The sequence below is a fragment of the Labeo rohita genome, chromosome 15 (assembly GCF_022985175.1).
Source record: "Labeo rohita strain BAU-BD-2019 chromosome 15, IGBB_LRoh.1.0, whole genome shotgun sequence".
Classification (NCBI taxonomy): domain Eukaryota; kingdom Metazoa; phylum Chordata; class Actinopteri; order Cypriniformes; family Cyprinidae; genus Labeo; species Labeo rohita.
The window spans coordinates 5,919,297-6,043,951 of NC_066883.1; the positions used below are offsets into that span (position 1 = coordinate 5,919,297).

At 37.3% G+C, this 124,655-nt stretch overlaps 1 protein-coding gene and 1 pseudogene across 1 annotated transcript; both read left to right on the top strand.

Annotated features, from left to right (window-relative positions):
• The first annotated feature begins 27,236 nt into the window (after positions 1-27,236).
• LOC127177451 (NACHT, LRR and PYD domains-containing protein 3-like) lies at positions 27,237-48,635 on the top strand (annotated as a pseudogene).
• Positions 48,636-56,712: 8,077 nt separating this feature from the next.
• On the top strand, positions 56,713-114,632 carry LOC127177465 (mastermind-like protein 2). The gene is made up of 4 exons (XM_051129753.1): positions 56,713-56,732; positions 59,734-60,162; positions 109,853-111,106; positions 114,612-114,632. Exons 2-4 carry the CDS (start codon positions 59,761-59,763, stop codon positions 114,630-114,632), a joined length of 1,677 nt encoding a protein of 558 aa, XP_050985710.1. The 5' UTR covers positions 56,713-56,732; positions 59,734-59,760.
• Positions 114,633-124,655: the final 10,023 nt, after the last annotated feature.

Genomic DNA, 124,655 nt, shown 5'->3' on the forward strand with positions numbered 1-124,655 from the left:
ACACACAGTCTTCCGTGCCGGTCTCTGCTAATTCAACTGTGTCAGTCAACTATTGTGGGCAGGGCTGGTAAAGTGTGATGTCACACATTGTGGATTCTTTGATCAGTAAGCTCTGAGACTCTGCTCATTATTTATAGAGAATAAAAAAAAAATAGGGTGGTTTTCTACTAGGGATGGGACAAAAAAATAGATTCACCTAACTATCGCACTTTTTTTATATATATATATACGATTTTAAAATAGATTTTTTTTTAATACCAGAATTGATATTAATTCATATTAAATACATTGCTTTATTTTAGTCCTTGCTTATAAATGAGGCGGAGGAAAGTCACCTCTTTTATTTCAGCAGAGGGTGATGTGTTGTATCGGTGAGTATTACCTAACATCACATCACTTAGTAGTGAACACAAGAAAGTGAAAAATGGTGGAGGAAAGACAGCTAGAGATATATGGCCTGCACCATCACACTTTAAATCCAAAGCGTGGAAACATTTATTTAAAAATTAAAGTGATTTCTCTATTTTAACCATTCAAAAGACTACAAAAGCGATCCCAGTTCTGCACGTAAAGGTTTAGCGCAATGTAGACAGAATATTTGTTTCGCTGCGCAATAGCATCTTTTGCCATAATACCTGCAGATTGCAGCTAATAGAAATGCTTCTCTATCGGTGCGTGTCCTGCTCCTCACAGCACAGATCGTGAAAGCAGACTGCAGTTTTTCTAATTCATTATAACAAACAAATTGTAGAGACGATGCAAATAATAAATGCAGTATGCAGTATAGAGAGCTTCATTAATTAAAATGCAAGTTTGTGAGATGGCGATGAACTAACACAAGTGACAGTTTTTGATTATTATAGTCTAAAGGGAGTTTGCAAAAGTGAAACTGAATTCATACAACAGTTTTATACATTTTTGATTTTATACAAAAGTTAATAAGTGACTTACATTTTAGGAACACTGTTGTCTGTTGTCTGTGCACTATTTCGGCAACAAAAATAGTTCCAAACACAGTCACAGCTGTTTCGTTTATGAATGAATCTACGTTTTTGAATCGATTGAATGAATGATTCAGTCACAAAGACTTTGACTTGATGCCACCTATCGGCAGTTTTATTTCATTTTTAAAATCTAAATTGAGTCATTTAAATCGTTTAATATTTCTGTATTCAAAACTTTATATTTAAAACATTAATCTCATAACACTGTTATTATGAAATACATTAATGCCACCTCTGAATCTTGTCAAAAAAATCTGTAAATATTCCTTAATGCCACATTTGTGCTCTTCTGTGCCTTACAAAGGTGAATTGTTGTTGCTGATTTGACTGGTAACTTATTCTTCCTGATTGTATCATATTATTTTAATTTAATTTAATTTATTGTCTAATTCAACTTAAAATATATATATATATATATATATATATATATATATATATTTATTGTCACAAAAGATGACATACATTTGATAAAGTTAGAAAAATATTGCTTTATAATGGGAAGGTTCATTTCTGTCATTTCTGTCATTATAAAGGGTTTTATAATTAAATACAACCTAAAGGACATCTAAAATTACCATTGTAATGTGGCTGTTTATGTTTACTGAAAACTGAAACAAAACAGGAAAAATTACTGCTAAGATGTGTTCATTCAACTTTTTCCCCATGGTCTAGAGTCTAGAGAGAAAAAACAAAGATCACCACACATAGCAATATCAAATCGCAATACATATAGAATCGAAATTCTTAAAAAAAAAAAAAAAATCGCAATACATATTGTATCGGCACCCAAGTATCGTGATAGTATCGAATCGGGAGGTATGTGTATCGTCCCATCCCTATTTTGTACACACACTGCCAACACACATTTATGTTTAAACAACATGTAAAAGTGAATTTTGCATAATAGGTGCAGTTTAAGACAGCAGTTTTTAAATAATGAAAGAATACGAAAAAGTATGTTGTTTGGGGTACACTGTTAGACATTTCTGTCATTTCTACAGTTATTAACTGTATATCACCCAAGATAATACTGCAAATTCCCTTTACAGTAAACAACTGTAATAACCATTGCATCAAGGGAATTTTCTGTGGTGTCAGAACCCACATACAGAGACTTACTGTATTTTTTAAAATTGCTGTATACTACTACATTTTCCGTAACAGCCTCTTTGGCGCCATTCAATTGAGGTTGTTTTGTTTTCCTTATGTCTTACATTTTGATTGATACGATTTACCCTACACCGTGTCTACAATGCTGCAACAGCTTGGGACTGACTACACTGGATGTGTTACATTGCTTGTAATGATTTGAAATTATGTCAGAAACAGTGTGAGTGCTTGGAGCACATCTGTATGTCAGAAATATACCCGGGCATCACTTTAGTGTTCGCATCCACTGTAGACAGTGTATATATAATGGGTTCTATATTGTCTTTTGTCGAGTTGCGTCGCGCCGCGCCACTCGGGTCCGAGGAAGACACGGAATCAGCGGGGAGAGTGGAGGAGTTCTGGAGAACATCTACGCTGTGTATTGAAGGGAGAGAATAAGACTAACAAGTAAGGTAAAAATATATGTATGCACAGATTTTTGCACACCAGTTTAACCTAGTAACATTTACCCATCAACATGGCCGTAACAATGCCTCTGAGTCAGTGTGCAAATGCCGAGTTCTCTTTTGCTTCTAATAGGTTCTGTTATTGCTACACATATGCTCGTCTTGGAGAATATTCATGTAAATGAAGTCGGTTTTGTCTTAAGTAAACCTGAACAGTTGGGAGAAATACTGATGCGTCAAAATATTTGATCTGTGTGTCAGATCTTAAAGTGACAGCAGCGTAAACCTGCAGCCGCCGACCGCTTCATAAATATCAAACAACAAAAGGAAAAGAGAAAATCACTCACTGTTCTTGACTGAATCACTTATTAACTGTAATAAGAATCATAATGTATACAGTGAAGATTTTGCAGTGTTTTATTTTAACATTTATTACTTCAGGAAATGTCTGTAGTTTGTTTCTGTAATAGCCTTTAGATAGACCTACCTAAAAAAAAATGCTATCTTTAAAAATATTATTTCATTTGTATTTTTGATTAATATATATTAATTTATCCTTTTGTTTGTAAGTAATATGCCTATTTGGAGTGTTTACTTGCCTTCAGTAAGCTTGAGAATGTTTTATTTACATTAGTTGATTATTTTTTTCTGTATTGAAATTATTATTATTTTTTTAAACATGCAGTTTCTAGCTTCAAAGAAAAATAATCTTTCTAACATCTTTGCAGCAATAGTTTTAATGGGTCCAAAACCACCTTGGGTGTGCATGATTTTCTAGTAATTCAATGGTACATCATCAATTTTTCTTTATATAATGTAATGTATTGTAATTAATGTAACTATAAATGCATTCAAAAATAAAACAGGTGTGAGTTTGCTGTGACTTATGGAAAGTATATGTAGGGCTTTATACACAGTGTGTACCATTGTAAAGACTAGGTTTATCATTTATCACATTTTTGGACACTTATGAGATGTCGTGAAATCGAAAATCAAAATGGCAAGATCCACTAGAGCAGGGGTGGCGAACTCTGGTCCTGGAGAGCCGCAATCCTGCAGAGTTCAGCTCCAACCCTAATTAAAACTCACCTGCCTGTTGCTTTCTAGTAACCCTACAGACCTGCTTGTTCATGTGCGTTTGATTAGGGTTGAAGGAAAAATATGCAGGGCTGTGGCTCTCCAGGACCGATGTTCGCCACCCCTGCACTAGAGGTTTGCTTTTCTTGCATTTCAATTGACATTGCGTTTTTCCAGTTGTAAAGGTTAAAAACAGGGGTGCCCAAACTCAGTCCTGGTCCTTGGTTTAGCTGCAACTTGCCTTAACACACCTGCCAGGGGCTTTCTAGTATGCCTAGTACAGGGGTGGCGAACGTCTGTCCTGGAGAGCCGCAGCCCTGCATATTTTTGCTTCAACCCTAATCAAACGCACCTGAACAAGCTAATCAAGCTCTGAAGGGTTACTAGAAAGCAACAGGCAGGTGAGTTTTAATTAGGGTTGGAGCTGAACTCTGCAGGGTTGCGGCTCTCCAGGACCGGAGTTCACCACCCCTGGCCTAGTAAGAGCTTGATTAGCTGGTTCAGGTGTGTCTAATTGGGGCTGAAGCTAAACTCTGTAGGACACCGGCCCTCCAGGACTGATTTTGGGCACCCCTGGGTTAAAACAATGTTAAGATACTGACAAACTGTAGTGTTTCCTTGGACTTGGACTCGACTCGGACTCGGCCCTTTGGGACTTGGATATGAGTCTGACTCGGCCCATTTTGGACTCGGATTCGTCTCGGACTCGATTGGTTAAAGACTCGGACTCAACTTGACTCGACTTAGGTGGACTCGAACCCAAAACTAGTAAACTGTGCTGTCGTTTTAAACGGCTTTTGTCAGCTTACTGAATTCAGTTACCGAATTAAAATAATTTTTAACGAGCAATACTTCTCTTATATTAACATACACTGTAAAAAAAAATCCTGCAAATTTTACAGTAAAATACTGGCAATAATTTTTAACAAAACAATGATACGGTCAGATACAGACAGAGGGACGACAGATACAGTCAAAGAGAGATAGAGTGATGATTGTTACAGTTAGATACAGATAAACTGCCATTAACATGTTTGGGAGATCGGTATGATTTTTAATGTTCTTTAAAAAAAAAATGTCATATGCTCATGAAGTCTGCATTTATTTAAACAAAAATACAAGAAAAAAAAACAGTAATATTGTGAAATAATATTACAATTTAAAATAAGTTTTCTATTACACTATACTTTAAAATAATTTATATCTGTGATGCAAAACTGAATTTTTAGCATCATTACACCAAGGTTACATGATCTGTCAGAGATCATTCTCATTTATTATCAATTGTCAATGTTGTCAGTGTATGTTTTGGAGCCTGTGATACTTTTCAGGATTCTTTGATGAATAAGTTTAAAAGAATAGCAGTTATTTAAAATAGAAACCTTATCTAACAATATAAGTCTTTACTATCACTTTCAATTTAACACATACTTGTTGGATAAAAGTAAGAAAAAAAAATTAATCCATGAATGAATCCTAAAAAAAGTATCACATGTTCCAAAAAAAATAAAAATAAAAATAAAAATTAAGCAGCACAACTTAAGCAGTTTCTAAAATTGATAATAAATCAGCATATTACAATGATTTCTAAAGAATCATGTTACACTGGAGAAATGAGAAGACTAGAGTAATGATGCTGAAAATTCAGAAATAAATTACATTTTAAAGTATATTAAAATAGAAAATAATTATCATTTTAAATTGTAATAATATTTCACAACATTAATTTTTTTCTGTATTTTTGATCAGTTAAATGCAGCCTTGATTAGCAGAAGAGACTTTTTTATAAGAAACGTAAAAAAATCTTACTAATCCCAAACTTTTGAACGGCAGTGTAGATAAAATAATATAATAAAAGGAAAAAGGGGATGCTGGTGTGTGTGTACTTCTTACATTTCAGAAATTCAGTTGAAAATCCTTCACTTTTCAAAGAAGAGTGGCAACTTGTGTTCATTCTACCAGTTTCTTCTGTGCCATTTACCCTGTGGTTTTAGATGGCACTTGTCCTTTCAACTTCTTTGCTCCTCTTAAATATCTACAAATCAGTCAGGAAACAGACAATATGTATTTCACATTACTTTAAGCTTTTAAGACATGTGAATCATTCTCCCTTAAAAAATCGTCTCCCTTCTGGAGCTGAGAAACATCTTCTAACATATCTACATGTAAAATAAAATTGTATGTTAGTGAGGTTAAACAAGTTTTTTGGCTAGCTGCCTTTCTAGTTTAAGAATTAGTTTGTTATAAATTTTTATTGAATTTAAGATTTACTGCATTTGTGTGTGTGTTTTAAAGACAACTGCAATGAAGCATCAAAAAAAACATGAGAATGCCAACCACCCTGAGACTGATAGTTCATGGTAAGAGAACAACTATAGTTTTGAGATGTTTGTGTAAAACAAGTCATGTGAAAAACAAGTCATTCTTAGGAAATATGTTCATCATGTTTTTAGAGATTGCAAAAAGATTTAAAATATCACACATGTAAACTGGCAGATGAAGACCGTAATACCAAGGATGAACACAAGATGACCTCATAGGATAAGGAATCTTTTAAATTCTAATCCTATTCAGCTCATTCTCAGTGGTCACAGTGGTTCTCAATCCTGGTCCTGGTGGTCCACTGCTCTTCACATTTTGCATCAGTTGATGATCTCAATCAGGTGTGTTAAATAAGGGATACATGCAAAATGTGCAGAGCAGTGGACCACCAGGACCAGGATTGAGAATCACTGGTCTATCAGAATGATTTAGAATTTTGCTTCTAACCCTTTCATTGCTGTAACCCTTCAATCCAAACTGCCACAGGGTTACTATAAATGCATGTGCCGCTGGACACAGTTTTCCTGATGGCACCAGGGTGGTGGTTGCACTGACGGCTCGGGCCCGTCATCGCTGCTTGCAGCTATATATATATATATACATACAGTGGGGCAAAAAGTATTTAGTCAGCCACCAATTGTGCAAGTTCTCCCACTTAAAAGATGAGAGAGGCCTGTAATTTTCATCATAGGTATACCTCAACTATGAGAGACAAAATGAAAAGAAAAAAAAAATCCAGAAAATCACATTGTCTGATTTTTAAAGAATTTATTTGCAAATTATGGTGGAAAATAAGTATTTGGTCACCTACAAACAAGCAAGATTTCTGGCTCTCACAGACCTGTAACAGCTCCTCTGTCTTCCACTCGTTACCTGTATTAATGGCACCTGGTTGAACTCATTATCAGTATAAAAGACACCTGTCCACAATCTCAAACAGTCACACTCCAAACTCCACTATGGCCAAGGCCAGAGAGCTGTCAAAGGACACCAGAAACAAAATTGTAGACCTATACCAGGCTGGGAAGACTGAATCTGCAATAGGTAAGCAGCTTGGTGTGAAGAAATCAACTGTGGGAGCAATTATTAGAAAATGGAGGATATACAAAACCACTGATAATCTCCCTCGATCTGGGGCTCCACACAAGATCTCACCCCGTGGGGTCAAAATGATCACAAGAACAGTGAGCAAAAATCCCAGAACCACACGGGAGGACCTAGTGAATGACCTGCAGAGAGCTGGGACCAAAGTAACAAAGGCTACCATCAGTAACACACTACGCCGCCAGGGACTCAAATCCTGCAGTGCCAGATGTGTCCCCCTGCTTAAGCCAGTACATGTCCAAGCCCATCTGAAGTTTGCTAGAGAGCATTTGGATGATCCAGAAGAGGATTGGGAGAACGTCATATGGTCAGATGAAACCGAAATAGAACTTTTTGGTAAAAACTCTACTCGTCGTGTTTGGAGGAGAAAGAATGCTGAGTTGCACCCAAAGAACACCATACCTACTGTGAAGCATGGGGGTGGAAACATCATGCTTTGGGGCTGTTTTTCTGCAAAGGGACCAGGACGACTGATCCGTGTAAAGGAAAAAATGAATGGGGCCATGTATCGTCAGATTTTGAGTGAAAACCTCCTTCCATCAGCAAGGGCATTGAAGATGAAACGTGGCTGGGTCTTTAGGCATGACAATGATCCCAAACACACCTCCCGGGTAACGAAGGAGTGGCTTTGTAAGAAGCATTTCAAGGTCCTGGAGTGGCCTAGCCAGTCTCCAGATCTCAACCCCATAGAAAATCTTTGGAGGGAGTTGAAAGTCTGTGTTGCCCAGCGACAGCCCCAAAACATCACTGCTCTAGAAGAGATCTGCATGAAGAAATGGGCCAAAATACCAGCAACAGTGTGTGAAAACCTTGTGAAGACTTACAGAAAACGTTTGACCTCTGTCATTGCCAACAAAGGGTATATAACAAAGTATTGAGATGAATTTTTGTTATTGACCAAATACTTATTTTCCACCATAATTTGCAAATAAATTCTTTAAAAATCAGACAATGGGATTTTTCTGGATTTTTTTTCTCATTTTGTCTCTCATAGTTGAGGTATACCTATGATGAAAATTACAGGCCTCTCTCATCTTTTTAAGTGGGAGAACTTGCACAATTGGTGGCTGACTAAATACTTTTTTGCCCCACTGTATACTTTTTTGCCCCACTGTATACACACATATATATATATATATATATATATATTGTAACGGGGTGAAGAAGCACACAACTTGGACGTAATGAAAATGAGCCCCGGAGGGTGGATTTATTCAAAGGTTGTGCAGCAAAAGTGAAACAATGGTGCCAAACGTGAATAATCCTGTGTCTTCCGGGTGCGTGCGTTGTGTTCGGTGAGAGGAATTCTGGGTTGGGGCCGACCGGGCTACGAGCTGCTCTCTGCGGGGAACAAAGAAAAGAAACGTCAGTATCTCTCAGGTAAGGAGACATGTCTCAACCTCTCTCTTGTCCGAGCTGTTTATGTAGCTGTGTCTTGACAATCGGCCCGTGATGAGGATCGGCAGGTGTTAGATAGACAATCGGGACGCTCGTCACCACCCCCCAAGCGTTGTCCTGGTTCTGTTTGGAAAGATGAAAGGATAACAGAGGGGAAATTAAGGGTGGGTGGGGAGTGGCCCCTGACAAACCTGCAAAAGCTGACCAGATCCTGGAGAGGCCATCTGCGTTGGCGTTAGAGGCTCCAGAGCAGTGTCGTACGTCAAAGTGGAAGTCCTGGAGCGTGAGGAACCAGCGGGTCACGCGGGCGTTGGTCACCTTGGCCCTGGCCATCCATTGTAGTGGTGCGTGGTCAGTGACAAGGGTGAACCTCCTCCTGAGAAGGTAATAGCGCAGCTCCAGGACTGCCCACTTGACTGCTAGGGCCTCTTTCTCCACTGCCGCGTAGTTTCTCTCTGCCTTGGTCAGCTTCCGGCTGATGTATATCACTGGGTGTTCTTCTCCGTCCTTTACCTGGGACAGGACTGCCCCTAGTCCTGTATCCGAGGCGTCCGTTTGCACCAGGAAGGGGCAGTTGAAGTCCGGGGCTCGCAGGACGGGTTCTGAGGTGAGGGCTTCCTTCACCCGTTGGAATGCTACTTCGGCTTCCGTTAGCACCCTCCGCAGATGACCCAGGTGTTCATCCCAATGCTCCGAGTGGATGACCACATCATCAAGGTATGCAGCGGCGTAGGGTTAGTGAGGACGGAGGACGATATCCATCAGGCGCTGAAAAGTGGCTGGGGCCCCGTGGAGGCCGAAAGGAAGGGTCCTGTACTGCCAGTGCCCACTGGGTGTCGTGAAAGTGGTCTTCGGGTTTGCATCTTTGGCCAGGGGCACTTGCAATAGCCTTTGGTGAGGTCTAGGGTAGTTATGAAGCGGGCCCTTCCCAATCGGTCAAGCAATTCATCCACTCGGGGCATTGGGTAGCCATCGAATTCGGAGACTTCGTTCAGCCGCCGGAAGTCGTTACAAAAGCGGAGGGTGCCATCGGGTTTGGTAACCATTACGATGGGGCTCGACCACGGGCTGCGGGACGGCTCAGTCACCCCTAACTTGAGCATTTGTTGAACCTCCTCTTCAATAGCCTGCCGACGAGCCTCAGGGACCCGGTAAGGCCGCTGCCGGACGATCACGCCTGGTGGTGTCCGGATCTCGTGTTGGATGATATTAGTCTGCCCGGGGGAGAGGTGAGAAGACATCAGAGAACTGACCCACCAAGTGCTGGAGCTCCTTCTTCTGGGTCGGCAACAGATGGGGGTTCATGTCCACCACAGCAGGCTCAGCGTGGGCCAGCGCAGCGAGTTGGTCCCTAGTCCCGACCCGTCTCTTCAGTAAGTTGACATGATATAACTGCTCAGCTCGTCTTCTTCCCGGCTGTCGGACTCGGTAAGTGACAGGTCCCACCTTTTCCAGCACTGTGTAGGGGCCTTGCCAGGTGGCCAGAAACTTGCAGGCTGCATTCGGGACAAGGACCATGACCCTGTCTCCGGGCTGGAATTCACGGGGCTGGGCTGGCCGGTTGTAATGGCGCTGCTGAGCCTGCTGGGCTCGGGTGAGATGTTCCTTCACCAGAGGCATCACTTGCTCAATCGGCTCCCTCATCTCCCTCACATGCTCGACGACGGTGCGCAGGGGGGCAGGCTGGCGTTCCCAGGCCTCCCGGGCCACATCCAGCAGTCCGCGGGGCTGTTGGCCGAACAACAGTTCAAATGGGGTAAATCCGGTGGAGGCCTGGGGCACCTCTCTGACTCCAAACAACGCGTATGGGAGCATCAGGTCCCAGTCTTTCTTGTTCTCTGACGCCACCCGTCTCAACATCTGCTTTAAGGTTTGGTTAAATCTTTCGACCAACCCGTCCGTCTGAGGGTGGTAGACACTGGTGCGGAGTTGTTTTACCTTTTGAGGAATTGAGCAAGGTCAGCCATGAGCCGTGACATGAACGGTGTTCCCTGGTCGGTCAGAATCTCTGATGGTATCCCGACTCGACTGAACAGCATGAACAGTTCTCGAGCTATGTTCTTGGCTGTAGCTTTGCGCAGAGGGACGGCCTCCGGGTATCGGGTAGCATAATCCACAATGACCAGGATATGTTCATGGCCCCGGGCAGACTTCGGCAACGGCCCCACTAGGTCCATCCCGATTCGCTCGAAGGGCACCTCAATGATGGGTAGTGGAATTAGCGGACTGGGGGGAGGTTTCCGTGGTGATGTCCTCTGGCAGGTAGGACAGGCTTCACAGAACCGCTTGACTTCCACTTCCAGCCCTGGCCAGTGGAAACGGTCCCGGATTCTTTGAGTGGTGTTGTGAACTCCCAGGTGACCCGCCAGAGGGTGCGAATGAGCCAACTCGAGCACCGTATCCGTCTTCGACTTTGGGACTACGAGTAACGGTCCCTCGATGATCCTAACCTGTGTCCAGCAGTGTTTCAGCCTGTCATCGGCGTGCTGTTCTTTCACAAAGCTGCGCCCTCCGGACACCTGCTGGAACACATCGTAGAACAGGTTAGTATTTTGGGAAGGGGACTCACCATCTCTCCCACTGTCCGCTGTAGCCAAGGCTGGGAGGTGTCGTCATCGGACTGATTTCCGGCTTTGGCAGCTCCCCTTCTGGCTGGCAGGCTGGGAGGTCAACAGGCTGTCGAGTCCCGGCCAATCCCTTCCTAGCAGCACGGGTACCGGGAGATCCTTTACTATGCCGACGTCCACCGGCCAGGAGCCGACTTTCGCTGCTATTGTCACTCGGCAGGCCGGCACCTGTCGGGTGTCGCCATGAACACACGTGACCGGGATGTATGTCTTCGCTTCAAACGGCTGAGAGATCACTTTGGGTTGTACCAGGGAGACTGCGCTGGCGGAATCGAGAAGAGCTCAGTGAGATCGCCCGTTAACCTTCACCTGGACCTCTGGAGCCACCGCGGGTGGTTCTTGATGTAGCATGCAGCCTGCCAGCCAAGCCCGTGGTTGTGGCTCGGGCTCATCTCTGATCGGGGGAGCCACCGGCCTGCTCATCGGTCACCCGGTGCCCTCTGGCGTGCGTTGTTCCTGGGCCACCCTCCGGGGATATGGCGGCGCGCGCTCCCCGGTGTCCCTCCGCTGGGTAGCGTCCGCCAGCTCGACCGCCTCCACCATTTCCGCGAGAGTGGTTGGGTTCCGCATACCCACCGCCTGCTGATGGGAACGAGGCAGAGCCCGGAGAAAACAATCTATAGTTACCCTCTCAACCACCTGGGCGGCAGTGGGTTCCCCAGCCGAGAGCCAATGCTCTGCTAGCCGATGGAGTTCCGCAGCTTGGGCCCGGGCCGGAAGTCGAGGCTTGTAACTCCATTCATGAAACTGCTGGGCCGCACAGATGGAGGACAAACCGAAACGGGCAAGAATTTCTTTTTTCAGCTCCTCATAATCGTCTGCTGCCTCCGGTGGTAGCGTGAAGTAAGCTCGCTGGGCTTCACCAGTTAACAACGGCGCCAGCAGTCTCGCCCATTCGTCCCGAGCCCAGCGAGGCCAGAGGAAGCCAGAGGAAAAAAAAACAGAGTGAGGGGTGCTGTGATGAAAACCGCGTTGTTTACTTCTTCTTAATCTGCCCACATTCTCCACCAGTGTAACTGGGTGAAGAAGCACACAACTCGGACGTAATGCAAATGAGCCCCGGAGGGTGGATTTATTCAAAGGTTGTGCAGCAAAAGTGAAACAACGGTGCCAAACGTGAATAATGTGAAAAACATGAAAAACGTGTCTTCCGGGTGAGTGCGTTGTGTTCGGTTAGAGGAATTCCGGGTTGGGGCAGACCGGGCTACGCGCTGCTCTCTGCGGGGAACAAACAAAAGAAACGTCAGTATCTCTCAGGTAAGGAGACATGTCTCAATCTCTCTCTTGTCCAAGCTGTTTATGTAGCCGTGTCTTGATTGGGAGCAGCCGTGGCTGATCGGCCCGTGATGAGGATCGGCAGGTGTAGCGAATCCGTTTCCCAGGTGACGCTGATAGACAATCGGGATGCTCGTCACAATATTTATATATATATATATATATTTTTTTTTTTTTTTTTTTTTTTTTTTTTTTTTCAAGGTTTTGGGTGGTTTTGGGGCCCTTAACATACACATAAACTCTTGAAACTTTGCAGACATGTTGGAATCTGTGGCCATCAGGGCCGGACCGAGTTTAACATGGAGGGAGGTCACCTGGGGGAGGCGTGGTTTAGCCTTAAAAATGGTGACTTTTGAGGGGCTCTGTAGTGCACACCGTTTGACCTACAGTTACCAAAATTATCACACAAATACACCTCATCGGGCATCTTCAGTATCTTGGGTAACTTTTGCACACTTTGTCTGATTTTGATCAAACTTCACCAGTTTGTTCGTGGTATGATGCCGATCACATAGATGTGACTATTGGGGTCAAAGTTATAGTGCCACCAACTGGCAGCAGGATGCGTGTCATTTTCAAAATGCTTTAAATTTATCATCTTAATTTTACTCGATTTGCTTCAAACTTCATCAGAATAATGTCAAAACACAGCTGATGAGAATCTGTAATTTGTAACTTTAACATTTGTAAATAAATTCATACTCCTCCAAGCAGGAATAAGTCATTCACACCAATCTTTGTCAGCATGATGCCAACATACTGAAGATGCTAAATTGCGAGCGGATTTTGGATATTTTGAACAGTGCTGATATGGCAATTTATTAAAGTAACAGTAAAAAAAGATAACAGTAATTTTCTTATATCTTTACAATGGATTATCCTAACTCTTCAAAACTTTCAACATATAAAGAACAAGTCATTCATAGGAAATGTGCTTAGTTTCAAAACTGTATCTTGCTCAGATGCCCCAAAAACAATAAAACTATCATACATCATTAGGTGGCAGATGAAGACTGTAATACCAAGGATGAACACCAGAGGGATCATAGGATAAGGAATATTTTTAACTCTAATCCTATTCTGCTCTTTCTTAGTGTATCGGAATGAAAAATAAAGCATAGAATCAGTTTACATGTACCGTACTGTCAGAATACTTTTACATAATTGTATAAATGCTTAAAGAGCATTAAACAAATCATTAAAGAAAAAATCATTGCTTTATATATTCTACACTGTCTCACAAACAGGATAAGAAATCATTTGAGTCTGATCCCTTACTGCTCAGTACAATTAATTAGAATAATTAAGTTTTATATATTCTTATCTCTCTCTCCCTCTGTTTGTGTGTGTGTGTGTGTGTATCTTTGTATGTGTATGTGTGTTTTTCACACACTTGATTTTAAAGTGTAACCCTTTCATTGCTGTAATCCTTAAATCCAATCTGCAAGAGTGTTACTGTAAATGCATGTACCCGCTGGGCACCGTTTTACTGATGCTACCGGCATGGCGATTGCACTGACGGCTTGGGCCCGTCATCACTGCTTGCAGCTGTATTTTAGAATTTAGTGTTTTAAATTGTATTAAATTTCTGTATATTTCCTACTTGCTGAAGAGCACAGATAGTTAAATATAATATTTAGTTTAATGGGTTTATGTAATGATTGTTTTAGGTTCACTTAAATTAGCTGAAGATGGAATGTGAAATTATTGCAATATAAAAGTATATTTAAAAACATTAATGTTTAAAAATTAATTCCAAATTAATTTCAGAAAAATTAAGTTTCAATCATCAAGTATCAACTGACAGTACTAATACACACACAAACACACACACAAGTCTGGTCAGCTATCCTTGTAGGGCAGGGGTCACCAGACCCGGTCCTGGAGTTTAGCTCCAACCCTAATCAAACACACCTGAACCAGCTAATCAAGATCTTACTAGGTATACTTGAAACTTCCAGGCAGGTGTGTTGAGGAAAGTTAGACACCGGCAAGACACCGGCCCTCCAGGAGTAAGTTTGGTGACCCCTGTTGTAGGGACTCTCTGTAGGTGTAATGGTTTTTATACTGTACAAACCATATTTTCTATCGCCCTACACCAATCCTACACCTAAACCTAACCATCACAGGAAACTTTCTGCATTTTTACTTTCTCAAAAAAACTCATTCTGCATGATTTATAAGCTTTTGTACCCATGGAGACCTCAATTTAGGTCCAAACACACACACACACACACACACACACACACATACAGCACACAAATGTCATGCATAGTAATCACCACAGGATGGCAGTCATAATCCTTTATTTAATCACTTTATTAGTAGAAAGAGCAGAGCATTACAATTACATTCATTCAATATCAGATTTTTTATTTCCTGTATTACCAATTTACCAGTAGTCAAATTTACAGTCAAAATTATTTTAGGTATACAGATATTGGTGTGCATAAAATAAGCAATGGAACATTTATATTTTCATAAATATGACATTTATTAAATTCAACTTTTTTAAATTTATAATTTAGGTTTTATATATATATATATATATATATATATATATATATATAATATATATTATCATTATTAGTTCATAGGCTTATATAGGAATATATAATTTCTCATATAAAAAGTTTTTTTTTTTTTTGTCATTAATGTTTTTATTTTTGATGTAAAATAAAATATTCTACAGTATTTTTATTTTTGTTCTTGTTATTTTGGTATTATTTTAGGTATTTTATTTTTTTTGTTTGTTATTTTTGCTATTATTGTTTTTTATTTTATTTTTGTTCTTGTTATTTTATTATTATTAATATTACTACTACTACTACTATTATTATTTGTATTTGTATATTTCACATTATTGCTCTCTATTTTTGCTATTATTGTTATTTTATTGTTATTTTTATAATTTTTTTGTTGTTACATTTGATATTACTTTTATTATTTTTATTTTGTTAATTTAGCGTTGTTATTTTTATTATTATTTTTGTTGTTGATGTTATTTTATAGTTATATTTTTTATTGCTTTGCTGTCATTTTATTGCTATTTTTATTATTTTTTGTTATTATTATTTGTTACTTTTTGCCGATGTTATTTTAAAGTTGTTACATTTATTATTATTTGGCTGTTATTTTATAGTTATTATTTTTTGTTGTTATTGTTATTATTATTATATTTTGTTATTATTTTTGTTGTTAATGTTTTTTGTTATTTTTGTCATTATTATTAGTTATATTTGTTATTATTACTTTTGTTATTTTTGTTGTTGATGTTATTTTAGCATTGTTATTTTTTATATTATAATTTTTTATATTTGTTATTATTTGTTATTTTTGTTTATAGTTGTTATATTTATTATTGTTTGGCTGTTATTTTATTGTTATTATTTATGTTGTTGTTTTTAATATTATTGATTATATTTATTATTAGTGGTATCATTAATATTATTATAATTTTGTTATTATTTTTGTTGTATTATTTTAGCGTTATTATAATTTGTTATATTTGTTATTATTTTTATTATCATTTTTGTTGTTGATGTTATATTATAGTTGTTATATTTATTAATACTTTGCTGTTATTTTATCATTGTTATTTTTATTATTTCTTTGTTATTATTTGTTATTTTTGTTATTCTTATTGCTGATGTTATTTTATAGTTCTTATATTTGTTATTGTTATTTATATTTATATTATTATTATTAGTTATATTTATTATCATTAAGCTTTTTATTGTTAGTTTTGATGTTATTATTTTTGTTATTATTTGTTATTATTGCTCCCTTAATCAACATTATTCAAACTCTCACCCTCCCTTCCCACAACAACATTCCCGGTGGACACACCTTTCTTTAACCCTTAAACAGGCAATATGAACCACAACATACATACTATAACTACTCTGTAGTCCTTTGTAGGAGGCATAAGAATTTTTCACCCAATACTATTATCATTATTATACTCATACTCATTATCATACTCGTACTCTAAAAAGCCGGTAATTAAAGCTGCGACAGTTCCACACTTCATTAACGGTTAATTAGGTGCGTATGAACACTAACCACACTATTTATAAATCATAGAATAGTGCATAAGCACGTGAACCTACTAACCTCATTCACCACAGCCAGAAAGAGGGGCTTCACTGTCGGACTCGCGTCAGCAACCCGCGGGAATCTGAACTGGACCCCATCAGACACCCACCAGCGTTGCGTCACTATTGATCTTCACTGACAGTGAGAGATATGAAGCAGCGTTTCGCTTTGGTAAGAGTGCCTTCACCTAGTCAAAGGTGCTGAGGGAAGTGAGGGCACCAAACCACCTGACGCCTCGGGTCATTCCCATAGTTATGGTGTGGAGAGACACCACACACCCCACCCAGCACCGCCCAAGACAGATCCCACAAGAAGCTGAACGCAGAGACCCTCTTCACCCTCTGAAACTCTTGGTCTTCTGTTGGTCTTCACTGATGATCGAAGGTCTTCAGTGTAGTTTCATGGTCTATGCTGATGTTTGATGGTCTTCACCAGGGTTCCTCAAATATGGTCCTGAAGAGCTGGTGCCCTGCAGAGTTTAGCTCAAAACCTGATCAAACTCACTTACCTGTAATTTTTCTAGTGATCCAGAAGACCTTAAACAGCTTGCTCAGTTGTGTTTGATCTGGTTTGGAGCTAAACTCCAGAGCACGATTTGAGGAACCCTGGTATGTTGGTCTTCAATGGCGTTTGATGGTCTACGCTGATGTTTAATGGTCTTTGCTGTTGTTTGATGGTCTACGTTGATGTTTGATGGTCTACGCTGATGTTTGATGGTCTACGCTGATGTTTGATGGTCTACGTTGATGTTTGATGGTCTTCGCTGTTGTTTGATGGTCTACGTTGATGTTTGATGGTCTACGCTGATGTTTGATGGTCTGTGCTGATGTTTGATGGTCTGCGCTGATGTTTGATGGTCTTTACTGTTGTCTGATGGTCTTCACCAGGGTTCCTCAAATACAGTCCTGAAGAGCTGGTGCCCTGCAGAGTTTAGCTTACAACCTGATCAATCTCACTTACCTGTGATTTTTCTATCGATCCAGAAGACTTTGAACAGCTCGTTCAGTTGTGTTTGATCTGGGTTGGAGCTAAACTCCAGGGCAAGATTTGAGGAGCCCTGGTATGTTGGTCTGCACTGATGTTCGATGGTCTACACCAGGGTTCCTCAAAATACTGTCCTGGTGGGCTGGTGCCCTGCCAAGGTAAAAAAAAAAAAATCTGGGAGCCGTGGTTGCCAAATTTTACCATAAAAAAATATGGTACCAACATTTTAGGTTTTATGGTTTTAACTCAAATTTACATTTAAATACTGTCATTTCATTAACTAGTAAAATGATAATATACAGACATATTGAGGTACTAGATTTCAGTACCTTTGTAGTACAACGATAATCACCAACAGCAGGTGGTGATGAGAAAATGACATGATGAACCAAAGCCCTACACAGGCAGTTTTTAAATCTTAACATATAAAGAAGGTGCACATTGTCATTCACACAAACACTAAACACCATTTTGTAATCACACATGAAACTGAAATAATGCAATAAACATTAATTTAACAACTTTAGACATAACATATAACCTCAATGTACACAACTAATAATAAAAATACTAAGAAGAAAATAACGTACAATTATATGTAATATAAAAAACAGTTTCATATAGTGGAGGAGCTTAACATTAAATAATTAACCATTTAATGTACCATTTTTACAGTCTTTTACCACTGAAATGTGTCATTTTTGTTTAGCTTAAGATCTGATTAAACCCACTTACCTGAGATGTTTCTAGCGATCCTGAAGACCTTGATCAGCTTGCTCAGTTGTGTTTGATCTGTGTTGGAGCCAAACTCCAGGACAAGATTTGAGGAACCCTGATATGTTGCTTTTCACGGTTGTTTGATGGTCTTCGCTGCTGTTTGAAGGTTGAATCTCGTATCCATAAAGTTGGGAAAAAACGAAATTTCAGCAGCTACACACGTTCGTGTTCGTCACAACGAGGAATTTAGAACGTTCGTGACCGGGCTTACTGTCTCTCTCGCGATGCTGATTGGCTGTTAGCGACTTTCAAAAAAATACAGGAATATTTTTTAAGCTGTGTTTAGTTTTGTAATAATAAGTAAGAAGGAGTTTTCTAAGGAAGTGATTAATATAAAAATATTAATAAAACAGTAATAATCCGCATCTGCAAAGAGATTTGGGAGATTTTGTCTTTATTATTTGATCACTGTAAGCACTCCTCCGCTGCCCTCTGCAGGCCATTGATGATAGTGAAGATTTTTAAAATAAAATGTATATAAAAAAAGGTTTGTAGATATTTTGTTCTGAAACACTTTACGGCAACTGAAAACACCCTGATCTTGATTAGTGGAAAAAGATTCATTCATTTTATTATGTATTTATTTATTTGATAAATCATTTAAGAGATTGAAACTCAAACCATTTCACAGAATTCATTTTTAAATTTCAGTTTATCACTTAACGTAAGTTTACATATCATTTACTTCTTACTTGTTAAACTGTATTTTGAAGTTCACTCATGTTTATACTAACTTCCGTTGTAAGTGTCAAGCTGAATCATTTAACCGATTCGTTCAAAAATGATTCATTCTGCTGTGGATTCATCTGGAACAAAATTCGTTGGCGGACCAAAAACAGATCAAGCAACTGGCAATATTGTGCTCAAAATGTAAGTTGTTCAATATTAACTAATTAACTGTTCACAGAAATGTTGTATCCAGCTTATTTTGCTAAAAGAAGTAAGCTATTTTACATGGATATGTGGGTTACATTAGCCGCTCTGACTAGTAAAATAACAAAGTGCAGTAAACGGTAAAACTATTTGCCCTACAAAAGATTATGATATGATAATTAAGACCATTTTGCAATATACTGTAAAGCAGTACAACAAACTGTTTGTTTACAGGTAAAATATCTGATAGCCAATCATATTCAACCATTCCAGGTAAAAGAGACATTAAAATGCATGTCATAAATACAGTGATCTCTTCTATCAGGAACATGTTTTTGATTTATGAATTCAAATTTTAGATTAGCAGAACGTTAAAAAAAGTCAGTGTAAATAACCAAATCACGACCGTGCCAAGCAACCAATTAAGTCATGTGGAGCAGTGATGCTAATTAAAACTATTAAATATTGTTTTTGGAAAGAAAGAAATACTTAATTAAAAAAAGATTTAAAGCTGAATTACTAAAATTACTAAAACTTAAATAAAAACGATTAAAGCTTAAAATAATTTTGGTAACACTTTACAATAAAGTGTCATTTGTTAACATTAATGTAACTAACATGAACAAACAATGAGCAATACATTTATTACAGTAGTTATTAATCTGTATTAATGTTAGTAAATAAAAATACAATAATTTATTGTTAGTTCATGGTAGTTCACAGTGGTAGTTTTAATAATGCAGATTTTACTAAATGATGAAATTAATGTTAAGATAAATAAATGTTGTAGAGGTACTGTTCAGTTTTAGTTAATATTAACTAATTAGCCTTATTATAGTGTTACCTAATGGTTAAAATAGTTAAAATTAAAATTAAAACTTAAAATCTAAAAATAAATGTGAATTCAAAATATAAGTAAATACCATAATAGTATATAAAAAATACTAAAATGTGTTCTGATTAGAGGGTGACACGGGAGTGGATTTTCAAACCTCTCCCGTCCCACTCCCACAAAAAAAATCCTATCCCATCCCATCCCAATCCCATGAAAAAACTGGGAGAAAATCCCGTACCATCCCAATCCCGGAAGAATGACTCCCATTCCCTCCCACTCCCGTATTATGTTTTTTTTTGGCCGGAATCTGCCAGTTACAGTAAAGAATACAGTACAGATCACAGTATGCCCGTAACTTTTTTTTACTTTAGTTGAATAAAAATGCAAAATGTAGTTTGTTTGTTTTTTTATTGAACTGAAAGCCATCTTAAACAAATGCACAGTGTGCATTGCACACACATTAAATTTCATGTAAATCATTCATGCAAACACACATTTCCTATTTGAATTGGTCCATTTGAAAGTAGACATTTCACTCTATAGATATATTTTTCATGTTTCTAAAGCAAGTATACAGAGTTTCGAAGTGACGCGCTCAAGTTCACTTATTAATACATTTTTTACTGTGGAGCTGAGCTCAGAACATTCTCTGTCAGCTAAATTTACAATTTTCAGCTTTCATTCATGTTCATCAGTTGTTGTTTCTTCTCTTTCTGGTCAGTAAAATGTGATCAAAGGCAATTAAAGAACATGTAATAAGTCAAGTGATTTTATTTCTGCTTCTGTTCCTCATTACTCAGCTGGGCCAAAGCACACTCACAGTTCTTCAGTCAAGGAAAGAACAAGCAGTCTCTTGATGCTGAGGACGCTTTCTTTGTGACTCTGGATGATACTGAACAGCGTTATGATGCAGAGAATCCGGAGTGGCATCCGGAGTCAGCTACGCCAAATGCTAAATAGCTCCACAGAAAATGCTATGACAGGTGACTATGATCTCACTTGATTATAATTAAATCAGGTTTTAAAATCACTTATTGAGAAACGGATTATATATATCTTCCACAAAATATTGGATAAGAAAAAAAAATAGTAGTACAAAAATAAAACAATGCAAATAACAAAACAAAATACAACATTAAAAAGTGTGTAAATCACAAGTTTTTCTAAAGAGACATTGTCCAACAGCGACACCAGCAAGCAAAGTTACAGCGGGAGGCCGTGTCTCTCTTGTCTCCACTGAGTTCCACTGAGTTTTATCAGACCCTCTAAAGCGTGCAGTGACTTTGGTGGGGGGTAATTGAGAATGAATGAGGGAAAGTCACGTGAGAGGAGGCAATGACTCCATCGTGATATGTCTGGTTATAACTGGTCGTGTTCAGCTGTGACTATTCCATGCGATAATTCCCGCCTCTTGTGTTCATATGCAATCTGCGTTTACCTCGGTTTGACATCACAGTTCGGCATGGTTTCAGTACAGCAGGTACTGTGGTTTACTGAAAAGTTGCTCTTTCTTTGAATAAATTCAGTTATGATTAAAATTTTCTTAGTGATAAAAATCTATCTCAGCTAATGCTTTAAACTATAGGGAGCCTTTTTACATTACTGTAAGGTTACAATTAACAACAGAGCCCAAACTTAAATTTAATTACTATTTATTTTTAAAGGGCTCCAATTATGCTCTTTTACAGAGTCTTGATTTTGTTTTGGGGGTGTACTAGAACATGGTTTCATGCTTGGTGGTTTGAAAAACGCATTATTTTTAACATAATTTACAATATTACAATACATTTCTCCTAGCCTGGCACATAAGGCTCAATTAGTTCCAGATTTAATGAAGGCCTGCCTTCTGAAAACGAAATGTGTTGTGATTGGTTAGCTGTCGCACTGCGTTGCGATTGGCGAACATCTTAGACAGTGTTTCAGTACTGTCAGGCCCCTTGTCAAAGAAGCAAGTTCCGTGTACAACTGTTAGCGCAAGCTAGATTAAAGTGATTCTAAATATGGATATTTTTCTTACAAAAATGCATCAATTCACTACAGGAGGCCTTTATTAACCCCCTGGAGCTGTGTGAGGCACTTTTTATTATGGATGGATGCATACTATTGGACTGGTTTTGGACTGATGAGGAGAAAACCTGTAATCTCCATCACATCACTGCTGCTCCTGTTTTTGAAACCCCAATCTTTCAGTGGCTTTCATTGCTTTTGTTAGTTTGATATGAAATACTCCTTTAGCCTGTCTTTTAAGGATTCGTTTTTTGTTTTTGTTTTTTTATCGGCTTGGTCTAAAATCCCATGAGGCATTAATGCGCTGTGGTGTTTTTGTTGTTGTTGTTGTTTTGTTTTTTTAATCAAGTGTAAATTTATGTCTCATTCACATTTTGGTTAAATAAACATTTTTACACTATCAGACATAAAAGAAAAACAATTCTATTTTATATTTTTACATAAATTCCTCATCAAGTTAAGTGATTTTAGGCATTTTACATTTATTTCAAAATAATAACTCAAGGCAGTAACAATTTAAACATGATCATCAGTAATCAAAGCTTAGTAAATATTGGTCCAAGCTGATTACTCACTAAAAACTCTCACAGATCATGTTTTCATGCCATTAAAGTCTTATTTTGACGTAGCAAAGGGCTTATATCTAAGTGTACGAGTTGTTTACTTACTTTCTTAAATCAGTCTTCCCAGATTCGTTTAAAGCCACAGTCTGCACAGCAGTGTCGTGAGGTGGAGCCGTGGTATAAAAGTCTTGACCAAACTCCCACAGACCTAATTGCAACATCACAATCAAGGTCAAGGTCAAACTTTATTAAAGTCCCCATGAAATCAAATTTAAAGTTTTTTGGCTTTAAAGGAGAAATCCACTTCCAAAACAAAGATGAAGTGATTGTGAAAATGAGTGATTGAAAGCATTGTTTGCAATTTGGAACTGTTTTGGATTTGCTAGCTGTTGTGCTGCTTGATGGTATAACGCTCAATGTATACTAAAAGCAAGTGACAGTGACAACACAGAATTTTTTTTTAATCAACCAGTGATAGGCAAGTGTAAACAATTGTAAATAGCGTAAAGTAGGAGATTTATTGTTTAATGTGGATAGTTTTATTTTATAATCGAAGAATGTGATTAATTTACCAATATGACATTTGTAATGTAAACTTAGAAAAAATTATGTACAAAAGAAAATGAAGAGCCTGACTGCAGAATGTTTTAAATGTATACCAGCAAAGCACTACATATTTCACAGATTTTTTTTCTGTATTTTTTTTCTTCGAATTTCTTGTTTTTTCTCTTCTGCTGTCCATGCTCTTATCACCTGCAAGATAACAAGTGTATTAATTCTTTGTTATTTGCATCCATCCGCATGTTTTTCATACTCAGCTGTGCTGTTTATTCTACTTACACTGTTAATAAATCACCATTACTGTTATTCCTGTGTCTCGTCTTCTGTTTCCTGACAGTTAAAGACTGAAGCAAGGTATATTTTACAGTAGACCTGTGTATATACACTGATCAGGCATAATATTATGACCACTGACAGGTGAAGTGAATAACACTGATCATCTTTTCATCATGGCACCTGTTAGTATATTAGGCAGCAAGTGAACATTTTGTTGATGTTGATGTGTTAGAAGCACGAAAAATGGGCAAGTTTAAGGTTTTGAGTGAGTTTGACAAGGGCCAAATTGTGATGGCTAGATGACTTGGTCAGAGCATCTCCAAAAGTGCAGCTCTTGTGGAGTATTCCCTGTCTCCAGTGGTCAGTATCTATCAAAAGCGGTCCAAGGAAGGAATAGTCGTGAACTGGCAACAGGGTCATGGGTGGCCAAGGCTTACTGATGCAAGTGGGGAGCCCAGCTGGTTCGATTCAACAGACGGGCTATTCTAGCTCAAATAGCTCAAGAAGTTAATGCAGGTCCTGATGGAAAAGTGTCTGAATACACAGTGCAATGCAGTTTGTTGTATATGGGGCTGCATAGCCACAAGACCAGTCAGGGTGCCCATGTTGACCGTTATCCACCGCCGAAAGTGGCAATAGTGGGCACGTGAGCATCAGAACTGGACCACAGAGCAATGGAAGAAGGCCTGGTCTGGTAAATCACATTTTCTTTTACATCACATGGATGGCCGAGTGTGTGTACATCACTTACCTGGGGAACACATGGAACCAGGATGCACTATGGGAAGAAGGCATGCTGGCAGAGGCAGTGTGATGCTTTGAGCAATGTTCTGCTGGGAAACCTTGGGTCCTGCCATCCATGTGGCTGTTACTTTGACATGTACCACCTGCAGACCATGTACACCCTTTCTTTGAAATGATATTCCCTGGTGGATGTGGACTCTTTCAGCAGGATAATGCATCCTGCCACAAAGCAAAATGGCTCAGGAATGGTTTTAAGAGTACAACAACAAGTTTGAGCCATTGATTTGGCCTCCAAATTTCCCAGAAGTCAGTTCATTCAATGTGTGTTGTCAGTGTATGTACAAATCTACCCTATAATGATAAAAATCCATGCAGTGGTTTTTAATTAATCTGTAAAAATAATATTCCCTTTTTCAAATCGAGCCATTCTCAGATGTCTGTTATTGTTGCGTCACACTGACAGAGGCCACTCCCACGATAGTTGACATGAGCATTTTACCTCAGATCAGCTGTAACAGTCCGACCTCTTTTGTTTGGATGCCAGAGCGGGGATGTAAGTTAGACAAGAATACCTCCGATTGAGCGATTGTTGTGTGTTGTGTTGCTGGATGTAATAATGAACATAGTGGTCGTCATTTACTCCTGACATAAGTACACCTTTTTACATAAAGAGTCCATATTGGTACCTTAAAGGTACATATTAGCAGTGTTGGGGGTAACACATTACAAGTAACGCAAGTTACGTAATATTATTACTTTTTCCATGTAACTAGTAAAGTAACGCATTGCTTTTTAATTGACAAGAAAATATCGGAGTTACTTTTTTCAAATAAGTAATGCCAGTTACTTTTCCCCCCTTAATTAAAAAGCTCTTAAAAGCTCTCCTGTCCCCATGTTGTGAGAAATCTGGAGTAAGATGTTATTTCTAGAATAAATGTGAACATGTATTAATTTATCTCACTCACAAAAAACATTCAGTTTTCCTCAAAATGAATAAAAACAGCAAAATTCAACTCAGAATATGACGCAAACCTGCAATTATTAAATATGTTAAATAATACAAATATCCTTTATGCATTTAATCCCATTTTATTAACCAATGTCTTTGCTGCTGACCTTCGATGATCCAATTCAATTCAATAAACAAAAATTACTCAAGATAATCTACATTTGTTTTCCTTTTTGTTATTGCGAAAGAGTTGACATTTTTTACTTCTGTGCACTATACCGTACAGACGTTCATTTATTGTTCTCAAAGCCTAAGGGTTTTGTTTGGTGTGAAAAGGCTTTTACATTTGCCCAAAACAGAACTTTTTATAAAAAAAAAACAAAAAAACAAGCAAGCCCTGCCCAAAATTAAAAAAGTAACGCAAAAGTAAAGTAACACATTACTTTCCATAAAAAGTAACTTAATATTGTAATGCATTACTTTTAAAAGTAACTTTCCCCAAAACTGCATATTAGTACCTAAAACAAAAGTACACACACACACACACAAAAAAACAACATAATCAATACTAAAACGGGAGGGAAAAAATCCCCATTGACAGCTTTTGTTCCTTCTTTTCTGAGGATCAAGCTATAATATGTATTAACATATAAATATGACTTGAAAGACGCACAACCATATGTTGTCACAATCATGACAACACAAAACATAGTTCTTTATGTACATAATTATGCAGGAAATATTAAACAACATCTGGTATTAGCCTCTGAAAGTGATTCGAATATCCAGTGAATAATACAATACAAGCCTCTGTTACTATATTACTCTGTTGTATTAAAATTCAAAGCTTACCATGCATCATCTTGAACATTATGCTTCATGTCCTTACCATATGTAGTCAGTGTTATTTCTCTGAATAATGGTGTGTATATTTTTATTCTCCTGACTGAGCAACATCTAAACCAGACTCTTAAAGATGTGTGCAAATTCTAAGGCATTTTACTAGCATTACCATTTCCACAGAAATAAAATGTTATGTCAGGGGTGCTCAACCCTGGTCCTAGAGATCGACTTTCCTGCAGAGTTCAGCTCCAACCCTGACCAAACACACCTGAACCAGCTAATTAGGATCTGAAGGAGCACTTGATACAGACAGGTGTGTTTAGGGTTGGAACTAAACTCTGCAGGAAGGTCGATCTCCAGGAACAGGGTTGGGCACCCCTGTGTTATGTATATGTTTAATTATTAATTATTAATTTAACCAACATTTAAATCATTACCTGCTTCAAAATGAACGAAATCACTGTGGAAACATTTGCAGTTAGCCTATTGTATGAATAAAACACTAGCAAAATTACATAAACTGTAAAAAGATGCCATTAAACATATTTAAAATATACTATCTTTATGTTATTTCTACATTAATTTGGAGGTTCAATGTGAAACTATGACAATATAAATATATTAATATGCAATTAATGCAATATAATTACAGAAAAATGTGCAATTATTATTATTTTTTTTTCATTGATTGACAGACAGCACTAATGTTAACCTTTTATTTATGTTGGTGTTGGTATTTGTTAATTTTACAGCTGAATATGCGTTTTAATTTAATTTCTAATTTTACAGGTCCCCCAGAAAGAGATCGAGATGGCCCTCCACCCCCTTGGCTCCCTTCAAATTTTCAATTCGATAATCTGCCCTCAAATGAAGCTGACTAAATAGCCCTGATCTAAACAAGACTGTAAAATATATTTAGGCATATATGTCATTTAATTAATCTAATAAAAATCTAAAATAATAATTAATAATTGTTTAAATTAATATAATAACTGATACTTTTGACCCTGATCACCTTCACTATCTCACAAAAACGTTTAAATGCTTACGTTTAAATGTTTAAGACATCACACACTGTCTGCTCTCCTCCATTTCATGTGTCTGAGTTTGTTTTCTTTGTGCAGCTTCATTGGCTGCCCTCGCTGGAGTCTGCAGATTATCTGACCGCTGTAAGTGAGATATGTTTGACACATTAATATTGTTTTAATATTCATCAAAACTAATCTCGACTCTAATCGGGTACAACATAAACACAAAGCAACACAACACAGTCTTGTTGAACCTGTGATGACAGTCTGCACCACTAGAGGGAGTGCAGACTGTATTTTTTATAAGTTTGTTACACATTAGTGGAGTTACAAGAAAACGACACACACCTTAAGCAGGTAGAAACGAAAGGAAAAGGAGGAAAGTAAAAGACGTCATTTAAACCTCTTAACTTCGAGTGTTTAAACTGTCGCATATTTTAAGGTAAGTTCAGAACTAATTCTTCGTGTGACCATGCAGTGATATTAAAATGAGCTGCTGTGTAGGTTTATGGTGTTCTTCACATTTGATTTAAAAGACAATGATTTTTCGACAGAACAAACTAACCAAAATGGCGGAAACGTTAAAAATGAGATATATTGCTTTTGGTATTCCGCAATCTTTGTTTAGCCTAATCATTTAAAAAAAAGTTGAGTAAATGCATATGAGAAATATTCATATATTAATTTATATACGAATATTTGAAGATCAAAATAGGTATTTAGGACATATTTTGACACAGAGATGCATAATGATGATCACATTGGAATCATATTAATGAAGCAGTGACTGTTTATTCTGTTGCACGAACAGTGCAAAATCAGAGCATAATACTCAGCGCAAATTACTACATTATTAAACTACTAATACTTTAATTTAGCATTTTCTAATTGAGTATAATATTAATACTTGACTTCATGGTGCTTGGAATAAAATATCAATTTAACTGCAGCTGTGCTATATTTTGTATTGGACTGAACTTCAGCTTTAAACCCCTACATTAAAAAAAAAAAAAAAAAAAAAAAAAAATATATATATATATATATATATATATTTTATATTCAGCTTTTAAAAATAGCAGAAATGTGCTATAAAACCTTTTTTTTCCCCCTCTTCTTACTCATATATATATATATAGGAGAGACTGGGGAGTGTTGTAACACGGGTTTAGTTGTAACACTCAGTCAGTTTGACAAGTTAGAAACGAGCTGTGGTGATGTCATCAATATCATACACTCCATTCACATTTTTAATGCTACAGAAGAAGTATCATGTGAATGTGAGGAGTAGGGCTGTCAAACGATTAATCGCGATTAATCACATACAAAATAAAAGTTTGAGTTTGCCTAATATATGTGTGTGTACTGGGTGTAATTATTATGTATATATAAATCGTTTGACAGCCCTAGTGAGGAGCATTGTAGATTTTATGACCAAAAAACTGATTTTCAGGAAAGTCATTTTAAGGAAAGATAATTTTTTGACTTACATAACTTAGCTGTTTGTCTAGGTTAATTTGATAGTTTGCGTTCATGCTAACTCAAAACCCACATGCTAAAACAGTTTGCTATGTAATGGCTGTTTGGGGTGGGGATAGTTGTAACAGTTCATTAAAAGTGTTACAACCAACTCTTTATGATGATTACAATGAGTCCAATTATCCAATCATATCCTTTGTTGAGGCAAAGTCATTTGAGGTTTTTGTTGCACATCAAGAGATTTATGTAAAATGTGTTTCTATCATAGTTTATGCACATTTTCTTATTGGATAAAAACACTGCCTCATATGAGCACATATGTTTTTTTGTGCATATTTAGAATTTATGCGCATCTTGACATTTCCATCCAGCATTTTTTCATGTGATATTCCAAAATTGACATAAAAATAGGTAGATGGCAACACAGCTAGTGACTGAGTACAGTACACACACACACACACACACACATACACATTTCCATAGACTTCTATAGTTTTTATACTGACAAAACGATATTGTCTATACCCTAAACCTACCCCTTACAGGAAACATGTTTGCATCGTTACATTTTCATAAACATCATTTACTATTTTTAATAGTAGGCCGCAGGCCGGTCCCCACAATGTCAAAAATTTCAGGTTTTACTATCCTTGTCCCCACAATGTAGCAAAAACAAGTACACACTAACACACACACAGCAACAGTTTTTGTACTAAATTTAAAGTCCTAAAATGAATACAGTATAACGTTTTTGTCACTTAACAAAGTTAAGTTTTTGCATAAATTGGAAGTGTGGGTCTTATTTCAGCAAATTACTTTACACTGTTACATCTATCCCCAGCCTGTGTTACAACTCACCCCAGTAGTGGGGCAGATTGTAACAGTGGAACTCTTGTATTTGACATTAACTCACATAATCTGTGATTATGCAGTACATGTCTGTAGGAGCCATATTTAATCATTGATTAAGTTTAATTGATTTATTTTTTATTTCAGACATAATTTGAATATTTAAGGAAATTTTATGTTTGATCATTGGGCTAACGGTCATGTGAATTAGTTGCTTAGTTTCTCCTCCTTTACGTGTCGCTACGGCGTGAAAGTCCAGATCATAATTCACTTGCATTGTTTGTTAGGCGAGAGTTAGAGGGTGGGGAGAGCAACAGTTTCTTCAGTCACATTGTACCTATTTTTATTTTTCCACCTTGGAAGTTATATTTTATTTTTATTTTGGAAAGTAAACTGAAGATTGCAATTAGTAAACCCCATAAAATAACTGCATCTCCATGCGTGCTTAATGTTCATGTGAATGTGAAGACTCCCTTGCTAACCTCAAGAGGCTAACCTGAACAAGATTAGCCGCTACATTTTATTGAAGAAACTCGCACAAAGGATCGATGAGACACAAAGGACTGCACGATGGATTGTCTTCTCACGGAATTAGGATGCTTTGCTGTTCACTGCCAAAGTGGAAGGACACGAATTGTTGAATGGAACATTGTATCAGCTGCGAGTACTAGAAATGCAATATAAACGACACAACTGATAAATGAATTCAAGCTCGGATAAATGTTTTAGTCACGTCACATTATTATTTTTCATCCGTGATTTTAAAAATGTGCATAATACAGTGCAAGAGCTTTTAACAGGAGAAGAAAAGGAAAATGACCATGCTGATTGGTATGAGCCTAGAATGATGAATCTTGATTATTTTATTAAAGAAATTTAAATATGGAAGAAAGAACAAAGTTTACAAACAATAGTTGAACCAAAGGACAGCGTTTCTAACATTTATGCTGTGTCTAAATGGTCAACATCATCTAAGGTCTCTTCAGTACCTAGGACTCCACTTCAAGAGTAGTTAGTCACGTGCAAAGTAACCCTAAAGCAACCTCAAGGTCATCAAGTTCTTCAAGTTCACAGTCATAGACCAATAATGGCTCACACAAGGATTTAAGCTTGATGGTTCAAAAGCAAAAGGAAATGACTGATCTTATGATTGTGCAGCAAAATCTTTCCTTGTTGCCAAAAAGAGAAGCACCAGTTTTTGATGGAGATCCACTGTCTTACCAGTCTTTCATTCACGCTTTTAAATATCTGATTAAGGACAAGACTAGCAGCAGTCAGGATAGGCTCTACTTTTTTGAACAGTTCACTGCCGGTCAGATTAGAGATCTGGTTCATAGCTGTCTCCACAGGGAACCTCGTAGAGGATATACTGAGGCTCAGCAGCTTTTAAAGAAACACTTTGGTAATGAAATGAAGATTGCAAATGCCTACGTAGAAAAGGCTCTGGATTGGACAGCTATTAAAGTTGATGATGGAAAATCACTTCATGCCTATGCTCTGTACCTCACGGAGTGTTGCAATGTTATGCAAGATCTAGAATACATGGATGAATTGAACGTTGCATCAAATCTGAAATTGATTCTGTCCAAACTCCCATACAAGCTTTGTAAAAGGTGGCGAACAGTAACTGATGAGTAATTCCAAAGAATGAATTCTCGTATCAAATTTAAACATCTTGTAGAATTCCTGAAAACTCAGTCTGAGATTTTACTTCACCCAGTCTTCGGAGATGTCAAAGATCCTACTCCTGCTAAAAGTACAGTTTCAAGACTCAAAACGACCACCTTGAGAACATCAAAAAAGGGCAGCAGCTTTGTTACTTCAGTGACACAAACGTATGAGCAGACAAGCAAAGAGGCATCTAAAGCACCACAAAAAAAACAAAAAAAAAAAACACCTATGTTGCTGTTTTGACATGCAATTTTTGGCAAGGTAAGCATGGATTAACTGACTTCATAATATTAAAATCAGAGCCAGAGGCCAAAAAGGTTGAACACCTTAATAGGAATGGCCACTGTTTTGAATGCTTGAAAAGAGGTCATATGAGCAAAGACTGTAATAAGAGAATGGTTTGCCAGATATGCCAATGAAAACAGCTCACATTGCTTCACATTAACAATGAAAATTCAGAGCAGCAGATTTGTCAACCTGCAGAGATCCAAAAGAAATGCCAGTCAATATTGCAGAGCCCCTCTTGTGAAACAGCTCAACTTAGACAGTGAGAAACCCCCTCTTGAGAGGGCACTCGGAATCCAGTGGAACATCCTAAAGGATGTCCTTACCTTTCGGGTAGCCGTCAAGAACCAAGCTCCCACAAGACAAACAATCCTTTCAATAGTCAGTTCCATCTATGACCCACTAGGGTTCATATCCCCCTTTATTCTCAAGGCTAAGCAAATCCTGCAAAGACTCTGCCATGAAAGGTGTGGGTGGGATGAAATGATCCCAGTGGAAATGATGAAACCTTGGCAAAGATGTCTCGCAGAAGTAGACCGGTTAAGCAGATTTGAAGTGGAAATCCTGAAATTTTTGTTGTTATAAAGACTGCTGATCTGCATCACTTTTGCGATGCAAGCGAGCTAGGATATGGGATGGTAAGCTATCTCAAACTTACAGACAGCAGCAAAAATTTTCACGTCACCTTTGTACTGGGAAAAGCCAGAGTTATTTCCACATCAAGTGGGTGACTGTTCCGAGACTTGAGCTTGCAGCTGCAACACTTGCTGTGAAAGTGGACAGAAGGTTGCATAAGGAACTTCACATGGAACTGAAAGATTCTACCTTTTGGACAGACAGTACAGTAGTACTGAAGTACATCCATAATCAAACAAAACGATTTCATACTTACGTTGCCAACAGAACTGCAGTGATACATAACCTCTCACAGGTACATCAGTGGAGACATGTGTGTTCTGAAGACAACCCGGCAGATGATGCTTCACGTGGATTACAGATTGAATCCCTTTTGAATTCCACCAGATGGTTGAATGGTCCTCACTTCATGACAAAGGAGAAAAATCAGAATGGCCCAAAGTACCAGAAGAGCTTCGAACTCAGAAAGACAAGGCTCTTGTTATGGATTCCAAGTGGAAAGTTAAGCAAAAGGGATTAACCCCAGAAAATTTGGACGGAGCTGAAAAGTTAATCATTCGCTATGAACAACAGCGCTACCTTGATTCAGAGCTTACGCTCTTGAGAAAAGGCAAACACATCAAATCAAATAGATCCATACACAAACTGGGTCCAATCATTGATGAGGGCATCTTGATGATTGGAGGAAGACTAAGGAAAGCAGCTTGACCGGTGAGTCTAAAGAACCCAATTATCCTGCCCAAAGATTCACACGTATCTAAACTGATCCTTTGTGATATCCATCAAAAAGTCGGACACTCAGGACGAAGCCCCATGCTCTCGAAATTGGGTCAGAGGTTCTGGTTACCATCTGCCAACTCCTCTGCTAGAAAGATAATAAAATCATGTGTCTTCTGTGGATGAATGCAGGCTAAAGCTGGAGAACAGAAAATGGCCAACCTACCAGAGGACTGTGTTGCTCCTGATCTACCACCTTTTTCACATGTAGGTATTGACTATTTCGGACCTATAGAAGTTGAAGGAGGTCGCTCTAATGTAAAAAGATGGGGTGTCATATTCACCTGCCTAACAAGCTGAGCCATTCACCTTGAAGTGGCAAGTACACTAGACACAGACTCTTGTATCAATGCTATTCGGCGGTTTTTATATCGTAGAGGACCAGTCCTGACCATCAGAACAGATTGTGGCATCAATTTTGTAAGTGCACAAAAGGAATTGAAGGCCGCTTTGAACAAAACAGACCATCAGAAAGTTCAAGATGCATTGCTGAGCAGTCATCTCAAGTGGATATTTAATCCACTATTTGCAGCTCACTTTAGAGGAGTCTGGGAGAGACTGATCAGAATGGTAAAAAAACAACAACACAGCTTTCAGTGCTAAAACAACTAACGTTGGATGATGATATGTTGCAAACAGCTTTGTGTGAAGTTGAATGCATTCTCAATGATCGGCCTGTCACAACTGTATCAAGTTACCCAAATGATGTTGAGCCCCTAACACCAAATCACCTTCTGCAGTTGAAGTCTGAACCTCTTTTTCCACCTGGATTTTTCAGTAAGAATGACTTGTATATTAGCGATGTAGAGGCGATGTAAACAAGTGCAATACCTTGCAGACCTTTTCTGGCAAAGATGGACCAGTGAATGTCTGTCTTTAATGCAGCAACGGCAAAAATGGGCTAATATCAAGAGAAACCTTGAGGTAAATGACATAGCAGTCATAATAGACAATACAGCATCAAGAAGTTTGTGGCCTTTAGGTTGTGTGGTGAAAATTGATTTAATTGATATTTAAGGAAATTTTATGTTTGATCATTGGGCTAACCGGTCACGTGAATTAGTTGCTTAGTTGCTCCTCCTCCTTTACGTGTCTCTACGGTGCAAAAGTGCAGATCATAATTCACTTGCATTGTTTGTTAGGCGAGAGTTAGAGAGTGGGGAAAGCAACAGTTTCTTCAATTACATTGTACCTATTTTTATTTTTCCACCTTGGAAGTTATATTTTGTTGTATTTCGGGAAGGAAACCAAAGATTGTGATTAATAAAACTAATTTTGTCGACATAAACGCATCTCCGTGCATGCTTAATGTTCATGTGAATGTAAAGACTCCCCTGCTAACCTCAAGAGGCTAACCTGAACAAGATTAGCTACAATGTCCAAGTGAGTTTTATTTGTATCAGACAAATGTGGCTACCATATATAAAAATTTGAGACATCTAGCACAAACAACCACCTAGTTACTGATACTTACTAACAAAAAGTGTTGCTTTCATCCCCATTCTTCGCTATATAAAAAGAGTCCAGGGGGTGAATTTCGAGAGGGGATGGCATTCAACTTCCATCTGGTTGGATTTTTTTTAGAAATGAAAGGGATTTTTATATTTTATCCATTCAAAAGCAATGGAAGGGATCTGAGTTCCGTAAAATGTAACAGGATATTTTTGTCTATGATTAGCTGTGCACTGTCGGCTTTTGTAATTTGCCATATTACCTGCAGACCTGAAATGCAACTGCTTCTCTATTGGTGCATGTCCTGCTCCTGGCAAAACAGATCGTTAAAGCAGACTGCCTCAGGTAAATTATCTGGGAACATCTTATTTTTAAAATTTAGAAAATTTGATATGGATAAGGCTGTGTTAACATACCTGAAATGATCCAGGGTTTTGTGTAAACTCTAGTGTTGGGTTTGAGTCATCCAAAGTTGAGTCTGAGTCTGTAACCAATTGAGTCCGAGACGATTCTAACTCCAAAATGGGCAGAGTCAGAGTCAAGTCCAAGTCCAAAAGGGCAGAGTCCGAGATGAGGAAACACTACTATTTGTCAGTATCTGAACATTGTTTTAACCCAGGGGTGCCCAAACTCGATCATGGAGGGCCAGTTTAGCTCCAGCCCCAATCAGACACACCTAAACCAGCTAATCAAGCTCTTTATAGGCATACTAGAAAACCCCTGGCAGATGTGTTGAGGCAAGTTGGAGGTAAACCAAGGACCAGGACAGAGTTTGGGCACCATTATAACTAGAAAAACATCAGTTGAAATGTAAGAAAGGCAAACTTCTATTGGATCTTGCCATTTTGATTTTTGATTTCACAACATCTCATAATTAGTGTCCACATTCTGCTTATTAAATTTAAATTCATGTAACAGAAGTTATGGCTGACTTATATATTGTGACATTTCAGAGTGAAACAGGTTTTAGAACATGGAAAATTATAGGGCAGGACTTGACTTTATTCATCGTTATAGTAAATGTAATAATTCAAGGGTGAGGGTAAAGCAGTAAGTATCTTGATGAATGGGACCTTAAGAGCAGAAAATGCACCTCTAATCTCTGATTGTGGCTGTGTGTGTTTTGGCTTTTATATGACAAATGGTTAGACCTTAGAGAGGGCATGTAGATTTTTTTTTTTTCTTGGATGAAAATGAGGCAGTGAGTGATAAATCTAATCTTTACAATGGCACACACTGTGTATAAAAGCAGTACATATACTTTCCATAAGTCACAGCCAACTCACACCTATTTTATTTTTTGAATGAATTTATTACATTATACATTACATTGATACATTAATTACAATAAATTACATTATGTATAAGGAGTAACTAATGACGGGCCATTGAATTATTAGAAAATCATGCATACCCAAGGCGGTTTTGGACCCATGAAAACTATTGCCACAAAAATGTTAGAAAAAAATATTTTAGTTTAAAGCCAGAAACTGCCACCATGTTTAAATATAATAATAATTTCAATAGGCTACAGGAAAAACTAATAAACTTGTGTACGTAAAACATTCTCAAACCTACTGAAGGCAAGTACACTCCAAGTATTACTTACCATCAAAATGATAAATAAATATATTAATCAAAAATACAAAACAAATAGTATTTATAACAAAATTAATTAAAAAAAAAAAAAAATAGAATTTAATTTTTTTTTTATGTTTTTCAGATAGGATCAGTGAGTGATTTTCTCTTTTTGAGAATTCGGCATTCGCACACTGATGAGAGGCATGTTCTGTGACTGTGCTTTGAGTGTGTGCGTACATAAACCCGTCGGCTTTACTGGACAAGACTTAAAAACACATGATAGAAACATATTTCGTGATAGGCCTAATGCATTGAGTCAGTGACATTTCCGTCAGCTGTCCCTGTACTTGGTCTGAGTAAAAAGTCAGAGTCCGAAAAATAATGTCGTCTAGCCTAAAAAGAGCTTGTTCATATAGAGTGAGAACAGTAGTCTTAATCTACCACACTTGCACAAGCAGAATCCAAAATATGCACAAAAGTACAGATACACACTAATAACAATACGTGGTGGTCAAAACTGTAAATGCAATGAATGTACAGTACATTGCGACTGAAAATTACTGCATGGTATTGTAAACATTTTTTTTATAGCACCATGTGCGACCGACCTGATCAGGATCAGTTTTGCTGGGGTGCTAGAGGGTGCACCCTCAGTTAAAACTGAATTGTATATATGAATAAATGCAAAACAACAGCAACACCAACAAAAATTGGTGCAATTAGGTGTAAGTATCATGTCTGCAACATCTGTCACTATGGGTTCACAATGAAATATATTGTACTTTTATATATATATTTATATATATATATAATACAAGGATGGTAAAAATTCAACAAAAGCCATCCAAATTAAGACTACTTTGTTGTAGCTGTATTGTGTCATTGTACTATAGAGTTTAACTCTGTGTTTCCACATAACAGGTCTGAAATGAGTCCCTCCACCATCTTTTGGCAAATGAGAGTGGGAGGACACTAAAATGAGTCTCCATAATGATAAAGTTGATGATGGCAGTGCCTCTAAAATGAGTTGTATATCTCCTGGATCTAGCTGTGTCCATATGAAGAGTGATCAGTCCACAATGAAACATCCCCTTGAACTCAGTAATGCAGTGAGTTCTGACTCCAGGTAAGACATTGGCCATTTTATACAGGTGCTTTTATCTAAAGTGATTTGCAGTCCATTCCAGAAGCCTTGCTGAGTGAGCTGTGTCCTATCACTCAGAGACACAAAATCACATTCCTGAACCTTTAGTGTTGCTGTTCTTCATTAGTGGAATGATCTTCCCACATCTACCCAAACTGTTGAGTTCCTTGTAAATGTTTTGCGAAGAATCACTGATTGAATCTAGTTAACAGATCTCTCTATTTTATTGAAAAAATGTATTTGTACTATGTAATTGTAATTAAATGTAATTAAATGTAATTGTAATTGTATCATTTGTTCATTTAATTTCTAGCCTACTTCTCTGAACAGTCTTGGAACTTTGTGTCACACACGTAACTGCTACCTTAGGATGACACACTTTGTCAAATTTGTCAGAAATCATTTGAGTTGGATAAAAGATTTTTCTAAATGAACAAAAGCAAGTGTAAATCAAAAGTAGGTTCAAGCTATAGATAGTAGCCCATGTTTGAAAAAGGAGATGACAGACAAATGGCAGGTTTTTAAAACAGGAGAAGTCTAAAATGCTGATTTGTTTGTCTTTTGTCAGTATCAGCAGGGGAAAGAGACAGAGATCAGAGTCTCCAGAGCCCAGCGTAGTGTCCGTGAAAAGTAGCACATCCATGTTGGATCCCCCTGAACTGAGTGATGGAACAGTGACCTCTGACCATCCGTAAATATTTACATATTCATTGTTATGTGTCTCTGAGGAATAGTGATTTACAAAAATTAAGTCAAATAGCACTAAATGTAATCCAAAATATTCAGCATAGGGGTACAACTCAAAATTCTAACTGGTTATGGATTTCTGATAGTTTCCAGTAGTCATTGTAATCACTATCTTTTTGTTGCTTCTTATTCAGCGGGGGGAAGATATATAGGCTGATAAGATCTGTGCCATCCACTACATCCAAACTGGAGACTGAAGACCTGCAGAGAGTCAAAGATGAGCACAAAACTAGCATGAAGAACAAGTATGAGAGATTATTTGAGGGAATCAAACTGCAAGAGAATGAAACCCTCCTGAACAGGATCTGTCTCACAGCTCTAGTGATTTCAAAAAAGGAGTCAAATAGCACTAAATGAATGAAGAACATGAGGTTTTACAGATGGAGAAAACATTCAAAGCACAACACTCACAAGACACTTCAGTCTACTGCAATGACATCTTTAAAGCCTCACCTGAACCAGAATATGAGAAGAAAGACCAAATAAAGACTGTCCTTACTAAAGGCATTGCTGGAATTGGAAAAACTGTCTCTGTGCAGAAGTTTGTTCTGGACTGGGCAGAGGGAAAAGCCAATCAGGATGTAGATTTCATGTTTGTGCTTCCATTTCGAGAGCTGAACCTGATTCAAGATCATCAACACAGTCTTCACAGTCTTCTGCTGGACTTTCATCCTGAACTTCGAAGTCTTCACTTAAAGATGTATGAGGAGTGTAAAGTTGTGTTCATATTTGATGGCCTGGATGAAAACAAAATTACACTGCTGTTTTCAGATAGTCAGAAAGTTGCTGATGTGAATGAGACTACATCAGTGGGTGTGTTGGTGTCAAACCTTATGCAAGGAGAGCTGCTTCCCTCTTCTCTCATCTGGATCACCTCCAGACCAGCAGCAGCCAATCAGATCCCCTCCAAATACATCAACCGTGTGACAGAAATTCAGGGATTCAATGAGCCTCAGAAGGACGAATATTTCAGGAAGAGAATAAGAGATGAACATCAAGCCAACAGAATTGTTTCACACATCAAAAGAGCAAGAAGCCTCCACATCATGTGCCACATACCCGTTTTTTGCTGGATCTCATCCACTGTGCTTCAGAAGCTCCTGAAAGCAGATCTGAGTGCAGAAATCCCTCAAACTCTGACTGAAATGTACACCCACTTCCTGCTGATTCAGATCAACATGAAGAACCAGAAGTATGAACAGAGAGATCCAGAGAAACTCCTGCAGTCCAACAGAGAAGTGATTGTGAAACTTGCAGAAGTGGCTTTCAAACAGCTGATGAAGTGCAATGTGATGTTCTATGAGGAGGACCTGATTGAAAGTGGCATAGATATCACTGATGCCTCAGTGTATTCTGGGATTTGCACTGAGATCTTTAAGGAGGAATCTGTGATTCATCAGAGAAAGGTCTACAGCTTCATTCATCTGAGTGTTCAGGAGTTTCTTGCTGCTTTCTATGTGTTTTCCTGCTATTTAATGAAGAACAAAGAACCACTTCAACTTCTGGGTGCTGAGTATGAACATGACCATGAACATGACACTGACCCAGACAATTTATCTGCGTCTTCCTTTCAAAATACCCATATAAATTACTCTAACACAGAGTACTTGTCTGATGAAGACTCCTTGTATGATCTACTAAAATCAGCAGTAGATAAAGCCCTCAAGAGTAAAAATGGACAGCTGGATCTGTTCCTGCGATTCCTGCTGGGCGTCTCACTGGAGTCCAATCAGATACTCTTACAGGATCTACTGACACACACAGAGAACAGCTCAGAGAGCATCAGGAGAACCACAGAGTACATTAAAAAGAAGATCAAAGACGGACATGGACTCTCTTCTGAAAGATCCATCAATCTGTTCCTTTGTCTGGTGGAAGTGAAAGATCTTACTCTGTGCAGAGAGATTCAGGATTTTGTGAAATCAGACGAACACTCAGAGAAGTATCTCTCTCCCGCTCACTGCTCAACAATCGCCTACATGCTTCAGATATCAGAGGAGGTGCTGGATGAGCTGGACCTCCAGAAATACAATACATCAGATGAGGGTAGAAGAAGACTGATACCAGCTGTGAGCAACTGCAGAAAAGCTCTGTGAGTGTTTGTCTTATTACAGTCCTTTCTAAATTGAAATAAGTTTCTGTAGTTGTCTAGCTGATGCAGATTGTTGTAGAAGGTTAAGTATTTTATTCTTGTACGTTTTACTTTCTTTCAGTCTTGCTGGCTGTAATCTCACTGGTCAGCATTGTGAAATTGTGTCATCAGCTTTACAATCTTCTGTCCTGAAAGAGCTGGACTTAAGTAACAGTGACCTTCAGGACTCAGTGAATCTTCTTTCTCATGGACTGATGAGTGCAAACTGTCAGCTGGAGTTATTGAGGTGTGTAAGCATATTAGGCATTTATACATTTTCTTGGGTTGTTGTCAAGGCAACAGATCCTGAAGATCACTTGAGGTTTTTTGTTTAGATTTTTGTAATAAACATGATAATTGTGTGATTTTGTCAGACATCAATGAGATTAATCAATTTACTTATTCAAACCAAATTCATACATGCATTTGAGAAACAAAATAAGCCAGTAGGGATTAGCATATGGGCATTGGAAGCAAAATAAATGTGGGTAGGTCCTCCCCCAGAAAAAAATTACTGGAGTATATGCCATTTTCTGTAGTCTGTTGCCTTTTAATTAACGGAGTGACTTTTTACATAAAGTGCAAATAGGCCGCCTTGTTGGCAGGGGCCAGTTACATCACCTTTGCCTGCTAAAGTCACAACATTACAAAAGACAGCTGTTTAACAACATCTCCAGTGGCGTAAGTGATAATACGCATAGCGTATTATGTTTGACGCGAGAGACCCGAGTTTAATTGGAGTTTAATTTACTAGGGCATTCGTCATGTATTCTCCTAATTGAAGTAGATGAGTCCAGTATCATTGGCCTTTAAAAGAGGGTGGGTCCTGTCCCAGCCACATCCAATGGTTCCGGCATCCATGGATTAGCATGTATAGAATACTTAGTCTACATCATATTATCATAGGCTTTGCAGAGAATAATAGTGGGAAATTACATAATGAATATTTGTTTACAAGACTTTGGAGTACTGGATCTTGTAGCCTAAAGTTTTTGCTACATGATGTAAAATCATCCTGCCCACTCATTCACAGAAAACAGTATATTGATTTAACATATGCTAGACACGTTTTGTGTTGTAAGACATATGCAAGAAAGTGTCAGTGGCCATGAATATTGATGTGATTCACACCTGAAAGAATCAAAGACCTTCCACTTCATTAGTGTGGAATATGACCGTGAGGGAAGTAGAAGAAAGAATGCAAGGAGATTTTTTTTTTCATTGTTTGTATTTTAGTTACAACAGAACATTATCAAAATATATATAATAAAGGTCAAAGGAACATTATTGATAACACTTATCTAAACACAGACTTGAACAGTCATGTACATTTGTGCCCTTCCTGCAGATGTTTGCTGCATGTTTCCATGCACTGAAGAAAAACCAGCCCCACCACAATCATGGAGCTTATTTTACCTGGCACAAGTGTTTTTTTTTTTTTGCAAGTAGCAGCCTGACGCAGTTATCACTTTCACATACAGTGCCACAGTATGTAAATAGCAAATTCACTTACACCCATTTGTTTGCCCATGGGTGTGCTGGTCTGAAAACAAGGTGTGTTCAGGTGCATTGTTGTTGCGTTGCTACTAAAACCCGGTCTAAAGTCAGTGGCGCAGTATTTTTATTTTATTATTTATTTAAGGGGCGTGTTAGTAATATGCGCCTATAGGCGGGTGTATGTGCGTACACTCTGATTATTACACACGCAGGGTCGCGCAGCAGCACACAAACATGCCTAATATTAAAAATTAAAAAATTACAATGTAAAAGATTATTATTGTGTACATAAGATAAAAATGCCTACATGTCATAATGGATAGTCATTGCATGTGTCAGCATGTATCACCTATTTGCAGTAATGACTTTGGTGGAATCAGCTTGTCCTGTAGATGGTCTGCTTGTGCGCGAGGTAGTTTATCCGTTTTCTCTCTGGAGAATTGTTCAGTTTTTGCTTTTGATAAATTTGCCCTGTAAATAGCAAATTTGCAATGGTGCAAGCACAACTGTCTTTTAAATAGTTCAAATATTTTTATTGATTTTCATTATTACAGAATCACAACCATACAAACATATACAACATTCTACTTAACTCACATATTTCACACCAAAACACAACTACAAACAGGTACACACCACTTGAGAAAGGAAGGTTAAAAAAAGGGGGGGGCGGGGGGTCAATTATGATCAATTATAAAATAGTGGCCCATGACGATTCAATGTAAGATAAAAAGGGCTGCCAGACCCTATAAAACTTTACAGAGGAGCCTCGGATTGTGTACTTGAGATGCTCAAGTTTAAGACAAGACATCACCTCTGCTACCCAGTGTTTGTGACATGGTGGCCTTGCTTTCTTCCAACTGAGAAGACTCAGGCGTCTAGCCAATAGTACGGAAAAGGCAATTATTTCTAGCTGATTAGCTGATAAATAAATTTCTTCAGGCACTACACCGAAAATGGATGTCAAGGGATTAGGGTCCATATCTTTGTTACATATAGATGAAAATGTTCTGAATATATCAATCCAAAAACCTTTCAATCTTGGGCATCCCCAGAACATATGACTTAAATCTGCTGGTTCTAAACCACATCTGGGGCAAAATTAGTCTGACCCTGGATACATTTTAGCCAGCTTGCTTCTAGACAGATGGAGCCTATGAAGCACCTTAAATTGCAAAAGGCCATGTTTGATGCATCCAGAAGATGAGTGTACCAATTCTACTGTGCACTGCCAGGCTGTATCTGATATCTCTATTCCCAGTTCCTCCTTCCACTGCCTCCTTACGTGATCTAGAGATGGGGAGGCGGTTTTTTAAATAACCTCATATAGAATGGACATCATACCCTTTTGAAAAGGGTCAATATTTAACAACTCATCTATCCAGCCCCCTTCTGGTTGACTCAAAGAAGGAGAGAAATGTTTTTTATTGAAGCTACGGACCTGTAAATGTCTAAAAAAAATTAGACTGAGGAATCTCAAAGTCTGTTCTTAGCTGTTGGAATGAAATAAATGTACCATCTTTGAAAAGATCCTTAACACAGTTAATTCCGTTTCTGGACCACAATTGAAAGGCTGAATCTATATGAGAAGGAGTAAACAAAGGATTCAGCAGAATAGGGGCAGAAGGCAATGCTTATTCACTGTTGAAGTGAAGTCTGAACTGTGACCATATTCTCAGTGATAACTGGATTATTTGTAGAATAGCATTTGCTCACTGGGATAGGAGCACATAGCAGTGAATGTAGAGATACTGGATTACATGCATGCTGTTCCATCAGTAACCAAAGTGGAGCCTCATCACTAGACATATCAGAAAGCCAAAATATCAGTTTGTGTAGGTTGGCTGCCCAGTAATAATATAAAAAATTTGCCATTGCCAATCCACCCTCTTCCTTCTTCCTTTTCTAAATATTCTTTCCTGATACGAGGAATTTTCTTATCCCAAAGGAACATGGAAATGCAATTATTCAGATCTTTGAAAAATGATTTCGGAATAAAAACAGGCACGGTCTGAAATAAAAACAAGAATCTTGGTAGTACTGTCATTTTAATGGAGTTAATCTTTCCAGCCATAGATAAAGGAAGGGTTGACCATTGTATCAGGTCTCGCTTGGCTTTGTCTAGTGCTGTTTTGAAATTACTATTAAACAAATCCTTATATCTCCGTGTTACACTCACACCCAGATAGAGAAATTTATCAAAACTTACTGAGAATGGAAAAGATTGGAAAGACATTTGTTGTGCACTTTGATTGATAGGGAAAAGAAGACTCTTTGCTAAATTAATATTTTATATCCCGAAAATTTCCAAAATCTGAAATAATTGTTAGAGCCTTTGGTATAGAGGAATCTGGATTAGAAAGGAAGAGGAGGAGATCATCTGCATAAAGCAGCAGCTTATGCTCATGTCCCTCCCTAAGTATTCCGGCCAAGCCATCTGTATTCCTCAGCAAAATTGTGAGAGGCTCGATGACAATATCAAAAAGTAGGGGGGACAGAGGGCAACCCTGCCTTGTCCCCCTAAAGAGTGGAAAACACTCAGTAAACAGAAGTTATATTATTTGTTCGAATGAAGGCTTGAGGCCTAGTACATAGACTTTTGATCCAAGAACAGAACACGGGGCCAAAGCCAAACCTTTTAAGTGTTGCAAACATATTCAATTCTATCAAGTGCTTTGTGGGCATCTAAAGATATTAAAATCTCTGGATTAGTATTATTTTTGGGTGAGTAGATAACATTAAATAATCAACGGAGATTGTAAGACAACTGCCTCCCAGCAATAAAACCAGTTTGATCCGGATGAATTACCTTTCCCATGACTGGCTCAATTCTGACTGCCAGCACTTTAGCCAGGATCTTATAATCACAGCAAAGTAAACTGATCGGACAGTAAGATTCACACTTAAATGGATCCTTGTCCTTTTTAAGAAGGACTGGTATGACAGCCTGTGTCATGGATAGGGGAAGAGAATTTGAAACAAGGGCCTCCTCAAATACCTTACACAACAGAGGTGTTAATTTGGCAGAAAACTTCTTGTAAACCTCGGATGGGACCCGTCGAGACCGGGTGCTTTTCCAGATTTTAGTTTCTTAATTGCATTATCAATCTCAAAAACTGTTATATTACCTTCTAAAGTACATTTATCTGAATCCCCAAGAGAGGGCAAAACTAAATTACTAAAAAAATCCTTTTTTTTTCAGCGTTACTTACCTCATAACTATAAAGAGTTTCATAAAAAACTTACACTGGTCATTGATACCCTGCTGATCAGAAATAATGTTGCCATCACAGTTACTAATTGCTGATATAAAACCAGCTGTGGCAGATTGTTTCAACTGATAACACAAAAACCTGCCAGCTCGCTCGCCATGTTCATAATCTGACGTGACCGCAAGTGAAGATCTTCTGCGTGCTCGCTGGTCAGAGAATCAAATTCAGCTTGAAGCAGGAGTCTTTCCTTAAGTAGTTCTTTGGAAGACGACATTGACTGCAACTGATCAATCATATTTATTTTATTCATAATTTCTGTAATCCGCTTTGATTTCTTTTTATTTTCACTTGCTTGATATGAAATAATTTGTCCCCTCACATACGCTTTCAGGGTATCCCATAAAATGCTATAACTTATTTCTGGGCATTCATTCGTTTCAAGGAAGGAATCAATTTGAGCATCTATGAATTTTACAAAATCGTCATCTGCCAAAAGTCTTGGGTTAAAGCGCTGTGTACGTTGGGGGATTACATTACCTGGGAAACAAAGCTTTAGTAATACTGGACTATGGTCTGAAATAACAATGCTGCCATACTCAACTTGTGACATTAAGGGGAGTAGCTTCCTGTCCAGGAGAAAATAGTCAATCCTGGAATAAGTCTGATGTACTGGTGAATAGAAGAAAAACTGCTTGGATGATGGATACTTAAATCTCCAGGGGTCACTTACACCATATGTCTGGAGAAAGGAGTTGATACACTGTGCTGACTTACTTGCTGTAAAAGCTGTAGAGCTAGAACGGTCCAAAGCTGGGTGTAGGACACAATTTAAATCACCTCCTAAAATTAAATTGTATGTTTCTAAATTAGGCAAAAGGGAAAAGAAATCACTGAAAAATTGCACATTGTCCCAGTTAGGTGCGTACACAATGGCCAGGACCACAGGCATATTAAAAAGTTTACCCTGAATTATTACATGTGTATCATACATGAACTTAACATTTATGAACACACACAGTATAGAACAACTAATAGTACAAAAAAAAGTATTAAATCCTTGCGTATGAACCCGCAAGCTCTTCCAGCTATTTTCACTCCTAAATAGCTTACCATGTGAGCCCTCACTTGGAAAACATATTATAGAGCTATTGCAGTTATTTAACAACAAAGCTGCTCCACAGCATGCACAAAGTATATCAGAAAAAATAAATAAATAAATAAAAACAGTAATAAACATATATTACAATCGTAATTAAAAGGCAATCAGGGAAGTCACATTATACTAAACGTCATCCATACCGATCTTACTTATTCAGTCATTGGTGGCCTAGTGGCTAAAGATTACCGTCCGTCCGTTCACCAGATCCTCTAAATTTAAGTCCTTAATTCACGTTAAACCGCTGTTTATCATTTCAGTTTAAGCACGGGTCCATTTATAGTTTCATTTTGATATAGTCCTTATCACCGGCAACAATCCAGGATTTTTCCCCATACAGTGGACTTAAGTGGTGCTCAATGGATTGTAGGTTAAAAATGCACTTTCAGTGCCACTTCTAGGGGCTCTAAACGGACAACCCTTAAAGTAAAGTAAAATCTCCTTTTAAATGTATAATCTGCTCTTAAATAAGATGACAACACTGTTGATTTACAAGTATTTCCTAAATTATTACGATCAGTGGGCTGATTCACTTTTCTCATTCAGAATACATTTCTTAGATTTGTTAATTTCAACATTTTTAAGTCAATGGTGATAATTGACTCAAAATGATCTAGAATCACATGTGCTTTAGAAACACACAGTTACAGCAGCCAGAGAAAAAACTGACAATAAAAAGCCAAGCCCAATTAAAGCAAATGCTTATGTCCACAACGGGGACTTCAAACTTAATTTTCAATAAAACATCAAAACGTAAACTTCAGTTAATTCTTAATAAGAAATTTTGTATGAAAGGTTTTCAAAGTTATCACAGATCTGTTTTGATTTGTCTTTATGGCGTACGTAAATCTGATATGAATTTAGAAATATTTTCAAGAATTTTAGAATAAGGATGCAACATAGGAAAATGTGAAAAAAATAATACTTTCTGAATGTACTATATCTCAGTGCTCATTTTAATCTGTGTGTAATCGTTTTGTTTTTGTTTTCCTGTTTAGGTTGCGGTTCTGTAATCTCATTAGTCAGCATTGTGAAATTGTGTCATCAGCTCTACAGTCCTCAAACTCTGTCCTGAGAGAGCTGGATCTGAGTAACAATAACCTGCAGGATTTAGGAATGGAGATTTTTCTCATGGACTGCACAGTTCCAACTGTCAGCTGAAGATACTGAGGTTTGACATTCACGTTGAGTCTTTTTTTGGGGGGGAGATTTCCAACGTATTTTTAACGTTATGGTGGCGTGGCCAGTTGTAACTTGAAAGTGTGAGGCTTTTGGTGTCATCCAATCCCAGTTATTTTAGCTGTTCAAAATGGCTCATTATGCTTCTTGATATTGCAAATTGTAATAATATTTGTATGTATTGTTGTAATTATACTGATTTGTATTGTTTTATGGTTTACTGCACTAGTTATTTACCTGTAGCAACTATTGAATCTAAAGTCTCACAAATTTGATCACATTATGACACCATTCATCAATCATAATGTGTGCCAAAGAGATGCAGAATAAAAACATATATATTGTTTCAAATAAAAATATCTTATTTCATTTATATTTCATTTGTATTATATGTTTATCAAGGGTCATTCACACTTAGAAAGAAAATGGGAAGTTTAAATTTATTTTAAAAAATGAGGAGATTCATGTAATATGAGCTATTATTGTGTTCTCAAAGTACTTTCAATTTGTCTGTTTTATTTGTTTCATTTAGATTACCATGCTGTAATCTGACTGGTCAGTCCTGTGAAATTGTGTCATCAGCTCTACAGTCCTCAAACTGTGTCCTGAGGCAGCTGGATCTGAGTAACAATGACCTACAGGATCCAGGAGTGAAACTACTCTCTGGTGGATTGAAGAGTCCAAACTGTCAGCTGGAGATTCTAAGGTCTCTAAAAATATACAAGTGAAAATGTACAGTCAGTTGGTCATGATGTTGATATGTGTCTGTAAATGATCTGACTGTGTGTCTTTAGGTTGTCAGGTTGTATGGTGACAGAGGAAGGCTGTGTTTATTTGTCTTCAGCACTAAGTTCAAACCCCTCACATCTGAGAGAGCTGGATCTGAGCTACAATCACCCAGGGCAATCAGGAGTCCAGCTGCTCAACCACAAAATGGAGGATCCAAACTGCTCACTGCAGATACTCAAGTGTGTCAAACACTAATACTGACATGTTAAACTTGTGTGTGCATTATATACTGTATATCTACTTTAATGTGTGTTTGTGTGTTTATAGTGTGGATCATGGGGGAGAGTTCATGATGACAGCAGGACTACAAAAGTGTACGTGTACAGACACACAGGTCTTCAGTGACTACTGTTTTGTTGTTTAAGATGGTTCTTTCTTCTTTTGTTCAGATGCCTGTGATCTCTCACTGGACCCAAACACAGCAAATACTCAACTCATCCTGTCTGAGGACAACAGAAAGGTGACGTGTGTGAAAGATCATCAGCTATATCCTGATCATCCTGAGAGATTTGAGCAGGTTCCTCATGTTCTGTGTGGAGAGAGTCTGACTGGACGTTGTTACTGGGAGGCTGAATGGAGCAGAAATAATGCAGAAATATCAGTGACATATAAAGGAATCAGCAGGAAAGCAGGTGGTGATTGTTGGTTTGGATACAATAAGAAATCCTGGAGTCTGAACTTCTCTGATGACAGAATTGTTTTATGGCACAATAATAAGTTCATTGACATCTCTACGCCTTCACCTTTTTTTAATAGAGTAGGAGTGTATGTGGATGTGTTGGCCGGCACTTTGTCCTTCTACAGCGTCTCTGACACACACACACTCACACACTTACACACATTTAACACCACATTCACTGAACCCCTCTATGCTGGATTTAAAGTTTCTCCTGATTCCTCAGTGTCTCTGTGTAGGATTAAGAGAGATGGGCACTTGAGTTAGTGACTCAGACTCGAGTCGCACTCGCATTTTATTAGACTTGAGACTTGACTCCAGACTCGACCTGAAATGACTTTAGACTTGACTTGACTGGAAACGAACAACTCGTGAATATTTTAAACACAACTCAAATCTTTTATTCTTAACTACTGATATCATAAAGATAGAACTTGGAATTTACTTCTTTTTTTTTTTTTTTTTTTTTTACTATATCTGCATCACATATTTCCTTGTTGATATAAATGGGATTTTTATCATAGTTTTTGATGACGTATGTCCGCAGTTAGTAACATTAACTCTGTATATGCTGGGGTGTGTCCTGTTAAGAACATAAATGGAAAATCTTGCCTTAAACCTAGCACAACATTTTACCAATCTTTTCATAATATATGAGTTGTTGACATGGAATGGCATTTTCACTATCACACAAGATAAAAAAATGAATAGAATATTGTCATTATTTAAAATGTAGTAAATGGTTAAACATTTAGTTGTCCTACATGGACCTGTTGTTATAAAAGCTGCAGTGTTATTCAATTTTTTTTTTTTTTTTGAGCAAACTGTCAATTTTGTCCTATGGTTTGACTGTCTCAAACATGGTTCAATAAATTTTAAACTTTTAGAAATTAAAAAGAAATGCCAGTTCCAAAGAGAACTTTAATTCGTTGAAGGACCTCATTTAAGGTCATGTTACTGAATCGCTCTGTCAAGCCCATGACGTGCACATGGTACATTTTTAAATTAGAATTGTTCAAATATTTAACTTTTTGGAAACCAGTATAAAAGTGTTACATTTTTTGTACTTTGGTGCGACACCCCTAAATTTTTTATTTTTAATTAAAAACTGTATGCTAAACTACATAGTCATAGAAAATTTCAATGCAAATGTGTTATGCTTCAAATAAACATTTTAATAAACATCTCCAAGCATTTATTCATGGAACACCTAATAAAAGTAAAGTAAAAACAATGCATATATTTTTATATATGATATAAACTATATATGATATAGTATTACATATAATGCACAAGCAAGTGCAAATGCACATATAATGCACAAGCAACTTAAAGACTCGAGACTTGACTTCAGATAAAAGGCTTGTGGATATTTCATTTTAACATATGTCCCATTTCTAAACACTTTGGTCGGGTTTTATTCTTGATTTGTTGTCAGAGTTATGATGCTCTTATTGTCTTGTCCATGTCTGAGTGTGCGCTGGGGTTTCAATAGCTACCCTAAACAAACTGCAGGTTGTGTAGAATTCAGCTTCTAGAATCTTAACTAGAACTAGGATTAGAAATCATATTACTCCTATCTTGGAGTCCTTGCATTGGCTTCCTTTTAGGTTTAGGGTTGACTTTAAAATTCGGATGCTCACTTATAAGGCTGTGCATGGTTTGGCACCTCAAAACTTGTCAGAGCTTTCAACTCCCTATACCCAAAATGCGTGACCTTCACTCATCTGAAACCGGTCTGTTAACTGTTCCGTCCTAATTTCTTTAGGGAAGCTTTTACTTGAATTTTTATATTAATTGTATTGTATTTTTGGTGTTGGTGTTTTGAATGCATTTCTTCTCTTTGTGCTTATTTTATAATTGTGTATTTTGTTGTTTTACTTGTTTATTTAAAGTGTTTTGAAATTTAACATTTAAAGGTGTTATAGAAAATAAAGATTATTATTATTATTATTATTATTATTATTATTATTATTATTATCGTCATCATCATTATGTACACTGCACAGCATGTTTTCCATAAGTTACATTTATATATCCCATATGTTTATTTAAAAACATATTTTACATGCACTGTAAAATAAATAAATAAATAAACCTAAATAAATAAATGGCACAGGGTGCCAAACATTTACTATTAATGGAAATAACAATATCCTAAAATATATCCTATTTTTTTTCTTAAAATTTTTTTTACAGAAAACACTGTTACTTTACATATATTTCCTGGATTATTATTGTTAAACATTCTCTGCCAGTCATTTGATCATTTTATCATCTAATGGTTTTGTTATTGTATTAATTACAGATTATTTGTATGTAATTTAAAAAAGAAAAAAAAAAAAACAGAGAAAAATTGTATAGAAATATAGTCATTTTTATGTAGAAAAATATGTGAATTACTGTAATTTGCCATTAATGTTATGATATATACTTAAAATAACTGCGGAGTAGTTCATTTAGAGATAATTTTACAGAGTTTTGCACTACAATTTAAAATAAAGAAAACAACCTTAAAAAATTAGTCATTTTCCATAAAATTAGGTGTTTGTTTTTTCAGTGTACATTTCATTTTTCATGTGGTAAATTCACACAAAGATTCTGACACATATAATGACATTAATGCCACATGGATGTGTAATTTGTATATGACACATTTGTGACGACACTTTTGGTCGTTACTTGGTTGTGTGTGTATGTGTGTGTTGTTTCTGATATTTATTAATAATTACATATAAGACCTATATATGTGTTATACACACACACACACACACATACACACATATATACATATATGATTTAAGTTTATATGTTAATATCTTGTCACGGGGGCGGAGCAAAGCGACAGACACAGTGGGTGTGACGTCAGGCCTCGGAGAGGCTTTTATTAAACAATAAAACAGAAAGTGTCCAAAAAGGGGGAAAAAGTGTCCAAAAGAAAAAGGGGGATCTGGTGTCCTCGATGTGACGGGGTTCCGTGAAGGAGGGGTAGTGTTCCGAAGGGAAGGGTCCAGGTAAGGGGCGGAGTCCGGCGGCCGCACGCGCTCCCCACTCAGGTCCGGGGTGCGAGGGGCAGCGGCTTCTCTAGCGGCATCGTCCTCCTCCACCTACGTGGCGCTTCTGGGGGATATCACGGCCCGGCATCTTGGCCCGTCAGCCGTCACGGGTGCGGTCCTCATCCAAACCCGCGGGGTCCGGCAACTCGTCCTGCGGCGCTGGTTCCCTCTTCACCCCTTCCTGGACCCACGAGGACACCAGCGTGCATGCACGGGGAAGAGACCGGTCTCCTGAGGAGAGGCGCGCTCGGCATTTTAACAGCGGCGGTGATGAGGCTTCATTCACATCAGGTGTGCCCCATCACACGCCGCCAGACCTGGATGTTTCAGCGCCCCTCCTCCTCCCACACGCCCACTCCCGTCGGGAGCCTGGTGAAGGGCGGCGATTACCGACGGGGTGCAGCTGACAATAAGGGGGGAGGCAGTCGACTCGTCACAATATAAAATTGTATTGCTGTGCATATATGTACATATTGTAACGGGGAGTGAGAGGCGAGAGGCGAGCGGATCCATCTGCGAGCTTTTATTGATAGGACGAGACAAAGACATGGTCGTACAGGCAGGGTCAAAACAGGAGTAAACAGGTATTTCACAGGCAAGACGTAGAGAATAATCCAAGAAAACGAGCAAGAGTCCAGTAGGCAGGCGGCGAGACAGTCGAGACGAGGAGGCCAGGGGAGAAAGCTAATCACAGGGAACTAGGAACAAGGGAACTAGGAAACGCTAACAATAATGATAATAACAACAACAATACTCCGTGCTTGCATGGGGAAAGACCTGGACCTTTATAGGGCGCCTGATTGGTCACAGGTGTAGACGCAATCAGCATGATGGTTGATGGGAAATGTAGTCCGAGGTGTGATGCAACAGTCCGTGTGTGATAAGGTGAGAGTGACATCTGGTGGTGAGCGGACCGCGGAACACTGACCAGATTCGTAACACATATACTGTATACCTTTGTGTATGAGTAGGCCCTCTTTTGTGGTGTGGGAAGGTTGCTGCATCCTAACCAACCAGTCCATGCGCAGTAACACCATTGCCCTAGGATGCTGTGGTGTACCTGTCTTCACTTCAGAGGATAAATACTAACCTATCTGATATGAAATTAACCAGGTGAGTGGATCTTTATTTGACCTTTGACATGGTCAGGGACTGATTATGACTTAAAAAGGCCACGGGGCCAGTTACCCTGCAAGGGCCCTCCTCCCCCTTCCCCCCTCCCACCATTTTTCCCATTCTTTCCCTTAGCAGCACATTAACAGTACTGGAAATAGGGCTGTGACGGTCTCGATGACAACCACGCCACTGCGGTAGTTGATTGCCACTGGCAGTATAGTGCACACACGTGACATCACATACTCTATAACAAGCAAAAAATATATATATAATAAATAAAATACAGTGTTTCCACTACATTCATTCTGCCGTGGTGGTGTTTAGTGTCCCCGTCTCTGCACAAACAATTGGATATGTGCTTAATAGCGCACATTTATCTAGGTTAAATGTTTAAACTAACATTGTGATATGCTTAAAGATTTCATTTTTGGCAAGTCGTGATGATTTGAAAAGGCTAAATTGATCAAACATAGTCATTATGTTAAAAATAACAAAAACTTGAATAAAAAAAAAAAAAGAGATTAAACAAAACTGAGCTATTTTAATGGCTGCAACAGCAACTGTGTAACCGGGGAAGAGAGAGAGGAAAAAAGACACAGGCTTGAGCCGGACTCGGGCTGGTAATTCTGAGAAGATGTCGGACACAAATTTTTGCAACGAGTGTTTGTTTAATATTTAATATGCTTATTTAGGCTACTTTCTTTTTTAACTATCATTTATTTGATATTTATTTTAGTGTTTTGTAGGCTACTTGTTCACTGAAGTAAATAAACACGCACAGTACTTTTACTGCTTCTGTTCTCTTCTCATCAAATTGTTTCTATCTACCTATCTATCATGTTTTGCTGTCGTAGGAAGCATGCTGGAGATGCGGAGAAACGTTAAACAGTCTTTAATGAACAAAGACAGGATAATCCCAACAGAGGCTTTAGCAGACACACAAATGCAACAAGTAGACCCGACAAATGATAAATGAACAGACAAGAACTTAAATACACAGGGTAATGAGGGAACACAGGTGCAAGGGAGATGACAGGAAAGACCAGGGCGTACCAGATGGAGGGAGGAGCCAGGAAGACGACAGGAGACTCCAGGGTGGACCAGACAGAGACAGGAGGGACTTGGAGCGGGAGAAGCCAGGTGGGACCCAGGCCATAGACATGATGACGACCCATGGTGGAGCCGACAGAGGGAGGATCCATGGAGGAGGAAGGGCTGACGACTCCAGGGGGCCGACCGACAGCGGTGGAGGAGGTGGTGGAGGAGCCCAAGGAGGAGATGGAGAGCCGATAAGCCAGGGTGATGAGGAGGATCCGGAGGGCTAAGGTGGAATTGATGGCACCGGTGACTGATCCGGAGGTGTGGATCCGGGAGGCCGCAGTGGAGCCAGAACAACAGAGGACTGAAGACAGAGGAATGGAGGAGCCTGATGGAGCCGGAGGAGTGGAGTCCCAAGATGCAAGATCGATGACGACAGCCAAAAGCAGAGCTGGAGAGATGAGGGAGCCCGGTAGAGCCAGTGGATTGCCGGGCCATGGCGGAGAGGAGGGACCTAGAAGCAATGGTGGAGCCGCTGGGTCGACGGGCCGAGGTGGAGTCCTGGACTCTGAGGCGGCAGGCGAAGACAAGGGATCCTCCCGTTGTAACACAGATGGAGACTGACAGACCCACGGCAAACCCAACGCACACTTGGAGGGCTGAGGGTGAGTGGAGGGGCTGCCAGATGACAGTGGAGGAGGAGAAGAGCGGGTGGGAGGGTGGGCATTTGTGAGCCTTCTCTGGGCTGAGTTCTAACAAGGGAGCCTTCTCAGGGCTGAGCTCAGGCATGGCAGTTTCAGGCAGTTCTGATGAAGGTGGGAGGAGAGGGGATAGGTCAGCATATATGTCCTAGTCTAATTTCCCCTCAGCCCCAAACACTTCCAGATTCTTAACCAGCTCACCCTCAGCCAAGTTGCATTGGGCAGAGCTCCCCTCCATGATATAACTGGCCACAGCTTTCTCTCTTGTGGCGGGTGTTGTTGCTGGCTCACACACCTGGACTGAAGTCACTAGCAGCTCTCGCTCCGCGGCGATCCGTGGCTCTGTCGCTCCGTATGGCGATGGCTCATCAGTCGTGGTGGACTCGGGCATGCACTCCATGCAGCTGTGAGACGCTGGGTCCGGTGTGGCACTGGCGAGATCCACCTCGGCACAGACGCCAGCGTCCACTCCACAAAAGCAGTGAAATTCACAATAGTGGCCATACTTGGACAACGGCTAAGATGCCAGTTTAAACCTCACACGCAGAGCGGTGTCATCCGAGTATGGCCCCGAGTGAATTTCGCTTTTGTGCACCGTTGTCCGAGTAGCTGGAGAGGTTGGCGAGGAACAGTCTGTTGTGGCCCTCGAATGATCTATCATAGTGTCTTGAAAGAGATTACAGCAAGACAATAAAGAGTTCTCCCATGTTTCTCACAGCCCATTCTTATTTTGGTCTTTTTTCTCTCAGAACTTTCTCATGTCTTATTTGTGTCTACTTTTATTTCTCTTTAAGGAATTTTTGGAGACAAATCTACAATGCTGTTGATACTAAAATGAGAATGACAGCGAAGACTCCTGAGCTAAGGAAAAGTAACCACTGAGCAATATTTTTTTTTCCTCTGGGCAAGTCAGTAATGAGTAACAGTATATTAACAGTTTCACGTAATCACTTAAATTATGTAGGACTCCATGTGTTGTTTTATAAGTTTTAAAATTTGTTAGACTGGTCTGCATTAGTAGCCTAACAGTGCTCATCAATGTAAAAATGTTTGAGATGACTTCAAAATACATCCAAAAATGTAAGTTTGTAGGATGGTTGGTTAATTCATTGATTGACCTCTGCAGGTGTGATGGTTCATTGTGTTGATTTAAAAGCTGTTGATATTTGTTGTGTTTTTGGCTGATGAAGGCTGCTTGTGGTCAAAACTTACATTACATGTTTTGTGTTATAGGAGGGTCAGAGGGCTGTCAGAATGCATCAAAAATATCTTGTGTTCCGAAGACGAACAAAGCTTTTATGGGTTTGGAATGACATGGGGGTAAGTGATTAATGACAATTTTCATTGCCTAGGCTATATGACAGTATATAGACTATAGCATATGTATTTTTTTTCTTTAATGCATTTGTGACCCTGGACCACAGAACCGGTCTTAAGTAGCACGGGTATATTTGTAGCAATAGCCAAAAATACACCGTATGGGTCAAAATTATTGATTTTAGATCGTGTTCCATGAAGATATTTTGTAAATTTCCTACCGTAAATATCTCAAAACTTAATTTTTGATTAGTAATATACATAGCTAAGAACTTCATTTGAACAACTTTAAAGGCGATTTTTCTCAATATTTAGATTTGCACCTTCAGATTCCAAATTTTCAAATAGTTGTATCTAATCTAATATTGTCCTATGCTAACAAACTACACATCAGTGGAAAGCTTATTTATACATATGTAGCTTTCAGATGGCCTATAAATCTCAATTTCAAAAAATTGACCATTATGACTGGTTTTGTGGTCCAGGGTCACATTTGTATGTTTGTAGGCCCTATTTGTTTAATGTATAATTTGATTTCATTGGTTTATTCACTTTATAGGATGACTGGTTAAATTTGCTGATTGACCTATCAGGTGTGATGGTTCATTGTGTTGACATAAAAGCTGTTGATATTTGCGTGTTTTTGCCTTATGAACACTAAATTAAATTTCATTTCAATTCATTAAATTACATTTTGCACAGTGTGGCAGTCTCTTTATATTTCAAAATGTTTGAGATGGCCAATCAAAAGGAGGCGGGTTTTACTTTAACCAAGCACCAATTCCAGTGGTGTTTTAACAGTTATTGCCAGGTAAGATGCAGCTAAAGGTTTAATATTTGACAACAGTTTTATGATAAAAATGTTTAATGACCAACAGTTACATGACAGTTACACTTCAAGACTTTTTTTTTCTTTTCTTTTTCTTTTTTGGTCAAATTGTGACGTTTTGTACTGAATATATGGGCTGTCCTATAGGTTATTGTTTTACTGATGAATTTAACTAATTTAGTTTCATAAATTGTTTTGTACATGTTGTGTTTTAATAACTCATTGTCCTTCATTACCTTATGTCAAACTGAAAATAAACAGGTTTTTGTTGGGGCATCACCAACATACTGTGACAAGACCTGCTCACGTCACGTCACATCATTTTTTTTTTTTTTTTTTTGCGCGTTTTTGCAGCGTTGCTCATTATAACCAATCACACACGACTCTGTTGAGTTTAGAATGCAGTGGCCAATCAGAGGCGTTCAGAATAGTCATAGCTATAACCCCGAGTCTTGTTCAGACTGAGTCTGGCGAATTCCCTCATCATAAACAACAAAGTGCAGATGTACGTACGATGTAAGTAAGCGATTCATTTATCATACAGTGTATGGAAAGTTTCATTTATTATAAGAGGAGTTATGAGTGCTTAAACACTAGCTAGACTGACTGTGCTCATTTAGAGTGCGTTCTTTCAAAGATTCAGTCTAATACAATGCATTTTGAACGTTCCCAAAATTCAAGGTATGCGGCAGAAAATGTATATTCATATAATTTCATACAGTTAATCAATATCACACGAAGAGTGCCATTTATTTTCGCAAAAATCACTAATGTGATTTATACAACAGTTAAATAAACTATAAGTTAATATTAACTTTATGTTTTAGACACCATTTTGCCTGTTTTTGCTGTATTTCGCCAACAAAAATGGTTCCAAAACACAGCAACAGCACTATTTTACGTCTCTGAACAACATGATGGTTTTTCTTTCGTGAATGAATCAACCGTTTGAATGATTCGGTTCAATCGCAATGACTTACTTATTAACAGTGACTTACTGCCACCTACTGGCGGTTTTAATGTCAAATTTAAAGTCCCTTACCATTTTTAAAAAAAATAATTTCAGATATCAGCATTCAACGGTTTAGGATTAAAATATCAAAACATTATTTATGCATTTATGTCCCGCATTAAACAGCGGGTAATACATCTGTCTGTGCTTCCTCTGCATTGAAAAGATGATTTATGTTTATAATGATTTTATTTGTTTGGTAACAGTCTAAAATGTCTTAATATTTTAATTGACTTTATTGATTAAATATATGAAATTTGACACAAAAGATAATGCATACTTTTACAAAAAAAATAATGACTTTATAAAAATAAAAAGTGGCCATAAAAGGTAAAAATCACTTTAAACTTGTTGGAAAACCGCTGTGAACTGACCACACTGAATATGAAGACTATCAAGAACTTTAGGAGTCAGCTATTCACGGCGGTCCTGGAGGGCAACACACTCAGCAAAATACTGTCTGATTATAGAATCTCTGATAGAATCTCTCAAAATTTTGAGATACAATTTTTTTGTCAATATCGCACACTCCTTGGCTATGAATCATATTTATATTTATTGATTTATTGGGTCTGGTTAGGGGGACCCCCCAAGAGCTTTGACACAATTCAAACACTGGTTTTGGCCACTTCCTTAGCTGGTCAGGCTGGGGGACCAGCTACTTCCAGCTTAAACCAGCTAAAAACAGCCAACCAGCTGTTTTTTTTTTTTTTTCCCCAGCAGGTCTATCACTGATCTATATAGTTATAATTAATTAATTATATCATGAATAGTCTATAAAGAATATCTAGGCTATAATATTTATCATACCATTATACCTGGAATGAAAAGAGTGATTAACCGGTCTCCCCTACTAAGGTATGTGTAAATAATGCGTTCAGTATAACCAATTTAACAGCATACTGTAACCTCCACTGTGACCTCCACTCATACCGGTTCAGGCTGTCTGGCATTCAAACCCCGCGTATGTTGTCCAGTCCGGCTGCTTTGATGTAGTTCGCTGCTGGTACCACTAGAGCCTGCAAATGACAGCTCACCGATCTCAAGACTGCTTTCGAGCATGAGGGAGCTGCTCATACAATGAGAGTCTGTAGTCAGCCTGCGGTAAGCCAGCCTCTCCGGACTCAGCCCGTACGCGCTCGGACTGCTGACAATCCACGGCGCGGATAACGCCAGTCTAGTCGCGCTGCAACGCCACTTTTATTGAGTTTGTTTGGGAATCACCACAAGGAACCGTAAACAGCTACTTAAATGACAAGGATGGGAAGTGTTCGTATTCAGCCTGAACTCTCTGGAAGTTTGCGGATTTCTTTCTTCAAGTAAATGGATTATAATTGGGTGTATTATTTGTCAGCTGACAGGAACCCTTGGTTTAGGGTATGACCGACTAATAACCGCATGTATTAGCGAGATTGCGTTTATTCGTTGCTGCAGGACTGTGTTTTTAGCCATCTGATAGCACACTGTGGATTTGTTACACCTTGCATGGAGTTGAATGAGCGCACGCTGCGATTTTGGCAACCTGGCAAGCTGCAAGACACCCCAGTGCACTGGAAAGTAATAATGCATAGTGTTGTAACGATGTTGCGATATACTGCAAAGACACTCACATGAAGTTGTGGATCCTGAAAGCACATTTGAATTTCATAATATAGGCATCTGAGCATACCGTTTGGGTAAGGGCTATAACCGCGTTCTTACATTGAGTTTGTATACTAACAAGCTAAGAAGTGTACTTTCTGTAACGTTTCCCAAACAATTCATTTTGCTATAAGAACGTCAGCATGTTTATTTAATGTGAAAATAACGATTTTTAACGTGCAGTTCCCGAAATCTTTTTATTAGTTGTGTAATTAAAAGGGACACAGTCAGATCCTGAAACCGTTCACTAAACTGTAACAACTTTTTAAAATAGTATATTTTTGACTCTTTACAGAAAGTCTCGGCACTTCCTAAAGACATTGTGATCAGGTTGCAACATGTAATGGTTAAATAATGTTTAAGTAACAGTTCAAACAACGTTGCACTAGGAACGTTTTTTCTTTAGAGTGTGGGAACTTTAAACACAAGCATCATATAGAAAAATTACAGTAAATTTATTATACCAAATCAACTGCTTACATAAAGTTTAGTGAAAGGGTAAGCATTTTTTAGACAACATGCTCAGCCAAACAGTTGAATGCCCATTGATGGTAGCAGTGCACTTCTAATTCTGCATTAATATCAATGATTTGCACTGAAATAAATCATTTTATTTAGATTTTAGATACAATTTAAACATATTCTTTTGGCAAAGCTGGCTAATATCAAGTATTATTCCTGATAGCAATGATAGTGTTTATAGTAATTTTGCAGAACCTGCAGTATTGTTTGAGCAAATTTGGTTTATTCCATGTAAAAAAGTAAAAAAAAAAAAAAAAAACTAGTTTTATTAAAAACTTTTCTTTATTGCCCATACAAAAATTGAATAATTTTCCCTTGTTTTTCTGGATGTGACCAATAAAGGGTTAACGAAGAGGGGAACTGAAGGTCATGGGAGAGGCGGCTCCGACCCAGGCTACCCCAAGTGGTTTTGCACCCATGTTGGGCGTCGGGATGGGAGGATCAGTCACACCAATCGCCACTTCAAGAGGATCAGCCGTTCCTCAGCTCCACAGCGCCATAGTGGAGCGTTTGCGTGCCAGAATAGAGTTGTGCCGGCGGCATCACTCCACCTGCGAGGACCGCTATGTACGCGGTCAGGCGGAAAGTTTGGACCGGGAGCACGAGAGCACACTCCATCTCTTAAACATCGTCCATCAGGGCCCCGGGACCAGGAAGCCCAAGGGCAGTAGATCGGCCTCTCAGCAGCCTCCTGAATACAGCAGAGTGAATGGTGAACATAAAGCCCACAGTTCATCGGAGGCGGAATCCAAAATTTCTTCGCAAATAGCAGTAAGTTTTATGGGTTGTATTAACTACGCCCACATAGTAAATCTTATAATCTGTCTAATGCACATGGGGACACATGTCAGACCAATTCCCCAGAGAATGACATCAACACACTGATATGATGTGATTACTGTGGGTGTGTGATGGAGAGATGGGGGCGTCTGTTTAATTAAAAAGGGCCCTGCAGGCAGGCACATGATTCTTTAAAGGTCTTTTTAAAATATAACAAAACAAAATATAACTTAAAAAGGTGGTGTTTCAGTGACCTCTGGTTTTATAATAATGCATATTTGCATTATATAGTATAGTCATCCTATTTTCACATTGAAATATTCTGGAATGCCCGCATTGGAGAAAATATAATTGGGAAAGATTTGTAGAAATGTAGTATTGCATCACATGCTCACCAGTGGGTCCTCTGCAGTGAATGGATGCCGTCAGAATGAGAATAAAAATAGCTGATAAAAACATCCACACCACTCCAGACCATCAATTAACATCTTGTGAAAAGCTACATGTTTGTAATAAACATATCGATCAATAGGACAATTTCAACTTCAATCCATTGCTGATGGCTAAAATGCAAGCCCTCTATCCATAATAAAGCTTTCTCCAGTGAAACATGTACATGCCAGAACAGTAAATAAAATTGGATTTTGATGTGCAAGGAAGAATCAGATGGTTTGAATTTAAAATGCCCTAATGATGGATCTGTTTCTTTCAAACACATATCTTTTCTCTGTACAAGACTTTAATCGATGGGCTGGAGTGGTGTGGATTATTGTGATGTTTTTATCAGCAGTTTGGACTCTCATTCTGATGGCACCCATTCACTGTAGAGGATCCATTATTGGAGCATGTGATGTAATGATAAATTCTCCAAATCTGTTCCCATGAAGAAACAAACACTTATACATCTGAGGATGAGCACATTTTCAGCAAATTCTCATTTTTGGTTGAACTACTTCTATAATTGTTGTTTAAGTTTCCCAATATTTTATGGCACCATTTTATACATGTATTATGTAAGCACATTTTTACCATTATTGATCATTCCTTAGTATAGAAATAAAAACCACATGTTTTCTAGTGTAGCCTCAGCTTTTGTAACAGTCGGAAACACGTGCGGTCAGCAGGTCAGTTCTGGTTCTTTGTTCTCCACCGTTATATTTACCTCTTGGGATTTCACTGTTTGACACCACTTGAGGTTGATGCATCTATTTAGTATCTCTGCTCATAGACACAGATGAGTGCTTTACTGATTGTGTCATTCTGAAACCCTCTGTTAAGATACATTTTTGATACCACATAACAGGCATTTAGTAAAATAGCATGAGAAATGTGATTTATATAATATTCTAGAATTTGTCTTTTCTTTGTTTAGCTAGAGACAGTGTATGGAATATTCTTGCAAAATGCAAAACCATGAGGTAAAGCATCAGGTTTTCCTTTCAGCTTTGCAGATTTTGAAAGTGTACACCAATATCTGTTCGACAAAACAAAGCACAAGCTAAAATTGCTGGATGATGAAATCTCACAAACGCTGTGTGAATGGCCTCGTGTTTTGTTCCATACCATGCACTGTCATGCTCTATTATCAAAGGTTTGATAAATCACTCTCAAAGCACCTTCTTGAATGATGGCTTTCCCATAAAGCCATTTGAAGCGTGCAGCCTGCGTATAAATGTTTAGAGCTATTCAATACATGTCCTAGTTTTGTTTACTCCAAGTCAAACAGGCCTTGAAAACAGAGGACTGCCCAGTAATTAAGTGTTATGGGCTTATAGATGAATTAGTTGTTTCCTCATTTCAGAGTTATGACCAACTTGGGAACATGGGGGGATTGTAGAATATCCTCTCACAAAAAAGAAAGTGGGATATTATGAATGCTTTGTTTGCTTATCTAAAGAGATCAGCCAGTTTATGTAAAATGAACAATGTTGAGTCATAGTCTTTAATGATGCACAGTTCATTCAGTACTTCACAATGAAGTTTCATCAGTCCACTTGTGAAAAGAAGTGCACTGTATTGAATGTGCACTTGTATCTTAAAAGTAAATTTTTAAAAACTGTGCTTGCAGATAATATAATATTAATGAAGTAAAAGGCCTCTTAAGTGTACATAAATAGTGACTCTTTCATGACTATGTTTCTCAACACACTTAAAGGAGAAGTCCACTTCCAGAACAACAATTTACAGATAATGTACTCACCCCCTTGTCGTCCAAGATGTTCATGTCTTTCTTTCTTCAGTTGTAAAGAAATTGTGTGGGTTTTTTTTTCTTTTTTTTTTTTTTGAGGAAAACATTTCAGGATTTTTCTCCATATAATAGACTGATATGGTGCCCAGAGTTTGAACTTCCAAAATGCAGTTTAAATGCAACTTGAAATTATCCCAGATGCGGTTGTAAACGATCCCAGCCAAAGAAGAAGGGTTTTATCTAGTGAAATGATCAGTTATTTTCATAAAAAATAATACAATTTATATACTTTTTGATGTCTTGCCTTTCTCTCCCTGAACTCTGTGTGTTCTGGCTGAAGACAGATAGGGTATGTTGAAAAACTCCAATCGTATTTTCTCCCTCAACTTCAAAAATCATTTCAAAATCATCCTACATCGCTGCAGAAGTACCGACCCAGTCCTTGTAAAGTGAACATGCAAAGAAGATCAAACACCCTTGAAACAAAAAAGGTAAAACAGTGATATAGGACAATTTTGAAGTTGAGGAAAAAAATACAATTGGAGTTTTTTGACAAATAACCGATCATTTCGCTGGATAAGACCCTTATTCCTTGCCTGGGATCGTTTACAAATGTATTTGGGATAGTTTGAAGCTGCATTTAAACTGCATTTTGGAAGTTCAACCTTGGGGGCACCATGTCCTGAAAATCCTGAAATGTTTTCCTCAAAAAAAAAAAAAAATTTCTTTACGACTGAAGAAAGAAAGACATGAACATCTTGGATGACAAGGGGGTGAATACATTATCTGTAAATTTGTTTTTCTAGAAGTGGATTTCTCCTTTAAATGCACTTCTAGAAAGTGCACTTTGTACTAATGTCCAATTAAAAGTTTTACTTTTAATCTTTTGTCATGCTTTAAAGAAGTACACTTTTTTTTTGTGTTGACTAACATACTAACACAACTAAAGCATTTAATTTAAATTGTAGTATTTTATTCAATATTACATTTAATATATTGTACTAAATTGCAACTTCATCAATACAAATGTGTAATCACAAATATTTGTAAAATATTAAACAATATTTTATAAATTACACAATATATGTATTTTTATTTACATACTGTTTAAAAAAGTAACTACAGTACATGTAATACATTTAATTGCAATTGACATGCAGTTATGTGTCCGAAAACATTACTTTCAGTATAACATGAAGTATATTATTTCCATTCCAGGTAACCTTTTTAAAAGCATTCAAATGTGTACTTTCTTCCATCAAGAGAAACTATACTTTAAAGTGACAGTTTACCCAAACAGTGAAAACCATTTACATAAATCCATGTCATTCCAAACCTGTTTGACTTTCTTTCTTTCATGGAGCACATGAAGATATTTTGAAACATGTCTCAATATTTTTGTACATGCATTGAAAGTCAATGTCAATGTTGTTTGACTTCAGCTGTGAATTTTGGACAAAAACATTTGAAAATTCTTGAAAATCTTGTGTTTTGCAGCAGATAGAAAGCCATGTGAGTTTGGAAAAGGCATTTTGGTAAATAAATGATGATAGAATTCTTATTTTTGAGTGAACTGAACTTTTAAGCAATGCTTATTGGAAAGACCAAACCTCTGAACGAATGTTTAAGAATGTAGCGACATAATTGGACATAATTGAGCATGACAGGCAGGCATTACAAATAATAGGTGGAAGAAGGAAATGTTGAAGTGTTTCCTGGTGTTTCTTGGCTATAGTGCTTTAGGAGTGGAAGCTGAAGGTGGCCCAGGCTTAGATTCACTCCACCTGAATATGGAACAATCAGTCCAGCTCCTTGGAGGCCACTTTAAACCCAGCAAATCTGTCTGTGCCTTACTTGGGGAATATGAATGGGTCCCTGGGCAGTTTGTCCCATAGTTGATATTCATGTTGACATGAAAATGAATTAGTCCTACATGGGCACACTCACATTTTGACAGAAAGCCTAAGCAGTTGAAAGTCAAGAATAGATACAGATTTTTGACTATCAGCATAAAGTGTGGTCCAGTTTGCAGTTTATAGTGGCCAAGAACCATCCACTTTGACAGGACATGCTTTTTGACTGACATATAAAGTCATCAACCATAGTTTGTTGTGTTTTTCGGACGATTTTGTGAAACTCTTTAGTGTCTTTTAAAGATTTGATGCCACTAATCTGGCAATCTTCAGCCAAACTAATGGGACAGTTCTCAACAGCACTCATTTTATCAACCTGATACTTCATTAAGACTTTTTTTTCAGACAGACTGGTGCATTATGTCTTTTGGAAGTTGTGTTAGGACTGTCAGATTGGATTTTGAGTCAACTCTTGCCATTTTTTGTGCACACTATGCATCCGACAGCGAGCAAACAGATTGCGGGTGATCTGTGGGTGTGCCGTCTGGGGATAAGTCTGAGGATTTCGCAGGATAGAGGGCTTGTTGATCATTTTAATCTGAGTTATGTGCAGCAACAAATGCATTATACGCATTAAATGTGACCTATAAAACCAGATAAAAATGTACAAGTGGAAGTTTGAGGCATAAATAGAAGAGAACTTTAGGAAACTCAAGTAGGATTGCTCATGCTGCTTAAATCAAAAGCATTCCCTCCTCATCGGCGCTGGCTCTCCTAGCGGTTTCTTTGTGAGGTGTGCCTTGTGTATACCTCATGTTTTATTCACAGTCTGAGACATGACTAGGGCTTTGAAGAGTGCTGAAACCATTCGGCATATACATCCCTACCTCCATTTGCACAACATAATGGCTGCGGGCAGAAATCGCCCCCTCAGCTTCTAGTATCAGCTTCTGTTACCTAAATTCTGAGTTTTATTTTATTATAGTTAACCAAGGGAAATGATGAAACTGAAAACACTTTCTAGGCTGTTCCACATACGTTGAAAACATGCTCTGAAAAGCACACCTATGTCACAATGCTGTGTTACTTAAGGAAAGTTTTACTGAGCAGTTATTGATCTGGAATGTGTGCTTGATTATTCTCTCCAACTTTTTCAACTTCATATTTATGCTGTTGTTGAACAGGCAGCATAGCTACAGGGTGATTACTTTTGAACTCTGCACATTGACATTGGTACATTAAATTTTCAGCTTATGCAAGTGGCACACTTCAACAAAATATTGTTATTTGGTCATTTTTATAGTAATTGTCTTTGACTATTTGGCTCTTTGGAGTTGCCATTATGAGAATTGTGTGTTCTCTGCTAAAGGAAACATACAAAAAACAAAACAGTTGATCAAAAGTAGGGCTATGAATTAATATATATACATACTAGAATGTTTTGAATAATTAGAAGTTTTCTGTAATTAAGCATAAAAATACTTGCAGATGCTTAAATTAATATAGAATGTATTTAATGGCATCTTTTATCAAGTACACTGTAAAATCTAATTAGTTGGGCTTACTTAAAAAGCATGCAAACCGATTGCCTTAAAAAAACTAAGTAAAGTGAAATAAGAATAGTATGTTGTAGTGACAAATGCTTAGTTAGTATAGTTTACTTACATGGGAGCTCTAGTAACTAAAAAAGAACTGTAGGGGGTACTTGATCATTTACTTTAGGCTTACACTTGACTTAGTATAGCTACTCACTGACTCCCAGAGTGCATTGCGGCATGAATAAATTATGCAATTGGTTTGTTTTACTGTTGTTGTTTTTATTTGCTAATTTTATTTACTGACTTGTGTCAGCAGTAACACAACAAAAAGAGAAAATAAAATAATATAATGGTTATTGTCACAATTAATAAAAATAAATAAAATTGAATTGTTACCATCGTTGTGATTCACGTGCTGAATGTTGAAGTTTGTGACTTGAGCACATTATCACAAATATTAAAGTACTGTCTCAACCCAATAAAGTTTCTCAAGGTGTTTATGAAGAACAATAAAATTGTAAAAGATCATTAATAAATATAAAAAAAACATTAGCTAAAGAATTGGAAAGATTTAGCTAATTGAAATAACAGAACTTGAAGGTTACCTTCTAAAAGCAACCTCCTTATTACTTTTCTTCCCTTGAAATCAAAAATTATGACTTCATGTTGCATTGCTACATCAATAGGAAGAAAATTATAACAAGAAAAGCAAAGTTCCAAGTGCCCAACCAAACAGAACATTAATCACTATAATGGTAAGCAAAAAAAAAAAAATAATAATAATAATAAAATAAATAAAATAAGACACACCAACAACATTTTACGAAAATCAACATCAATTTATGAAGTCAGTTTATGTGATGTTCTCTCAAATATATAGTTGTACTGAAACAACATTCAAGATGACTTTGGGAAATGAGTGAATGTAACTAGTGAAAAATAACTGCAGATTAACAATTGCCACCTCAAAAAAAAATTGCTTTTCTTCTTCTTCTGTTGTTATTTTGCAAATTAGCAACATATTAGTGCACTGCTGCCTCTCACTGGTTTATTAATGTCATTGGTTTCTTTGTGGCTACCTGAATATTTTAAGTAAGCGTCACTCAAAGTAGTAAGTAAACTGTTTTACTCGCTTGAAAGTAGCTGTAACTTAATAAAACCTAGTAAGTATAGCAACTAAGTAAAGATAACTAATTATATCTAAGTAAGGTAAACTATTGGATTTTACAGTGTACTATCAAGGACAGTATCACTGTTATTGATACCAATAGAGTTACCTCTTATTGACACACACACTATTTCTGATTACATTAATAATTATAACAATTCAACATTATATTTAAAATCCGTATTTTTTTATATTTATATAAAAAATATAGTATATATTAAAATCTAGTAAAAATCTAGTAATATAGTAATAAATGTCACATTTATCTTTGCCTTTTCACTTTTTTTTTTACTTTCATTTATAATAATTTTTATTTATAAATATGCATATGTGTGTGTATTATTATTATTATTAGTAGTAGTAGTATTAGTATTAAGTGAATAGCAAAAAGTCCTAAAAGTATTTTGAAAAGTTAGTGTTTGTGAAGAAAAAAAAAACAGTTTTTATTTATTTGTTTATTTACAGTTGCCACATACTTAGATATTTTGTTTCTAATGCAGGGACTTTATTAAGTGTGACTTCCAGAAATGTCTAAATATGTTGTGGGGAATTATTCCTGCAGGAATGCAGAGTGGAGAAGAGCTGTGTTGACTTTTTCTTTGCACTAGCCAGTGGTTGTGAATTGTGGGACACATTCAAGCTTAGTGTGATTTCCCTAGCACAGAGAAAGCACACAGAGCACTCTTGATGTCTGTCAGGTTTTTCCTGCCTGACTAAACAGAACAGAGCAGAATAAGGAGGTGAAGCGTTAGAGGGGGTGGTTTACTATATCTTTCGACAAGTCTTGTGCTCTGTTGAACTCACCTGAAATCCAACCCTTGTGGGAAACTGCATCCTCAGGTGTGTCTGCAAGGGCCCTGAGAGGATGATAAAAATCTGTGACTCTTTCCTGCAAAAACAACAACCCACAAAAACCCCCAACCCACAATTTATGCCTTTGTGAACGTTCAGCTCCACATACAGTACGTGGGAGTTGCATAAATGAAAGATATGACTCAAATATCCACACTCCCTAGTGTTATCGGTTACCCTTTCTCTATCCATAATTACATAATTTTAGTGTAAACAACATTAGATTAGCCACAATATCAAGGTTTTGATGTGCTCTAACCATTAACATCTGCCTTTAACGAAAAACTGACAAGCTGGTAAAAAGGCTAGTTGTCTAAATTTGTGCTTCACAGACATAGTTGATTTTAATTGGTTTTCCCACGCACAAATTGTGTAAAAATTACAAAGCAAATTACTGTTACCTCCATCTTCGACTGTTGAGATAGAAAGATTAAATAGCAGTGTTAACACAGTGTTAAAATTATCATTAGAGATCCACTTACTGATACCAATAAGCTGATAGTTATTTTAGTGCAGTGAAATGATAAATGACTAATATAAAACTGATATAGAATCTAGAGGTCGACCGATATTGGATTTTACAGATATCGATAACTAGGTTGGACCACACTGGCCAATACCGATTAATCGACCGATAGTTTTTAAAAAAAGGATACTGAACGGAAAATAAATAGTGCTCCACTAAAAAAAAAAAGAAAAAAATAGCCTACTGAACCATACTTTGTAAATGAATACAAATATTAATATTAATTATACATTGATCATTACAGTTAGTTCATTGTTCATTAATGTTAACAAAAGCAACAAAATTTTTTTAAATACATCAGTGAATGCTGAAATTAACACACTCTAACAAGGAACAATACTTCTATTCTACAGCTTTTATCAGTCTTAATGTTACAAATGGACTCATATTGTAAAGTGCTACCATTACATCAACAATCAAGCTAAAGATGGCCATCTTTAAATATCTACACAAAGGCCACAGTACTGAAATTGCATACATATGCATATTGTGTAGTTTCACAATTTAACTGCTTCTATTCTAGAACATATGTGGTTATCTAATCAAAATATAAAATATGTTAGTCACACAACGGGCAAAAGTACAGCACCGCGTCTAGAAGAACTCGCAGCTATCCGGTATCACACACGCTGGACGCGTCACGTTCAGTTCAAGCGGCGGTCTACAAGACTTTATTTGATCATCAAATGGGCAAAAGTATACTGCTGTCATTTCTCTACTAATGCAGCATCTAGTCAACAAATTCATCGCTTAGTAATGACATGAAAACATGCACTACAGTATACTGTACACACCGTTTCGTTGTCGATGTTTTAAATCTGCCTTTGAAGTGTCCTGCTCTGAGCAGCGCGCAGTGTCACGCGTCTAAACAAACAGCACGTGCTGTCAGTGATTTCCGAGGCCGCTCTTGTGCTGTATAACAAAGACTATAGGGACTTTGCTGTATAATGGCGACATTCTCAGCCGCTCCAGCAACGGACCCAACCTGGAAAAAACTATCGGCATGGATTTTTGCCGATAACCGATAGTTCCGCCAATCAACTATCGGTGCTGATTAATTGGCAAAACCGATACATCGGTCGACCTCTAATAGAATCCATCAGTGATTCCCTTTGAGTGATCAAAAATTTTGCTATCTCAGTCTTGGAGAAGTAATAAGGAGAAATATTGCACTATTTTCCCTAAACAACAGGAAAACTGACAATTATAGATTGTCAACCTGTGCAGCTGTGTATAGCACCAGGTGCTTTGCATGTCTTGCAAATCACTGATCATTTCAATCTGATCTAAACAGTTTGCATTACACTTTTTAGTGCAAAATTGTTTTGTAATGGTGACGAACTGTAAAGCTTTGCAAAGAGGCTTTTATCGAGGAATAGAGCAGATGGTGTGTGAAGGGGTAATTTCTTAAAGGGGACCTATTAAGCCCTTTGTACAAGATGTAATATGATATCAGGTGTCCTCAGAATGTGTCTATAAAGTTTCAGCTCAAAATACATTTACCATTTTGAAAATGCCCATTTTTAATGGAAGCAAAAACATGCTGTTTTTGTGCATGTACCTTTAAATGCGAATGAGCTGCTGCTCCCCACCCCTTTCTAGAACAGGGATGTGCCTTTACAGCTCCAGCCATAAATACTCTGCCAAAATAAAATATCTGTTTGGTTTTGATTGTTATATCTATCATGCTCATGTGACACTGCAGTTCTTCGTCATCATGAAAGCTTATTATTAGCGTTTTTTTTTTTTTTTTAGATCTATTTTTGCCGTTTTTTTGCCTTTAATATAGGACAGTGTAGAGCTCACAGGAAGTGAAGTGGGAGAGAGAGAGAGAAGAGAGAGAGAGATAGCGGGGTTCCTCGAGCCAGGACTTGAATTTGGGACTGTGCACTGCCCACAAGGCTATCAGCACTGACATCTGCATGCGTTTTAAAGCCATTTCAGTTTAAACTTCTGATATATGGCCGCAGACATCGGAAGCACACGCAAAGAAAGTGACTGTCACGTGGAATGCGAGTACTAAACTATGTTCTCTTTTGTGTCTTATTACGCTTAAACTATATTTTGTTAGGCAGTTTTGTTTTGTACAAGTGGGTGCAAGACACTATAATTCATTTATGTAAGTGAGGATGGCAAAATAAAGTAAACTGTGACATTATACGCAAAAAAAAATCTTCATACAGTGGACTGCCAGCTGTTCTGACACAGTTGAACTCAGCTCTTGTCATATTTTATTGCCATTTTCTAAATTCTAGTGAAAGAACTGTGATAATGTGAGAAATGATGAAGGTGTCTAAATAAATTTTGGTTTGACTGTAAGACTGACTGTGAGACTCCATATATGGCTCAGAGGTAGGCTTATTCAAATAGCTAGATATCTACGTAGAAACCCACTGTGAATTGAGACAGCTCACTGTATGACACAGTTTCAGACTCTGACAGCCCATAACAAACTGGCTGCTTGTTTTCTTTTCAGCTTTTCTGAGTTGGTAGACATGCCAGAAACCTAACTAAATGCTAAAAGTCCTAAAGTCCCCTTTGAAGGCACAGTAGCAAAAAAAAAGAGCTTTTTAATTCTAAGGGCCAGCCAGATAGAGGACAGTCTTAAAATAAACTATCATTAATCATTAACATTATGTGTTAGTATAAACAAATAAAATAGGTTTGAGACCAAGTTTACTCAGCTCATCTGAAATGTATAATTTATTATAAGTGACAGTAGGGGCGTCTTGGGCATAGGAGCATGATTTGATTTGTGAAACTTCAAACACACCCCACTTTACCGAGGGGTCAGCGTCCAGCCCAGGAAATGAGAAAGTGGGCTCCTCATGTCAGTGTTGAACCCCTGGGTGGAATGCCGGGTCAGATCAGGGGCTCTCTGGGTAGATCAGAGATCAGGCCTGTTTACATTTCAACTCAGGATATTTCTATCAGGCTGGCCAAACTGCTCCACGTTCCCAGGCTCCTCGCTCACAGCCCTGAAAAGGAGCACAAACCCTCTCTATTTCTCCTTTCCCTCCATGCTCTTGTCCCTCCCTCCTGCTTCTCTCTCTCTCCCTCACTGCCTTCAGGGTCAAAGTACAGCTTCAGCAGAGAGTGGGAGGTGAAAAAACCTAATTCCTTATATTCAGTATATAGCTAACGCAGTGAGGACAAAATCAGAAAAAGAGGAAGACAGGGAGCAGGACTAGGTGATGTAGTTAAAATCCCCTGACTTGTTTTAGCCTTTTCACAATATTTGAGATTCTCAAGTAAAAGAGTAAAAATCTAGTAAAAGCAGAGTAATAAACATCAATATTTAGTTACATATATGCAATAATATGTATTTTTAATAAATCATTTTAGAAATACTATTAAAATGTTTCTGCCTTACAGTGACGGTTCAACCAAAAATGAAAACTCTGTAATCATTTACTCACCCTCATGTTGTAAAACACAAAAGATGTTTTGAAGAAGTTTGCTAACAAAATGGATTTTTGATTATTGACTTTCACTATATGACCAAAAACAAACAAACGAACAAAAAATGGACATTTCTCAAAATATCTTCTATGAGGGTGAGTAAATGATGGCAGAATTGTGATTTTTGAGAGAAATATTCCCTTAATGCTTAATGTGGCTTGGCAGTATGTGTGTACAAATCCACCCTATAATAATAAAAATCCACCCAGTGCATTTTTTTAAAATCCCAAATAATAGTAATTACTTTCTCAGATCAAGCTGTTCTGAGATTCTTGGCAGAGTGACGTAGATCTGCACAGGCCCATCCCCACGATTGTTGATTGACACTGGCGTTTTAGTACAGACCCGCCCTGAGTGAGGTGTAAATAGTCCGCCATTGTTTCGACACCGGAGCAGGGGTAGACAAGAATGTCTCCTTAGCGATTTAAGGTGTTCTGTTGTTGGATGTAAAAATTAACATAGCAGTCATCATTTAATCCTGACATCTGAGCCACTAAAGACACAGAAGTTAATTTTGTTTTTGAAGGGAATGTGCCCCCGATCTGCCTAAATGCGTGTAAATGTTTTAAATGATCCAGCCTTACCCATAGAAGTAAGTCTAATGTTTTTTTTATGAATCTTGGCAAGTCGCCTTTCCTAATAATGTGCTAGTTAGCAAGTTTCGCAGCTAAATGCGATTAAAGTTTACAGTCTCTGAGATGAGAACTGCTTGTCACCCCACGGAAGAGAGGGGAGGGGTGAGCAGAGCTCATTAGCATTTAAAGGGACATGCACCAAAACGGCTCACTGTGAACAGAGCTGTTTTAGATAAGATAAAAATGTTGTTTTACACTACCATTGAGAAATTTTAACCAAAGTATGTTATAGACTTTACATTAAAACCCTAAAGAATCATATCAATATCAATCAACAAAGGCCATCCAATGACCCCTTTAAACAGACATTGCAGTATTCACAATTTCATTTAATTTTTCTTTACCAGCAATATAATTGTGTACATAGTTAAAAATCAGTATATCAAGTGGACTTAATTATGATTAGGAAATGTTGAATCATGTGTCAAAGCATTGAATAGTTAGTTATTGTGGATAACTTTTGGTCAAAACTATACCACTCTGCAACTTGATTACTGATTTCAGCTTTCATTTCCTGTAAAGAAAACCAATACCACATGTTCACATTTTAGTTGCTTGTTCTAGTTTTTGTATGATGTTGCATCTGTTATGAAACATGACCTGTCTGTCATTCACTAAACGCAATCTCTGTACCTTCAGAGCTGGCTTCTGCTGTTTTTTGAAAGTAGTAATATGTCTGTGGAGATGCTAATCTGTTTATGTGTAAACTAAACGCCTATACTGACATTAAATGGATAATTCACGAAGGAAATTAGCCTTTAAAAAAAAATAAAATAAAGTATACTTACCTGAATGTTGCTCCAAATCCAAATGACTTTGTTTCCTATATGGAACAAAAAAGGTGTTTAGCAGAATGTCTGAGCTGCTCCTTTCCATACAATGGGCCTCATTCATGAAACTTACGTAAATAAATTCAGAGTCATTTGCACATAAAACAGACCTTCCCAAAAACTCTCTTACGGTTTCACGCTTCGTAAATGTCCGTTTTGATAGTTAAGCGTATATGTTAACTATCACTCATGCACGCTCATTCAAAATTAGCATAATCCCTGTCTATGAATTACAGATATGCATAGGAACCAGGAACACAGTGGAATATTCTGGTCTACTCTCTCAGGTTTGCCTCCAGTATATTACATAAATGCAAAAAGACTAATAGGCCATTTGCCTAACAATAAATATTCAATAACGTGTGTCCACTAAAACGTTTTTAGCCAGCTGAAAAAAATGTCAGGCACCCTTCTTAAAACGACCAGTGGGTGGTGCTTAAAAACGTTTTGGTGTCACAGCGTTTTTCCAGCTGAGACGCTTTAGTTGCTATGATTTGGAATATCCACGGTAGCAACGTATTACTAGTATCTCATTTTTAGGAATTTTACTAAATATAAAAAAACAGTAACCAGTAATATTGAGTTTGCCAAAAAGAACACAGAACATTTTATGCACCATTTAGATGGGGTAGGGAGCAGGTGTACATTTCTTTCGTGCCAACATGACACATTTTGAAAATATGAACATTTTCATGAATTTTAAAGTTTACGTCAGAACAGGCTTTACGAATTCATTCTGCTCATGTTTCATGAATGAGGCCCAATGAAAGTGGATGACTGTCAAACTCCAAAAAGGACAAAAAGCACCATAAATATATCGTAAAAGGTGTTCCTGCAATTGCATGATGTAATGTTCAAAAATATGCTCACCTAAATTTTAGAAAGGAAAATGTGAGGCCATGTTTGTTTGACGTCTCTGAATTTTATACACTGTGACCTTAGAATAACCTTTTGACAAAGATGCAGCTTTGTTTTTTACTGAAAGTCCTTATCTGTTGACTCAGTGCCAGATACATGTGGGATTTCACAAGATGTGTTTGTGTTCTGTTTGTTGCATCTAGTTACCATTTTTTTTTTTTATACGTTTCACTTTGTTGCCCCTATCTAAACTCAGATTTTGCCTGCCAGAAGTGTGTAGTACAAAACTTTTTTTTTTTCTTAAGCATCTCCACATTGTATCTCATATTCACAGAAGTTTAAATATGAAATGCGACACTGACAGCATTTTCTCTGTCTCTTGAGAATGACATGCTGACTAAAGAATGCTCGATGCTGCATTTCTGACACGGCTTGGCACTCATCTCTGCTGATATCCTCTAGATACTTTGTGGGAATAAATTATAGAATTCATTTCAAAGCCATTACGAGAAAATTGTGATCACATGGAGTCAGATCATTGTGCGACTTTCTAAACTTACCATGTTTAGAAAAATCTGTGTGAAGCATGTAACTTTCCATCTTTACAAAGTATACAGCTCAGCTCTAGCATGACTTGTATGTCAAGTCTGGGAGCTCTGTAGGGTTTAGTTAGTGGTGTTTACTAAGCCAGGCATCACTACTGCTATTGCTGTTTTTTAAGGTTTGCTCAAGGGATTTGAGCAAACTACTAACCATAAAGTAGAAGTTTTCTCTGGTTTTTTTTTTTTTTCCCTCAAACATCCTGTGCTGTTTGGGGTACAAGCATGAATGATACCTCAAGTCATGCATCTTGTTCAGGAGATGTGTGACGTCACTTTTCTGAGAAATGCTAACCAGAAAACCCTAGCAACTGCATAGCACCGCAGTATAAATCTCTCAGAACATACTTAACAGCAACCATGTCAATCACCCAAAACACCTTAGATAGACAAGTAGCACCCACATTTGCTTAAAAAAATTTTAACATGACATTCTCATAGATATCTCACGAGTCCATTGCTTAACTCTCTGTTTCATTTTAAAATGCGTGGAATCATATACAATAATTTAATATGATTCAGTGGCCATGTATCAAGTCTGACATTCAAACTGAATTCAAATAAAGGATAAGATGACTGGATAATGTAAAAGTCATTGAAGTTGCACAACCTATTTCCTGTCGATGACAGGATGTTCAAACCACATTCATTTAACCACCGCTTGCCACATCGCCAATAAGAGTGTCCTAATATTTTAAAATGAGGATTCATATTAAAGAATATGTGAACTCAGGCAGATTTGTTAGAAGTGAAACAATGGTGGTGAACATTTTAACCCTACAGATCAAATGTGGGGGGAAAAAAAAGTTTTAATTTTCATTATGTTTTCTCATAAAATATTGCATAAGATTTTCATAGACATTTATTTATCATTAATGAGTTTTCTTGCTATGTTAAGAACCAAATTCGTATTAATTTAATACAGTATTTTTACAGTAAGATTGCTGTAGAACAGCTTTTTTTATTTAAATAAGCATAAGTTAAAGGCATTGCAATATAAAATAATTATAAATATATATTTTGTGCTTGTCATTAATTGGAATGTGATTTTGTTGGTGGAAAATGTGTTTAACTGCAATAAAAATAATGTCAGAATGCGGGGAGAAAACTGTAAAGAGCGGGAAAGTGGAATGTAGAGTGTGTAGGATCAGGACTGTGTGTTTGTGTTGTGAGGTGACAGTCTTGGCTCCTGTCAGAGCTGATCCCTGGCGCCTGGTGCCCTCAGTCTCCCTCTCACAGACACAGTCCACTGCTGTTTTACTGCAGGTCAGCTGAGGAAAGCACCTGACTGCTCTCTGTTTCAGTGCTCTCCTCCACCTCTTCTGAATGAACCAAAATCCCTCTGTCTATATGTCACAACCTCCCGGTATGCACATATAAGCTGCATGTTTCCTTTTAAGGAAAAATCTGGTGGTACTATAGTTGAGTGATAATATCAAATGATGTACAGGCTACCATAGTATGTAAGGTTTTTCAAAGAATATGCTTTTACCAATCTTACAAAAAAAAAAAAAAAAAAAAAAAACTGTGATACTTTGAGATGTGCCATGCTACTAAAATTCATTTAGCATAGTATTAACCATGTCTATGGTACCATGCCAAAATAAATAAATAAATAAATGAAAAGTAGTGAATAATACCAAAAGTAGCGATTTTATTTTATATAAACACTATGAAAAGTACCATGGTAATTCCGTAGTGCTTGGATGTGTAAGATGGCAATTCTTTGATGTATACCCTGTAAAATTCCTTGGTATTAGCATGTGATATCACTTACCATGGTACCACCAGCCTAAAGTGTTGTAAGGGTGTAGTCTTGCTCCATACTGTACTTTCCCATCCAGCTCTAATCGCTCTGTATTTATAAGCTGTCCAGGTACATTGTGTTTGAGTCTGTGTTGGTGCTGTTCGGAGATCAGCAGCAGAAGTGTGTGCACACAGTGATAAACGAGTATATTCTGCCCAGGGCCTCTTTGGCTGGAGCGCCGTGTCAGTTTGACTTGTTGACTCATCAAAAAGAAGAACTTGTTCTATCTAGTATCTGTCAGGCCTCTTAAATGTCTGAGGAGGCCGTGCAGAGCGTCTGGGAGTCTCTCCGTGAGGCTCAGCGGCAGCTAAATGAATCATAAAGCTTGTTAAAGTTTCAAACTCCTGTATCCGCTGCTTGTACGGTAAATAACTGCAATGTTACATTCCACTCATAGTGATTGTACAGACTCGTGTCTGAGTGTGTGTGTGTGTGTGAGAGAGAGAGAGAATAGAGTGAAAAGGGAACATTCCTCTCTCACTCCCACTCTCTCGTCCTCCCCCGCTGCCACCCCACCCCCTGCTTCCTTCCTGTTCTTATTTTAGCATCTATTGGATGTTTTTCCCACATCCGGCAACAAAGAGAAGCTTGTGCCATATACCAACAACATGTTCACGCATGGCAAGCATTCAAGGGCACGATCAAATATTTTCATAAAATTGCTGAAGGTTTCTTTAGTCTGTCTGTAGGTCTCTCGCTCTCTCTCTCTCTGTCTCTCTGCATGTGACTGGATCGTTTCTGCATAAGCCTGGAAGGGAAGGTGATTTTCATATATTTTTTTTCTCCTATATTTTATGTCAATTTTGTATTGCGATTCACATATGAAGCAAAACTTAGGCATTTACTCAACACTTGCGTGAACATATATGCATTTATGTAGATCGCCTGGTGGAAGTAACATTAATCCTCTGCGTTTTCAGCGGTTCAGATGTCGGGAGTAAATTCCGACTGCTATGTTCATTATTACATCCAACACTGAAACACCTCAGTCGGTCAGTCGGAGACATTCTTGTCTTCCCGTGCACTGGAGTTGACACAGTGGTGGTCGAACTGTTCTCAGCTCACTCAGGGCGGGTCTAAAGTAAGACGGCCGTGTCAATCACCTATCGTGGGAGCAGCCTGGGTTTTTGTGATGTCACATATACAAGATGCTGAGAATGGCCTGATTTAAAAAAAAGGGGATATTACTTATAAAGATTACAAAATACCACTGGGTGAATTTTCATCATTATACATCATTTGCATCCGATTACCCCTTTAAAATGTAATTTACTGCTGTGATCAAAGCTGAATTTTCAGCATGATTACTCCAGTCTTCAGTGTCACATGATCCTTAAGAAATCATTCTAATATGCTGATTTGCTGCTCAAGAAACTCTTCTGATTATTATCAATTTTGAAAACAGTTGTGATGCTGCATATTTATGCAGAGACCAAATGTTTGGGGTGTGTGCTTGTTTGCGTGTTTAATAGAAATTAATATTTTATTTAGCAAATATGCATTTAATTGATTAAAAGTGACAAGTTACAAAATGTTTCAAAAGATTGTTGGGAGAAATCAGGAGTAAGGTGTTACTTTAATTCTAGAATAAATGAAAACATGCATTAATTCATCTCACTTGCAAAAAACAGATTCATTATTCTACAAAATGAATAAAAAGAGTAAAATGCAACTCAGAATATGATGCAAACCTGCAATCATTAAATATGTTAAACAATACAAACATCCCTTATGTATTTAATCACATTTTATTAACCAGTGTCTTTGCTGCTGACTAAGAATAAGCAATAATAAAAAAATAAACTAACATGTGTTTTTCTTTTTTTGGATATGCGAAGATTAAGAGCACCCTTCCGCTCGCCTGGAAGCTTCCATAAATGATGTAGATTTACAGAAAACTACTGTTGTTTTTCAAATAAATAATTTTTGTTCTTATTCCCAACGTTTTTATTAAGCTTTAAATTGCATCTCAAATGACAAGGGATCAACTTAATAATGTTTATATTAATTAACCCATGAACTCTCAGATGGCCTGGGTATGCGGAGCATTCACAGCTTATATGGACGCAGCAATGTGATCACAGGAATAAATTACATTTTAAAATATATTCACATAGAAAATAGTTATTTCAAATAATAATATTTCACAGTATTACTGTTTGGTAAGGACAAGCGACTTCAAAAACATTCAAAAATTATAATGTTTCCAAACTTTTGTCAAGCACTGTATATAATTTCTTTTACATATGTATGTATGTCCAGCTTTAAAGATATAACAAATGTTTTTGAATGACTGGAAATTTAGAGGTTGATTTTTTTTTTTGATTACTTAAATATAATTAACACCATATTTATGACACAGTTAGCTCATTTAATATGTTTCCACGGTGTTTCAATGATATTCTCTGCTTGCTTGTATTTCATGTTTATTATGTTCAGCTATACAGAAAGTGCAAATGAATTTATTTTTATTAGACCCATGTGGATTTTGTTTATAAATACATTTTTCTTTGAAAAAGTCGTTCTTGGACAAATTCTCCGTTTACTGATAAATGAGAGTCTCACTGTGGGTTTGTGTGTGAAACTCGGTCACCTCCGTTGGCGCTTTGGTTCCAATTCCAGTTCTGTCTTTAGAGGATTTGCAAACCAACAAACACACAATATGTATGTGCATACTGTATGCATACATAACTATATTTGTATGAAAATACAAATGAGATCAGCCTGGTAAAGAAGATTAGCAAAGGAGATTGTGTTCTCAAATAATGGATTGCCAGTAAATGTGGAGGACCATTACCAGGTTTTCACGATTTCAGACTATTTATTAAGTCTTCACAGCTATTCAAACACTAAGGTTAGGCAGAAGTCATTTAAACTTTATCAATATTTAATTTTCTGCTGTTGAAGTGGAATTTGTCAGCAGAATTTGTAAATATTTAATGTACCAGTTGCAATTACTGTATGATGTAGATTGTAAATCCCTGTCTTTTTACTCATTCTGGTGGTGCCATAAGACTTTGTTTTCTCCCTCAAATACTTATTTACATGTAAATAAACAACACAGCTGCTCATACATTGATTTTAATAATTTTGTAATTATTTTTAATAATAAGATGGCTTTCTGACATGTTAAAAATTTTGCCCGTAATGTGTAAAGGTATACATTTTGTATTATATAGAAAGTATTCTGTCCTCATTTTGATGTCTCTCTTCCTGAAATTAGACAGGTAGATAAACTCTGTCCAACATATAAGCTTGTGAGAAAATGCTGCTTTATTCCACGTCACGTTCAATATGCAGAAACAGAGTGAAACTACAGAAAGGAGACAGAAATAGAGTGGAACTATTTAGTTAAATACTATTTAGAACATAAAACTAATTTGAATTTATAGTTCTGTAAATGTCTGGCACTACTTAGTTTTATAAATAATAAATTAAATATACTGAATACAAGTTCTTAACTTACGCAATGCAGGGTCACAAGGTGAATGGCTGCTATTATTTGGTTTTACGATGTGCTACTTACCTGATGCAATGAACTGAATTTGTCTTGAATGTTACTGTTGACACAACTGACACTTGTGCATTTGTTTTCCCACCAAAAATGATGTCACTTCCTGGAGAATGGCTTAATTAAGGAACTGGCTTTTGATATTCTGAATATTACAGAAGATTCACAAGACAGAGAAATAGAAAAAAAAAATCATCTTAGTTTTCCATGAATATGTGTTTCATTTTAAAAGTCACTGAAAGCATTTATTATAACCTTTTTAATAACATATATTAAACCAAATGGTGTGTGCATGAACATGTACCACATATGAATGAGTGATTTTGAGATCACCAGTAATTTTTACCCCAGACTCCATAATAGCTATAAGGAAGCCATTCTGAACTTTGCCTGACACACTGCTAATAGACTGTTCGTGACAATTCCCTGTGATTCTGTCAAGGTTGTGGCCTTGTGGGATATATTCTAACCAGTTTGATTAAATAGGAAGTACCTTAAGTGGTTAGGTCTTTGTTGCAAAACACATGCACACTTCCCTCAGGCCGCTAATCCAGAAATGAATGTATCATACTGTATGAGCATGAGTCTCTCCTGAATGCACATGCTTACATTCACACGCTTGAAGTTCACAAAATTATAGCTCAGAGAGTCATTATTTTAATCACATTCAAGCTGCTCCACACAGATTGTTGATCTGTATGTGCAGCGGGTTCCGGAAGAACCATTCCCATTCATTTTCTCCACTGATCAAACCTCTCGCTCATATGTTTATGCCTTTGAGCTTATTTAATTTTTATTAATGGCTATGGACAATACGAATGGGAACGCTGCTTTACAAAGTGGGAAGTCACTGTTACAGTGGAGATTGATTTTTAGCAGGATCACATGACCTCTTCCCCACTCCCTGTCACTCTACCTCTGTTTTCCTTTCTTTCTCTCTCTCTCTTCTTGTCTTTCTTTCAGCTGTACAGTGTAAAGCCACTTTTTTTTTTGCTTCACACGCAGCTCACACGCAACCAGCCTCGCATGTACAAACATGCGCCGATATGGAGAGTTGCTGCAACCTTGAACTCTCCATGCGGCTATCAGAGCCTGGTTTGGCACAGTAAAGACACAGCAGCTGCGCAGCGATAACCCTCAGTATGCTTGCTAAGAGTACTGGCGAAGTTACTTGGAAACTTGAGCTGTGAAAAATAATTGTACTTAACTGTACTGAATGTACACTTGTAATATACTTCAAACCTTAAAAGGATATTTAAAAAAAAGTACTTGCAGATAATTTAATATTAATGAAAAGGCTTACAGAAAGTGTATTTTAATGACTGTTTCTTAACAAACTTAAGTACACTTTTCAGAAATGTTAAAACTAAAAGTCTTGCCTTGAAGTACTAAGTACTTCATTAATCTTTTGTTGTGCTTTAAATAAGTACACTTATTTTTGATGTCTAACATACTAAAGTACATATAAAGTACTTGATTATAATTTTAATATATTTTATGTACTGAATAGCTAATTCTTCATTGCAAATGTTTACAAATACAGTACATACAACTTTCAGTAGAAGTGATATTAGTACTAAAGAGTAAATATGCTGTAATACACTTGCAGATATTTAGGAAACTTGCTAAGTTCCCACAATTGTTTCTCTGAAAAGCAACACTACATCTAGTTATTCTGCTTTGAAATGTGCTTTCTGTGTCAGAATGTCTGTTTTTGTTTTGGTCTGTGTGACTCCACCCACTGCTGGTTTACCCAATAGTATTTAGAATCCACAGGTTGCCAGTTAGGCAAAAACAGCGTATTGCAATCACGAAAGCCAATAAACAAACTGGATCAATGATCACAGATTCTACGTGAACTAAAAAGCCTTCCCATCCAGTTAAAAAGCGTTATGAACAGATGCATATTAAAACACATGTAAATCAGCTCATCAACTTAGAGTGTAAGGCTCATCACCTTCCATTGTCAGTTGAGTTAGTTGTTGTTGCATGTCACAATTCTAACAAAATGTGCAAAAAAAAAAAAAAGAGAGAGAAATCATGATCGAAACAATCCAACACTTCATACTTGAATATTCAACTATATTACATATATACAAGTGTTTTTGTGACACTGGGTTGAACAGTTTTCATTCAAGAGACTTTTTTGATCACACTGTAAAAAACAATTTGCTGAGTCAACTTAAAATTTTAAGGCAGCAGGGGAACAAATTATTTTAAGCTGACTCAACAAATTGCATTTTTTATTTTTTACAGTGCATGCACGCACACATATACACATGCATGCACATACATACACACTTGCATTTACACGCACAGACACATTATAGAGATGCATACACCACATGTGAAAAAGTCTCTGCGCTCCATTCAAATTCTTCCTTCCCGCTCTCCCGGAAATCTGCCGTCATTTGCCAACGGAGAGCAAGAAATTACAGCAGTAACTACACATTGCTGGAAAGCGCATATTGTCTACTGTCAGAAGCAATTTGAATTGTTTTGATAGTGCACACAGTTCAAGAGTTACGGTAACATGAATACAGCTTGGTTTGATGTGTCTGCGCCGACACAGCCGGTTTAAAAGGTTTAACCTTATTTCAAAGAGAATATAATAAATCATACTGTGTTTAACGATTAATCACGATTGATCACATCTAAAATAAAAGTTTTTGTTTACCTAATATGTGTGTGTACTGTGTATATTTATTATGTTTATATAAATACACTCTACATTTTAGCTAACTGCATTTAATAGAAATTTTAACTGTAATATATTTTCATTTAATTGAAAATAGCATGAATTGAAATGTCTGAAAACACTGCATTCATTTTACGCACACGCATATTCTTTTAAAGTATATTATTTTTCTAATGTGCTCTTCAAAAGTGCGCTCAAGAGAAAATGTAACAGGAGATGTAATCATATTGTCAAGTTGTTAAAGTACAGTTAAGCCACGTTTAAAAGGTAATTCAAAAGTAGTACAAACTGTAGAGAATATGGTTGGCAACATCAAGGTTGTGGGTGCAGTTCCCAGGGAACGCATGGTGTGAACTCATAAAATGTGTGCCTTGAATACTATTTAAATTGTTTTGGCCAGAAGCGTATGCCAAATGCGTAAAATTTACCACATATTAATAAAGACAAGCTTACAACACTGATGCTATTTAAGAGGAGCAGTGTATTTCTAAAGGGATCAGATTTTTATATTGTGTTTCTCGAGCTTGGTTTATAAAGTGTGCACCCCAAAATATCCAATATTTGTAGAATGTTAAATTCTCATTTTCATTCTCTATGAAAAATGCTCAATTTCAAGGAGCTCTTGCAGAAAAAGGAAGTGAAACACCCATTGGGGTGTGTTAAAGGGGAAATCGTGACATGATGATTTTTCCGATTTAAACAAAACTTTGAGTTTTGAGTTCTGAAACTTGCAATATATTTTCATTGTAGACTAACCTCGTGTAAATGTTAAGATTATTTTAAACAACAACAACAACAACGACAACAACAATGATACTTTTAGGGGATTTAGCCTCCCCGATTTGTGTGAATATTTGCCAATGTGCTCTTGCACAAGTTTCAATAGTAAACACATGCAGTTTAGGCCCTATGAAGCCCTATATTTTTTGGTGTCATCCAATCCGTCCTCTGCTAAATTCTCACACTTGCTGTCAAAAGAGAGAGGTTTTGGCTGCGTGACAGCACCAGAAACCCAACAATTTGATAGCCACAACAATGGCGGGTCACAACCACTGAATCACTCCAAGCACACTATCACTCCAAGCGCAGCTCAGTAAATGGCCGCTTGTTGATAGATGGTGAGGTTAGAAGTTGTTTTGTATGCGTGCCTCTATTTTCCCATGTTCTTGGCTGCAGGACCTCAGCCTGGGTTTGTGCGTGCGGCTGCCAATATTGGTCTACAGGCCTTAGTCGGAATGTCAGAAGTGTGTGGGAGTTGAGCGGAGTTCAGTTCCTACTGCGTTCCCTCTCTCTGCTCATTGTGAAATCATCTCATAATGTGCTCCTTTGTTAGGGTTCTTAGCCCATATGTGGCGCATTGAAGGATTTGTTGTGCGGTCCTAAAGTCAGTCAACTGCTTGAATGTTGTTTAAAATAGTTGGGAGTGAAGCCAGACCGTACGGTGAGCTGAGTTCACTGTAAACTTCAGCATTATGACAGTAAGCATTTTTAGTCGTGAAGGCAAGAAAAGCTCAGGAGAGGATTTTATGGCTGAGATCCGCACGGAGGTGACTCAGGAGACGAGTACGTTCCAAAAATAGCTTGTACTATTTCTCAATTTTCAGGCTTTATGCATTAAACGCACAAACTTGTCTATCATTCTCCTGCTGGTTATGAAAAGATGTTTTGTTGAACAAGTGATCTTGTTCGATTTAGAGACATAAACAATAGTGTCTGAGCCCAGAATTAACCCCTGCGTCCCATGTTCCCACGGGAGATTAACTGCATACTGATTTGAATGAAGCGTTCAGGGATGTATTATGGGAACTTCAGGCATTAGAGCCAAATCATAATACAACAAATCCAAAGTTTAAATATTGTCCCACACGTTTTGATTTCAAGCTTCCGGAACTAACTACCCGCCCTCCTTCGTTACTGTTGTTATGTGCGACAAACAATGCTGCTCTCACACTACACACCATGTTAGTTAAATGTGAAGACACAGCAGGTTAATTCTGGTATGAAACAAGGTCTCAGCTTTAAAATGTTGTAATTTTTTAAAGAAATAAATACAGTTTTGTGGCAATAATCAGTGTATTGCCTTATTAGATCAATGACAAGTGAACCGATCGTCTTCTTTACTTAAAACAAAAAAAAGGAAAAAAAAAAAATGAACATCAGAACGTATTTTATTTCAACCGTGGAAAGATGTCAATACACAGTGTTTAAAGTTTAAGTCCAACAAATCTACTCTCCTGTCCGATTTGTTTGTCGGACAGAATGGCTGATTCTGCGTTATGATTGGTCAGATCGCCTGTCAATCAAGCTGTTTGCTTGTATTGTATTTTTTTCAATGATTATTATTATTATTATTATTATTATTATTTACTTTTTTTTTTAGAATAATTGTTTTGCTGCATTCTAAAAAATCATACTTTATAAAGTTAAAATGTATGACACTAAAATAATAGAAAAAACACACATACTTAAGTATTCTGATGCTTAGATTACAAATATCAAAGCAAGTATAATTAATTTTTTTAAAAGTGTAATTTTAAAAAGAAGAAAAGTATTACTTATTATTAATTTTATTATTATTTTAATACTTTGTGTTTGTTAGGCATTACTGGAACATGTTTGTTATGTGATTTTGTGTATACCACTGTTCACTTGAGGGTGGATAATAATTACAATTATATACATACATATACACAGTCAATAGGGTAATATTTTAATTAAAATTTTAATATATTTGACTTTTTCAGCAGCGTTTACTTCAGTCTTCATTGTCACGATATGCAACCCCAATTCCAGAAAAGTTTGGACATTTCGTGAAATGTCATAAAATGAAGAATATATTATCTGTTCATTATCTTTAACCTTTATTTAATTGACTAAAGTACAAAGAAAAAAAATCCAATGATTTCAGTGGCCAACTTTTAATTTTACTTTTGTAAATATAAACAAATTTTGATTATCATGGCTGCAACACACTCCAAAAAATTTGGAACATGTTTAACACTGTGCCACATCAGCTTTCCTTTTAATTACAATGTTTAATTGTTTTGGAATTGAGGATACTAATACTTCAAGTTTTGCAAGGAAAATTGTTGTCCAATCTAGCTTGATAAAAAAACTTAAGATGCTCTGCCGTCTGTGAGTCGTCGTTGTCTGATTCTTCTTTTCATGACTGGTCAAACATTTTCAAAAGGAGACAGATCGGGACTACAGGCAGCAGCGTGATGTCTACAAAACCACGCTGTTGTAGCACATGCAGAATGAGACATGGCATTGTCTTGATCTAATAATCATGGACTTCCTATGAACGAATTCTAATGGCAGTATATGTGTCTGAAATGGAGGCATGTATTGGGATTGTTCAATAGTACTTTCGCACATATTCCAGTTACTAGTGCCGTTTGCTCTGCTGCACCCCCATCCCATGTCATAGGTGATGAAAGTCTGGATGGTCCCTTTGGTACTGAGAACTCAACATCAATTTTTCCCAGAAACAAGCTGAAATGTGAACTCATCTGACCACAGCACACATTTCCATCATCTTTTTGGCTATCTAAGATGAGCTCTGGCCCAGAGAACCCCATGGCATCACTGCACAGAATTGATGTATAGCTTTCTCCTAGAGCAGGGGTGGCGAACGTTGGTCCTGGAGAGTTTTGCGTTAACCCTAATCAAACGCAGCTGAACAAGCTAATCAAGGTCTGAAGGGTTACTAGGAAGCTATAGGCAGGTAAATTTTTATTAGGGTTGGAGCTGAACTCTGCAGGGCTGTGGCTCTCCAGGACCGGAGTTCACCACCCCTGTCCTAGAGTAACAGAAATTCAAGTTGCATTTATTGATGCAGCTGCAGAATGTGTTAAGTGACAGCAGTTTTCCAAAGCCCATAAAGTTTCAGGCTTAAAGGTCATCCACATTTACCTGAGGTGTCTTGCCTTGCCCTGCACAGACTGACATTTCTCTGGATTCCCTGAATCTTTTCACAATATTATGTGAGGCAGTTGGTGAAAGACATAAATTCTTTGTGATTTTCTATTGAGAAATGTGATTATTTGTTTTATTTGTTTGACACTTTTGTCATGAAATTTGGCACAAAGCGATGAGCCATAATCCAATTTCGCTTGCAAAGACTGAAATTTTATACCCAAACGTGATATCCTCACCTATTATCATTTCACCTGCTTACTGTGAACTGTTTCAAAACACTTTAATTTGGATATTCTATAACCTTTTATTTTATTTTATTTATTTTAATTATTTTGCCTCTGTCCAAACTTTTTTGGAGTGTGTTGCAGCCATGAAAATCAAAATCTGTTTATAATTATAAATAAAATGAATAGTTACCTAGTGAAAACATCAGAAATTTTTCTTTGTACTTTAATCAATTAAATAAAGGTTAAAGAGAATGAACATAACATGTTCTTGTTTTTTAATGGTATTTCACGAAACATCCCAACTTTTCTGGAATTGTGGTTGTATAGAGATGGATAGATAGATAGATGGATAGATAGATAGATAGATAGATAGATAGATTATGCATTTTGTGCATATTGAAAAGAAAGGTTTTCTTAATGAGATTTAGTGAAGTGCATCTTTTGTCCTGTGCTTTGTACAGCTTTTGTGGCTCGTTTGAGATCAGCTATGCAGCATTTTTTTCTAGTGGTTTTTGACTGCATTCACATGGGGGAAGCTGGTCCTGGATCAGCACAACAGAAAAACCTCAATCAGGATTTTCCCCAGCACAAATCCTGCTGGGCCAAGCTATATGCCTGAAATCATTTAGTGGTCAATAGCATGGCTTATCTGAGCCATATGAGGCAGCTGCGCTGTTGAGGGAGAGCCAGATGTTGAGATGGAGAGAGAGAGAGAGAGAGAGAGAGAGAGAGAGAGAGAGCAGGAAACAGCTCGGCATGCCACAGGAGTCGTCTTTGAAAACAGGAAGGCAACTTGTTCCCTGCTTATGGGCCGTTTCCTGTGGCAAGGGACTGGGGGGGCCAACTGTGGGTTTTGACATTTTACTGAGAAGGTGCATAACTGGAAATGACCATTTATGGGTAGAAGAGGAAGCTGGACTGGCCACTTGGCAGCTTTTGCCCCGGTATTACTTTTTCATCAACAAGTAGCTGTTTTTTCCTGTTTTTTTTTTTGTTTTTTTTTTCTTTACCCAGTCATTGCAGTTGTACTTTAATTCAGATTTTGAATAAATCACTGTAAATTAAAAATTGTAATTATACAGTAAAAAAGGCTGTTATGCTTGCTAGATACAATACAGTACAATTTTGCAGATTAAATTTAATTTTACAGTAAATAATGTTGATACTGAAGTTACTAAAATCTAATTCAAGTTTGCATTAAAGAGAAAGCCACGTGATGAAAAAGCCACAAAGTTTATCACAGGTAGCTTTACCAAATGCTGAGATAGGTATTAATATATGGAAAATGAACTGTGTCATAACACAAATAGTTACAAAACACCATCATGGTAACACGAATGACACTAAAATAATGCAATAAACATTAATTTAAGATATAAAATTATTAAGGACATAATATATAACATAAAACCAAAATATGCATAACAGATGAGAAAAAAAAACTATGAAGAAACATTATTATTTCAATGAAAAACTATTAAATGTGAGCTGGAAATTCTGGGATTGTCAAAGTTCCAAAAAGTATTTTTCTCACTTCCAGAATTGGGAATTTTAACAGCATTTTACTATAAAATTACATGAAACTTCCCATTAAATCTATTGGCTTGCCCCATTCCCGTGTCAAGTTACCGCTAACCGTAAGGGGTTTGTACTGTAGCATTTTTATCATTAACATGACACTGTTAAAAAAATTCAAAGTTGTAAATAAACTTTCAAGTATAGACATAGACGGTCATTATGCAAATCTGTTACCCCATGACGTGTAGCTGTTGCAGAAGTAGATTTGAATTATTGACAACTCGTTCAGGCTGTTCAGAGTCGATTCTTTCTTTTGGGAGAACTTTATTTATCATGCACTTTTGGCTTTACAGCTTTGTTTACATTTACATACAGCTACATTACACACTGCATGAAAGGCAAAATCTGGAATGGCGTAATAGGGGCACTTTATAAAATCACATTTAATTCATTGTGTTAACTTGCCATTTCTTTGTCATTATTTGTGTAATTTACTTAACAATTTACAATTTCTAAATGAAAATTGTTTCTGCACCAATTGTTTTAATCATTTATTATCAGTAACGTGCCTCCCAAGAAGTATGTTAATACTTAAGACACACTTGAGATGTCCTTGCACTTGAAAAATACCACATCAAGCATTTAAAGAAAGATGCTTAACCTCACTTTTCAACAACAACAACAACCAGACATCCATAAACAATAGAAATAGTGTTTAAAATGAAGACAAACAGTGCAGCTGTACAGTATTTGTACATGTCAGCAGAACATACCAGTAGGTTAGACATAGCAACATTTGTTTTGCAGATGCCACTTAATTTGATACTGTGTTATCTAATGTTTTAAAACTCATACATTTTATATGTGACTCATGTTTCCACTTTTTGAGGCCACTGTGTTTCCGGACAAAAGATCTGGGATAAATAACTCCACCCCTTTTGTGCTTGTAATTTACAGTTCTGTGGTGCAACTTAGAGCCTGGTCAGCAGTAGATTTGGTTTATCATCAAGTTCTCACTATTGAAAGACTGAACCCAGCTGTTCCCGCAGCTTACCAGACTGACCTCTGCTGGCATGGCATGAGCCGAGGCTTTGAGCTTTAGCAGAGTAATCTGTTATACTTCCTATCAGGGTGCAGCTTAAAATATGATTTTCATTTCCCCTCCTACACGCCCAGACTGCCTCATCTAGCAGATTCTTTCTCCTCCTGTCTCCCATCTCTGCTCTTCTGCACACGGCCTCCAGAATGCTTTCCTAAGCATCAGTACTAATACTGCCTGTATGTAAAATTTAATTATTTAAAATTATTAAGCAGGAAATTAATAATAATAATAATAGTTATTAATAGTTAATTCAATAGAAGGACATCATGACTGATGTTTCAGCTTTATTTTTAAAAGGTCAATTAAGTGTTTTTTTGTAATGTTTTTTTTTTTTTTTTTGTCACGTAACAAGCAGCAACCTGATCAATCAATCAATCAGCATTAGAGATCTTTATTAGAGCAAATCTTGATTAAAAAAAAGTCTACAGTGTGTTAGGTTACAAAGTCATTCAGTGCTTTAAAAACTAAAAGAAACTTAAAATCTTGTACTTAATGGGCAGCCAATGCAAGTCAGCTAAAGCATATGTAATGTGGTGTATGATGTAAAGAGTATTATTTCATCAGCATCAATCTGTAGATCACCTGTGTTGGCATCAGCCATTAAAAAAAAAAAGAGTATTATATACATACAATAGGACTCTTGTGGCTTGTGGCAATAAATAACCATCTAGTGACCACCCCACACTTTAGCAACATAACATCAATACCCTAGTGACCTTATTTCAAGAACTTTTGCATGGGCTGATTAAATGCACACAGCAGTACTTTGTCAGCACTTCCTAGTAGGTAGACCCACGTTTGATGTGGTTTTCACACATTTGTCAGAAGCATCTTTGCGCTAGTTAATAAGAGTGAAACGAGACTGTAGAAGAGATGAAACTCTTTTCTCAAGCCTGCTGAGGTGCATTCAGGCAAATGAGCGGCGGTGTCGGAACTGCCACTAAATTAAACCTTTTCAGCCTGAGTGGAAGGATCCTGTGCCTGCCTGACAGATCGCTGCAAGAGCATCAGTCGAGAAGAGCCACAAGAGCTAGTGGGAGGTCTTTCTCTCAACGTTTCTCTCCTAATCCGGTTCGCAAAGTGAGCGAGAAAAAAGGCTAGGTTGGGTCTAGGAAAATGGTGGCTGTTGTGTGTGATAGAAACAATGAAATTAAACACCCAACTAGCACACAAGGGCAGGAAATGCCCACTGAACCTGGAGAACAGAGGTCTTTTGTAGCAGCCATTGTGAAGGAGATACCATAGGGCTTTTGTTCAGGCAGCCTATACTCACCCCCCACCTCCCTGGCAGCATTTTCCAGCCAGTGGAGCAGCACATTGCCTATATTTCACAGTAGTTCATCGCTTTTACCAAAAACACAAATTTGCACTTGCTTGATTTGGGTAACCTGGCTGAAATAATGATAATACTCAATTTCAAAGCTCTAGTAGGGATTGTGTGCCAGCATTTTTAGATATTCCCAGATTCTTATTTATTTATTTACTCACCTATTTACTTGTTTAGCTCATTGTAGTTAATGAAGAAAAGACTCATTAAATGTACAAAATTCTTAAAAGGAAAATCTTACTGAATGGCAAAATTGTTTCAGTTTGGTTAAAATTCAACAAATTTTGTCATGTGGTGTGATGAACAAAGTCATGTGATGCAGGAAGAGCATAACAGGAAATGATATTATAGAGGACCTTTGCACACCCTTGTGACTGTGTGTCAAGGTCATGAAGTCTTTTAAAATATCATAATACAAGTCTTTTTATGACAGTGAAAGATCAGTTACATTTGCAAAATGTCATATGGAGCCCAAAAACATATATACATGACATATTATAATGTATGTGAATTCATTATATTTGTGAATTAAACATTTAACCCTTACAATATACTTAAAAAGTTGAAAATAGCTATTAATATTTGTAAATTCACAAATGTTTTACTGTTTACCTGATGGTTACACCAAAATATGTTTTATTGTCATTTAATGTATAATCATTACTTTACAATGTCACTGACGCAAGAAACAATAAAAAAAAAATAAAAATCAACACTGAAATAAAGCTGGGCAATAAGTAGTAGAGAATATAAATAGTTTAGTACTGTGCAATAATTAATTACGATTAATCACATCCAAAATAAAAGTTTTTGTGTACATAATATATGTGTGTGTATATATATCTCCCACCCCTAATATATGTGTATATATATATATATATATATATATATGAATAAAAAAAAAAAAAAAAAATATATATATATATATATATATATATATACATACATATATTAGGGGTGGGAGAAAAAATTCTCAGATTCTCTGATGCATCGCAGTTCTCTCTTCAGAATCGATTCTGAGCTTGTTTTTTTTTTCCCATATATGGCTTCATTGCACAGAATTTGCGCTGTGAGACACGTGTGCATGGCTTGACAGTATGTGCTTCCGCCTGCCGTGTTTTACCTCAGATATGCTTTCAATAATGCCGTTTGTAATGCAGTACTATTAGATTCGCGAATCTGGTGCACTGACGGACTTTCACATGCACTTTGTGTTTGTTGTCCTGAAGAACGATTGTGGCTGCAGTTATAAAGAATTTTTCTTTATCAGTGACGGAAAAATCTAAAGGCCTGTTCATTCATCAACTAAAAACAGCATAGACCAAAAGATTGATTGTGATTGAAGAATCGATATTGATTCATTACAATGAGAATCTATTAAAATCAAGAAATCAATTTTTTGTTTGTTTGTTTACCCAGCCCTAGCGTATTTTGTTTTTAAACACTGCGTTGTCATCCTGTAGGTTCATGATTACAAATGCACATGTGAACAACAAAAAAAAAACAATTAAATGTGTATTCTAATTAAAATAGAAGACGAGACTGGGTTCATGAGAACGAGACGAGACAAGATTTTTAAACTTTTCTTAAGAAATCTCAAAAATGAAATATATAGGTAAAATAGTCTTTTATTCAACTGAAAAAGGCAAAATGCAAAAAAAAAATAAAAAAATAAAAATGTAGGTGCATTTTGAACTTGAAATTAAACTTCCATTTTAATGAATTATATGCAGTAATAACATTTAAACAAGAGCTTCACGATTCTGGATAAATTGAGAATCCTGGTTTTTAATAAATTGGAGACCATGATTCTCTCACAATTCTGCAGAAAAAAGATTAGAAAACTAAACAAAATAACGTAATTTACTAGTGGTTCTGACAAACTGTTCATTGCTTACATCTTTTAAAAACATATATTCATTTAAACAAAATAAAATAAACATAAAAAACATTCAATAAAGGAGTCAGTGTCTCACTTCATTAAGATTTGTTTGACTATTGAAATCTCCCGAATGAATGATTCAATGACATACTTTTTTTAAACGGCAGATGTCGCCACCTCCTGGCGGAACAGGATAAGCGTTACTATACATACAAGTGTTTAAGATACTTTCGTTTTGATCGCTGCTGTAGACAATACGTGTTTATACCCAAACTATAAACTTTTATCCCAGTACTTCTATTATTTAAATGTCTGTAACACAGAAATAATGATTATAATGTGGTTGAAAAGACTGTTTTTCTGTTGCTTTTTCTGCGTTCACATTTACCCTGACCCTCTGATTCATTAACATGTGCAGCGACAAAACCTGCTTCTCACGCTCCACTGACACACCAACGTGAAACAGTCCTACTAGACATAGCTAAATCGTGGTCATTCAGGAATTTTTAAGGATTAATCGTGCAGCTCTAATGTAAACACTGCAAAATGTTTTGTGAGGATATCTCACGAGATCTCGCGAGATCCCACTGGTTTCGCGAGACACTTGGGATCTCGCGAGATCTCATGCCGCGAGATCTCGTGCCACGAGATGTCGTCACATCCCTAGTAATAATAGATTATGACAGATTTTTTACGACCCTGTCCGTCAAAATTATGGACAGTGTTAAAGTCTAGCACAACCTCTGATATATACAGTGTTCGAATTGTGTCACAGCTCTTGGGGGAATCCCCCTAACCAGACCCACCCCCTTCAAAAAATATATATAAAAATAAAGCCTTATATAAATATGATTCATAGCCAAGGAGTGTGCGATATTTAAAAAAAAAAAAAAAAATCTTAATATTTTGAGAGATTTTATCAATAACAATAATCAGACAGTATTTTGCTGAGTGTGTTGTACTGCAGGACTGCTGTGAACAGCAGACTCCTAAAGTTATTGATATTTTTCATATTCAGTGTGGTCAGTTCACAGCAGTGACAGAAATAAATATTTTCCAACAAGTTTAAAGTGATTTTTACCTTTTATGCTGAAGTGATTGTTGTATTGAACATGCTACATCAAGTAACACTGTCGACCTGATGCTTGGTTGTGTGGTTCAGTGCTGGAGGGATTTTTCATTGACTGTCCTTAGAGTTGAAGGTGACGTAAAGATTGAGGGTGACAACAGTGTCATATCTGGGCATGCTAAAAAAAAATAATAATAAAAAAGCAGTACAGATATGGTCATTGAATGTGACGGCCTGTCATGCTGAGTTTGATGAACTGTAATGTTTGTGTGTGTGTGTGTGTGTGTGTGTGTGGTTTTTGGAAGGCTGGTGCCATGACATTGTCTTGCTGTGAGGTCTCGACATGTTAATGTTTGTGTGCTTCTCTTGGTGGCTCTGAGAGAGCACCTGAGGTCACCCACTGGCTTTGTGTACCACAATTTTACATTGTAAATTTACTTTCAGTAATTGCCATAGATTAAGCTGAGATCAAAGCCTGCTGTGCTTTATAAATAAACTAGTTTTATAATGCATAGATAGGTTTCCAACAAGTAAAAAACAAAATAAAGTCAAGGATGTATTTATGTGAATACACATTTTCAGCATTATACTTTGTAATTGTGTCTGTATTTCTAACAATTGCTTTATTTCTTATATTATCAAAAGTATTTCTTGTTTTTCAGACATCATGTTTCGCAATCAAGACCCAGTTTAAGTTGCAGTTGTGGAATGTTAAACCACAAATTGAAAAAAAAATAAGAAAATGGGGGGGCTGCAAAAAGTTGGCCTTGTTGGACCATAATTCATCATTTTTCATAATTTTGTGAAACACTGTATGAGGCATCAAAATCTGCCATTCAAAATACATTTGATGGTTAATATACAGATATGTGCACATACAGTTGTGCGAGATTACACTGTGGGTGAAGCTAGTCAGTTTAATGCAACAAAAAATGAAATCAAACTTAGCACTTACTTAGCACACACACAATCACATATTACAAACAGTAGATGTATACACTAAAATGCCAGCATTGAACGTGGTCTTGTATTGTACTTCAAACCTTAAAAGTATATACTGTAGTATAAAACAACAACAACAACAAAAAAAAACTTGCAGAACTATACTTGCAATTTTAGTGTGCACAAAAATGAAAGCAAAATGCAGACATTGAAGAAAAGATGACAAACAAAGCAAAAATATTAAACTTTTCCTGAAATCCATTGCCGAGAACAGACCTATTCCCAAAGCAGACCCAGCGCTGAGAACCCCAATGAGACCTGCACACGTTTAACAGTTTCTTCTCTTTTTCTTCTTTGCTTAGTTTCCACACTATGAGTCTGTCAGGTCCAAAAAAAGGAAGAGGTGCTGAGGACACACATTTTGCTTTGTTGGCTTGTAAATGTGGTCAGCTAAGCTCAGAATCTCTGGGTTCTTGGCGCAGAGGGTCTGGTGAAGTGGGCCGCCGTTCGTTTGTGCGATTCAGCACAGCCGTCGACAGACGGGGGAAATTAGATGCTTTTGAGTTACTGTTTAATAACACACGGCCCATAGTAAACATAATGGATGCTTGACTTCTTCAAAGAGGCGTATGATCGTCCCTCTCGTTCTGTCTCTCTTGCTCTCCGGTTTTCCCTCCGAGGCTTCCGTGATGGAGCTGCGTGCCTCTCTCCTCCTCTCCCTTTTTCATGCTGCTGATCTTTCTATTCTTTTCCTCCCTTTTTCTCTCCAGGGAACTGCCTCAATCTCTGAGAGAGAACGTTCTGCTCTTTTTGTGCGCCGCTGCAGGCATCTCTCTTATTTAGTATGCACACGTACATACATCAAATCGCTTTATCGCAGACGTGAAGTCACGTACACACACACACAGACACCCACAAAGCAAAGCAGTGCTAGATCTATATCAACCGCACTTGTATCCAACAGTCTGCTAAAAGAATCTTGAAAATTCTGTCATCTTTTTACTCACCCTCAAGCCGCTATGATGTTCTTTTGTTTCTCACAGAACTCAAAAGGAGTACATTTGTTTCCATGCTTTTTTCCCCATGCATTTACAATAAACCTTGAAAAATATCATAAAATAGCATCTTTTTTTAATGTTCGGAATTCCACATTTGATATTTTTTGTAAGGAACAGAGCCAAATTCTAACAACTTGACAATCATCCAGCTTTTCTAAGTTAATGTGAGAACTGGTTGACAGACATGATGTGAATGTTCATAAATTTACTTAAATTTTACTTATGTACACTCTTTAAAAAAAAATTCTTTATTGGCATCCATGGTTGCATGAAGAACGTGGAACATTTCCATCACACAAAATGTTCTTTATAGTGGAAACGGTTTAAAATGTTCTTCACAGTAAGAAAAACTGTGTTTCTTTTAAGAACAGTTTCTTGGCGAACCAAAACTGGTTCTTAAGACAATGCTGCAAAACCCCTCTTTTTTAAGAACCTGTATTTTAAGAGTGTGAAGCCTTAAAATCAACAGTGGACGTACAATCCAAGATGATTTGGTGTTGGAAATGTTTGAGTTCATATTGAACTCTTTGACTTTTGACTGCAGACTTTGGTATCTTGGCAAATCTGAGCACATCTGAGCAGTTTCTATGATGCTGACTGAGAACATTTGAGATATTAAAGAATTCTTAAAGAATTCTCATTTTCTACAGGTTCCATGCAGGATAGTAATGATTGATGATGTTTCAACATAGTTTGGAGGACACGTTTGGTTTCCATGTTTGGTTCAAGAGAATCTGTCAGAGCCATTAAATTATGGCAAGAACAGTGAGCTCCAAAATTATGGCAAGAACAGTGAGCTCCACAAGTAATTTCCACCATGGCAACTCAAACAGTATACAGACCTTAATAGCAACAAAGACTGTGAATATAAATGTTCTCTGTTCTCCTCCTTCCATCACTCCTTCATCCACATTCCCAGTGGAATGAAAACTTTTTTTTTCAGTGATCCAGTTATCAAACATCAAAAATCTCTTAAAATGGGTTGTTGAGATTGTAGAGAAAGGAAAAAAACAGTCAAAGTTTTGCCAAACCTGTGCACTACATTCAAAATCTTCTGTAGTCATACCAAATAATTTTACATGGAGCAGATCAGAAATCATTCACGGAAACTCAATTCTGCCATAATCTAATTCAACAGTGCACATTTTAAAACTTGAGTTTAATGCCAGACATCATTGGTTCTTACTTCTTTGTAACTGAACATCAGTCATCTGTATATCATAAAGGGAATGATGTGTTTCATTTAGTTAATTTAAGCACATATTATAGAAGATGTAAAACAGACATCTGTTGAGATATTAATCAAAAACATAAAGTGCAAATAGTTGAGAAATTCCCATTGAATTCTGGTTATAAACTGCTTCCTTCTGGTCCGGTGGATTGACTGAGACATTAAGCGGTGAGAATGCAGGCCAAAACACCCGTTGATCTGATTACTCCAATTTTTCTGGCTTTCATGAGAACCATTTTCCTGTCCATTTGTGGACATGCCTGATTATTTTTATATAAATTCATTTGGTGTGGCATCAATAACACTGGAAGGACATTTTTTTGCAAGATGTATTATAGTTTATGTATTTATGCAATATGTTTTGTGAATTTTATGCATGCCTGGTGCCGTGAAATTAGTTAGCACCGTGATGTACTGCACGGTGTCGATTACAGCATTAAGTGTTTGGTCTCCTGTTGCGTCATTGTGTTATGCTTTTCTTTTTTTTCTTTTTTTTAAGTTAGTTATTTATCGTAGGGATGCACCGAAATGTTGGCTTTTGTCCGAAAGAGAAAAACGGCCAAAAATAAGAGCCAAAAATATATGGCGCACCGCCCATACATTCATAGATATGAATTTATGAGTTCCACCCATGTACTGTAAATAACTGCGAATAATGCGCCGACTGGAAATTTCTGTGTAGTATACTTGTTCCTTGTTGCAATAGTGCTACTGTGCTGTAACATGGCAATGTAGGGGGCTCCAAAGGTATAAAAACACACAAAACTACATACAATTGCTTTAAAAGAAATTGTTTTAGAGATGCAACTTTTCAGCCAGGGTTTTTACAGTGAATACTGTCTATACTGTAAGCATAGCATACATTTAACATGGTAATTCACAAGTTCACACTTACATGTAATAAACTGAGTAAAGGTTATGCGTATTTGGCGTGCTGTCCGGGAGAGGGGTCTGAGCTAGGCATCTTAGCCTGAACCCAAAACGCTCCCCGCCACGGGGAAGGAATGGGCTGAAGGTGAGGAGTCGGGGTGGTGGAGGGGTGCTGCGAGACGGGAAAAAAGACCGTAAGACTGTTTTGGTTATTTGTAGGGATTCTCTCGTGCTGACTGGATAGGGAGTGTGATTGCTGATGATGAATTGGCCGTGTTAATTATCTGTGTGTTTTACTAAATTTGTTAGTAAAACATCACCTAAAAGACCACTAAAATATAAATCCCCCAAAAATGGATAAATTTGAAGAGAAATGGAAATATCAAATGAAAAATAACATCTCAGACAGGACTAATCTTCTAGTGACCCGTCACTAATCAAAATTAATAATCTTTATATCAGGGGAAATAATCAACCGTTATGATTTTTGCCACGATCATCTGGCATTTGAATGTCACTGTGCTTGAATCATTATGTGTAGGCTCACTAACTGAGGGAGCGATTAGCACACACGTGGACAAAAACTGCTGGTCTAATAGGTTTTATCGTGCTTATCTGTCAGTGATAAGTGCTCTCTGCCTCTCTTTTTATTTTTATTTTTTCTCTCTCTCTCCACTCAGAGGCTGAATGTAATTAGTTCTCATGCACAGGTAGCAGGGAGTTGGGTCTATGAAACACGGGTTTCAGGGCTCCAATTTCTCGCTTCTCTGCGATTGAAATTCCACCTCTCGGCACTCGGCATCCCGTGTAACCGTATAAATATTATGTCTCCCTAGGAACACAATAGTGGTGTTTATTTTTTTTATTTTGGGCATGTTTTTTGCCAGGTTGGATTTGAGAGGGTTTCATATTCTCACAGGAGTGGATTACAATATGCCTGAAGGGTCTGTAGAATAGATTAAAGAGCAGGAGAGCATAGACACTCTTACACACAAAAGATATTGAGTCTGTTTGTCAAACAAGCCGCAGCGTTGTCTTTAAATAGACAGTCGATGGTCTAGTAGCTTCTGATATGCAGTTTGAAGAAATCTGAGACAACAGTGAAATCTGCATTTTTTTCTAACTCCTAAGAACTTATAAGCAATGAAAACTTACAGATGTAAAATGATGACTTTTTCTAGGTCACTACAGTAAGTGAATTTGCGACATCCCTTTGACAATAAAGTATACTTTAGCATACTATACAAACAGTATATTGGAAACTTATGGAAGTAATACATTTGAAAAGAATACACCTATGTTTGAACTAAATGGGATTTTTTCAGATATTTTATTTAATTTGCAAATAATTGAAAATGTATTATAGTTTGGATGGTTGTTAAGTGGTTGTTAAGGGGTTATGGGTGGTTTTTAGTACATTGCTGTGTGCTTTTGTTGTGGTCTTTCATGTCATTACCAGTATACCCCCCCCGCCTCTTTTTTTTTAAACATTGTGGGTGGGTGCTGGCTTATAGCTAAGGGGTTTTATTGTTTTAAGCACATAGTTATGTGGTTGCTTTGCCTTTTGCCTATAGAAGTGATGAGTAATTTAAAGTGGAGTAATTTTATTTTTTTTGGATTTAGTTTGTTGGTGAGAAAATGTAACAAAAATAACAATTTTGCATTCCATGAAAATGAATAATGTTATATAATATATATTTATATATATATTTTTTTACATAGTAACATTCCGCACGCTGATCCTCAGTGTTATGCAGTACATTCAGTCACTGTCATATGCATTCTTTGATGCATATACAGGCAGGCAGAACAGAGACAAATACACACAGAGCCGGGCCTCTAGGATGTGCCACGGGTCTGACAGCTGCTTCCAGGACCACGACTGTCACATCCTCTCGTTTTGATCACCCTGAGCTCTCTATCAATCACACTCAGAATCAGTGTGCTGCTCCTCTTGCTAGCAGCGCATGTGGCTGAGACCACACACACACGCACGCACACACACACACACACACACACACACACACACTCGTGCCCCACTATCACCTCACAGGACAAGATTCCTCTATTTGGTCAGCGGCAGTGACAGCCACACACTGAGGCAGATAATAACAGATGTGCTTTACACCAGTGCTTCTCAAATGATGGGTCATGACCAAAAAATGGGTCAGGTCTGTTCTGGTCACAGACAGAAGGGAAAAACAATGCTAAATGCTAATAATAAAATGCAGCTAACCATTTAATCATGCATAATAGGAATGGAAAATAAGTAAGATTAGCGCTTGACTAAAAAAAACTAAAGGCAAACTAAAAGTATGCACCTCACACCAAATACAGGTTCACAGCAAGCATAAGCACGTTTTTTGTTGACTGCAGTTGGTTTTGTGTTATAAATTCTTGGATGTCAAGAGCATATGTATGGGATTATTTTTGTGCCAATAAGAATGAACGTAACTTTATAAAACTGAACGTAACTTTCCAAGAAACGATCAAAAATATGCCACTGCAAAAGAAGAAAAACACAATGAAAATGAAAAAATTCAATGAACTCAGTCGCACGAAATTAACATGCTCTTCAAATATGCTTCATTCTTTGTTAATGATTTTCAAAGAATCGTTTTCACGAATCATGGATTCTGAATGCGTTGCCACAGCTTTCGCTTACGCTTCGCAAATTTTCGTTTGCTGTTTTGGCACAAACCTCTCGTGGGGGCGGGCTTAACAGCGATCTACTCTGATTGGCTAATGAGCTTTTGATGGACAGTTGCTCTCTGACCTGGAAGCACAGACGGTGACGTCAGTGGCGCGCATATTGGAAAGTTGTTGCGGTGTGCAATACGTCGTGCTTTATTTATAGAAACTATCAGAACTGTTGCACACTGTACATGAATAAAACTTTTATCGATGTTATTGATTAACGTTACTTTAGCAACACAAACTTACTTCAAGCTGCCCTGAGGGACAAGCTGAGGTGGAAGATGATGCCGCTCCGTGTCTCTCCTGGGAGCTCATCTTTAAAAAACTAAGAGACGACCGTAGGTGAAATACTAATAACATTAATACTTAATATAAACAAAGCACGACGTATTGCACACCGCAATATGTGCGCCACTGACGTCACCGTCTGTGATTCCAGGTCAGAGAGCAACTGTCCATCAAAAGCTCATTAGCCAATCAGAGTAGATCGCTGTTAAGCCCGCCCCCACGAGAGGTATGTGCCAAAACAGCAAACGAAAATTTTCGAAGCGTAAGCGAAAGCTGTGGCAACGCATTCAGAATCCATGATTCGCGAAAACGATTCTTTGAAAATCATTAACAAAGAATGAAGCATATTTGAAGAACATGTTAAATTCGTGCGACTGAGTTCATTTTTTCATTTTCATTGTGTTTTTCTTCTTTTGCAGTGGCATATTTTTGATCGTTTCTTGGAAAGTTACGTTCAGTTTTACAAAGTTACGTTCATTCTTATTGGCACAAAAATAATCCCATACATATGATCATATAATCAATTTCAGTTAATATGACAAGTTTATAATTTGGTCAGCCTATCTTTTTGATGGTGATATTATTATACACTCATGTGAAAAAGTTGGGACACCCTATTGAATTCCATGGTTTTCTGTATTAGGACATGATTTTGAAAAAAAAATCTGGTCCTTGGTAGGTCTTAAAATTTGGAAATTAAAACCTGAGATGAAGAACATCACATACATGGAAAAGCCATGTGTGATAAAGTTAGGACACCCGATGGTTTAGTTGCTTGTTGATCTACTTTTAGCAGCAGTAAGTTGAAGTAATCATTTCCTGTATGACTTTATCAGTCTCTCACATGGAGGAACGTTGCTCTAGTTTATTGAGGTTTGTGTTGTGGGCATTTGTTTATGCACAGCTCTCGCCACAGCATTTCAGTCAGGATGAGCTCTGGACTTTGTTTGGGATGTTGCAACCCCTCGATTATCTTCATTTCAGCCGTTCTGTTGTAGATTTGCTGGTGTTCTTTGGATCATTGTCCTGTTGCATGGCCCAGCTTTAGCTGTTGGACAGATGGCCTCACATTTGACTCTAGAATTCTTTGGTATACAGAGAAGCTCATGGTCGACTGTGAGGTCCTGTGGCTACAAAACAAGCCCAAAATCATCATCCCTCCACCAGCATGTGTGACTTTTGCTATGAGGTGTTTGTGCTGATATGCTCTTTAGGTTTTCACCAAATGTGGCGCTGTGCATTATGGCCAAACATCTCCACTTTGGTCTTGACTGCTCAAAGGACATTGTTCTAGAAGTCCTATGGTTTGTTCAGATGCAACTTTGCAAAACCGTGCTGTCATGTTTTTTAGATAGAAGAGGCTTTCTTCTGGCAAGCCTTCCAAACATGCTATACTTGTCCCATATTTTTCAAACTGTACTGTCATGAACTTTATCATTTAACATGTTAACTGAGGCCTGTAGAGTCTGTGGTGAAGTTCTTGGGTTGTCTGCCATTTCTCTGAGCATTAAACGTCTGATCTTGGGGTGAATTTGCTGGGAGGTTGACACCTGGGAAGATTGATGTCTGTTTTGAATGCCTTCCACTTCTGAATAATCTTCCTCACTGTGGAATGATGGACTTCAAATTGTTTGGAAATGGCTGTATTACTCTTCCCAGATTGATGGCAGCAAATTTGCTACTTTAAGACCATTGCTGATGTCTTTTTCCATCTCAAAATGAAAAATTTGTCAGTAATCACTTAAGCCCATGTCGTTCCAAACCCGTAAAAGCTTTGTTCGTCTTTGGATATTTTTGATGCATTCTGACAGCTCTCTGACCCTTCCATAGACAGCAGTGTAATTAACACGACCGCACCACACGGATAAGTTGTTTTTGTTCAAATCAAAGCGTAAATAAATGTCGAAAACATATCTGCGTGGCGCAGCTGACACAAAACAGCATACACTGTTTGCGTTAATTGGATATTCTCGAAAATGGTGCTAGGGTGATGCGGAGGAGATGGAGCTGTTGAATAAAATTGTTATTCTTGTTTTCTTTGCATATAAAAAGTATTCTTGTAGCTTTGTAAAATTACCCCTGATGTGACAGATTATCTCCTTGCTACGTTTCTGGACGTTGATTGTGCTGTCTGTGGGAGGGTCAGAGAGCTGTCAGAAGGCATCAGAAATACCTTAATTTGTGTTCCGAAGACAAACAAAGCTTTTACAGGTTTGGAACAACATGGGGGTAAGTGATTAATGACAACATTTTCATTTTGGGGTGGAGTAACCCTTTAATTCCTATATTAACAGAAAGGGTGTCCTGACAATATATAGGTCACCACTACCTTAGTGTACCTTAATCCTCAAGTGAACCAGAACCACTGTTTTGTACTATAATACAGTGAGGATGGTGGCAACAGGGCAAAATTTCTAAAGAGCTGTCATAAAACATTTCAATTAATAGTCATGCTGGATTGCTAACCCTTTATCAGCAGACATGCACATGGTGCATGTTGCAAGGCAGGTTTTTAGATTCCAGTTTGTAGCCATATACTACATACTGTGATGTTAGAAGCCAACAGCTTTACAATGACATAATCCGGTTGCTATTAATGAAAAGGATTCAGTATAATACATTTAATATTGATAGTGTGGCACTAAGTTATATTAAGACGCTGACCTATTGCTGCTGGTTGCTAAAATTAGGCTATAAATCTAACTACACCACACATGACATCACTAAGTGTCAGACAGCTCTTTAAGTTTTGTTTAAAATTTACAAGTTGGAAAGTTTGAATAGTTTGCAGGAGCACAACTGAAAACACAAGGCTGTGAAAGCGACTAGTAAATGAGTTTACCTGTTTGAAATAATGACTTGTTTTGTCCCAGGCAACCTCTGAAGTCCAATTTAGCCACTAGCTTTTATAAAGACACGTGAAAGCTAAAACTCAGAAGTGAAGTATTATTGCAGATGTATTCTATTTCATTAAATAAAACATGAAAATATTCTGAGCTTGTGTTAACCACAGACCTTATTTCAGGCGTTTAACCAATAACCTGTTCAAAAAAACCCCATTGGCTTTAGAACGATGAAACTGGAAGTTTAAAAATGCTAAGTCGTTTCTGGGTTTTGTGACAATTTTGGCAATCAAATGAAGTATGCTTCAAAAGTTATGTGTTTGGTTGTATTCATATGCAAAGTATACTTGAGGCTTAAGATGTAAATAAACACGCAGCACAGCACTGCCCATTTGGTATTTTTAAATCTGACAAGGTAGATACATTCAGAGGTTTACATTGGTAATATTTTCTTGTTTGATGGTTTAGCACCTAAACTTTAAACCAACAGCTCATCATTTTTAGGTGTATTGTGAAATGGTTTATAGCCACTAATTTCCTTTGTTCTTAAGCTAGAAGATCCTAATATGAGTGTGCCTCAATGGAGCGATGTTACTTTTCAATATTAATCTGCCGTTGTGTTCGTTTTCAACAAGAGCAATGTCACACGTGTGATTCCTCTAAGCCTTCGCACGGTTTGTGCTGAGAGGCGTTTCTTCTTCTCCCTCCAGGAGTCACTTTCAAAGTGATCCAGAGCTTCTGAGCTCATTAAAGCTTAATCAGAAAATCTATTTTCAGGTCACTTGTAGCTCTGTCAGGAGGATTTCCAATGAATAGAGGGCACTGTTTCTTCGCAGCCCCTCGCCAAAATGAACACACTAGTATTATCAGACCGTCTCAAATGTGGTTGGCATACCGACAAGAAACATCAGGTTCCTCTCTGCCTTAATATGCTACATCTGGTTGGTGGCATTTATCTGTGTCACTATGTGAATATTTTATAAAAATGCCTTATTTAATCTAGCGAGGGACTGTAAAAGGTAGTGACACACATGGCTGTTACTGGGGTCTTCTCTTAAAATAGGACACAGTTCTACACTGGCTAACGCTTATTTTTGTGTTACACAGAACACAGAGAATATTGTACAATTGTGTTTTAATTGTATTTGTACAGCACTCTTTCTTTATGAAATTTTAGCTTGGGAAATAATCGACTGTTTACGAGAAGAAAAGGACATGAAGAAAGATTCTGGAGTGTTGCAATATTGTTTCATCCACTAATATAAAAAATGTTGAAGGAAGTGTCAAAGAGTTTGTAAAAGCATAGAAAGATTCACTGATGTTGCATAAAATCCTGGCTGACCGTGAAGTGATGTTCTGTGTTGTATCATTTTAGCAAGCATCAGTATCGCTCCTGCTTATGGTTGAGTATTACATTTGCATGTAATGTATCCTGCACTGTGTGTGAATGATGAATGATAGCTCAGACTGTGCTGAGAAGTGTGCTATTACTTTTCTAAGCACTTTTGCCAGAAAATAAAACTCTAGTGGCCGACCAGTATTGGTTATTCAGTGGCTTATGACCTAATTTTGCAACACAGTAAAAGCCTGCCTGTACCTATGTTTTTGTATATGCACCTATACATACAATTCACAGCAGTTTCCAGCTGAAAATGAATGCTAGTGGCAGTAAAACACCAGCAACGTTATCCCTTTTCACACAAATTGATTATAATAAGATATTTTTGATTAATGAAGACTTATGTTCTCATAGTTCCTTCCACAATACTATGTATACCTCAATACCTCAAAACAATTTTACCATAGTGCATCACATAACCAGCTCTATATATAAGACATATTGACATTGTAAACTTGCTCACCTGGTGCAGAATTGCACTTGTGATAAACAGTGCTTTGCCATATGAGATGCAAGTCACAACGGTTTTTGCAAAATGCATTTTTTCACGTTTGCTTTTGCGGTCAGTTAGATTTAGGGTAGGGTTTATTTATTAAAGGTGGTACATTATTTTCAAATGCAATAGAGCATTACTCTCTGGCAAACTTTCTGAAATGCCACAATCCTTGCAACAACCAACATAATGAAACCAAATTCACATTATCTGTTGGGGAAAATTTAATGTGCTTTTAGCACCACTCAATTTAAAAGTGACATGAAATGTGCAAGAGACAACATAGTATTATTTTGCAGTAAGTTTTTTTTTATATGCACTGTATCATGCAATTAAGGAATAGCCAGTGAGACAAATGCACACCGAAAAATAAATTACCATTTATTTCACACAATATGTCCACAGACTTCATGGCTGAAGGAAAAAAAAAAGTCAAATACTGGCCAGATCTTCAGCTTGGCCACAATATTGTCCTATCGCTAAAACAAATAAATCCCATAGACTTGCATTGAATGAAGGACCGTGTTAAACAAGACTAAGATGACCCCCTTTCACACAGAGCATTGATCCTGGAAAATTGCCATAAAATTGGCATAGTGCCTTCAGTGTTTACAAACATGGCCCTGGATTGATCCCAGGATGGGGACCTGGTAACATTGCTGGAATCAGTCCTGGAATGCACCCTGTGTGAACAAAAGGCAGGACCAATGCCGTAAAATATGTGTCGTAGTGATGAGGCACGTTATTGTGCAGATCAATGTTCACAGTGAAAAAAAGTCTGCAAACCAGCATGAAGCAGAGATTGTTCGCCAGCTTAGTCTTTACAGGATGTGTGTGAATGCAAGCGCAGATTCCAGTGTGAGTGAACCACAATCGAATGATCCTGGGACACATTATCAATATTTTTTTTCCAGAATCACTGTGCAAAAGGGGATGTTTTTTGCTGGTCTTAGGATACATTTACACAACAATCATTGTACTAAAAATTAATTTTTTTTCCGTTTGCATTCTTGAAAAGTTTCACATACCGACGACAACACAGACAAAACAATCTCTGTTCAAACAAATCCACGAAAATGATTAAAAACGCTGTATCATGCATGCCAGGTCAATAGTTGGCAATGGCACTTTGAAAAGAAACACTATGCACATGCGCATATACGCATTCTTATAGACTGAACACATAATACACATGCGCATGACATCAACCTTTGTGCATTTGAAACCCATTTTTAAAACTTTCATTTTCAGGCCCCCAAAATGCCATTGTTGTGTAAATGAACAGCCAAAAATGCATTAAAAATTCTGTTTTAGTTGAAAATTGGTTTGTTTTGTCTCCTAAACTGAGGTGTGTTTACCAAAAATATTGTTAGCAAACTATGTTTGAAAAGTTTCATCATTACTGTCATAGTTCAACATTTTGGCTTTTCCCAACCATAATTCCAATGAACATCTGCAAAGGCCAAGGAAAATTGTGCTTAGAACTACATCTCTCATTAAATGAAGTACACTACCTGTGCATAGCACAATAAGCAAGATAACATGAAGCACAATCTGTATTTTTCATTCCATTTAAATTATATATTTCAGTGTATATATTTTAGCATGTCAACAATTAGCTGTGTTTTTGAAGTGTGCGCACTTTGCATGCGTGTAAATGTGTAAAGAATGATGTAAGAATTCATGTTGAATCCAACATCAAAAAAAGCAAACAAAGAGGGTAGAAAATCGTAAAATAGTCCTTAAATGACAGGTTCATTAAACATTCATCAAAAAAAATGCATACTGTAAATAAAGGCTTTCTGTTGTTCATGTAAATAAACTGCAGTAATCTTACATGAATTGTGATCTTGAATCAGTTAATTACCAGAATTCATCACTCCACAACCTGCTCGTGAAATCATTAACCACCAACATGGTTCAAACGATGGGAGGTGAGACCATGTTACCATGACTGGTTTTAGAGGGGTTTTGGACAGCACATAACAGCCTTAAAACCTCATAGGAACTGCAAAACAACACACAAGCATTGATGTCCATCTTAACTCAAATCTTGTTTCATCTCTGTGAACTTGTTTGAACATACTGAAATGCATGTCATTTGTTATAGGTAACCTGGGTGAGTCAGAGAGTGGAAAAGTAATTTGATACTGATGCCAGCGTGCCATTCATAGCTCATTTAAATATCATGCTGGCTATTGAGAGACAGAGATGGGGGTAGGGTGTGGAGAACTGTGATCACTCCCAGTCCTGAAGGCATAAAACATCCCAGCCCAGTAATATTTTCAGTAAATGGAAATGCCTCCAATTTGCAGCTACAGCGAAAACTGCACCAGTCACCCATCCCTGCACTGATAATGAAGTTGGGATGAACACACATCTCTCTCTGTAGGCAATAATGTCAGATGGGGTTTAAATAACTATGCATATCCATGTGCAGGCAATATTGCGGCTAGGTAGAAATAATGTTGGTTAGGGTGGTTTCGGTCAGCAGCTACTTCATGATTATTCTGTCTGGTAAATTATGTTCATCAGGTTTCATTTTAAAACTGAAAATATGCAGATGTTGGAACAATTTCTACCTGATCTGAAATTACTTAGTTGGTCTAACACAGTATAGTCAGGTTTGTTTATATATATATATATATATATGAATATATGAATATTCCTAATTAAATTTGGCTACACCAGGATTACTATATATACAGTCAGTTAATTTAGTGAATACAATTTTTAAGCTGCGTGTATTGTATCTTTAAAATAAAGTAAAAGTTATTCTATATAAAAGTACTGGTCCACATTTGCCTCTAAGAAGCTACTTAAACGTCACTTATGAGTCATTGTTCAAGCCTAATTTACATAAATTAAGACTTGAAGAACAAAGGGAACAGTTTCACACAAGGAAAATGTTGCTATCTTTACAGCAACCCAACAGTGGGAAATGTAATTCATGCAAATGAGGGACACAGATAAAGCCTTCTTTTGTCTAACAACATCAATCTAATAGCTAAATTTATCCACACAGTTAATACCAGGTTTGGAGACAATAGTTTTTGGAATATTTCTTTCAGCAAATGTTGTTAGGGAGCACAGGCCCTGCTGCTAGTAAAACAGGTGGATTAGTGAAGATGCAGGGATGTGCATGATGTGATTAAGATTGGGTCTCATTAACTGTACACACATTTGTGCGTAAAACCTGTGTGCTAACATTTCCACTCCAAAAGTGATTTATCAATAAGTTTGCATCCCATGTTTCACTTAGAAACATGGGATGTGTTAAGAAAAAATGTATATGCATAAATAAAGGAATAACTAAGTGACCCATAAATAGGTCTTGTTTCAAAATAACACGCACACACACACTATTTTTGCTGCATCACATGTAGTCTAGGCCTCTATAAAAGTTGTTTATTGTGTTTCAGCTGGTTTTGAGATGGTTTTGAGGCAGTCTTGGCTTTACTCAAAGATCTTGCAATGCATGCTCTCAGGGCAAAAGCACATCTTTAGAGAGCAGTGCGCTTGCAGACACTGATGAATGGCTGTGCAAAAGATGGTTTGTGCATGTATTATGCTAAGTACTAACTGTGGGCATGAGCTCCTTAATTTAAAATGAATCTAGAATTACCCACATTTGAATGAGGGTATGAACAAATTTATGCATATAAACACCTGTTGTGAATCTGGCAAAAAAAAGAGAACTTTCTATGTGCACAACTTGTGTGGAATTATTAGAAAATGAAACTAAATGTCTAGCACATGCATTCTTAGTAAGTAGGAGTTTAACCTATATCTGTAGACATTCCCCTGTTAGGGCCATGTGGGAAATCATAAACTTTCTATATTAAATCTAATAAATCTCTTTTGAAATACAAAAATGGACATCTGAATAAGGCTAAAGAGTCTCGGCAGTAAATTGCAAAACAGTATCAATTTTCATAGAGATAATTCACCCAGAGAACACATTTTTTATACACTAATATTTAGAAATCCCATCATAGTTTTAATTGGTTTGAAACATCAAAGAGTATTTTAATAAGAGTTCATTAATTAGATAGAGATGGTCTTGTTACATTATGTGCCCTTGTCTCCCAGTTGAGCAGAACATGAGCTCATTTTGGCTGTAGAAAGCTAGCGTAAGGCTTTTGAAGAATTCTTTTGATCAAATCTGTAGAACAGTATCCCTTTAATTGACAATCAACCGGTCTGTTTAGACATATTTTTCACCTGATTTGTAGAACATGTTAAGTTCAATAAAATGCACTTACTGACTACATTTTTTGCATTTTCAGCAGGGACTGAGAAGAAAGATTGAAGCGCAGTCTCCTGGATATACATCCAAGCAGAATGGCCTGCCCTGTGGGGCATCAGGATCCGACTTCAAGCGCCTCCGTATGGAGCCCAGCTCTTTCCGACCTGGTTCCTGTGCTTTGGCTTCAGGACAGACTCAAAGATTGGTTGGCGAGGCCACCCAGGGTAACATCCTTCGAAGAAAGGACACCTTCATGATGCCTCACGGAATCAGCAGTGATTTATTCAACATAACTCTAAGGGATATGAAGAAGGAACCGACTGAAGTTCAGACCTGTGGCCAGTCGTGCACAGACCCTTCCTCGTTGACGTTTGACTTCAAAGATGAAGTAAGTGGACAGATTGACCCAGAGCTCCAGGACCTGTTTGATGAGCTCACCAAGACCGTACCATCACTCAATGATCTAGAGCTGGAGAAGATGCTAAAGCAAGATGATGACTTTGGCCTGGATCTGGGTCGACCCAGTTCAGCTGGTGCGGCTCCTCCTTGTGTTCACCTGGATAAGCCGATCAAGACAGAGTACTCACCAGATTTTAGCCAGGCCGCTGGAAGCTCTCCACAACTCAGACCAGCCTCTGCCGGACCTTCTTTCTCCATGGCCAACACAACTTTATCCACCTCACCCATCACTTCAGGGCACCATGGACCTACCGGAGGTCCCTCTCGAGGTCTTCCAGCATGGCCTGAGATGTCACATGCTGAGCAGCTAAAGCAAATGGCTGCTAACCAACAACAGCCCAACTCTATGCTCCACAACCACCAGCAGAGTCAAGCAGCAGGGGTTCGGAACTGGTCTTCCGCCTTGGGTGTCCACCAAACTCCTGGTGGTTTCAATCAGGAGACTGTTCCCAGTAATGCTTCCCTTTCTCAGCAGAGACTTAACGCTCAGAGTGCTGGTCAGGCCAAAGGCATGTCCAACTGCTTTCTGAAGCCCAATGAATTTAACCAATCCCATCACATTGACACAAAGGTTCTCAGCACTAAGCCCCTGCTGCATTTCAGCCCTAAAGCACCACCTTCCACCACAGGCCAACAAATGCCCATCATGGCTGCTCCACCGAACAAAACAACCATGCAACAGCAGCCGTCTACAGCAGGCCAAGGCATGCATTTTCAGAACTGCCAGCTGCCCATGCAGCCATCTGCCTGCCTACAAACTAAGCCTCTAAGTCAAAGGCCTTCACTCAGTCAACATAGTGCTGGAATCAGTTTCAAAATGGCACAGCAGAGACAGGTAAGACACTGTGTTTATGGTTGTTTTAACAGTTGCTTCTTGTCAATGTGTTCCCAATGAGATCTTGGGTAAAAGACGTAAGACATTCATTAACTCGTTTCCTTGATGCATTGATTTATATTTGTAATAATTGTAATGTATTATAATAATTTGTTTTGGTCAAGAAACAATTTAGGGTGTGTTCACACATGCAGTTTGGTACATTTTGTTCATTTGGTCCAAACAAAAAAGGAAAATGGCACATTTGGTCCTGGTCCAACATTTTTAACAGTGAAACTAAAGATTCCGAACCTAAAGACATAGTGATACGTTAACAACCTAAATGGTCAGGTTGAATGATGTATATTTTGTGTCGGAACTCACCGAACACTCCAAACAAAAGGAAAATGTGTGTTCGACTTAACCCTTTGTGCTTCAATAAAAAAAAATATTACACATAGATCCTTAGTGGACAAAAATGTCCATGTCAAAAAACTGCCATAAAAATTTGAAGCTTGGGAGCACAGACTTAAGTTTGGTCTCATTTTAAAGAAGATCCATGGCAAATTATTGTTGAAGTAGAAAAAGTTTGTGAAAGTGAAAGTGAAACCAAAAAAAGTTATAGAGGTTTAAGTTTATGAAAATAATTTATGAACAGTATTTTATATAAAATATATATTTTATGAAACATGTTGAACTCTAAACTTGCTAGAAAATCAAAGCCATAAATCTAAAGAAGTTGTGTTCCAAATTTGAGGTTGATATCTCAAAAAATGAGCTTTCAGTAAGATTTTGTTTGGGCACAGTACCACAGTAGTTTTTCTCTCTCGAATATTACAAGCACACACACAATTTGTTTTTATGACACGCATACAAACTACACTCTGACATCCATACCAACACACCCACACAACTATTGCTGCATTATTTATCCAATTGGCTTTATAATATGCAAAAACAGAAAGTGGGAATAAAGCGAGTATTTGCTTTATTGGCCAAATCTGAAAAAAATGGCACCATCTGGTAAAAAAATTTATTTTGAAGCCCTGCCAACAGAATTAAAGTCTATTAACAAAAATTGCATCATGTTACGGTTAAATGGCACTGTGATTAAAAAAAAAGGGGACATTTTTAATGGGGACATCTTTGTCCTTAAGGTCCTGAGAGGAACTATTTTTTGTACCTAGTGCAAAATAGATTTATTAAAGGAAATGGGGGTGAAATAGTAAAATTCCAATAAAAATACACACTTGTGCCAAAAGTTATGCACTTGGCAATAACACAAGCAAAATGATTAAAAACTGAACTGAAAAACTGAAAAGGACAAAAATGTCCAAAAGGTTGCACGAGGGTTAAAGTGGCACTGTGGGTGTATGACATACCCATTCACTGATTGGTTTACTCAGAGCCACTTTAAGTCGAATACACCTAATGCCATCTGCTGGACTAAGCGCGCTGATTGTTGCGTGTATATGATTTTATTTTGACCACCTGTGAGCTCACAATGAGCTCATGAAAGGCACTTTACCTGCTTGTTGCTCCATGTTTGCCCTCTGCTGCTTTTGTTTTTGATACACTGCTTGTTCCTTTCGTGAAATCTTGTTGCATAGCATCACATCTTGTCATCAATTCCTGTTTTTGGTTTGTTTAAAAGTATTTGGTCCGTGTTGCATTCATATTTCTTTAGAACCACCCCAGCGTTCGTTTGGAAGCTCGGCTTGTTTGGTGCGCACCAGGGTTTGGATTAGTGTTGGGCGATATGCTTAATTTTCATGTCATCCTATCGTCAGCCCATGAGGTTGCCAGTACATGATATATTATCATGCTAATTTATTTAATTATTTACTTAGTTTCATTGCCCGAAATTAGCTCCAGCATAAGGCTGAAAGCAGCCAAATGTTTTTAATATGATTTAATTTGTATTTAATAACAATTTTACAGAAACATTGTAAGTTACTAATTACAATGCTTACATTTCCTTAGTTATTCAAAAATCAGCTACAGAAAACGAGCAAAGAACATTAACATTATCAAAGAACATCACTGACTAGCCTAGCCTAGTGCGAGTTTAAGCATTTTAAAAAACACTCGCGTTATAAGTGAAACTACACTGTATGATGAATAAATCTCTTACCACACTGCACAAGTCTGCGGCGCGTTGCGACTTGTTTAGTGTATCTGTACTTTACTGGAATAGTTTTATTTTGAGTAACTTTCACTTTTACTTCACAACATTCCAAAGTGTACGATCATACTTTTTACTTCACTAAATTTCACATAAAACATACCGTTACACCTTATAATATATCACATGCTCCGAGACACAGAAGCGGTGTCTGATTTATGAACAAACTGATTCTTTTCAGTGAACCCGTCCGATTCGCACCATTCACGATTCATTCACGAATTGGAAAGATCCAATTTTTCTCGAGTCAACAGCCCATTGATTCAAATGATCAGTTTAGAGCGAGTCTCCAGTGAACTGAACTCACAAACAACTGGGAGATCTTGTGAGCGCATGCGGGCAAGTGACTCATGTTGCAAAAAGGTAAGGTCCAAGTTACTAATGTCGAATTTTACAACTGTTTATCCATAACCATACTGAAAATAAGTAAATATTGTTAGCTGATGCTAACTGTCTAGCTAAAAAGCTTGCTGGTGCTAAGTTGAGGTAATTTTTAGATATAAATAGATTACAGTACATCTGAGGAAAAAAGAAAGGATGTGATGTGCAGAACATGGTAACTACAGTAATTATCAAAGTTGGAAGTGATTATAAAAAAAAAATTAAGTAGCCTGTATAAAATTGCAAAATCTATCAGTATTTTCTTACATAAGTACATAAAAAATCGGGTTCACTCAAGTAAAATTGAAAAAGGAGCACTTTTACTGGAATAATATTTTATTATACATCTGTACTTTTACTCAAGTACTTAATTTGTGTACTTTATCCACCACTGAAACAAACCATTGATAATTCATTGCATGGACACTACTATTGAAATAAAATGCTCGCATTGTGGGAACACCTCACTGCGGTATGCAAATTTAAGTAGTTTGACTTTTTGTTTTTCTTTTTTTAAGCCATCTAGATTGTACAAAATGCACTTAAGAAATACAGAATCAAATCATTATTTGAAACTAAGCTCATTGTGAATCAGATCGAATTATTCTAAATGGACAAAAATCATTCCTGAATCATATCAAAAACCTGTGAACCATGCAGCGAATCTATTTGTCTATCTAATGATTCATATCCCTACTAACTACTAATCTACTTTGAATTTCATTCTAAGTCAAATAATTAGCTTTGCTAACACTTTTATCACATTTTTGCTGTGCAGAGCAGGTTGTTCTTGACACAATGAGTTGTAGTGTCAAAACCATACACCCTGCTTTTTTTTCCATCTGTCTGCCTCTTGTGTTAGCCGTTAGCAGTCTGCCAACTGCTTTAAACTCAACGGCACTGCACTTTGCTGTAGGCCTGTTTTTCCTTCTGTTTTTCACAATTGTTGTTTACGTCTAGGCGTTGTGTGGAGTGCCTTGAATTTGTATATCGCCTCAAAGCAGTTCGACGGTAGCCCCGACTTGCTTGCGCGTGGTAGATTAACATGTGAAACTTCTAATTTCTCCGCCTGTCACAGTCATTTGCCGTCAGGGCATAGATGCGCACAGCGGGATTTGCTAATTGGAGGTTGTTAGCTGCAAGGGACAAGTTGTGGAAAATGACAGTAATCTGCTTAGCCCAGTGCCGGAGGTTGAACTACTGATTTGTTATGATTTGGGAGCTTTAGAACATCCCCCTTTTCAGTTTCATGCAAACAGTATCTCTTGACTCTCTTTGTGGGAAACGATAACGAGAACCACACAAGAGGAGCCGTCCTTAGCCTCTCCAGATGAGGCAGGGGAGCGTGGAAAGACATGCTTGATTTTGACACAAAGATGTAGTTCAATCACATGAAACGTGGCTATGACTATGATTGCATATTTGTTTTACAATTAGTTCAATATTCTGCTATATCAGCTATTTGTTGCATATCAAAATAGTAACTCCAGACACCTTCACATTGTTGAGGAAGCTATTTGAAAAAGTGAAGCTGACTAAGCTAACAGCTAGTCTTTAGATTAGCTGAACTGGCAGTTACTGTATCATTAAGAGTAAGTATTCCCTTGTGAAAGTGCACTTAATTGTTTAGTGTACTAAAATCTTAAAAGTATGTTTTTTGTTTGTTTGTTTTTTAATTGTGCCTGCAGATGATGTAATATTAATGAACTAAAAGGTCACTTAAGTGTACTTTAAAGGGGTCATCAGATGCAGTTCACTTTTACATGTTGCTTATGCAATGTGTGTTGGCAGCAGTGTTGGGGGTAACATGACTTGTAATCACGTTAAAAGTAACGTGAGTTACGTAATAATATTACTTTTTTCAAGTAACTATTAAAGTAACACATTACTTTTGAATTTCTAAGAAAATATCTGAGTTACTTTTTCAAATAAGTAACGCCAGTTACTTTTTTTCCCCATTTATTGATTGACAAGTCTCCTGTCAGAAAATTGGGAGTAAACATGATGTTACTGTATTCTAGACTAAATTTGAACATGCATTAATTAATCTCGCTCACAAAAAACAGATTCAGTATTCCTCAAAATGAATAAAAACAGTGAAATGCAAACTCAGAATATGATGCAACCCTGCAATAATTAAATATGTTAAATAAAACAAATATCCTTTATGTATTTAATCCCATTTTATTAACCAGTGTCTTTGCTGCTGACCTTCGATGATGCAATTCAACCATACTAATAAGCAAAAATTACTTTAGATAAACTAACATTTGTGCTTCATTTTTTTATAGCTGAAGAGTGATCTCCTGCATAAATGTACTTTTCTTTCTGCCTGAGGTGAATTCATTTCACTTTTGGTGTAAAAGGGCTTTTACATTAGAATTGTTTTATTTTAAAAATGAAGAAGGAAGCCCTGCCCAGATTTAAAAAGTAATGCAAAAGTAACATAACAGATTACTTTCCATAAAAAGTAACTAATGTAATTAGTTACATTAGATGCCTGTCGGTGTGGCGTCACACGAACAGAGGCCGCTCCCACGACAGATGATTGACATGAGCTTCTTACCTCAGACCCACCTTAAATCAGCTGTAACAGTCTGACCTCCATTGTTTCAATGCCGGAGCAGGGATGTAAGTTAGACAAGAATGTCAAGAATGTTGAGTGATTGAGGTGTTGTGTTGCTGGATGAAATAATGAACATAGTGATCGTCATTTACTTTCGGACACCTGTGCCATTGAAGATGCAGTGGATTACATTTGTTTGCAAATGGAATTGCATCCAATGACCCCTTTAAATGGCTTAATATAATGTAAATTATGTCACTTAATTAAATAACTGATAACAAGAGAAGAAAACAATGGGAAGATGTCTGTGGGCGAATAAAACTTTCTAAAGACCGTGTCTTTGTTCTTTGTTTGCTGCACTATCACTTTGATACTGAGAAAGGAAAGTTGTACAGCTATTTCATCGCTTTAGAATTATAAGGTTCTCTCTGCATTCTGAGCACTTTTGAGATATTGAGCTTCAAAGTTTTGAGTTCCACAGACTTCTGTAGATAGAACCATTTTTGTTTTCTAAAAAGGGGCCCAATATGTACACAACTTACAAAAGAAACATCACATAATGTAAATAAGTTGTCACAGAATAAGAATATGTAAATAACTCAATTATTCAAAAAATGTCAGATAGAACCTTATAATTCTGAGGTGCAGGTACTGATCAACACTGCATTCTAGAGTAAATTGGCTTCATTAATATATTGCTATAATTAATATATTTAAATAAAAACTTGATGAAATTCCAAGATTGTGTTTTGACATGCAATAGAGCTGGTTGTGATTTGTAAAGATAAAATGGCATTGATAGGGTTAAATGTGCTGCGCTAGTGGAACTGAAGCCAGAATGTCTGTTCCAACAGGGAGAAAAATAGGCAATGGACAGTCTTCCCACAGTGAACTGAATTAGTAATGCCATGGAAATAAAGGTTCCGAAATGGTGCTGTGATCCCACCGGAGTCCTCGAGAACTTTTGTTCAAACTGAATTTTCTCCCACTGGGTGCAATACACAAAATGCATGTAAAAAGACCAGAACGTGGAGTCTGTTTCTTGTTTCCTTTTTCTCACAGCCTGCTGATCAGTTGTCAGCCTAACTATGGCAAACTGGGTATCTGCGATATCACAGACTGTCGAGTGGAAATCTTTTTTTTATTGCATGTGGAGAAAAAAATGTACTGTATGCACTACCTGAGACAAAAAAAAAAAAAAACTCAGACAAGTGTAATATATCACATTAAGAGACCAGCATGCCCCAAAAACTTCAAGCAGCCTCTGATACTTTCTGATTAAAGTGCTGTTACACTGACTAGTCAGTATCTGGAGAAGCGATTCAAGTATTTCTGGCTCTGAAGTGAGACTGTAGCTGAGCTCCAAACCCTAGTGAACTGCCTAGATACTCACTGCCTACATAGCAACCAACTATAAATGCATTAGACAGTAATGGAATCTCTTAAGAGCCTGAATTAAAACACTCTCTACATAGACAGCAATGCTGTGCATCACACAAAGAGCACTCTCTACGGGAAATTCTGCTCACAGTTGATTTAAATGCAAATGATGGGAGCAGTGCAATACGCTGTAAAAAATGATTTCATCAGTAAGTCATGGAAACTCACTTTTTTACATTCAAGCCCAAAGTATACTGCACTTTTTACACGTTGTATGTGCAGCTCGCACATGCGCATTGAATTTGCTTTGCAGCAGTCAGTTGTTCCACAAGGTGGCAACACTGTCCTGGGCTTTTGTTTCACTGCAGAAAACAAAACTAAAGAGACAGAAGAACACCAACTAGTGGTGCGTTCCAAACGGGATATATCACCCTCCGAAGTGAAACAATCATGGCTGCCATATTGAAGGGTCGTTCCAAACCGAAGTGCTTAAAACTGGCCACTTCAAAGGGCCCTTCGGAATGAAGGATTTCGAAGGGTACAACTGATGGACACTTCGGGCCCCCGTGATCCTTTGCGCTGATTCTTTCCATGATGACACGGGATGATGACGCAGAAGGGCACTTCAAGAAACTGTTGTTTGGTCCCCTACACCTTTCAACTCTTCGAAGATCTCACTCCGGAAGGTAAACCCTTTGAAGGGATTAGGGCATAGGGATGAGCTCTTCCAAATGGAATGCAGGGAAAGTAGCAAAGACTGCAACAGCAACAGATGCTCACACTGACAAGAGCTTTGGTTTAATAGAGTTTAATTTGGTTTAATTATCAGTCACAACTTATGGGGAAAAATAGAGCAGGCATTGGACATGGATGAAGCTTTCTAGTGCGCATGTGTCGACCACCCACGTTCGTGCACAACATCAAATGGAGTATACTTTGAAAGGCTATGTGTTCGACTGTACACATACGCTAACATACTAACATAATAAGTTAGTAAGCCATGGCAACCTATGTATCAAAATAAGTTTTAACTTTTTTATAAGTTATATAAAATTTAAGTTATATGAAGTTATATAAGTTATATATTGATATAAAATCAATTTTTTTTTTTCTTTAGCCCTTTTGTTGTGTTCAGAAATGTTCTTTTTTCTTGAAAAAGCTAGTTAATGTTATAGCATTGAACTAAAAAAGAAAAGAAAAAAGTTATCTTTTGGAAAAATTGTTCCAATTTGTTACTTGTGAGGTATTCCTGGTGAAAAATTACTGGCCTACAAAAATTGCTTACAAATTTATTGTTATGCTATATTGTTACCAAATTCAGTGTTTGCAAACATTGATGACATTTTCTTTTTTTGGGTGGAGCTTATCTGGTAGCAAAAAATTATGGTTTTCAAGTAGCAGTCTATGGAGCCATGGATAAAAAGAATGAAAAAAGGTAAATTTGAGTTTGTATTTCAAAATTCTGACTTTATTCTCGCAATTCCGAGATTAAATCTCACTATTGTTAGTTAAATTGTTATAAAAAGTTATAAAGACCAAACTAGCAGATATAAAATTGCATTTGTGAGAAAAAAAGTTAAGATAAAATAAATAAATGTTATGTAAAATGTTAATAGCAATAGGTTTAAATATTATGTCATGCTGTAACTGTAGGGCTAATACAATATGTCCCTTATGAACAGCATATTTGGATATTTTGTAAACATATTGTTTAAATAAAATTTGTACTTTTAAAGCACAGTAATCATAGCAGTTTTCATCCATAGTCTGTCCGTTTAAATGTCTGCATTTAACTTCAAATAGCGACTTTGACAACCATATTCTCTAAAAATTATTTGCATATTGATTCTGGCATCTCTTATTCCATGGATTTCACCTATTTTACTCCACTTGTTACCAGTATTTTTCTGCCACCACTAAGAGCACACAGCTGCAAGTGACTGTGACGTCTACTCCAAATTGGTCTATATTGCTTTCAACTTTTTCTCAAAAACCAAGATGCAGTGTATGAATGACTTCTATATTGTTAATAAAATCTCAAGATGAACACTTTATTCATTATCATCTTTTTTAGAAAAAAAAAAAAAAGTTAAAATGTATCAAATATAAGCCATCAATATTGTGTTGCATTGCATTATGTTTTGAAACTAAAATAAGCTTTGATCACAAAAATAAGCATTTAAATATTGTCCTACTAAGACGAGAGTGACAACTGATATTTATATGCATTTGATTTCAGTAGTCTGTTGACAGAATTTCGTCTTATTTTTTGGATACAAATATCAGCATTCACACCAAATTGCATATGCATGCTCAGTTTGGGCCTCTGAGCAATACTTAGGGTGTTTTTTTTGTTTTTTTAAACCTTCTCAAGTATCAGCCTCATGTTGTTATATCATGCTATATGAGCAATGAAACCTAATATATCAGATATGATACCCAAACTTCTCAATTTTTTATCATCTAGGAAGTAATAATATGCCTTTGTAGAAAAACCCACTTGATTCTTTTGTATCATTAAATGAGCACGATTATATTTTGGTAAGGGAAGTGAGAGTTTGAGGCTCAGGCTTGTGTTGGTCGTAGCTTCGCCGCAGCTCTTCATTACTGTGAGTGGGAATGAGTTGGTTTGTGGGGGTTGGTGTAGAGTGCCAGGTTGTTGTAGCCGCGCTACGAGAAGTGCATGTTTCCTGGGAAAACTATCTGGGGCCAAGTCCAGATGCCGGGCTGCTCCCTGGGGAGGGCGTCCTGCCTCCAGTCGGCAGGAAGTGCTGTGAGAGAGCAGCGGGGCCCGGGCCTGGAGTCCTGTCAACTGCTTGTAATGCTGGTGGAATGGGAGCCTAAATCACATCTCTCCTTTATGGACTCGGCGGACACATGTGGTATTCATTTAACGATGCACTGGTGAAGAACGAGGAGGGAAAGAGAGATGGAAAACAGCTTTATGACACATCAGGATCACAAAGAGTGGATTACAGAGACAGCCACACTAACGAGGCTTTAGCTCCCCCACATAACAAAGGGTTTGACTGAGGCAGCCGATTTCACTCAAATGTGAACACAATCTGGCTTTGTGGTCACAACTTATGAGAATGGTCTGAATTTCTCACGGTATCGCCTAGTAAAGGGATTTCAGATGCAATGAACAGATCTGAACAGAACCAGAGCATTTTACAACAATATGACCCGGACTTTAACCATGGTAGCACGTGTGGAATGCGATGATTCTTTGCGTTATTCAAATATGTGGCATTCTTTACGAGCCTTAGCAAGTACCACTAATGCTTTATGGGTGAATAATGTTATGCTGTTTTTTGGCCTATCAATACATTTAAAAACAAAGTAGTTCATACAAACACTGAGTGAAAGAAAAAAGTGAAATTATATCATATAAAGTCTCTTAAAAGATCATCTAATTTGACCTTTATTTAAAAAGCAAGGTTAGTTCAGACTGTAAAATGGTGTAATGCCCAAAAAATGTGAAGTGTTACTACGTGAAGTGTTAAAAGTAAACTTTAAAAACAAATATTATAACTATTATACTAGTGTTATTTTAGCATCATTGAAAAACTATTTTAGTTTTAATTATATTTAAGCTTAGTTTTAGTACTTTTGTTGTGTGTTCTTATCATTTTTGTACTTTGTCTTTGTTTTTTTTTCAATACCTCAGCTGACTATAATGATGACACTAATACTAACATGCATACAAACAGAACATTTCTAGGAACATTTTAAGGTTTTTCAAATATTTTCCTTTTTTTTAATCATGCTTACTCTTATTAGTCACTGCTCACCCATATACTGTACATAAGGATTATATTACATTAAATGCATAACTCATCTGGTACCAACTGTCCAATGTGCAATTTTTATAAGCAATCTGACCTATGATATTATCTTGAAAGAACCCATAGAGCACCTTAGCAACTGCATGACAACGCCTTGTCAGCCATTTACAAAGGGCTTCTAAAGTGTTTTCTTTTTTTTTTCATTTTTTTAGTAATTGTCTCAGGAAGAGATTCATCTGTGCATGGTGAAAAGAGCTTATCAGTGGTCCGGACAGAGCTCACTCGCCCTCTCATTAATTATCAGACGTCCCAGAGGTGATCCATCAAGGAATGAGGCATCTAGAGCTCCACTTTCTAGAGATACAGTTTCTGTGCTACATACTCTTATACTGGTTCTTCTCTGGTTCGACTGTGGAATTCCTCCCATGACAGAGCAGTTCTTTGAGTGTTTTCCTTTCTGGACCTCTGGAGTGGGGCTTTAGAGGGAGTTTCTCTCCTAAAGACATCTGTTCTCAAATTAATAGCCTCGCGTAACGCAGTGGGGTTTCAGTCGAATCCTTTCTGCCCTGGGAAATGTTTCGTGTCAACACTGTGATTGACACTGTATACACAGTGTGTGTTTGGCCATTCGGGCTGACATGTTCTCAAACAGAGTTTGCTGAGGACAGAAGCCTACAGCCTCTGCTGTTTTGCAAGTTTTGACACTCGTGCGGGATCAGGGCGCTTGAGACGTTTCTCAGGTTCAGGCTTGTTTAGAAGTGCTTCACTTTACTGAAGCTATTTGACACAGAATTATTGCTTTTAACTTTTGGTTCAGTGCAAAATGTCTTTTTCTTAGACGTTCATTATAATTTATTAGACTGTGTAATAGTCTTGTATTCCTACTAGAATGACTTGGAACAGATATGGTTTTCACATGTTATGCAGCAACAGAAAAATGTCTTTTGACGTGGGCCTCATCTGACTCAACCACACAACTTTTAGAAAATTCTGTCATCATTTACTCATGTAATTCCAATCCTTGTGACTTTCTTCCATAGAACACGAAACAACATACAGTATGTGGTAAAATGTCCAAGCTGCTCTTTTCCATAAATTGAGAATAGACTGTGATTTCCATTTAATGGCAAGCAAAAAAGAACCATTAAAAGTAATCCATATTAATCATACTCTATATTCAATACCATATGTGACCCTGGGTCATTTTTTTTTTAAATTGAGATGTATACATAATAATAATAATAAAAGTAATAATAACAATAAGTTTTCCACTAATTATTGTTTGTTAGGATAGGACAATATTTGCCCGAGATACAACTATTTGAAAATCTGGAATCTGTGGGTTGCCTTTGAAGTTGTCCAGATGAAGTTCTTAGCAATGCATATCAATAATCCCAAATTAAGTTTTGATATATTTACAGTAGGAAATTTACAAAATATCTTCATGAAACATGATCTTTACTTAATATCTTAATGATTTTTGGCATAGAAGAAAAATGTATAATTTTGACCCATACAATGTACTTTTGGCTATCAGTACAAATAAATCCTTGCTAGTTATGACTGGTTTTATGGCCCATTTGAATATATGAGCATAAATGAGATATGAGAGCTATGGCAGACTTTAAACTAAAAATTACCCAATTTTCAGCCTATGCTTCACAAAAAATGGTGAGTAAATATGATAGAATCTTAATTTTGGGGTGAGCTATTGCTTAAAGGTTACAAGAAATTTCAATGAACTTTGTTTAACACCTCCTCACAAATCAAAGAAGGCTTAGAGCAGCGGTGTCCAACCCTGTTCCTGGAGATCTACCTTCCTGCAGAGTTTAGCTCCAACCCTGATCAAACACACCTGTCTGTAATTATCAAGTGCTCCTTCAGATCCTACACTCTTTAAAAAGGTGCTTTAAAAGGTTCTTCACAGTGATGCCATAGAAGAACCATTTTTGGTTCCTCAAAGAACTATTCAGTCAAAGGTTCTTTAAAGACCCATCTCTTTCTTACCTTTTTATAATCTGAAGAACCTTCTTTCACCACAAAGAACCTTTTGTAAAACAGAAAGGTTCTTCAGATGTTAAATGTTCTTTATGGAACCATTTAGACAAAAAAGATTCTTCTATGGCATTGTGAAGCACCTTTATTTTCAAGAGTGTAATTAGTTGGTTTTGGTGTCTTTGATCAGGGTTGGAGCAGAACTCTGCAGTAAGGTAGATCTTCAGCAACAGGGTTGAGCACCCCTGACTTGGCGGATACTCAGCTGTTCCAAATAAACCACTCAGGCAGACATGGGCAATCTTATCCTTAATAAACCAAAATAGACTAATTATTACATAATCCAGAAACATAATATTGAAAACCAAAATTATAAAGTAAACACAAAAAAATATACTATTATAAAATAAGCAAATATGGTTTGAGCATTATGGCCTATGCACTCCCGGCCTCTAATAGGTATTATTTTTCTAATAGCTAATTTTTTTGTCTTAACTTGAACTCTGTGTACAGGTCCATGTTCATCTTGTATTGTTTTGATAACTCTTCCCATTGCCAATAAAATTCCTGGGAGCTGATTCATCTACAATCAATAAAATATCTCCAGGTTTATAATTTCGGGACACTTTCATCCATTTTTGACATCTTTGAAGCTCTGGTAATATTCTTTAATCCATCGCTTCCAAAAGAGGTCAGCCATATATTGCACCTCTTTCCATCTTTTTCGTGCATAGAGGTCTTTCTCGTGGAAGAGTCCAGGGGGCAAAGCAGGTTTTACCTTCATTAGCAGCAAGTGGTTTGGTGTGAGGGCTTCTAGATCATTCGGGTCATTGGAGGGGGTAGTTTTGGGTCTACTATTCAAAATGGTTTCCACTTCACAGACAAATGTCTTGTCAAATTTTTCTTATCAAGGAATTGGTTATGGGGATTCAGTACTTTTGGCGCAATCTAGAAGGAATATGGTTGCGTCCACTATGACCAGTTTCTTTGTGGATTTCTTGCAAAATCAACTCTGTTGATATTCTGTGATCTTTTGGTAAGATGGCTGGATGTTTAGCTTCCGCTGGCATGGAGCCAACCAAGTCTTCCCCCGACACAGAGAATTGAAGTACTGGACATAGCTTGCTTATGTGGCTTCCTTTATTAATAAATGTTTGCCTTTGCAGTGCAGAGATCTCCTTATAAAATTTATTTTTCTGTCAGTACTGAATGATGGCTAACTCAACTTGCTGAAGCTTATCAACTTTTAGATTCGTTCTCCACAGTGCATGATTC

Coding starts and splice junctions, on each gene's coding strand:
- LOC127177465 (XM_051129753.1), top strand. CDS start 59,761: ATGGGAGAGGCGGCTCCGACCCAGGCTACCCCAAGTGGTTTTGCACCC. Junction 60,163..109,852: donor AAATTTCTTCGCAAATAGCA/GTAAGTTTTATG, acceptor TTGCATTTTCAG/CAGGGACTGAGAAGAAAGAT. Junction 111,107..114,611: donor AAATGGCACAGCAGAGACAG/GTAAGACACTGT, acceptor GTTTACGTCTAG/GCGTTGTGTGGAGTGCCTTG.